The sequence below is a fragment of the Neoarius graeffei genome, chromosome 2 (assembly GCF_027579695.1).
Source record: "Neoarius graeffei isolate fNeoGra1 chromosome 2, fNeoGra1.pri, whole genome shotgun sequence".
Lineage (NCBI taxonomy): Eukaryota > Metazoa > Chordata > Actinopteri > Siluriformes > Ariidae > Neoarius > Neoarius graeffei.
The window spans coordinates 114,132,137-114,276,315 of NC_083570.1; the positions used below are offsets into that span (position 1 = coordinate 114,132,137).

General features: G+C 44.0%; 1 protein-coding gene across 1 annotated transcript; it reads left to right on the forward strand.

Moving 5' to 3' along the window:
* Positions 1 to 21,371: 21,371 nt before the first annotated feature.
* On the forward strand, positions 21,372 to 117,986 carry LOC132870716 (CMP-N-acetylneuraminate-beta-galactosamide-alpha-2,3-sialyltransferase 1-like). Its single transcript, XM_060904510.1, has 7 exons — positions 21,372 to 21,445; positions 107,120 to 107,310; positions 108,826 to 108,871; positions 109,214 to 109,333; positions 116,143 to 116,215; positions 117,343 to 117,568; positions 117,938 to 117,986. Exons 1-7 carry the CDS (start codon positions 21,395 to 21,397, stop codon positions 117,984 to 117,986), a joined length of 756 nt encoding a protein of 251 aa, XP_060760493.1. The 5' UTR covers positions 21,372 to 21,394.
* Positions 117,987 to 144,179: the final 26,193 nt, after the last annotated feature.

The window sequence follows — 144,179 nt, forward strand, 5'->3', positions numbered from 1 at the left end:
TGAGATGAGATGAGACAATGATATGCCTCTTGAATGACTAATGATTAACATAAAGGGTTCACAAACTTTCAGGAACCACTGTACAATGGCACCTGGCCTGATTAGATAGCAATGACATTTGCGCACACACACACACACACACACACACACACACACACACACACATACAATAGAGGGAAAACCCAGAAAACAGTTTAAAGACTCTGTTAAAGACTCTCTTAAAAGTGTGATATTGCTGCTTTTTTTTTCTTTTTTTTTCCTCCGTGCTCTCACGGAAGGCAGTCACATCTCTGCTCTCCTCTCCTCTCCTCTCCTCTCCTCTCCTTTTTTTCCTGCTTGTGCTCTTTGTCTCGTCTGCTTTTTTTTTGAGAGACTCTCTCCACATTGAATTTCTAAACTAAAAAAGCATGGATTTGATAAACTGGTCTCCTAACGAAATTGACACAGTTTCTGGGTCGGGGGAACCCACCTGTCCTGCCGGAACGTCTGTGGAGGACATTGAAGATATCTACCTATTCGGAACCATGATTACAGGACTTTTGCTGATTGGATTAGGCATTGCCCTGGTATATCGAGGAAATCAGACAACGGTGACAGCTGTTCAAAGCTCCACAAAGCTGTCCGATGATTGGAGTGGTGGGCAAAGCTGTTCGCACTCGGACTGTGGACATTCAGAACTTTAACCACAAAATGGTTGTTATCTCGGAGCAGCTTTCAGCTTTGCAAGGAATACGTATTTCGGAGACCAAATGGAATTGAATTGAACAGAAATGGACGAAACGGACAGATATGGACGAGTGGTGTGGACATGTAAAGACTGCGTCTGTTTGAAAGACTAAACAATCTCTATCTTATCGACATTCGGCTCCCTGAACAGCACTGGCCTTGATCAAGGCCGTTGCTGGGATAACATTCCCCCAGAAGGTCACTGCTGGGAGACACTCTCGCCCTTCCCCAATTTTCTGCAGTCGCCGTTTTTCACCCCCAGTGTGACAAGCGGGTGTGTGACCAGCACCGTTTGCATGGCTGCAGGAGCGGACGGCTGCTTGCTTGCGCTGGGTTACCTCTACCTCCTCCCCTCCCCTCCTACCCCCTTACCCCTTCCCCCCCACCCCTGATTGCCACCTCCTTCTGCCTTCCCCCCCCTCAAGTCCCATGTTTCAAAGTGTACTTGTGTTATTGTGTGCTTGTGCGGAGGTTTTTAAATGCTCCCACACTGTACTCCTGATAGGAGCATAGTGGGGGGGGGGGGGTGTTCTTTTTTCCTCATCTTTCCATTTTTTTCCTTTTCTTTTATCCCTGTCTTCCTGTCCTGTTCCCCCTCTGTAAGGACAGGTTGATGGTCAATTTCACTGGTAAAAGAGAAAGGGTTCATTCATTCATTCATTGTGATTTTGAGTAAAAAGCAGAAAAATGTCTGCTGTGGAGAGTTACCATTCAAAAGCGAGTTTTCTCCTTTGAGGAAGAGAGAGCCTACCAGATACACCAGGCCAGACTAGTGCTGGACAATATGGAAAAAATATATATCACGATATCTCTCATCTCATCTCATTATCTCTAGCCGCTTTATCCTTCTACAGGGTCGCAGGCAAGCTGGAGCCTATCCCAGCTGACTACGGGCGAAAGGCGGGGCACACCCTGGACAAGTCGCCAGGTTATCACAGGGCTGACACATAGACACAGACAACCATTCACACTCACATCTACGGTCAATTTAGAGTCACCAGTTAACCTAACCTGCATGTCTTTGGACTGTGGGGGAAACCGGAGCACCCGGAGGAAACCCACGCGGACACGGGGAGAAAATGCAAACTCCGCACAGAAAGGCCCTCGCTGGCCACGGGGCTCGAACCCGGACCTTCTTGCTGTGAGGCGACAGCACTAACCACTACACCACCATGCCGCCCCTCAGAGAGAACTCTTTATTTTTTATTTCATCTTATTTTTTGGGGCCCCTCTCCACACCAGTCCCGGGTGCAAATGCTACCATTGCTACCCCTCCAGAACCGGCCTTGCTTGGCCAAGTCACGTTTTCTCTTCCATGAGTTGGAGAAGGCACTCACCACCTTTTTACAGACTCCCACTGCTCTTTCCACAGCCTGCTTTGTAGATGATGGTGTGAGATCTTTTAGAGCATTCTCTGTTGAAATAAAACAAAAAATGTGATGTAATAACATATTTAACAGCAATTTTATTTTTTATCGTCATGCATCACTTAAATGATTTATGGATTGATTTAATAATTAGATAGTGTGGGCAGTATGTATTACAATTCATTGTGTACCATGACAGGCAAAATAATAAATAAAATGGAAAGAATAACTTGTTCAATAACGTTTTGCACATGGCCTGATCAAACAACACAGGATAACCAAACTAATTTCAATTCACTAATATTTTTGTTGCTACTATAACATGCTGTAGCAGGTACAATGTGTGGGTGGAGCACAGAAGACGGCAGGACAGAGATCAGGATGCCAACAATCGGCTTTTATTGCCAAACTTTTCAGCTTAACATATAATTCAAAAGCTCAGAGAGTGACTCACGCGCGCACACACACAGACTGTCGTCTCCTCTGGATAATCACTGACTCCCCTCCGCTCTCACTCTACCTCTTTAAGTAGGGCGCGGTTTACTGGGGAGAACACACACAAAACATAGGTTAATCACACTCAGGTGAAGCGATTCTGCCACTGACCTTCCCCAACTCCGCCCTCCTGTCACAGACCGGCGCTTGACTATGCCCCCGCTGCCACATACCCCCACCGCCCGACTCAGGCCGGGCGCCCGTCCGGCCCGCAGCCGACTCCCCCCCCCCCCCAACGGGAGAGGAAGTCCGCCACGACCATCTGCGCCCCCGGCCTGTGGACCACCTTGAAGTTGAAAGGTTGGAGTGCTAGATACCAACAGGTGATCCGTGCGTTGGCATCCTTCATGTGGTGGAGCCACTGGAGGGGCGCGTGGTCCGAACAGAGGGTGAAAGAGCGCCCCAGCAGGTAGTAACGGAGGGCGAGGACCACCCACTTGATCGCCAGGCACTCCTTCTCGATGGTGCTGTAGCGCCCCTCACGCACTGACAGCTTTCGGCTGATGTATAATACTGGGTGATCCTCTCCCCCCACCTGCTGGGACAAAACGGCCCCTAGCCCTCTGTCCGATGCATCCGTCTGTAACAAAAAAGTGAGAGAGAAGTCAGGGGAGTGCAAAAGTGGCCCCCCACACAGTGCAGCCTTTACCTCAGAGAAAGCCCGCTGGCACTGCTCCGTCCACTGGACCGGATCTGGCGCCCCCTTTTTAGTGACGTCCGAATAATTAGGTATAAACCTACGATAATAGCCAGCCAGCCCCAGGAACTGTCTCACCCCCTTTTTGGTCTTGGGCCTCGGGCAGGCCGCAATCGCTGCTGTCTTATTAATTTGGGGACGCACCTGCCCGTTACCCAAGTAGAAGCCCAGATACCGTACTTCCACCCGCCCAATCGCACACTTCTTCGGGTTGGCAGTGAGCCCCGCCCGCCTCAGCGACCTAAGGACGGCCCTCAGGTGTTGCAGGTGCCGCTGCCAGTCATTACTATAAATGATGATGTCGTCTAAGTAAGCGGCCGCATAGGTGGCGTGGGGCCGGAGGACCCGGTCCATCAGCCGCTGAAACATAGCGGGCGCCCCAAACAGCCCAAACGGAAGTGTGACGAACTGGTGTAAGCCGAACGGTGTGGAAAAGGCCATTTTTTCCCGGGATAATGGAGTCAAGGGGATCTGCCAATATCCCTTCGTCAAATCCAGTGTCAAGTAAAAGCGAGCCGTGCCTAGTCGATCGAGCAGCTCATCAATACGAGGCATTGGGTACGCATCAAATTTAGACACCGCGTTGACTTTTCTATAGTCCACACAGAACCGGACAGAGCCGTCGGCCTTGGGAACCAAGACCACCGGGCTGCTCCAGTCACTGTGGGACTCCTCGATGATGCCCATTTCGAGCATGGCCTGAAGTTCTTCCCGAACCACCTTTGTTTTGTGTTCGGGTAATCTATACGGACGGCTACGCACTACCACCCCCGGGGGCGTCTCTATGTGGTGTTCTATGAGGTTGGTGCGACCGGGCAGGGGCGAGAACACATCCAAAAACTCGGCCTGCAACTGGGCGACCTCCGTGAGTTGGGTCGGGGAGAGGTGGTCTCCACAGGAGACCGGAGAGGTGCGAGATGCCAATGACCCTTTTTGGACCTCCGGCCCCAGCTCCGCCTTCTCCGGAACTACCGACACCAACGCCACGGGGACCTCCTCATTCCAGAGCTTCAGCGGATTGAGGTGGTAGATCTGTAGCACCCCCTCCCTGTCCGTTCACCTAACCTCATAGTCGACGTCCCCGACTCGCCGTGTGACCTCAAAGGGCCCTTGCCACTTGGCGATTAATTTGGAGCTCGACGTGGGCAACAGGACGAGTACCTTATCTCCCGGAGTGAACTCTCTAAGGCACGTGCCCTTGTTGTACAGGCGGGTTTGCCGTTCCTGGGCCTGCCGCAAATTCTCCTGAGTTAAGTGAGTGAGCGTGTGGAGTTTTGCGCACAGATCCATAACAAATTGAATTTCATTTTTGCTCTGTGAAGGTCCCTCCTCCCAATTTTCCCGCAGTACATCTAAGATGCCGCGCAGCTTATGCCCATACAATAATTCAAACGGGGAGAACCCCGTGGAGGCTTGGGGGACCTCTCGCACTGCAAACAACAAGGGTTCGAGCCACTTATCCCAGTTACGTGCGTCCTCACTTACGAATTTTTTGATAATATTCTTGAGGGTGCGATTGAACCGTTCGACTAAACCGTCCGTCTGTGGGTGATACACGCTGGTGCGGATCGGCTTAATACCCAGTAGCCCATACAGTTCGGCCAGTGTTCATGACATAAACGAGGTGCCTTGGTCAGTCAGAATCTCTTTCGGGATTCCGACCCGGGAGATGACGTGGAAGAGGGCCTCTGCAATACTACGTGCAGAGATATTGCGAAGAGGCACCGCTTCCGGGTATCGCGTTGCATAGTCCACCAGAACCAATATAAAGTGGTACCCTCATGTTGACCGATCTAATGGCCCGACGAGATCCATCCCAATTCTTTCAAACGGGGTCTCGATTAATGGTAGGGGGCGCAATGGCGCTTTTGGCATGGCCGCTGGATTTACTAACTGGCATTCGCGGCACGCCGTACACCACTTACGGACGTCGCCGCAAATCCCCGGCCAATAGAATCGGGCCATTATCCGGGTGAGTGTTTTATCCTGCCCGAGGTGTCCCGCCATGGGATTAAAGTGAGCCGCCTGGAATACCAATTCCCGGTGGCTCTTTGGAATTAACAACTGGGTGACACGCTCCTTCGTCTGAGTGTCCTGCGTCACTCGGTATAACCTATCCTTTAAAATGGAAAAATAGGGGAAGGTCGGGGTGGCGTTCGGCTGGAGCGTTTGACCATCGATTACTCTCACTTGGTCAAACGCGTGTCACAGAGTTTCATCTCGCGATTGTTCCAGTGGGAAATCCGCGAGGGATTCCCCAATAGAAAGAGGAGGGGCTGGGGGCTCCTCACTCTGTCGCGGAGATGACGTAGACGGCTCTGCGACCGCAGCTCCAGCCAAAACGACACCGGGACCCTCCCCTGCTAACCGGCAGGACCCACTCTTTACTAGGTGTGCCATCAACCCCTGAAATCCCGGCCAATCAGTCCCCAAGATCAAAGAGTGGGTAAGGGGAGGATTAACCACCGCCTTTACTATGGATTTGTCCCCTCTGAAATGTATGTGGACCGACACCAACGGGTAGCAGTGAACATCCCCGTGCACACACAACACCTTCACCCCTTGTGCTCCCCCCAATGCCTCGTCTTGCACCAGGCTTTGGCGGATCGAGGTCTGGTTGCAACCCGAATCCACCAACGCCTGATATGTCGCCCCTTGTACACTTACCGGTATGCGATACGCTCCGGCCTGATCGAGGGCAGCCTCTGGCGCGTCGGGGATCCGCAGCACCGCCCCCACCTCCATTGCGGCACACTGTTGTTGCAGGTGGCCCAGTTCCCCGCAGCGCCAGCAAACCGGCCTGGGCCTCCCCTCTGCAGCTGTGGTTTGAGGGTCACTCACCTGAGGGGGGGGAGAGACAGACACAGAAGGGAGAAACGGGAGGGCACCATGGGTGCGGCGAGCCGGCTGAGGTGGAGCCGGCCCCCGCCTCCGTGGTGGGGGAATGGGGCGAGGACGGGACATGGGAGGAGGGGGAAGAGAGAGAGAGAGAGAGAAGAGGAGAGCGAAGATGATGTCATCCATTGTCCTGCCGCTGGGACAGCCGCCAGATGATCCTCCGCCAGTCCTACGGCCTGATCCAGCGACGCCGGGCGGTGGCACTGGACCCACTCCGCGGTTCCGGCGGGTAGGCGGGCGATGAACTGTTCCAGCGCCACCTGGTCGATGATCCCCTCGGCGTCGCGATCTTCGGCCCTCAGCCACCGCCAGCAGGCGCCCCGGAGCTGCTGGCTGAACGCGAATGGGCTGCCGACTTCCTCCATTCGCAGCGCGCGGAAGCGCTGGCGCTGCTGCTCCGGCATGCACCCCACGCGCTGGAGGACAGCCCGGCGAAGGTCGGCGTAGGCCAGCCAGTGGTCAGCGGGGAGCTGTAGTGCGGCTAACTGCGCCTCTCCCGTCAGGAGGGGGAGGAGGCGCGCCGCGCGCTGCTCCATCGGCCACCCCGAGGCTTCGGCGACCTGCTCGAACAATCGATGAACGCCTCGGGGTCGTCCTGCGGGCCCATCTTAGTCAAGGTCATGGGAGATGGGCCCACGGCCGGGGCGCTGGTGGACCCCGCCGACGCGAGGAGGCGCCGGAACGCCTCTCGGTCTTCCTGCTGAGCCAGCACCAGGGCTTCGAAGCGGCGCTCCTGCTCCTTCCGGAGCGTGACGAGTGCCTGGTGCTGGCTCTGCTGAGCCATGGCGAGGGCATGGACCAAGTCTGCGAATGGGGAGGATTCCATGGGGCTGCAGGACAGGTGCTCCACCTTCCCGGGTGTCAGCACCATTGTCGCAGGTACAATGTGTGGGTGGAGCACAGAAGACGGCAGGACAGAGATCAGGATGCCAACAGTCGGCTTTTATTGCCAAACTTTTCAGCTTAACATATAATTCAATAGCTCAGAGAGTGACTCGCGCGCGCACACACACAGACTGTTGTCTCCTCTGGATAATCACTGACTCCCCTCCGCTCTCACTCTCCCTCTTTAAGTAGGGCGCGGTTTACTGGGGAGAACACACACAAAACATAGGTTAATCACACTCAGGTGAAGCGATTCTGCCACTTACCTTCCCCAACTCCGCCCTCCTGTCACAGACCGGCGCTTGACCACGCCCCCGCTGCCACACATGCCCATTGCAATATTACACTAAGCCATATTTAGATTGTTTTACACTTACCAATGGCTAGCTGTAGACGGTGACCAAAGCATTGTAACCATTCCCACTCATTCAGTTCTACTGCAGAGATGTTGTTTGTGGCGTTATCTGTGGTGACACAGACAAGATGGCATTCTTGCAATCTCCATGACTCCAGGGCATCTCTCAGACCTAAATAGATAAATTCTTAATTATGGGTCATTCAGAATTACTACAATAGACAAAAGACAGTATAATAAAACACCAATATGCTAATTGTTTTACTAAAGAGATACCTATAAATAATTATGGACCCGTTGCAGGCACGTGACTATTATCACGTGACGAGACAACGTGGGTTGCTGTTGTTGGAACCCATAGACATGCAATAGACATCTATGGAGAGAAAACTAATAGGAATTTCTAAATAACATACTTATATGTTACATATATATATATTTATACATACATAGTGTATTCTTATTTTAAGCACATTAGTAAAAAGATAATTAGTAACAGAATAAATATGTAGCAAGGTCAGGCTCATACCTTGGGTTAACATGACTCCTGTGTGATCGTCTGGGAAGTACGCAGTCTGTAAACAGCGAGCGCAGAGAGTCCAGTCGTTCCTGATGAAATGTATGGTTATGCTCATGAAGGGCTGCATAGCTCTGCTCGTCCACAGGTCCGTAGTCAAGGCGTAATGCACCACACTGCAAACATCTTTCTCCACTTCAGCCTGGCATGCATCATATAAGCGAGGCAACTCGACTTTACTGAAGTGCTTACGACTGGGCATAACATACCTCGGATCAAGTACTTTGACAAGGTCTCGAAAGCTGTCCTTCTCAACTACATACACTGGAGCCATGCCTTTACAAATGTAATGCAAGATGGCACCTGTGATTTGTTTGTGGCGCTGAGACGTCTTTTCATGTGGTGTGCATTGGGCGAGAGACTGCTTTATCTTCGGCTGGCTGTACTTCTTTTGGGAACTTGCCCCCGCTGTTTCACCCCTTTGTTTAAATCGGATTTGTTGGATTCTTATGTATTCTTGTTCGTGGACCTTCTTTAAGTGATAGAAGAGGTTGGATATGTTCGCATCTGTTGCGCTTCCATCCTCCATTTTTCAGCTAGAGAAATTCCAAAACGAAAAGGGCTCTGCTTCAGCAATCATGTCGCAAACATATGTCGCAAACCTGCGTGAGACTCAAAGAACGTAAAGCAGCGTCGTGTCGCAAAACCACGTTTCTTTACTAAGAATCATTTTATTCTTCTTTATTTTCAGTTATATAAACTTAGAGCATGCATAGTGACAACACAAAATTATATTAAATTATATTAAATTATATATTTGCTGTAATAATGGATAAAATTAGTTTATCACGAGAGAAATGATAGAAGAGAAAGGGCACGATAGACACTTTTCTATCATCCCCACGATATGTATCGTCATATCGCCCAGCCCTAGGCCAGACTAAGGAGGAAAGCACCAGATTTTGCCGATGCCCCCTTTAGATGTAACACCTGCTCAAGACCCTGTGCTTTGGTTGCCGGCCTCGTCGCCCACACACACGTCCACCAGTAGTCATCGTTGACTTCCACATGACATCCATGATGATGATCATATACACACATATATTTAAAATCTGTCATCCTTGTGTTTTTTTTTTTAATTCCTCAGTGTGCTCAGGCTCCTGTTGTGCATGTGTTCGGAGTGTTTCTGATTCAGACATGATGCTAACATTGTTGTTAAAAATGTGCACTATTATTACAGACACAGCACTTCTTGTTGTCTCGATTTTTGTTTTCACTCGTCTAGAATTGAAGCTGCTTTGTGTTGAAAGTCATTGTTAAAAGTGCTCTGTCAATGAATGAAATTGAATTCCACTGAATAAAAAAAAAATCACACTTCACAGAATTATTGGCACCCCATATAAAGATTAATAAAAAGGGTTTGAAAAAATCCACCTTTTGGTGAAGTTGTTTCATCTCACACTAAAAAAAGAGAGAAAAAATCCATACAAACTTTATTATTCAGAGAAAAACAAATCTGTCATCAAGAAATAATGTTTTTCAACAAAAGAAAAACACGTCACTATTAGTGGCACCCCTGCATTTATATTTTGTACACCCTCCCTTTGCCAGTAAAACAGCACTGAGTCTCTCCTGTAACATTTTATTAGGTTCAGGGCCTGAATTTGGGCACGGGATTGCGGGTATCGTGCACATTTTTTTTAATTTCCCGCACCTTTAACGATTCTAATGCGGGAGATTCCTGCACACATTACTGCATTGCCTGACAACGTCAATCTAATAATGGATCAATGTGAATGCGCGACTACCTTCTGTTCTCAAGGTTACTTGAATTGAACCCTTCTTTTACTGACTGACCCCCCTCTCTCCCCGTAACCTACTCAGAAAAAAAAAAAAAAACAGCAGACACAGACAGTTCACACACACACAGACAGATACAACGCGTGCACTCTTCCTCTCTCGGACTTTCGCTGTAAAACAAACATGGACCGCTCGCTAAAATGTACAAGTGCAGTGGCAGGAGTTTCCCTTGCTAAGAGGAAAACTCCTGAATCCGATGGTGGTAGAGTAGAGTGGGGGAAAAAGCCCCCGTGGGGTAATACGCCCCCGGCCTGTTTTACCCAAAATAACCACCAGATGGCGCAAAGTTACATTTCTATTGTTGATATGGACTGGCTTGACAACGGGGATATACAAATATCCACTGTGGATCGCATATCAGCAACGCAGAGGAGAGAGATCAAATTTTATGGTAAGTGATATAATTTTCAGATATCAGTAAAACTGTATTTAGATAGCTGCTATTTCGTCAGATATCACAGCTGTGTATGTGGTATGAGTAGACAAGTCAGTACGTTAAAAAAAATACATTAGGTATAAAAAGTTGAATCACATTTTGAAAGTAAGACCCTTTTTTGTAAAAGTGTACTCTGTGGGGTAAAACGCCCCCTTAATGGCGGGGTAAATGGCCCCCCAGGGGGCATCGTTTCCTTTTATCATAATTACTGTATTTCATACATTTCTGAATAGCAGATACATAGTTTTTAATAACATCTCTCTTACCTGATTGAGTAAAGCAAGTAATTTGAACTTAATATTAAAAAATATTAATATTAGCATTATTTATTGATGCACTTGTTCTTTGTTAATTCATGTTCAATCCACACAAAATTATATTGAAATTAAAATTCGAAATATAATAAAATAATGCATCTATTCATTAATTCAGGGATATTTTCTTGTTTCTTTCACATTATAGGCTTAAGTAAACACTTTTGCTATCCAAACAGCTTTTTTTGAGTGAGGGGGCCTATTGCCCCACCTCAGGGGGCATAATTAAATAGTGGGACAAGCTGATGATTATCAGGCCTGGGGTTACTTGGAAACTCATACAGTGGAAACTCAAACAACTGTACAATGGCACCTTGCCTAATAAGATTGCAATGACATTTGCGCACGCACACACACACAAACAGGATAGAGGGTTTGTCATCTACCAGTGGTAGTAGTGTGGCCACACCCATTAACAGGGCATGTGATAAGATGATTATCTGGCCTGGGGTTACTTGGAAAATCATTTTTTCCCATGATAAGCTGATGGGGTGGCACGGTGGTGTAGTGGTTAGCACTGTCACCTCACAGCAAGAAGGGCCAGGTTCGAGCCCTGTGGCCGGCGAGGGCCTTTCTGTGTGGAGTTTGCATGTTCGCGTGGGTTTCCTCTGGGTGCTCTGGTTTCCCCCACAGTCCAGGGCAGGAATTTCATGAGGACCATGGCCCTCGTGCCCTCTCATTTTGGCCTTGTGCCCTTGGAAAAAAATATCTGCTGTAAGGCCACAGTGGCCTTGATTCCCTGTGGTTTTGTAGTCTGCCTCATGACTGCCAATAGGCTTTAACATCACCTGCATCTATTGAGAAAAAATATGTCTTTTGTTGACATTCTGGATTCTTATTGGGCAACTCATCAGTGGTGGATTAGACTCGAGCCTGGCATGAACCGCTCCGACGTGCTATAATGACACCAATCTATCACCAGCCAACCAGGAGACTTAATCAAATGCATCCCCCGCCCACTTATGTCCACGTCTGAGACGTTGAATTTCTTTCACATAAGGAGGGAAGAAGTTGACTGAGGTAAGACTGTGTGATGAATTAACGAACGAATAAGAGAGGAATTTCAACATATTGGGCTTAAGTTTGTTACTGTTAAATAAGCATTGCTTGTACAGTGACGTTATGTCGTTACAACGTTGACCCACTTTTAACGTGCCGAGTAACGACTGTAGCCGGTAACAAATGCTAATTAGTTTGCTGTCAAGTTTTTCCTTTGTCGAGCTTTAAGCGTAAGGTCATGGATGTTACTACTGCTTGTTCCTGCCGTAATATGATACATGATATGTGCTGTTGTCTGTGCATAGCCACTTTTTTAATCGATGCAGTTAGCATTGTTTTGTTACTAGTATTGTGAAGTGTAACTGCTGCCATCTTGACAGATCACCATCGCAAGAGATTTTATCGCATTGTTTTTGGCATCATTGCAACATTAACATTTACTTTTATTCATTTACCCCCCCATTAATAATTATGCCAAGCAAGGAGTGGAGGGAGAGGTACCATAAAAAAAAAAATTGAAGATGCAGCTAAAAACTGCAAAACAATGGACACTTTTTTCAAGAGGTGAGTGGTAGCTTAATTATGATTCAAGAGGAAACAAGATATTGTAGTTTGTTTGTTAGCTATCTAACAACACACCAAAAGTGAAATTCAGGGAATCAGTTTATCATGCACACTCCATAAATATTTAGGCTATAAATATATAAATAAAATATAAATATTCTAATAATTACATAAATATTTTCTTATCTTCAGACATAATAGTGTAGGAGATGTTTCTTTACCTGCTTGATAGTTTCGACTGAGACTCCAATCTTCCTCAGAAGCGACATTAGTCCTTAAATTAAAATCATTATAGACGTGAACTTAAAATCATTGTTTTATTTTATTGCCTTGGTGCCCTGGCTTTTGGCCTTTGTGCCCTCAGCACAAAAGGCCAAGTGGCCTTGCCCCCCAAATGACGAAAATCCAGGCCTGGTCCAAAGACATGCAGGTTAGGTTAACTGGTGATTCTAAATTGACCGTAGGTGTGAATGTGAGTATGAATGGTTGTCTATGTGTCAGCCCTCTGATGACCTGGCGACTTGTACAGGGTGTACCCCGCCTTTCGCCCTTAGTCAGCTGGGATAGGTTCCAGCTTGCTTGCGACCCTGTAGAACAGGATAAAGCAGCTAGAGATGATGAGATGAGCACAGGCGATTGCTCTAAGACAACGAGGGAGGCTCAGCCTCCTCTAAAAATGACGAACATCATGTAGGATGAATTGCGCTAGGCTTATAGCTGACCTTATAACATTGCTATTTCAGATCCAGAATCCTAGAAATATATGTGCTCAACCCAACTACAGTACGAAATCATTCAGTTATAACTTTCCCCAGTTCACCTAATGTCTGCGTGAGTTTTTCCCCCTCGTGACAGCGCGATGCAGCCCAGCCTCAGTGGACTTCAATGGCATTTGGGAGCTATGCGCTTGTCAATCTCAAAATACAAGACGATTATTGGACAAATACTGCGAAAATGCCTGCCCACGGAGTCTCACGGACTCCCAGCCTCAGTGGACTTCAACGGCATTTGGGAGCTATGCGCTTGTCAATCTCAAAATGCAAGACGGTTATTGGACAAATCCTGTGAAAATGCCCACTTACGGACTCTGAGCCTCACATGGGAGGGACATGGCAAAGCTTTCCGCGAGGAGACTGGTGATTGGTGAAAGCGGCTGGAGATTTTCTTTGATTGACAGCTTGTTTCAACTATAGACAGGCAGCGGTGAATTTCAGTTCAGTCCCATGCGGATTCGCAAGTGCTGTGGTGTATTGTAAGAAATCAGCTTACATTTCGATTTAATTCATTACATACAGTTTCTACCAGCTTTTTTAGTTTGTATATATTTTCATTGTAAATAAAGTGTTGTCAAGTTTGCTATCTTAGTTCCAGAAATTTTGTTTATTTGAGTGACTGAACTTGAACTTGAGGGGGCTAGTCAGCTAGCAAGAAAGCTGCAAAACGTCTTCAAGACTTTTCAAGCAAGTCCAGTTGCTCTCTTCTACCAACCACAGATTACTATGTACCTGGATGACTGTGTCAGGAGAAACAGATGAGGACCCAAGAGCGCAAGTTAAATGTTGAGTTTTATTGATAACAGGGGAAAGGGAGGATGTACGTGTGTGAAGTTCAGGGGCAGGAGGACTGAGAGGCAGGGATGGCTGGTGGGAGCATGGTGGTGATGTCTGCGGTCTCCCATCCAAGCACTGACCAGGCTCGGCCCTGCTTAGCAGGAAAGATCAGACAGGATCAGGTATTGTCAGAGTAGGGAGGCTGAAAGCTGACAGTACTAGGTGTTCAGGTAGTCTCCCAGTGAGCAGTCCCTCAGCAAACAGACAGGACAGCACAACAGGCAGGAGTGGGGAACAGGCTGGAACACAGAGTCACAGATCAGGGAGCAAGATAAGGGACAGAAATGCAGGGTCAGGTTACCAGGACTGAAGAGTAGACGGAGTCGACGCCTAGAAGACGATCTGACACTGAAGCTTGGGAGGACTGCAGATTAAATACCCACAGAGGAGGAGCAGGTGATAGGCAACAGCCAATGACAGCCACTGAGAGTTAATAAGAGGAAGTGTATGCGGGTGTGGCCGGTAATGCTGAGTGGAGAGGAGTGGAGATGTTACCTGAAGAGAGGAAACCCACAGGTAGGACCATGACAGAACCCCCCCCCCCCCTCAAGGGACGGCTCCAGAAGTCCCTAGCCACAGATCCACCAAGACGGGCAAGAGGAGGGGGAATCCCGGTGGAGGGTCAGAATCCCTCTGACCGGTCAGTGTCCATAACCTCCGCACCATCTTCACTGTCGGAAGACTCGTCATCCAAGGACCCCCGCCCAGGATTCGGTTCAGTGTCAGGCTCGGGCACTGGAGCAGGGGCAGGGTCCGAAAGGGGATCCGCATGGTGAGAACCCCTACGTCAACCCCGTCAGCTGGAGGGCTGGTCAGGGTGTAGTCGATGGAAGTCGGCGATGAGGGCCAGATCCAGAATCCTTCCAGCAGGGACCCATGCCCTCTCCTCAGGACCATAACCCTCCCAGTCTACCAAGTATTGGATGCCCCTACCCCTACGTCGTGAGCGGAGCAGTCGCCGGACCATGTAGACTGGTCCACCATCAATGATGCGTGGAGGAGGAGGCGGCGGTGTTGCCGGGACCAGGGGGCTCTCGTGCACCGTTTTGAGTTTGAAGACGTGGAAGATGGGATGTATCCTCATGGTCTTGGGAAGCAGCAGCCAAACTGCCATGGGACTGATGACCTTCTGTACGGGAAAGGGTCCGATGTAGTGAGCCACCAATTTGCGTGACTCCACCCGTAGTGGTAGGTCTCGAGCCGACAACCATACCTTCTGGCCGACATGGTAAATGGGTGCAGGGGTCCTCCTCTGGTTAGCCCCAATAGCATAGCTGGTACTGGACTTCAGGAGTGCGGTGCGGGCCTGGGCCCACGTGCGGCAGCAGCGGCGGGCATAGGCGAGAGCAGACAGGCAGGTGGCTTCTCCCTCCTGGCTGGTAAACAGAGGTGGTTGATACCCATACACACACTGGAAGGGGGAGAGTCCGGTGGCAGAGCTGGTGAGGGAGTTGTGGGCATATTCCACCCAGAGCAGATGTTGAGCCCAGGCATGGGGGTTGCACGAAGCCACACACCTAAGTGCCTTCTCCAGTTCCTGATTCATGCACTCAGTTTGGCCATTTGACTGTGGGTGAAACCCAGATGACAGACTGGCAGTGGCCCCAAGGAGGTGGCAGAATTCCCTCCAGAAACAGGTGGAGAACTGTGGGCCCCGGTCGGAAACGATATCCCTGGGCAGGCCGTGGACCCAAAAGACGTGTTCTAAGATGACCCGGGCAGTCTCCTTAGCAGTTGGCAGTTTTGTGAGAGGCACAAAGTGGGTCATCTTACTGAAGCGGTCCACGATGGTGAGGATGACCATATTACCTTCCGATGGAGGAAGACCAGTAACAAAGTCCAGGGAGACATGGGACCAGGGATGCATGGGTACTGGCAGGGGCTGGAGTAACCCGGCTGGGGGCTTCCTGGGGGACTTGTGCTGGTTGCAAGTGGGGCAGGCTCTCACAAAATCCTGGATGTCCCTCCTCATCGATGGCCACCAGAATCGCTGAGACAGCAGATGGAGGGAGCATGCAGGGCTTTGAACCGGTTCAAGGAACGAAAACGAAAACCGGGAACTTTTTCTGTTTCACATGGAACAGAAATGAAACCAGAAACTTTATTATTTTTTATGTTCCGGAACAGAAACGCTTATTAAAAATAATGGTAACCGGTTAATACCGGTTTTTATTTCGTTCCTCAAAGTTTCCGTAGCCTACAAATAAAAAAGTCATTCTTCTCCTGCGCAAGCTTCTATGACCCGCTGGGGTTCACTTCCTGTGTGACGTTCGCTGACTGAATGGAGAGAGTGGGAGGGTGGACTACTATCACGTCTCCACATCTTAAATAAGAGGTAAATATTGCAGTCTATCGTTATTCGAAAACGTCAATTTCAAACATGATATCAATATATTTGTCCATGTTAATGAGAGGCTTGCGAACATTAAATGACGTTAACCTCTGTTAGCCTATCAATGCATAGGGCCTGACTAGCCTTTGGTAACACACTAAACGAATTATCTTTCATTTTTGGCACTTTTTCTGTTTGTGTAGATGGGAAGACATACTGAGAATCCAAATCGCCAACATTTGAAATAATAATTGTTTTGAATTATTTCTTGTCTTATTTAATGAAGGTTGTAATAGAATTAGCCTACATTTGGCTTAAGCTGGATGAGACAGAGACATAATTTTATAGCCATTTGTTAAACAGCTGACAGGGAACGTAATTAACCTTTCCGGGAACGAATTTTTTTTTTGTTCTAACCGGTTCGGGAACGTCTATTTAATGGTGGAACCCAAAACTGGAAACGTTAAAATTCCATTTCTGTTCAGAACGAACCTCGCGATCGCCGATGTCATAATTGCTCTCTGCTGGGGTCAGTCTTCGGGAGTAGAATGCGCAGGGGTGCATTTTACCATCCTCAGCTGTCCGCTGGGAAAGCACAGCCCTGACTCCCACATCCGAAGCATCTACCTCCACCACAAACTGCCGCTCGGCGTCAGGCATCCGGAGGATCGGAGCTGAAGTGAAGCGGGCCTTGAGGGTTTCGAAGGCTTTGTCAGCTGCTGCCGTCCATTGGAAGGGCTGTTTGATGCTGGTCAGTGCGGTGAGTGGGGCTGCCACGGTGCTGTAGCCCCGGATGAACCTCCTATAGAAGTTGGCGAACCCCAGGAACTGCTGCAGCTTCTTACGGCTCTCTGGGACTGGCCACGACATCACTGCCGACACCTTCGCAGGGTCCATTTGTATGCTGCCCTCGGTAACCACATATCCCAGGAATGAGACAGACTGAGCGTGGAACTCGCACTTCTCGGCTTTCACAAACAACGGATTCTCAAGCAGGCGGCGCAGGACCAACTGGATGTGGTGGGTGTGTTCAGACAGGGTTTTAGAGAAGATCAAAATGTCATCCAAGTAAATGAAAATGAACTTGTTGAGCATGTCTCTGAGAATGTCATTTACCAGCGCCTGGAACACTGCTGGGGCATTGGTGAGACCGAATGGCATGACCAGATATTCATAGTGTCCCGTCAGGGTGTTGAACGCAGTCTTCCACTGGTTGTCTTCTCTCACTCGCACCAGATGGTAAGTGTTCCGGAGATCTAGCTTGGTGAACAGTGTGGCCCCTTGCAGTAGTTCAAAGGCGGAGTAGAGTAGTGGCAGAGGGTAGCGGTTCTTAACCGTAATGTCGTTCAAGCCCTGGTAATCTATGCATGGGTGAAGAGAACCATCCTTCCCCACGAAGAAAAATCCAGCTCCGGCAGGAGAGGATGATGGACGGATTAGGCCGGCAGCCAGAGAGTCGTTTATGTAGTCCTTCATGGCCTTTCTCTCCGGGGCTGACAGGGAGTAGAGACGGCCCTTAGGGGGTGCGGTGCCTGGCAGGAGGTCGATGGCGCAGTCGTATGGTTGGTGTGGGGGCAGCAACGTGGCCTTGGACTTGTTGAACACCTCCCTCAGGTGGTGATAGCAGACAGGAACCTTGGATATGTCGGGGGTGGAGCTGGTGGTCTCCTGGTTGGTTGGCAGGATGGCTCCCTTCAAGCAGGTCTGATGGCAGCCCCTTCCCCACTCTCGTATGGTGCCAGTCTGCCAGTCAAGTTGGGGGTTGTGTAGACGGAGCCATGGGTACCCTAAGATGAGTGGTTGGCCGGGTGAGTGTAGGAGGTGGAATTGGATGGACTCCTGGTGGTTTCCTGACAGCAGTATTGTCATGGGGGCTGTGATGTGTGTAACTGTGCTGAGACGATGTCCACCCAGCACTTGTACAGGAATGGGTGGAGTAAGATGGTGGCACCCCACACCCAGCTGCCGTGCGAGCTCTGTGTCCATGATGTTAGCTTCGGCTCCAGAGTCCACCAGGGCGGCCAGGGCACAAACGGAGTCAGGAAGCTGAAGGCGGAGCTGAAGCAGGGGTTTACGGATGGAGGTTAGGCGGTGCTGTCGCTCCTCGGGGGTGAGGGAGGCACGGCCGATCTCCATGGGCTCAGACTGATTATGTCGGCTTTGGGGCGTGACAGGCGGGAACTGGGCAGCGGAAGACTCACCCCGAGTGCGGGTGGCAGGTTGACTAGAACGCCCCTTCTCTCGTCTGCGGATCTGGATACGGTGATCGATGCATACGGCAAGGGCAATGGCCTCATCGAGTGTCGGGGGTTGCTCATGGGAAACGAGCTCGTCCTTGACGTAGTCCGCCAAACTGTGGAGGAAGGCGTCCACCAGCGCCGCCATGTTCCACGAACTGCGCCTCGCCAGGGTGCGGAAGTCAATGGAGTAGTCTGCCACCATCCGGTTGCCCTGACAGATACTCATCAGTGCTCGTGATGCCTCTGTTCTTGACGAGCCCAGGTTGAACACCTTTAACATCTCCTCAGTGAAGGCGGCACAGGCCGGGGTCTGCCGGTCGAATTCAGCTGTCCCCCACAGCCGAGCCCGGCCGGTCAAGTGAGTGATGACATACCCCACCTTGGCTCCCTCCGTCGAGAAGGTCCTGGGCTGCAGAGAGAACTGGATACGGCTACTGGTCAGGAATGGCCGGACCTGGTTTGGGTCACCATTGAAATGTTCCAGATTACCGATCTTCTGTTCCAGGTCACTGGGAGCCAGAGCAGGTGGAGTGGTGAGGTTGGTGAGAACTTGCAGGACCTGGGTTAGCTGTTGCTGCTGTTGAAATAGTTGTTGCTGCTGGTGGTCAAGCTGAAGCAGAGATGCAATGTCGCCGGCCATCCGGTTTATTTCTCTCTCTGTACATTCCAGTCGCTGCAGGGCAGTCACTTCAGGCTCAATCACCATGCTGGTCGGGGAGGGCGCTGGGTCCATGATGGTCAGATCATTCTGTCAAGGGAAACAGACGAGGACCCAAGAGCGCAAGTTAAATGTTGAGTTTTATTGATAACAGGGGAAAGGGGGTTGGGAGGATGTGTGTGTGTGTGTGAAGTTCAGTGGCAGGAGGACTGAGAGGCAGGGATGGCTGGTGGGAGCATGGTGGTGATGTCTGCGGTCTCCCATCCAAGCACTGGCCAGGCTCGACCCTGCTTAGCTTCAGAGATCAGATGTTGTCAGAGTAGGGAGGCTGAAAGCTGATGGCACAAGGTGTTCAGGCAGTCTCCCAGTGAGCAGTCCCTCAGCAGACAGACAGGACAGCACAACAGGCAGGAGTGGGGAACAGGCTGGAACACAGATTCAGAGATCAGGTAGCAAGATAAGGGACAGAAATGCAGGGTCAGGTTACCAGGACTGAAGAGTAGACGGAGTCGAAGCCTAGAAGACGATCTGACACTGAAGCTTGGGAGGACTGCAGATTAAATACCCACAGAGGAGGAGCAGGTGATAGGCAACAGCCAATGACAGCCACTGAGAGTTAATAAGAGGAAGTGTATGTTGGCGTGGCCGGTAATGCTGAGTGGAGAGGAGTGGAGATGTTACCTGAAGAGAGGAAACCCACAGGTAGGACCATGACAGACTGAGTATCTTCACAGATGTTTCTACGCATTTTGGGATGAGTTCCCTTCGACTGGTGTGGGAGTATGAGAGGACTTCCAGAAAACTGGCAGACATCTTAGCCAGAGAGGATCATTCATTTTTGTCAACCTGGAATGACCATCACTGAACAGAGGTGGGTGTCTATGACATCTATCAGCCACCTACAATGCAGCCATCAGCATTCTGATTCGGATTCTATGATGATCCATGAGAGGATAAATACTTGATACTCCCTATTAGACAGACAGAACTGAGGATGCCTTTCAGATGAGAGGCGAAACGTCTTCAAGACTTTTCAAGCAAGTCCAGTTGCTCTCTTCTACCAACCACAGATTACTATGTACCTGGATGACTGAGTATCTTCAGAGATATGCACGGATGCCAAGCATTGTTGATTTAATTTTGGCGAAGCCATTTGCCAGTCTTCCTTTTGAGGAAAAGTAAAATTAAAGAGCAGGGTAGACCAACGCCTCAAATTGACTTGGTGAAAAAGGTAGGGAATAATACGCATTCCTTTCAGCTCTCCTGGTACGAGAAAGTGAATTGGCTAACAGCAAGTGACCCACATCAACAACAGTAAATAGGCTACTTTAGTAATATGTCATGGATGGACCAAAAACATAGAATCAATTTAAAATGTTTATGCTGAGTATATTATATTGGAATATATATTTTTCTGGATATGAATTAAACACAGCTACAATTTGGAAAACATTTTTAAACAAAAACACAGCCGAGAACATTTCACACTACAGACCTGGATTAAAAGTGAAGGGTTATCAGAATTGTCAATAAAACATTTCTCAGTCAAAATAAGTAAAATATAGGGAAAGTGTCATTGAATGAAATGTGTTGCACCCAGCTCTATGTTTGGCTCCCCAAGGTCAGTGGTTTCCGGAACACTCTGCTGTTACTGCTGAGGTTCCTGACAAAGAGCTGCTTTCAAGAATGATCAATTTTTAAACAACATGGCACAATTTTAAAATATAAAATGTTAAAATATACCCCCCCCAACACCACCATCATATATATTGGACAGTAGGCTAATGGGCCAAAAGAACCTGTTATTTCACAATTTGTGACCCTGCCAACAATCAGCCAGATCAGAGGCAAGAGTATGGGCAAAATTGATGTGTTTTTTCTTTTTTCTTTTAAAATCTGGAAATATCGTAACCGACCAGCCTCCCCTGTTTGAAAGACTACCAGCCGCCACTGGAGATGAGATGAGAAGACGATGATATGCCTCTTGGATGACTAATGATTAACATAAAGGATTCACAAACTTTCAGGCACCACTGTACAATGGCACCTAGCCTGATAAGATAACAATGACGTTTGTGGACAGAGGGTTTGTCATCTACCGGTGGTAGTAGTGTGCCCACACCCACTAACTGGGCAGATGACAAACTGACCTTTGCTTATGCAGTTGGAGGAAAACCATCAAAGGTTAAATACAGGCGCATGAGAGACATCAGTGCATTTTAATTTATGAAAATTAATATTAATAATTTATTTAGAAGATGAACATCAGGATTCTAATATTTTTAGCATTGTTGTGCATCACCTGCTTGATGCTGTACTGCTTCAGTGTTGGTCAGAACATCTCATGGAATATCTTTCCATTGAAAACATGTGCATGTACACAGTGCATAAACAGGGATCCGTGGTTCGCAGAGCGCTATGACAGCCAGGTGCCAAAACTTATGAACAGGAGAAACAGCAATCTTAGCACTCTCACACTTGACTGGTGGCTGGTAAGAATGAATGAATCCATGCTGCTCTTTTTTTGTTTATTTTATTGTTATTGTAAATGACCACTATTGTCCTTGTATGTGTTTTGTCATTTTGCCTGGGAAAAACAACACATTAATATGTCTAATTTATTTTCTAACTTATTCACAAATATTTCTATTTGTGTACGTGCTTTGATCTGATTTGTGTGTGAATTGTGATTGAATATTGTGTGTGCTCATATTATTGAATTTTTTCCTGTGGGTGACACTGTAGTTTGCACAAGGGGGAGATCTTTGTAAAGGTAGCCTGCAGGTGGGAGTGATTGGAGGGATGCGCAATGTCGGAGAGCGGTTGAGAGGGCAGAGAGTTTGGTTGAGTGGTCTTCCAAAGCGACAACTTTTTGGTTTTCTTTGTCTTGATTGTCAGGGTTAGAGTAGTTTGAGTGGAGGGAATATTCTGTGAGAAGTATCGGCTGACGGCCTGTATGGGTTCGGTAGACGATACACTTGCACACAGTCTTTACCATGGCGGTGAGTCAGGGGGAAGATTGTTGTACTATGGATGACTTAGATGAAGATGACGGTAGTTGGCCATTAAGGAAGATATATAAAGCTAAGCGGTTGAGGAAAAGCAACGAGAGTGAGGAGAAATGGAATGTTGTTGTGATGTTTGAAGAGGGAGGAGTGAAAAATATGGATCCAATAAAGCTGATGAAAATAATTAAGAATCAGGTTGGGGAAGTTAAATATGCAAGAATTTTGAACGATGGCAATTTATTAATGGGATATATCTCTGAAGAACAGGTTGGAAGAGCTGAAAATTTGCAAGCAGTTGGGAAAGCAAAGGTAGTGAAGCTTGTGAGAGTTGATGATCAAGGAAGTAAAGGGGTGATTTATGGGATTCCTTTATCAATGGAGATGAAGAATCTAGTTAAGTATTAAAGGAAAAGTGTGATGCTGTTCAGAGTGCAAAACGATTGACTAGGGGATTTGAGAAAAAGGAAACTGAATCAGTTTTAATTCAGTTCAGTACTAAAGAGATGCCTACAGAGCTATATTTGGGTATGAGATATAGTGTGAGAGAGTTTACTCATAAACCAATGAGATGTTTCAAGTGTCAAAAGTTTGGGCATATAGCTAAAATGTGTAAAGGGGAGAAAAGGTGTGCAAAATGTAGTGGAGCTCATGATTATGGGGAGTGTGGAGAGAAAACAAGACCTAAATGTTGTAATTGTGGAGGGGCACACAGTGCAGCTTACTGGGGGTGTGAAGTAATGAGAAGGGAGATGGAGATTTATAATGTGAAAATGAAGAACAAAGTTACCTATGCAGAAGCAGTTAAAAGGGTGGGGCAAACAAGGGTTAATGGAAGAAATGTCAGAGGGGAATTAGCCACAGGGAAAGTATGGATGCAGAGACAAGAATCTGTTAAAGAGAAGGAGAAAAGGAGTGGAGGGAAAAGAGGGATTTAGTTATCTTCATTGCAGGGGTGATTAATGCAACAGCTGAGGTTAAATCAAAAATTGAAAGGATTCAAATTATTACAAAGGCAGCAATTCAACATTTGGGTATGGCAGGTTTAAAATGGGAAGAGGTGTGAGATGGTCTTAGTGTGACATCAGCAAGCCAGGAAGGAAATAGTGTAGGATGATCATATTGATTATGTTACTTTTACAATGGAATGCAAGGAGTTTGTTAGCAAATGGTCAAGATTTTAAACAGTTTATAGATAATAGGAGTGTAAAACCAGATGTAATGTGTATCCAAGAAACTTGGTTAAAACCTAGATTTGATTTTGTTTTAGCTAATTATATTGTCATTAGACGAGACAGAGAGCAAGGAAGTGGTGGGGGCTGCGCTACCTTTGTAAGGCAGGGTGTGCCTTATAGGGTGTTGGGTACAGGTAAGGAACAAGAATATGTGGTAGTGGAAGTATGGGCTGATAAAAAGAAAATAGTAGTAATAACTTATTATAATCATTGTAAACTGTGAGAATTAAATGAGCTAGAGGAAATAGAAGGACAGGATAGAGATAATGTTATATGGTGTGGAGATTTTAATGCTCATAATACAATGTGGGGAGGGGAAAAGACTGACAATAATGGACAGGTGATTGAGGAGATAATGAATGATAGGAATTTACTTTGTGTGAATGATGGTAGAGGGACTAGGATAGATATAAGAACTGGTAAAGAATCAGTACTAGACCTCACGTTTTTGTCTAGTAAATTGGCACCAAAGTGTGAGTGGGAAGTGTATGGAGGAAGCACTATTGGAAGTGACCATTATCCAATTATATGTAAACTGGATGTTGATGTAAGGTTGAGCACAGAAGATAGTCATGGAAAGTGGATTTTCAAAAAGGCAGACTGGGAGAGATTTATGGAAATAAGTGATTTGTATATTAGTTCAGTCCAAGAAACAGATGATGTTGATGAAATTGAGTTGCGACAGAGTATATGGCTGCAATGGCTACAATATCAAAAAGTTCAGGAAAACTAGTAAGAAAAGCGGTCCCATGGTGGAATGTTAAATGTGAAGAGGTTGTTAGAGAAAGGAATAGAGCCTTTAGAAGGTTAAAAAGAACTCATAACTTTCAACATATGATTGATTATAAGCAAGCACAGGCAGTAGTGACAAGGATGATAAGACAAAGGAAAAGATCATACTGGAGGGATTATTGTAGTTCAATTGGAAATACTACTTATATAAATGATGTATGAGGAATGATTAAAAAGATGGAAGGTAATAGTGGAATTACCCAATCCTTTCAGATGGAAATCAGTTGGCTATATCAAACCTAGAGAAAGCAGAAATGATGTTAAACACACTGAGTAAGGTGCATAGTTCTGTAATCTATCAGGAGAAGAAAGAAGAGGGAGGGAAGAAACAAGGAGCATATGTGCAGAGGTTATTCAAAAGAATGGAAAATTAGAGGATAAATATAATGTTCCATTCACACTGAGAGAATTAAGAAATGCATTGGATAGGTGTAAGAATTCAGCCCCTGGTAAAGATGAAATTTGTTTTAGCATGTTAAGACATTTAAGTGATAAGGGACTTCAGAAGGTTTTAAATGTATTTAATAAAGTTTGGGAGGAAGGAAAGATTCCTACAGGGTGGAAGGAGGCAGTCATTGTTCCAATAAGAAAACCAGGAAAAGATGCTAGTAACTCAGCAAATTATAGGCCAATAGCTTTAACTTCTCATTTAGGTAAATTAATGGAAAGGTTTCTTAATGGAAGGTTAATGCACTTTATTGAAGAAAGGGGGTTGATGGCTCGCTATCAGAGTGGTTTTAGAAAGGGGAGAAGTATTATTGATTCAATCATATGTCTTGAGGATGAAATAAGAAAACCACAAGTAAAGAAAGAGATTGTTGTGGCAGTATTTTTAGACGTGGAAAAAGCATAATATGATATGCTATGGGTAGAGGGTCTTTTAATCAAAATGCATATGCTAGGGATTGGGGGAAATTTGTTTAACTGGGTAATGGACTTTTTAAGTAATAGAAGTATTCAGGTGAAAATAGGGAAAGAAATATCTAGGTGTGTGGTTGAAAATGGGATTCCACAAGGCAGTGTTATTAGTAGGGATGAGCGAGTACAGCATTATCTGTACCTGTTAACCATAAGAATTATCTGTAGCCGTACTCGGAGTGGGCGGGGCCTAACCCGGGAGTGGGCGGGATTTAACCAGGTGGGTCTGGTTGTCTTGAAACGGGCAGGGCTTTAACCAGTATGTTATTTTAAAGGAACAGTCCACCGTACTTCCATAATGAAATATGCTCTTATCTGAATTGAGACGAGCTGCTCCGTACCTCTCCGAGCTTTGCACGACCTCCCAGTCAGTCAGACGCAGTCAGACACGCTGTCACTCCTGTTAGCAATGTAGCTAGGCTCAGTATGGCCAATGGTATTTTTTGGGGCTGTAGTTAGATGCGACCAAACTCTTCCGCGTTTTTCCTGTTTACATAGGTTTATATGACCAGTGATATGAAACAAGTTCAGTTACACAAATTGAAACATGGCGATTTTCTATGCTATGGAAAGTCCGCACTATAATGACAGGCGCACTAACACCTTCTGCGCGCTTCGGCAGCGCATTGATACGGAGCTCAGATATCAATGCGCTGCCGAAGCGCGCAGAAGGTGTTAGTACGCCTGTCATTATAGTGCGGACTTTCCATAGCATAGAAAATTGCCACGTTTCAATTTGTGTAACTGAACTTGTTTCATATCACTGGTCATATAAACCTATGTAAACAGGAAAAACGCGGAAGAGTTTGGTCGCATCTAACTACAGCCCCAAAAAATACCATTGGCCATACTGAGCCTAGCTACATTGCTAACAGGAGTGACAGCGCGTCTGACTGCGTCTGACTGACTGGGAGGTCGCGCAAAGCTCGGAGAGGTACGGAGCAGCTCGTCTCAATTCAGATAAGAGCATATTTCATTATGGAAGTACGGTGGACTGTTCCTTTAAGCATGCAATTGATATGAGTTGATCAGAAATTGTTATATTTATTGCTGATTAGAAAACTATTTACAGGACAGCATCAGCATTGAGCTTCAGATCAATGGTTTTGATCACGATAGCAAACGAACTATTTACAGAACAAGTTTTGCAACAATGAATACAACACATGCGGTTGCAATTATGAAATGAAATGTAATGAACAAGAGTTTTCATACTCAACATAACTTTCTTTTTTTAACTTTTAATTTTTTTATGATCAGTGTGTGATTTTTTTTTTTTAATTTCCACACCAGGTGTGTGTGTGTGTGTGTGTGTGTGTGTGTGTGTGTGTGTGTGTGTAGCTTAATTTGTAATATTATTTATACCACTACTACCTAGAAAATGTCAGACACTCAGTGCGTGAAGTAAAATAAAACTGGTTAGAGCCAACTGACGGTTTAAAAAAAAAAAAAAACTCTGACAACCGGCAGAGAGAGAGAGAGAGAGAGAGAGAGAGAGAGTGTGTAGCTTAATTTGTAATACTTATACCACTACTACCTTTATTTTTACATGAATTACAGCAAGAAAGTGTCAGACACTCAATGCGTGAAGTAAAAAAAAACCCTGTTTTTAACCGACGGTTAAAAAAAGAAAAAAAATCTCCGACAGGCAGAGACGCAATGCAAGTCACTTTCTACCAAGCACCATGTCTGAACGAACCCACGTTTACCAGAACTCTACTGGTTATAAGTAAGTACAAACTGAAATAAAAACAAACTTGAAGCTGAAGAAACCTGAAACGTTAATGGAAAAGAGCCACGAACCTGAGTGACTGACGGAGAGACAGAGAGCTGTTCTCTGTGTGAGTGAGCAGAGCAGTGTGTGTAGGTGAGGGGCGCTGTGACGCTGTGTGAGGATTTTCATTCAGGCCGAGCACAGATATTGACTCGTATTACTCGTATAATACTCATACTTGGCAAAAGTGCTTTATCCGTACCGGATACTCGTTTCAGCCGAGTATCCGGCTCAACTCTAGTTATTAGTCCATTACTTTTCAATATAATAATTAATGATAATTTTTCTAATGTTCAGCCAGGGATTGGAAAGTCGCTATTTGCAGACGATGGTTGCATATGGAAAAGGGGGAAGAATGTGAAGTACATCCTGAAGAAGGTGCAGGAAGCTCTAACCCTGGTGGAGGATTGGGGAAGGAAATGGGGTTTTAGACTATCTACTGAAAAGACTAAGGTGATGTTCTTTACTAGGAAGAAAATAGATGAAAGTTTTAAACTGGAACTGTATGGTAGGACTTTGGAAAGGGTTAAAAGTTTTAAATTTCTTGGCATATTTTTTGACACAAGACTTACTTGGAGAGATCATGTATCAAAAGTAATAGACAAAGGTTAAATGGTTATGAATTTAATGAGATGCCTTGCTGGCACAGAATGGGGAGCAGATGTAGCTTTTTTTGAAGCAAATTTATATATATATATTTATATATATCTAATTAGAGCAAGAATTGCATATGGATGTTTGGTTTATGGATCTGCAGCCAAATCAGTTTTAGCTGGGTTAGATATAGTCCAAGCTAAGGCACTGAGAATATGTACAGGAGCTGTGCGATCTTCCCCAGTATGTTCCTTACAGGTAGAAACAGGAGAAATGCCACTCTGTTTGCAGAGAAAGCAGCTTCAGGCTAACTATTGGGTTAATCTGATGGGTCAAAGGTGTGATCGCCCAGTTAAAAGTATAATTCAGGCAAGCTGGGAGAGAGATGGCGAGACGTCCAAGTTTTGGATGGGTAGGAGAGACAGTGGCACAGGAAATGGCTATTCTTGGCAAGAACTTTTGTCCAGGAGTAATGTGGCCATCAGTTCCTCTATGGCAATTGGAGTCCCCAAAGACTGATTTAAAATTGCTTGAGATTAAGTCATAGCCTAGTAAACTAGACCCACCCGCCTAGCGGCCAAAAATATTTTTTGCCTAGCGAATGGGTCTAGCCTCGCACCATATAAACAAAAACACCTCGGGCATCAAATCGTGCCCGCCAATCACAATGCAAGGTTTTTGTTTGGATTCTTTGGGCGGGCTTTTGCAGGAGTGATGACAAACTGCGCGACGCTGGAGAAAGCACAACAGGAAAGATGGCTACGGGCTAGTGAACAGCACGCGTTTGACTCTGCTTTGGAATCAGTTTTAGAAGAATTAGACTTGGAGTTTTCATTGAAACATGAGCAGGAAGAGGCTCTCCGCTCATTCCTTTTCAAGAAGGACGTTTTCGCTGTTTTGCCGACCGGCTATGGCAAAAGTCTGATCTACCAGCTGGCTCCACTCGTAGCCAAAAGGATGGGCTAGTTTGTGCAGTACGAAGAATTAATAAACAGCTTTGAAACATTACTTTTTGATTGTTTCTTATTTTCCCGTTATTTTAAATTTAAGGGAAATTATTTCACCAAACACCACTAAATAAAAACTCTCAAAAACAGTTTAAGCAAACCCTTGAAAAACACTTGGAATAAAATGTGTATGTGGTACAGACTCCAAACTTGTGGTCATTATCTCCAAACTTCTTAATATCTAGAACCTGTTTATTAATTAATACGCATTTTGAAAAATTATTTATTTCAAGGCCTCCCCCACTGCTTTCTGTCGCTCTGACTACGTCACAGTCACTGTTGCGCTGATTGGTCAGAGCGTTGGCCTATACGCACAGAGACAGTTTGAAAGACAGTGGTTTGTTCCTCCTACCCACTTTGGAAATGTCTACGGATCGAGGCCAGACTAAATATTCACATTTAGTCTGGCTTGCCAGGCTAATTAAGTCAGATAATCCTGAGGCAGATTTGGTGTATGAATTTCAATGTCATGTGAGAGAAAGGTATCAGGAATACATATAATTTTTTTACTGACGTTTCAAAGGATCAAGAAACGGGTGCTACAGGAGCAGCTTTTGTTCTTCAGAGGTGGAATATCCAAGCTGTTAAGAAAACCTCAAACTTTCTAATGGCCCTTTTCCACTACCCTTTTTCAGCTCACTTCAGCTCGCTTCAGCTCACTTCAGCCCAACACGGCTCGCGTTTCGACGACCAAAAACCAGCACGACTCAGCTCGTTTCAGCCCTGCTTAGCCCCTAAAACTCGCACCGTTTTGGAGTGGGGCTGAAGCAAGCCAAACCGTGCCGAGTGAGGTTGGGGGCGTGAGCAGACACTCCCCTGTGCACTGATTGGTGAGGAGGAGTGTCCTCACAAGCCCACACACGCCCCGCGAGCACGCTGGGATCTGTAAACACCGTAAACCCGGAAGAAGAAGAATTACGAATTACGAGAATTTCTGAAGCCTTATGTGCCTCGCCTCATCTATACACTCTTGCCAGTATCTGTTGGCGACAAAAAGCCACAGCACCAAGACCAGCAACACTAACGACTCCATGTCCTCCATGTTTATTGTTTACTATTCGGGTCGTGAGACTACCGCTTAAAAGCCCACTGAATCAGTGACATACAGAGCATCGTGGACGAGTTCGCGGAGCGCAAGGCTCGTCGTATGCCCTTCAAATAATGCGCGCAGTAGGCTATTGATGTTTTATTATGAGCCATGTACAGTATGTCGCCTAATGTTTTTTTGTTTGAGTTACATGTTCGTTTGAAGGACTTAATGTACAAAATAACATAGTTGCACCCCGTAGTGTTGAAATTGGTAAACACAGTGCATTCAGTGAGGTTTGCACCGCCCTCCTTTTATTTCTGACTCTTCCTGTCACCGTTGCAACCTCTGAGCGCTCATTCGTATGCCCTTCAAATAATGTGCGCAGTATAGGCTATTGATGTTTTATTATGAGCCATGTACAGTATCCTAATGTTTTTTGTTTCTGAGTTACATGTTCGTTTGAAGGACTTGATGTACTAAATAACATAGTTGCACCCGGTAGTGTTGAAATTGGTAAACACCGCAGTTGCGGACGTTTTGTAGCCTAAAATGATGTTATGATAAGCTTTAATAAAGGGCCCAGTCATTTGCCCCGGCCCGGCTCTGACTTGTTCCGCCACTGTCACTGATGTCACTGTTTGCGCTGCTTAACGACATCACATGACGTCCACCCACTTTCGCTAACTCCACCCAATGTGTCCACCCACTTCCAGCCAGCACGGTTCAGCGCGGTTGTAGTCGAAATGCAACTCCAACAGCCCCGCTCAGCTCAACTCAGCTCGACTCGGCACGGCGCGGCGTTTGTAGTGGAAAAGCGGCATAAGTGTATTCACAGTGGAATTATATGCAATCCTGATGGCAGTACAATGGGCTGAACAGATTCAGAACCATAAAGTATTGATATGTAGTGACTGTGTCAGCAATTAATAGTATTGGGAAAGGGTCATCAAAGAGCCGACAAGACATTATATATGATATTCTTCTGGCAATTAGAGATGTGAAAAGGAGAGGGGTAGAAATATAATTTGTATGGGTCCCAGCACATGTAGCACGGGCGATTGCTCTAAGACAACGAGGGAGGCTCAGCCTCCTCTAAAAATGATGAACATCGTGTAGGATGAATTGTGCTAGGCTTATGTTATAGCCGACCTTATAACATTGCTATTTCAGATCCAGAATCATAGAAATATATGTGCTCAACCCAACTACAGTGCGAAATCATTCCGTTATAACTTTCCCCAGTTCGCCTAATGTGTGCGTGAGTTTTTCCCCCTCGTGACAACCCGATGCAGCCCAGCCTCAGTGGACTTCAATGGCATTTGGGAGCTATGTGCTTTTCAATATCAAAATGCAAGATGATTATTGGACAAATACTGCGAAAACGCCCGCCCACGGACTCCCACAGATTCCCAGTCTCACAGTGGGAGGCAATGAGAGGGACATGGCAAAGCTTTCCGCGAGGAGACTGGTGATTGGTGAAAGCAGCCGGATATTTTCTTTGATTGACAGCTCGTTTCAAATATAGACAGGCAGTGGTGAATTTCAGTTCAGTCCCATGCGGATTCGCAAGTGGTGTGGTGTATTGTAAGAGATCAGCTGACATTTCGATTTCATTCATTACATACGGTTTCTACCAGCTTTTTTAGTTTGTATATATTTTCATTGTAAATAAAGTGTAAATATAGTGTTGTCAAGTTTGCTATCTTAGTTCCAGAAATTTCGTTTATTTGAGTGACTGAACTTGAACTTGAGGGGGCTAGTCAGCTAGCAAGAAAGCTGCGCACGGATGCCAAGCATTGTTGATTTAATTTTGGCGAAGCCATCTGCCAGTCTTCCTTTCGAGGAAAAAATTAAAATTAAAGAGCAGGGTAGACCAATGCCTCAAATTGACTTGGTGAAAAAGGTAGGGAATAATACTCGTTCCTTTCAGCTCTCCTGGTACGAGAAAGTGAATTGGCTAACAGTAAGTTCAGTGACGAGGAAAATGTATTGTTGGCCATGCCTCTTGATTAAACCCGGATCCGTGATTTGGTCAAACGTGGGCTGGTGACCCACATCAACAACAGTATATAGGCTACTTTAGTAATATGTCATGGATGGACCAAAATATAGAATCTATTTAAAATGTTTATGCTGAGTATATTATATTGGAATATATATGTAGCACTTACAACATGTGGGTGGAGCACAGAGGACGGCAGGACAACGCTTTAGAGGCAGAGAAGGCTTTTTATTAAACAACTTTTCAGTTTCAATCGCCAGTTTCTATTATGCAGCGTAAGCACACACACACACACCAGAGGTGGACAGTAACGAAGCACATTTACTTGAGTACTGTACTTAAGTACACTTTTTGAGTATCTGTACTTTACTTGAGTATTATTTTTGTTGGAAACTTATGACTTTAACTTCACTACATTTGAAAGACAGATATCGTACTTTTCACTCCACTACATTCTATCAAGGTCCTCGTTACTCGTTACTATGAAGCAGCTTTGAAAGTGGACGTTTTTGTCTTTTCTTTTCTAAAACATGATTGATTTTTTCACAGGTGACACTGAGACAGCCTGTCAGTAATCACTAGGGTCACATTACATCCATAGACTGGATAAAATCAAGTTCAATGATTTCTCAACAGCATTATTTAACTCGATCAGTTGATGGCAGAATGGAAGGAGGCGGTTCTTCTGGCGAATGCACGCACCCATGGCCCATGAACCCATGTTTCATTTTTCTGAAAGGATAAAAGATTCATTTCGTTTTAAATGTTTGCTTTGTTTGCCTAAAATGAACCACATTACAGCCTACAAAAACTCGCCATCCGACCTACGGAAGCATATTGGGGTATATAAACGTTTTATTCCTAGAGAAAGCTTGCAACGAAGTTGTTTGTACTTTTAGAGCTAGCGATAATGCTACAATAGCTATGCAGTCTGGTTAGTCAAATGACTTTCTATGGATTTGCCCACCAAGTTGCCGCAGCCTTGTCCACGGCTAACGTTTACTCATAGCTAGTTAACTTGGACACTGTTAGTTAGCATGTAAAAACAGAGTTACGCTAACATGAATAATGTTAACTTATCTGAAGTCCTTTTAGAAATATGTTATAGCATAATCTTGCCAAATAAACAGAATGTAGAAATCTGTCTTTTCTAGTAGCGTTAGCTACCCAGTACGATTTCGAGTTTGAAAAGAGTTTGCTAGCATGTCAGGTGGAGCTTCACTGACTAGCTAGTTTAACGTTAAACCACCATGATGGCACAGCATGCGTTCATTTTGTGAATTCACATTTCTGTCTTTGGTAACAGCATTAGATTTTGTCAGCGTTGTGGCAATAATACAACGATGCGTTGACAGAAAATGTACTTTTAATACTTAAGTATTTTTAAAAGCAAGTACTTCAGTACTTTAACTTAAGTAAAAATTTGACTGTACAACTTTCACTTGTATCGGAGTAACATTTGACCAGTGGGATCTGTACTTTGACTTAAGTAATGAAGTTGGGTACTTTGTCCACCTCTGACACACACACACACTCTGCGTTCTGGTCCCGGGATGCGCTCCCTCTGCTCTCCCTCTGCCTCTTTAAATAGGGAGCGGTTACTGGGAAAACACACAAAACACAGGTTAATCACCATCAGGTGTAGCGATTCTGCCACTCACCTTCCCTGGCTCCGCCCTCCTGTCACAGACCGGCGCTTGACCACGCCCCCGCTGCCACATACCCCCACCACCCGACTCAGGCCGGGCACCCGTCCGGCCCGCAGCCGACTCCCCCCCCCCTTGACGGGAGAGGAAGTCCGCCACGACCATCTGCGCCCCCGGCCTGTGGACCACCTTGAAGTTGAAGGGTTGGAGTGCCAGATACCAACGGGTGATCCGCGCGTTGGCATCCTTCATGCGGTGGAGCCACTGGAGGGGCGCGTGGTCCGAACAGAGGGTGAAAGGGCACCCCAGCAGGTAGTAACGGAGGGCAAGGACCACCCACTTGATCGCCAGGCATTCCTTCTCAATCGTGCTGTAGCGCCCCTCACGCACCGACAGCTTCCGACTGATGTATAGGATGGGGCGATCCTCCCCCTCCACCTGCTGGGACAAAACGGCCCCCAGCCCTCTGTCCGACGCATCCGTCTGTAACATAAAAGGGAGAGAGAAGTCAGGGGAGTGTAAAAGTGGCCCCCCACACAGTGCAGCCTTTACCTCAGAGAAAGCCCGCTGGCACTGGTCCGTCCACTGGACCGGATCTGGCGCCCCCTTTTTAGTGAGGTCAGTCAGCGGGCTGGTGACGTCCGAATAATTAGGTATAAACCTACGATAGTAGCCAGCCAGCCCCAGGAACTGTCTCACCCCCTTTTGGTCTTGGGCCTCAGGCAGGCCGCAATCGCTGCTGTCTTATTAATTTGGGGATGCACCTGCCTGTTGCCCAAGTGGAAGCCCAGATACCATACTTCCACTCGCCCAATCGCACACTTCTTTGGGTTGGCAGTGAGACCCGCCCACCTCAGCGACCTAAGGACGGCCCTCAGGTCTTGCAGGTGCCGCTGCCAGTCATTACTATAAATGATAATATCATCTAGATAAGCGGCCGCATAGGTGGCGTGGGGCCGGAGGACCCTGTCCATCAGCCGCTGAAACATAGCGGGCGCCCCAAACAGCCCAAACGGAAGTGTGACGAACTGGTGTAAGCCGAACGGTGTGGAAAAGGCTGTTTTCTCTCGGGATAATGGAGTCAAGGGGATCTGCCAATATCCCTTCGTCAAATCCAGTGTCAAGTAAAAGCGAGCCGTGCCTAGTCGATCGAGCAGCTCATCAATACGAGGCATTGGGTACACGTCGAATTTAGACACCGCGTTGACTTTTCTATAGTCCACACAGAACCGGACCGAGCCGTCGGCCTTGGGAACCAAGACCACCGGGCTGCTCCAGTCACTGTGGGACTCCTCGACGATGCCCATTTCAAGCATGGCCTGAAGTTCTTCCCAAACCACCTTTTTTTTGTGTTCGGGTAGCCTATAAGGGTGGCTACACACTACCACCCCCGGGGGCGTCTCTATGTGGTGTTCTATGAGGTTAGTGCGATCGGGCAGGGGCGAGAACACATCCGAAAACTTGGCCTGCAACTGGGCGACCTCCGTGAGTTGGGTCGGGGAGAGATGGTCTCCACAGGGGACCGGAGAGGTACGTGATGCCAATGTCCCTTTTTGAACCTCCGGCCCCAGCTCCGCCTTCTCCAGAACTACCGACACCAACTCCACGGGGACCTCCTCATTCCAGAGTTTCAGCAGATTGAGGTGGTAGATCTGTAGTGCCCCCTCCCTGTCCGTTCGCCTTACCTCATAGTCGACGTCCCCGACTCACCATGTGACCTCAAAGGGTCCTTGCCACTTGGTGATTAATTTGGAGCTCGACGTGGGCAACAGGACGAGTACCTTATCTCCTGGAGTGAACTCTCTAAGGCGTGTGCCCTTGTTGTACAGGCGGGCTTGCCATTCCTGGGCCTGCGGCAAATTCTCCTGAGTTAGGTGGGTGAGCGTGTGGAGTTTTGCGCGCAGGTCCATAATGTACTGAATTTCGTTTTTGCTCTGTGAAGGTCCCTCCTCCCAATTTTCCCGCAGTACATCTAAGATGCCGCACGGCTTACGCCCATAAAATAATTCACATGGGGAGAACCCCGTGGAGGCTTGGGGGACCTCTCGCACTGCAAATAACAAGGGTTCGAGCCACTTATCCCAGTTACGTGCATCCTCACTTACGAATTTTTTGATTATATTTTTGATGGTGCGATTGAACCGTTCAACTAAACCGTCCGTTTGTGGGTGATAAACACTGGTGCGGATCGGCTTAATACCCAGTAGCCCATACAGTTCGCTCAGTGTTCGTGACATAAACGAGGTGCCTTGGTCAGTCAGAATCTCTTTCAGGATTCCAACCCGGGAGATGACGTGGAAGAGGGCCTCTGCAATACTGCGTGCTGAGATATTGCGAAGAGGCACCGCTTCCGGGTATCGTGTTGCATAGTCCACCAGAACCAATATAAAGTGGTACCCTCATGTTGACCGATCTAATGGCCCGACGAGATCCATCCCAATTCTTTCGAACAGGGTCTCGATTAATGGTAGGGGGCGCAAGGGCGCTTTTGGAATGGCCGCTGGATTTACTAACTGGCATTTGCGGCACGCCGTACACCACTTACGGATGTCGCTGCGAATCCCCAGCCAATAGAATCGGGCCATTATCCGGGCTAGTGTCTTATCCTGCCCTAGGTGTCCAGCCATGGAATTAAAGTGAGCTGCCTGGAATACCAATTCCCGGCGGCTCTTTGGAATTAATAAATGTGTGACTCGCTCTTTCGTCTGAGTGTCCTGCGTCACTCGGTATAATCTATCCTTCAAAATGGAAAAATAGGGGAAGGACGGGGTGGCGTTCGGCTGGAGCGTTTGACCATCGATTACTCTCACTTGGTCAAACGCGTGTCGCAGAGTCTCGTCTCGCGATTGTTCTAGTGGGAAATCCGCGAGGGATTCCCCAACAGAAAGAGGAGGACCCGGCGGCTCCTCGCTCTGTCGCGGAGATGACGTAGACGGCTCTGCGACCGCAGCTCCAGCCAAAGCGACACCGGGACCTCCCCCTGTTAAACGGCAGGACCCACTCTTTACTAGGCATGTCATTAAACCCTGAAATCCGGGCCAATCAGTCCCCAAAATTAAAGAGTGGGTAAGGCGAGGATTAACCGCTGCCTTCACTATGGATTTTTCCCCTCTGAAATATATGTGGACCGACACCAAAGGGTAACTGTGAACATCCCCGTGCACACACAACACCTTCACCCCCTGTGCTCCCCCCAATGCCTCGTCTTGCACCAGGCGTTGGTGGATCGAGGTCTGATTGCAACCCGAATCCACCAACGCCTGATATGTAGCCCCTTGTACACTCACCGGTATGCGATACGCTCCGGCCCGATCGAGGGCAGCTTCTGGTGCGTTGGGAATCTGCACCACCGCGCCCACCTCCATTGCTGCGCACTGTTGCTGCAGGTGGCCCGGTTCCCCACCGCGCCAGCAAACCGGCCTGGGCCTTCCCTCTGCAGCTGTGTTCTGGGGCTCACTCACCTGAGGGGGGGGAGAGACAGACACAGAAGGGAGAAACGGGAGGGCACCACGGGTGCGGCGGGCCGGCTGGGGTGGAGCCGGCCCCTGCCTCCGTGGTGGGGAAATGGGGCGAGGACGGGACACAGAAGGGGGGGAGGAAGAGAGAGAGAAGAGGAGAGAAGAGACGACATCGTCGGCCGCCTTGCCGCCGGAACAGCCGCCAAATGATCCTCTGCCAGTCCTACAGCCTGATCCAGCAACGCCGGGCGGTGGCACTGGACCCACTCCGCAGTTCCGGCTGGTAAGCGGGTGATGAATTGCTCCAGCACCACCTGATCGATGATTCCCTCGGCATCGTGATCGTCGGCCCTCCGCCACCGCCAGCAGGCGTCCCAGAGCTGCTGGCCGAACGCGAACGGCCGGCCTACTCCCTCCATCCGCAGCGCGCGGAAGCGATGGCGATGCTGTTCGGGCATGCGTTCCACGTGCTGGAGGACGGCCCGGCGAAGGTCCACGTAGGCCAGCCGGCGGTCGGCAGGGAGCTGTAGTGTGGCCAGCTGCGCCTCTCCCGTTAGGAGGGGGAGGAGGCGCGCTGTGCGCTGCTCCATCGGCCACCCCGAGGCTTCGGTGACCTGCTCGAACAAGGTGATAAACGCCTCGGGGTCGTCCTGCGGGCCCATCTTGGTCATGGTGAGGGGAGATGGGCCCGCGGCCGGGGCGCTGGTGGACCCCGCCGACGTGAGGAGATGCCGGAACGCCTCACGATCTTCCTGCTGGGCCAGCACCAGGGCTTTGAAGTGGCACTCCTGCTCCTTTCGGAGCGTGACGAGTGCCTGGTGCTGGCTCTGCTGAGCCGTGGCGAGGGCGTGGACCAAGTCCGCGAACGGGGAGGATTCCATGGGGCTGCAAGGTTGGTGCTCCACCTGTCCCGGGTTTCGGCACCACTGTAGTGCTTACAACGTGTGGGTGGAGCACAGAGGACGGCAGGACAACGCTTTAGAGGCAGAGAAGGCTTTTTATTAAACAACTTTTCAGTTTCAATCGCCAGTTTCTATTATGCGGCGTAAGCACACACACACACACACTCTGCATTCTGGTCCCGGGTTGCGCTCCCTCTGCTCTCCCTCTGCCTCCTTAAATAGGGAGCGGTTACTGGGAAAACACACAAAACACAGGTTAATCACCGTCAGGTGTAGTGATTCTGCCACTCACCTTCCCTGGCTCTGCCCTCCTGTCACAGACCGGCGCTTCACCATGCCCCCACTGCCACAATATATTTCTCTGGATATGAATTAAACACAGCTACAATTTGGAAAACATTTTTAAACAAAAACACTGCCGAGAACATTTCACACTACAGACCTGGATTACAATAAAACATTTCTCAGTCAAAATAAGTAAAATATAGGGAAAGTGTAATTGAATGAAATGTGTTGCACCCAGCTCTATGTTTGGCTCCCCAAGGTCAGTGCTTGTGCCTATTCCAGAACACTCTGCTGTTACTGCTGAGGTTCCTGACAAAGAGCTGCTTTCAATAATAATCAATTTTTAAACAACATGCCACAATTTTAAAATATAAAATGTTAAAATATACCCCCCAACACCACCATCATGTATATTAGACAGTAGGCTAATGGGCCAAAAGAACCTGTTATTTCACAGTTTGTGACCCTGCCAACAATCAGCCAGATCAGAGGCAAGAGTATGGGCAAAATTGATGTTTTTTTTCTTTTTTCTTTTAAAATCTGGAAATATTGTAACTGACCAGCCTCCCCTGTTTGAAAGACTACCAGCTGCCACTGACATGTAGGTATAGCATCAAATGAAAAGGTTGATAAGTTGGCGAAGGAAGCTGCTCAAAAGGTACCCATAGATGTCAACATAAATCTGTCCAAGGCGGAGGGTAAAAGTATTGTGTGGCAGGAAACAATTTTAAAATGGCAACAGCTTTGGGAGCAAGAAAATAAAGGGAGGCATCTATTCTCAATTGTCGGTAGGGTAACTGATTCAATTAATGTCTGTAAAAGGGGGGGGGGGGGGCTAGACGTAAGGAAGAGGTAATTATTTCTAGATTGAGGATTGGTCATACATTTCTGAACAGCACTTTATTTATTTTGGGAAAGCATCAGAATGGCCTGTGTTCTTGCCAAGAGCGTGAGACAGTACATCATGTTTTGATTTTTTGTAGAAAGTATGACCGCCAAAGGCAAGATTTAATTAGACAGTTGCGGGGGATTTGGCTTGGAAGAAATATCTCTGAAAGGTATTTTAGAATTAGGGTCAAGCGGGAGGGGAAGACGATTTTTTTTTCAAGTTCTTAATGGACACTGGTATATATAGCAGGATATAGTGCACTAAGGTGGTAGTCCTGTAGATGGCAGCAATGCAACTTTTTGGATGCTGGCTGTCATAAGACCTTGAAGAAGGGAGTGCTTTGTTTGGGCCTTAGCTGTATGAGTTTTATCTCCAAGTTTTGTACTTTTTTTTTTTCACATAAGAAAAGCTCATTTTGATGCCTGTTTTAATTACAGAAGATTATCATATCATACATTTTTCTTTGCATTCCTTGGTGAGTGCAGCGAGGTATGTTTGTTTTATTCAGTCATGGTTTGTAAGTCATATCTTTGTATGTATGAAACATGGTTGTGTATATGATTGTTGCTTTTATATAATGAGAAGTTTGTACTCATGGAAACTAGATGCTAAGATGTTTATTGTTTATGTCTTGATATAAGGCTAAGATGAAATGGATTAAAGTTGATGCTATTACGAACTAAAATAAAAGAAACCTTAATCATCTGTTGAGGCTCTCTTTGGGATCCAAGGGCTGCTACAGTGAAAACTCGACGCTACATCTGAGTTGTCTGCTTTGTTCGAGACGGCTTGGTTTGGGAGGGCAGGTCAGCTTTGGTTTGTTCCACGCGAATTCAGGCGAGATTGTAATGTGCTACCGAGTTCAACAGAGACTGCAGATGCGGTGAGAGAACCCGGTTAACGGGATAGTTAATGGGATAGTTAACCTGGGCTGAACTGAACTATCATACCGCAATTTTCTGATTGATTCAAGCAGGGCGTAATGTGCTTTTGTTTGTGAATACAGCTTTAAGTTAAATGCTTGAGATGAATGCTATTGCTTGACATGCTTAGTGTAGCCTATGACGTGAATGTTTAATGGCTTTGTGGAAGGTCCATCATCACTTTACTTGGCATGCTCTAATTTTTAAAGTGAGAAGTGATGGTCTATAGCACTCTTAAAAACATAGCTCACTTTCAGTTCATTACTTCACTTAAAGATAATTACAAATCACATAATCAGAAGTTTAAAATTAAATATGTCAGTGTCAGAAGGAAAAGGGAAATCCACTGAAGAGGGACTTATCTGAAGAACCTGCAACAGGAGAAGGGAAATCAGTTGGCACGCAAGAAGTAGTCTCTGGTTCTCGTGAAAGGTGGCTAACTGAACGAGGCAAACAGATGTGTGAAGATACTGCTAAAAGGCATGTAAAGGCATTCTTGAAAGCTTATGAATCCTGGAAGCAGATAGCAAGAGAATGTAGGAAAAGTCTTAAGAAATTTTGTTCAAAAGATGATCTTGATAAAATAAACCAGCATATTCAAAGTGTATATGACCGTGTAAATCAGAATTACGAACCACTCCAACACAATCCTATTAACACACTCTAGATATTGTGCAGAAATTGGATGCTTGTAATACACTGACTACTAAAATATGTGATTTAGTGAGTAAACGAATGGAAGTGGACCTTGTCCAAGATGCATTTAAAGCAGCGGTTGAAAAGGAAAGAGTGCGGATGATTTTAAATGGAGAAGAATATAAATCCATCTTTGGTGGAACAAACACTGAATGTGTCCTCTCAGAAGGGCTTGAAGGATTGGATAATGTGTCCGTTGCCAACTCCAAAGCTTCTAGTAAGCGAGCAGAAGCAGATCTTGAAGGCAAATTAGAGCAAGCAAAGACAATGCAGGAGATACAAGCTCAATCAGTAAGCTGGAAAGTGAATGGAAACTTCATGAGTCACAGATGATTGAAATGAAGCAGAAGCAAGCTGAAGTTGAGCTGAAGCTAGAGGAGGAGAAAACAAGGCTGAAAATGATGCAGGCAGACATGGATGTTAAGGTGGCTGCAGCTCGGGTTCGAACATACAACAAATTTGAAGGTGAAGTGGAAAATGTAGTGGGAGAGCTCTGTGAGACAGTCCCTGTTCGAGCCATTACAGGTATGATTTCAAGTAGACCAGTAAGCACAGGAGTCACATTGTTGCAACCACATGCTTCTCCTCAGAGTTCAACAGCCAGCTTGGCTGAAGCAATTGTAAGTTCCCTAAGCTTAAATCATCTTCCTGTTCCTGAACCAACTGTGTTTGCTGGTGATCCTTTGAAGTTTGTTGACTTTAAGATGCCATTCCTAACTTTAATTGGCAGGAAACCTATCCCTGCCAGTGAGAAGATGCTTTATTTGAAAGGCTACCTTGTAGGAGAGGCCTGTAAAGCCATAGAAGGGTTCTTTTACCGGAGCTCTGAAGAGGCATATGAGGGTGCCTGGGCTGTTTTAGAGGACCGATATGGAAATCCTTTTGTTGTGCAGAAAGCTTTTCAAGACAAGCTTATGAAATGGCCAAAGGTTAGTTCAAATGATTCTTCTGCATTAAGAGACTTTGCAGATTTCTTAAAAAGCTGTGTAGAAGCTATGCCTCATGTTAAAGGATTGACCATTCTAAATGACTGTGAGGAAAATCATAAGCTTTTGAAAAACTGCCAGATTGTACGAAAGTGGAGTAGGATTGTTGTAGAAGAACTTGATGCATTAGGAGCATATCCAGCCTTCAACTGCTTCACAGACTTTGTGTTAAAAGAAGCTCGCATAGCCTGTAACCCCATCGCTTCTGCCTTCTTGCTAAGTTCTAGAACAGCAGATGAGAAGTTGCCTAAGAGAGCAAAAACTCTTAGCACAAGTGCCCAATCAAAAGATCACACATTAAATACCTTAGAAAGTGTGTCTGCATCTAGGCCAAGGTTGCCATGCCTCATCTGTAAGCATGAGTTGCATGGCATTGTTAAGTGTCCAGTCTTTGCTGCCAAGCCTATGGGAGATAAAAGGGCATTTATACATCAGAATCATCTTTGCTTTGGATGTTTGCGTAAGGGCTATGTCACTAAAGACTGTAGGACAAGACATGCCTGTGGGGTGTGTGGTCACCGCCATCTGACTTGTCTGCACGGAGAGAGAGAGAAGAAATCTGGGGAAGCCGCGATGAAAGGTTCCATGTCTACAGAAAGCCAAGCAACTCAGGAAGTCCATAAGGTCAACTCCTTTGCGCTGATTCGAGATGCATCCACCACTTCAAGTATCATGCTAGTTTTCTTGTCATCTGTGAAAGAACCTGAAAAGGAAATTCTTACATATGCTCTTCTGGATACACAGAGTGATTCAACCTTTGTCTTGGAGGACCTTGTTAGAGAGCTGAATGTAGTCACTCAACCACTGCAGTTGAAGCTCAGTACACTGACTGCTGTAGATACAGTTGTAGTCAGTCAAAGTGTGGGTGGCTTGCAAGTTAGAAGGTTCCATAATGAAAATCATAGAAGTTCTTAGTTGTGTGGAACCATCCCAAAGATCGGCAAGTGTTGAAAGCCTTGACCTCAATCAAGAGTCAGCCTCAGTGTAACATGCATTGGGCATTCAGTGGCTGATCGAAAGTGACAGTTTCAGTTTTTACGTAAACTTGAGAGACAAGCCTGACACCCACCGTGGCATTGTTTCAGTCATAGCCTCCTTGTATGATCCGCTGGGGTTTGTGGCCCCATTCATTCTGAGTGGAAAATGTGTTCTTCAGGAGCTGTGTCGTAGGAGCATTGAATGGGACGATCCACTTCCTGATGACTTTCATCCACGGTGGGAAGAGTGGAAAACGGGTCTCGAAGGGCTGAGAGAGGTTTCAATCTCCAGAGGTTACTGTCCACCACACTTTGACAAGAATGTGAGTGCTGAATTGCACCACTTTTCAGATGCTAGTAGTGTGGGATATGGTGCATGCTCTTACCTTCGATACAAGAATGACCAAAATAAAGTCCATTGTAGCCTCATCATGGCTAAGGCTAGAGTTGTGCCATCAAAGGTCACAAGTATTCCCCGCTTAGAACTTTCAGCTGCTGTGATTGCAGCCTGACTGAGTGTTCTGCTGAAATCAGAGTTGAGCAGGATGATTGATAGTTTTTCTGGACAGATTCTCAAGTCACTTTGGCATACATCAGTAATGAAGTGCGGAGGTTTCACGTGTTTGTAGCAAATAGTGTCCAGCTGATAAGGGAGAATACCAACTCAAGCCAGTGGCATTATGTTGATACAGCAGAAAACCTGGCCGATCACGCCTCTAGGGGGCTTCGTGCATCAGAGATTCTGTCAACCAACTGGCTATCAGGTCCCAAGTTCTTGTGGAGGGAAGAAATTCAACTTGAACCCTGTCCATTAAATTACCTCTGGGTTGGGGACCCAGAGGTTAAGGCAGTTCAAGCATTTGCATCAAGTGTGAGTGAGTGCACAGATATATGCTTGATCACCTGTCTAGATTTTCATCCTGGACAACACTCCTTAAGGTAGTGGCAAGAATTAAAAGACTGCTCTGAACAAAAGTGTCTCACAGATGTTGTGACTGTCAAAGAGCGTGAGTGTGCAGCCAAAGTTCTAATAAGGCTTGTCCAACAGCAGTCATTTAGCCAAGAGATAAAGACACTCAATGGGACAAAGTCTTCCAAGTTCCAGTTCTCTCTTCTGTCTCGATCCAATCTTGAGTGAGGGCATACTTCACGTTGGTGGAAGATTGAAACATGCAGCTCTCAGTGAAGAATTTTGGCATCCGTCTATTTTGCCCAATGATGGTCATGTCACTCAGCTTATTCTATTTCACGATCATTCTCAAGAATGCCATCAGGGCAGAAGTCAAACTCAAATGGAGCTTGGAGCAAATGGATTCTGGATCCTTGGTTGTAGCAAGTTGGTTTTTAAGCTCATACATAAGTGCGTACAACATCGGAGACTGAGGCATCCTGTTGAACAGCGGATGGCTGAGCTCCCTAAAGAGCGTGTTGAGGAATCTGCTCCTTTCACAAACTGTGGAATGGATTGCTTTGGACCATTTCTCATTAAATGAAGTCGCAAGGAACATAAGAGGTATGGCCTGATATTTACTTGCTTTTACCCCCGAGCTGTGCACATAGAAATGCTAGAAGATCTGTCTACGGATTGATTCATCAACGCTCTTAGGTGCTTCATCAGTCTAAGAGTAGCTGTGTGCCAGTTTTATTGTGATCAAGGCAGGAATTTCATAGGAGCCAAGAACGAATTAAAAGAAGCACTCAAACAGTGTGACTACCAGGCCTTGGAAAACTTTCTGGCTGAGGCCAAGTTTACATTAGACCGTATCTGTCTCGTTTTCTTCGCGGATGCACTGCCCGTTCACATTAAAACGCCGGGAAACGGGAATCCGCCAGAGCCCACGTATTCAATCCAATTCGTGTCTGGTCCGGTGCTGTGTAAACATTGAGGATACGCTGTGCTGAGCTCTAGCTGATGTCGTCATTGGACAATGTCACTGTGACATCCACCTTCCTGATTCGCTGGCGTTGGGATCACACACACAGCGGCTCAGTCCCGAATCACTGCTCGTGCGCTTCACTCACGCGCTCTGTGAGCTGCGCAGGGCCGGAGTGCGCACCCTCCAGAGGGCACTCGCTGTTCAGGGCGGAGTGATTTGGAGCGCAGGAGGAAGCGCTGAGCTGCACTGAGGTTTATTTACACATTTCAACCTCCTTCAGGCGCTTAAACTCAGTGAGAACATGAACATCACAGCCAGGTGTGTTTATCTGCTGGAGAAGGTGTTCGCTTGCCATCCTTCCACTTGCAAGTGGTGAGTGACTTGCGCATGCCCGATATGCACTGGGATCATGTGACGTGCCGTCTAATTAGTCATGTGATTAGCGTATCCATGTATTGGCGTTGCTGTGTGCACGCGAATTGTTTTAAAAACGTTAATCTGATCCGCTGATTCGAAATAATGTAAACAGGGCCTGAGAAGCAGTGTGAATTTGTGTTTAATGCCCCATCAGCAATCCATGCTGGTGGTGTTTGGGAGCGTCAGATACGCACGATTCGAAATGTCCCAAACGCTACTTTAGCCCAATGTGTAGGTAGGCTCGATGATGTCTCCCTTAGAACATTCTTTTACGAGGCTATGGCTATTGTCAATAGCTGCCCACTGACCATAGATGGAATAAATGACCCTAACTCTCGAGCCTTTAATGCCCAATCATCTAATTATAATGAAATCAAAAGTGGTTCTTCTGCCTCCTGGGAAGTTTGTGAAAGAGGAAGTATGTGGCACAAAGAGATGGCGCCGAATTCAGTATTTGATTGAGCAGTTCTGGAGCCGATGGAAGAGGGAATACCTTTCCAACATCTCCACAGGGCAAAAGTGGCATGTGCCCCATGCAACCTTAAGGTGAATGATGTCATCATTATTAAAGAAGAAATACTTCCAAGAAACCAGTGGCAGTTGGGACGAGTGGTGGAAGCGACTGTGGACCGTGATGGTTTGGTCCGAAGAGTCAAAGTACAAGTGGGGAAACAGAAGTCACTTAAACACAATGCTCCATCTAGACTCTCCATCATAGACCAATACAAAAGCTACTGTAGTTCTGCTACTTGAGAGTGAATAGTTATGAGAGGTACACATGCATACATCCACACACAAATATACGGTTAGACAAACAGACATAACCCACTTCATTAACATACCTTATGCTTATTTGTACATTTTTCTACCTTGGGATAGTAAATGGTCCTTAGAATTTTGGGGAATCATGTATCTCATTCTCTCATTATCTCTAGCTGCTTTATCCTGTTCTACAGGGTAACAGGCAAGCTGGAGTCTATCCCAGCTGACTACGGGCGAAAGGCGGGGTACACCCTGGACAAGTCGCCAGGTCATCACAGGGCCGACACATAGACACAGACAACCAGTCACACCGACGGTCAATTTAGAGTCAGCAGTTAACCTAACTTGCATGTTTTTGGATTGTGGGGGGGGGGACCGGAGCACCCGGAGGAAACCCACGCAGACACGGGGAGAACATGCAAACTCCATACAGAAAGGCCCTCGCCGACCCCGGGGCTCAAACCTGGACCTTCTTGCTGTGAGGCAACAGCGCTAACCACTACACCACCGTGCTGCCCGGAATCGTGCATGACTTTGGGGCAACATGACATGATTGGTGGGAGTGTAAAGGATCACCATTGTCCTTTTTTTGTTTCTGTCTACGCTTTTTATCTGTTTGTACTAAGAGAGCTAAGTGAAACCGGAGTCAAATTCCTCGTGTGTGTTCACATACCTGGCAAATAGTTTATTATATTATTGTCCTTGTATGTGTTGTCATTTTGCCTGGGAAAAACAACATGTAAATGTCTAATTTATTTTCTAACTTATATTTCTATTTTTGTATGTGCTTTGATCTGCACATTGTGAGTGAATATTGTGTGTGCTCATAGTATTGAATTTTGTCCTGTGGGTGACACTGTAGTTGGCACAAGGGGGAGATCTTTGTAAAGGTTGCCTGCAGGTGGGAGTGATTGGAGGGATGTGGGAGTTTTTTTTTTTTTTTTAAATCCAAAATCATGCTTGGTGCACACAACTTTAACTGAAGGGGAGGACTTTCACTTGATCCGTGCTTGCCAACAAATTTATTTCTGTGACAGTGATTTGAGCCTGTTTCTTTTCCTGTGATTGAGGGTTTTTTTTGTTGTTTGTTTGTTTGTTTTTTGCTTGTTTGTGACCCCCAGGGGTAGTTCTGGGGGAGGGGATTAACCCACCACCCCCTTCAGCAACTGGGGGGGGGGTATAAAAGAGTAAACACAACAAAGCTTGAAGCAAGCAAAATTATTCAAAATATGCTCAAATTCACTCAAACATGTACAGTTTCATTTGCCAGGGTGCCTTCAGGCCACTCGCTGACACTTTTCGTAGAAATTAATATAGAGATTTAGGCACTGCCTAAAAGCAGAGCATCCATCTGTTTCTGGCTTGTAGAATTTTCTTATCATAGCCAGTCTCTTTTGTTTTATTTCTTTACTGGCAAGCATTGGCCACAAAGTGATGTGTATGACTGGCAATTACTAACACTGGCCACGAGGTGGTGTATGACTGGCAATTACTAACACTGGCCATGAGGCAGTGTATGGCTGGTAATTACTAACATTGGCCACTAGGTGGTGTGCATGGCTACAGGGTCGCAGGCAAGCTGGAGCCTATCCCAGCTGACTATGGGCGAAAGGCAGGGTATACCCTGGACAAGTCGCCAGGTCATCACAGGGCTGACACATAGACACAGACAACCATTCACACTCACATTCACACCTACGGTCAATTTAGAGTCACCAGTTAACCTAACCTGCATGTCTTTGGACTGTGGGGGAAACCGGAGCACCTGGAGGAAACCCACGCGGACACGGGGAGAACATGCAAACTCCACACAGAAAGGCCCTCGCCGGCCCCAGGGCTCGAACCTAGGACCTTCTTGCTGTGAGGCGACAGCGCTAACCACTACACCACCATGCCGACGAGGTGGTGTATGGCTGATAATTACTAAGACTGGCATCCAGGCAGTATGTATGACAGTAATTACTAATACTGGCCACTTGGTGGTGTGTATGGCTGGTAATTACTAACACTGGCCATGAGGTGGTGTGTCTCATCTCATCTCATCTCATTATCTCTAGCCGCTTTATCCTTCTACAGGGTCGCAGGCAAGCTGGAGCCTATCCCAGCTGACTACGGGCGAAAGGCGGGGTACACCCTGGACAAGTCGCCAGGTCATCACAGGGCTGACACATAGACAACCATTCACACTCACACCTATGGTCAATTTAGAGTCACCAGTTAACCTAACCTGCATGTCTTTGGACTGTGCGGGAAACTGGAGCACCTGGAGGAAACCCACATGGACACAGGGAGAACATGCAATTTCCGCACAGAAAGTCCCTCGCTGGCCATGGGGCTCGAACCCAGACCTTCTTGCTGTGAGGCGACAGCGTAACCGCTACACCACCGTGCCGCCCGAGGTGGTGTGTATGACAGGTAATTACTAACTGGCCACAAGGTGGTGTGTATGGCTGCTAATTACTAAGACTGGCCTCCAGGTGGTGTGTATGACAGGAATTACTAAGACTGGCCACCAGGTGGTGTGTATTACAGTAATTACTAACACTGGCCACTAGGCGTTGTGTATGACAGTAATTACTAACTGGCCACGAGGTGGTGTGTATGGCTGGTAATTACTAACACTGGCCACTAGGCGGTGTGTATGACAGGTAATTACTAACACTGGCCACTAGGCAGTGTGTATGACAGTAATTACTAAGACTGGCCTCCAGGCGGTGTGTATGGCTGGTAATTACTAACACTGGCCACTAAGCGGTGTGTATGACAGGTAATTACTAACACTGGCCACTAGGCAGTGTGTATGACAGTAATTACTAACACTGGCCTCCAGACGGTGTGTATGGCTGGTAATTACTAAGACTGGCCTCCAGGTGGTGTGTATGACAGTAATTACTAAGACTGGCCACTTGTTGGTGTGTATGACAGGTAATTACTAACACTGGCCACCAGGTGGTGTGTATGACAATAATTACTAACACTGGCCACTAGGCGTTGTGTATGACAGTAATTACTAACTGGCCACGAGGTGGTGTGTATGGCTGGTAAGGCAAGGCAAGTTTATTTATATAGCACATTTCATACACAATGGCAGTGCAATGTGCTTTACAGAAGTAAAAACAGTAAACAATAGAGAAATAAAATTACATAAAATAATTTTATTTTTATTCTAAAACAATTAATTAAAAGAATTAAAAGAAAATAAGAATTAAACAATAGTAAAAATAAAATAATAAAATGAAGTAGTAGTTCAAATAGGATGAGAAGGAAAAAAAACCCCGCAGAATAGAATACAGAATAAAATAGGATAAAGTTAAAGTAAATTTAAAACATGCAGAGAAGTAAAGATTATAAAGAATGTAAAGAAGACAATATTAATTATTTAACAGAAAGCATCTGAAAACAGCTTGGTCTTTAACCTAGATTTGAAGCTGCCAACAGCAGGAGCATTTTTAATGTCCTCTGGGAGTTGGTTCCATAGCTGTACTGCATAGTAGCTAAATGCTGCTTCACCACACTTTGTTTTAACAACAGGTTTTACCAGTAAATTTTGCTGCTGCGATCTGGTAGATCTGATTGGGTTAGGTCGCTGCAACATATCAGAGAGGTAATTGGGCCCTGTACCATTTAGAGATTTGTACACCAGCAGCAATGCTTTAAAGTCAATTCTGTAGCTTACTGGAAGCCAGTGAAGGGACCTTAGAATTGGAGTAATGTGCTCTGTTCTTTTTGTTCGTGTGAGAACCCTCGCCGCTGCATTTTGAATCACCTGAAGTCATTTGATGGTCTTTTTTGGCAAGCCTGTGAAAAGGCCATTGCAGTAATCAACCCTACTAGAGATGAAGGCATGTATTAGTTTTTCCAGATCATTTTTTGACACAAGTCCTCTTAGTTTGGAAATGTTTTTTAGGTGATAAAATGCCGTTTTAGTGATTGCTTTCATGTGACTGTCAAAGTTTAGCTCGCTGTCAATGAAAACACCAAGATTTTTAACCATTTCTTTAGTTTTAATCCCTTGTGTCAAGAATAGTGGTAATCCTGAGTCTTTCATCTTTTTTCCAAATAGAATTACTTCTGTTTTATCTGTGTTCAGCTGAAGAAAATTTTCTGACATCCAGTTGTTGATTTGATCGATACACTGGTAGAGACATTCAAGGGCGGCCTAATCATTAGGTGATAGAGCAAAATAAATTTGGGTGTCATCTGCATCGCAGTGATACAAAATTGAATTTTTATTGATTATTTGCCCAAGTGGGAGCATATAAAGGTTGAAAAGTAATGGTCCAAGAATTGACCCCTGGGGGACACCACAGGTCAAGGACATTGACGTTGAGGAACAATTTCTCAGGGTAACAAAGAAGCTTCTATCTTTTAAGTATGAATTTAACCAATTGATAACTTTACCAGTCAATCCAACCCAGTGTTCAAGTCGATATAGCAGTATGTTGTGATCGACAGTATCAAAAGCTGCACTGAGGTCCAGTAATACCAGGACCGATGTTTTGCCTGCATCAGTATTAAGACGTATGTCATTTATAACTTTAATCAGCGCTGCTTCAGTGCTATGATTGGCATGAAATCCTGACTGAAAATTATCAAAACAGCTGTTTGATATCAAGAAGGCAGTTAATTGATTGAAGACAATTTTTTCCAGGATTTTCCCGATGAATGGTAAATTTGATATTGGCCTGTAGTTATTTAACACTGAAGGATCCAGATTATTTTTTTTAAGAAGGGGCTTTACAACGACTTTTTTTAGAGACAGGAACAACGCCAGTCTGTATGGATGTATTCATAATTTGAAGCACATCTGTAATTATAAGATGAAGAACAGACTTAAAAAAGTTGGTGGGCAGAATGTCCAGTTCAGATGTTGAGGAACTGAGATTTTGTACAGTTTTTTCAAGAGTCTCATAATCAATTAAACAAAATTCTGACATTGTGTTGAAGTTATCTATCTGTGTCATTGGTGATTGCAGTTTTTCAATTTTTTGCAACTGAGATATATTATGAGATATTCTGCCGTATTTTATCAATTTTACCTTTGAAAAAGGATGCAAACTCATTGCATTTATTAACTGAGAGAAGTTCAGGTGCTAATTGTGGTGGGGGATTAGTTAGCTTCTCTACTGTTGAAAATAGCACACGGGCATTGTTCGGCTCTTTTAGATTTCCCTGCCAAAAGGGTGCCAGGAGCGAAATAACGTCGGTATAACTCAAATGTCCAATGTATTGTTTGTTTATTTTTTCCTTATTTATATGTCCACTTTACAACAACAGCATCAGCATCATCAGGTTATCAACCTGTGAAATAGAACACCAAGTTGTGCCATAATTGTTTGAACAAATATAACTACATAATATGCAAGTGCTAGATTAAAATACAAATATAAATAAATATACATCCATATAAATACACCATCTATAAGCTATGCATTCATTTAAATATGCATTATAAAACCAGCAACAATTAATATATAAATATCATAATATTATAGCTTACATAAATAATTCACGTAAATACATTTAGCCCTTTAAAACCACAACCAACTACACACCCACAAAACAATGGAAATGTATATGCAACTAATTTAAATAAGTAGCAGCTCTAAATAACAGACACGGCAACTCATCCCTAGTACCAAGTGAACTACGTGACCCAGCATGCACTTCAGGAAGCAGTCTACTACAGCGCAACTACATCACCCAACATTTACCGTGAATCAGGAAGTGGGCTCGTACAAGCGAAGCACAGAGTTTCAAATGTTTGCACTGACAAGCAAACCAATAAACACCGGGTTAAAACAATGTTCTCGCCAAGCGATCAGCATGACAAAGTTAACAAGCATCCGATCTAGTTTACACAAAACAACCGCAGACCAAGTAGTTAGAACAACCAACAGCACCTTACCAGTGGCGTACTCTCTCGAGGCATGCAAGTTGGATCAGTGCTTTTTTGTCACCATGCTCGTTCCTGCATATATTTAGAATACTGACAGTGCATGCAACCAACCACCAGCCAGGTAAGTGCTCCCTCCTACCTAAGCAGCTGTGCTGCATTATGCCATCACCCGTGGTTTCAAGGACTAATTATCACCCGTGACAGCGAGCGCAACACCTTCCACTTGACCGACTGATCCTTGATCTAAGGAGGTCACAAGCAATCACATTTTACCACAAATAATGCACCTGCACCACAATACATACAATAGTTTTTTGTTGTTTTTTTTTTCACAATTTGTTCAGTCCTTTCCCCAAAAGTTTTTTTTTTTGTGAAAAATACCATACCATTTTACCATTCAAGTACTTCCCCTGACAGAGTGTGTGTGTGCTCTGCCAGGTTCAGTCATAGTGTGTGTGTTCTTCTTGCTTCATGTATGGTGCAAGTGCTGGCGGTGACAACATAAGCATGTGCCATCCGGCCAGAGAGAGAGAGAGAGCAAGAAAGGGTTGGTGACATCCTGAGGCAGAGTGCCTACAGGATTGGGGGTTGGGCAACAAAGCCCCAAGGCAGCAGCATCAGGGATAGTGACAGACCACGTCAGCTCTTATGGTCGTGGAGTCACTGGCTTTCCACAGGGATTAGGACCACCAATCTCCTCACGTCTCTCCGTAGGGTGACTGCTGTCAGCTGCTCAGGGTTCCTTTTGAGTTGCCCGACTGCCAGAGAAGCAGGAAGGCCAGCACAGGTCTTCACGTCTACATCCCTGACTATTCCTTCCTTATCTGGATGCACTGCTTGGACCCGTCCGAGTCGGAATTGACCTTGCAGGGCATTTGGATCAGCAATCCATACGACATCTCCGACTTCCACGTTCCTATTCACCTGGTGCCATTTTGGTCGAACGAACAGGTTGGGTCCCGCAAGTTCACTCCATCTTTTCCAGAACATGTCCACGCTGATTTGGATGGTCCGGAGATGGCGCCAGGGATGGATGGACAAGTCGATTCCACTTGTATCTCCTCCTTGCCGGGTCCTCCCAAGGAGTAGAGCATTGGGAGTCAGATACTCGATGGAGTCTTCTTGAACTTGTGCCCTGGCATTGATCGGCCTTTCATTGGTGAGGTTGGCTGCCTGGTAGAAGAGAGTTTGGAGTTCACCCCAGGTAAGTGAGCTTGTTACTCCTCCAAGGCTTGTAAGCGCTCACTTTATGAGCTTGACTGCAGCTTCTGTGGCTCCGTTGCGGTGAGGTCCATCAGCAGGGTGGAAGTTCCACACCCACTCTGTTCCACTTCTGGCAGCTTTGTCCTCTATGGACGCATTTCTCAAGGCAGCCAAATGGTTATGCAGATCTTGTAGGGCAGGTTTGGCCCCAATGAAGTTGGTCCCCTTGTCTGACCAAAGTTTTCTTGGATGACCTCTCAGAGCCACGAAGCGAGAGTAAGCTTGGAAAAACTCTCAGATGACTGGTCGTCGACAAGGTCCACGTGAACTGCTCTTGATGCCATGCAGCAGAACACTATGCCCCAGACCTTTTTTCCTGTTCTCTTCTTAACGGCATCCTCGATTTCGAAAGGGCCGAAGAGATCAAGGGTGGTGTATTCCAAGGGATTGGAATGCTGAGATCGTTCTGGTGGCAGGTCGCTCATCAACTGCTGACACATTTTCTCTCTCAGCTTATGACATGGGATACAGTCATTCACAATTTTCTTGACTATTCTTCGACCTTACACAATCCATGCCTTTTTCTGGGTGCACAGCAGTGTGGCAGCAATACCTTCATGATTCTCCTCATGAGCTTCTCTTGACAAGAGGGTGGCAATCCATGAATTGAAAGGGAGTAAGGGAACAGCCGCTCCATCTTCAGTCCAGGACTGGATTCTGCCTCTGCAGAGAAGGAGTCCAGCCTTCTTGTCCTTGTGAACCACCAAGTGGTTCAGTGTCGAGTCAAGAAATTGACTGCCACTTTGTGCTGCAAGGATCAGATCTTGGAAGGCTTGCATCCTTTCTTCAGCAGACAGCATGGAATGATCTCCCTCCCACTTTGAAGACTTTGGGGTCTGGTGTGCTTTCAGCCAGGTCTCTGCGGCTCGTCGTGTCCAGGCTATGATTCCACACAGCTTGGACAGGGAACTGAAGCGCTCAGGTTTCACAAGGTGCACCAGTTCTTTTCCCCAGAATCTTCTCCACTTGCCTTCTAATGTGGTACCTGGGACACCTGGTGAGTCCAGTCCAGCTTTAGGTTCTTGGAGTTCTGCTTTGCAGTCATTGGCTGGGTCTGCCTTGATGTCAGATTCAGGTTTGTATTGTGACTGGGCCCTGGTGACTGCTACAGAGAATGCTTTCCACTGAAGTCTTCCCACCTCTTCGGAGGCGGAGGGTGTGATCTCACTAGCAGTCTTCATTGGCCAGTCGGACTGGGACAGTTTCAAGAACTCTGGACCTTGCTGCCATTCCGACCCTTTGTCGAGTTCTTCGGGAGTTGCACCTCTGGTAAGTATGTCAGCAATGTTTTGGGTGCCTTTAATCCACCTCCAGTCCTCCACTTGAGTAGCTTTCTGGATTTCACCAATTCAGTTCGCGAAAAAGGTCTGGTATCCATAGCTGTCCTTTTGGATGGCTGCCAGGATTGTTTGGCTATCCACAAAATGAACCCAGTGCTTGACCTTTATGTGGCAGTGCTTCTCAAAGTACTGCTTTAGGCGGGTGGCAAAGACTGCACCACATAATTCCGCCTTGATCACATCTCCCTTTTGGTCAAGAGGGGCGAGCTTTGCCTTGGATTCCACCAACTTGACTCTGACGCCATCTTGAGTCTCCCACTGGAGATAGAGGACTGCTCCATAGGAGGACTCACTTCCATCTGAGAAGGTGATTCCAGTTGGTGGACCTATGGTACCAGGTGGTGTGAGGCTCCTCTCAAATCTAACTAAGCCGAGTCTTACATACTCTTCAAAGAGGGTTATTGCAGCTTCTCGAAGCCTGGGTGAGAGTGGGGTATCCCATGTATCCTTGGACTGACTGTCTTTTCCAGCCTCTTGGAATGCTTCTCATACCAACATCACTCCTTTCTGTTTGGCTGGGGAGGCAAGACCAATTGGGTCATAGAATCCGGCAATCTGGCTAAGAAGGATGCGACGGGTAAGGGGATTTGGTGTTTCTTCCCTAACATCCTCCATGCACAGATTCAGTCCGGTCCTCATTTTCCCTCTTTTCTTAGAGAAGTTGACAGATGTCAGCAGCCGAAACTTGTCGGTCTCTGGTTCATAGCCTACCCCAAGTGCTTTGTTCTCCCCATCATGCATTTGATTGGGCAATATCAGCATTGTGGGTGCAGGCTTGTTCTCACTGTTGTCTTCAGGTGCCTCGCTCCTCCCACTTTGACAAGACAGGACCCATGGCTTGAGGAAGAAGCCTCCCGCTTTCAAGATCTCTTCCACTCCTTTGGTAATCTTTTCCAGCATCCTGAAGTCATTGTGCGAGGTTAGGATGTCGTCTACATAGCTGTCTTCCATCAGAGCTCGTCGTTCTTCCACCATGTGAGCAAACTGGGGAAGGTTGGCAGTCTCTCTCATGGCTACTTGAGCGATGCATCCTGCGGGCTTATCACCAATATTAACTCTGACGACTGCAAACTCCTCAATGTCATCCTCAGGGTTGTCTCTCCAGAGGAAGCAGTGGAGGTGGACCTCCTCATCTTTGAGCCACACTGAGTTATACATCTTTTTTTACATCACCCAATGCAGCATGGAGTCCACTCCTGAACCTCAGAAGTACACCTCTGATGGGATTGAGGACGTCTGGGCCCTTATGGAGGAGGTCATTAAGGCTTATGCCTCGGAACTCTTGGCTGCTGTTCCACACAATTCTCACAGGGGTTGAGGAGGAGTGAGGGTTAGGGGTGACTAGATGGCTGATATACCATTTAGGTCCTTTCCAGGTGCCTATCTCTTCCTTTGTGAGTTTTACAGCAGCTCCTCTTGAGATCATCTCATGAATTTGATCTCTGTATGCAGCCTTCCACACAGGCTCTTTCTCCAGGCGTTTCTCTGTGTTCCTGAACGTTGCCTCCACTGCTTGACAATTGTCTGGAAGTCCTATGAGGTCTCCTGTCCAGGGATATGCTGCATCCCAGTGGGGGGAATTGCTGTGTTTATCCGCCAGCACGTAGGTAAGGCATTCCTTGATCTTCTCTAGGTCTCGTTCCTCCTTGAGGGTCATTTCCTTCCCTCCTGGGGGACACTTGCCACACCTACAGCCACCACATTGTGGACTGCAGGCCGATCCTATGCGATCCCATTTGAACCACTCAAAGACCTCTTTGTTGGTTGTTGTGGCACTCCAGGCAAGGGCATGTTCTTTTTCTCCTTGGGGTATGATGGCTTCTTCGTACACCGATGAGAATGCCTGCATACTCCTTGCAATGTGAGTTTCGGAGTGGTACACAGCCAGGTCAACCTTTTCAAAGAGGTCGGGATGGGTCCCGCCAATGGTCTTCCCCAGTGGGCCGTCCCAGAGGACAAGGTCTCCCATGATTTTGATTGGCTGGGGAACCAGTCGGCCCTCCCGGTGGCTAAAGAGAAGATCGATTTTCTTGGGGCGGACCAGCTCATCCCTGCTGACCTCAGGAAAGAACTTTTGCAGTTGGTCAGGGGACACTGATTGAGTGACCTCCGTGATGTTTTTCAGGCCGTAGCAGAGGATCTTATGCTCGGCTATTTTCCCCTTAGCCGTTTTGATCTTTAGCCGCAGGGAGTAACGTCTGGTTATGACGATCGTCTTCATGCCCCCAACTCCATGGACTACAAGTTTGATGGTTTCACCGCATAGCCCAAGGCGATCAGCTGCTTCGTTGGTGATATAGTTGGTATCCGATGCCAGATCGATTAAGGTGCCGATGAGGTCACCAGAGTTTGTAGTTACTTCCAGCAGCATCATCACCACTGGATACTCTTCATGTCCATCACCAGCCTTGGCACATGCAGTTGAAGACGCCTTGTTGGAGAATGCGTTCTTGTACTGCTCTCTTTGGTCTGGTGTCAGCTCAGCCAGGAACTCCTCTTGCAGCACAGTTAGGCCAAGTGGTGTCTTTCCTCCGGCTCTTGTACTACCGCCATCCTTTCTTGGAATTGGTGGTTTAGGACACAGCAGGTAGTTGTGGTCTGACACTCCTCCATTCCGGCAGTCTGGCTTTGGGCAAAGGTATCTTGGTGTGCACCCTTTTCCATCCTTGGAGTGAGACCGTAGGCACTTAAAGCATAAGCCTAGTCTCTTCAGGTGTGCTCTTTTTGTTTGAGACATCTTGCCCTTTAAAGACTTTACAGGAGAACAGCTTTCCGGCATGGGAGTCTTCACCACAGACAGTACAGCTGGGAGGGTCATCCTTCTGGCCAGCAGTGGACTTGGTGAATGATTTCTTAGTTTTCTCCAAGGGACCTTTCTCACCAGAACCTTTGTCAGAGCTTGGCTCTAACTGATCCAGTTCTTCTAGAATCTCCTCCTGCTTCTTCAAGAATTGCAGGAGGCAATCGAAGTGGTTCAATGGCGAGAACCCGTTTGCTGGGTCAGTCTTGTGCACAATCCAGTCCTTCTTGAGTGAGCTGGGAAGCTTGCTTTCCAGAGACTGAGCAACAATTCTGTTCTTTACGGCATCTTCCTCACCAAGAATCTGGAGGTTGCATAGTGCCCTCTCCACAACCTGAATGAGTTCAATAGTCTTTCTAGGACTGTTTCCTTTGATGGGGGGTAGTGACTGGACCTCATTGATGATTAACAGCACTATTTTTGCCTTGTTCCCATACTTATTGTCCAAGAGCTTGAACACATCAGCGGCGGTTGCACAACTGGTTGCGACTAGGTCTTTCTTGACCTTTTCATGGAGGCTATTCAGTAGGTGGAACCTTTTAATGCAGTCCGATTGCTGTGGATTGCCAAGCTCCTCCAGGTCCTCCCACTCGGCTTTCCAGCGATAATAGTCCCTCATGTCGCCAGAAAACAGGGGAAGCCGTGCTCGCTCAAGGCTGATCTGTGGTTTAACAGAGGATTGAGGCATTGTCCCCGGGCTGCTTTGCTGAGGGTGTGGCTGGACATGCAAGTCTGGGCCCTCTTGGCTGGGTTTAGGTTCCAGCTTTAGGTCAGCAGGCCTATCAGGGAGAGAAAGAAAAGAGTCTTTAGCTGGATCACCAACCATGCTACCATCATCTCCAGTATTTCTTCCTGTTCCTCTTGCCAGCTCTTCTTCGTCATCCTGCAGCTTATCTTCTAGAGCCAGGACCCTTTTCTTCAGAGCCCTATACCTTGTTCTGAGGTCTAATGCCTTCGCCCCAGGTACGAGCTCCTTCCAATCAGACAACATATCTCCAAGTTCACCAACTTCACGGTCAAGGCCTCGGATTCCGAGCCTGCGATCTCTCAGAGGTTTCTGAAGGTTGACCTCTTCCTCGGCAGCAGTAATTGCTACCTCCATCATCTTGGCCTGCGTGAAAAATGCTACCTCGGCAAACATTGCCCAGAAGGCTTCCTGGGTAGCCGCTTTCACCTCTAGGAACTTATCTTCGCATTCCACCGTCTTTTGGTCTATTAAGACAGCAGCCGCCTTTGCCCCCTCATCGTCGGTTTCCCTTAGAGCCTCAGCATACTCGTATCCTGTGTCAGTGACTTTGGAGAACTCATTTTTATACATCTTCCACTCTCTCAGAATTTCAGACGGCTCCAACAGCCCTAATTTGGTAAGTATGTGCCCTCTTTTTGTGAAAGCCACTTGTGCCTTGGATCGCGTATTTTTAAGTTTCTCCAGATCCGCCATTTTGGTTCCTTTTTAGTTGACTGGGAAGCTAACTGTTCCAATACTGGGTTTTGAAGCTCCTTTGTCAACAGGAAGTGTGGATGGATGAAGACTTTGACATCCAAGCAGGCTACGGTCGGTCACAGAGCTGAGAGAGTGTTTGTGTGAGGCTTTTGAATGTCCTTGTTGGTTACTGCACTTTTCCAGTGCAGTGGGCCAGTGGTTGATAACTGTTCGGCTCTTTTAGATTTCCCTGCCGAAAGGGTGCCAGGAGCGAAATAACATCGGTATAACTCAAATGTCCAATGTATTGTTTGTTTATTTTTTTCCTTATTTATATGTCCACTTTACAACAACAGCATCAGCATCATCAGGTTATCAACCTGTGAAATAAAACACCAAGTTGTGCCATAATTGTTTGAACAAATATAACTACATAATATGCAAGTGCTAGATTAAAATACAAATATAAATAAATATACATCCATATAAATACACCATCTATAAGCTATGCATTCATTTAAATATGCATTATAAAACCAGCAACATTTAATATATAAATATCATAATATTATAGCTTACATAAATCACGTAAATACATTTAGCCCTTTAAAACCACAACCAACTACACATCCACAAAACAATGGAAATGTATATGCAACTAATTTAAATAAGTAGCAGCTCTAAATAACAGACACGGCAACTCATCCCTAGTACCAAGTGAACTACATGACCCAGCATGCACTTCAGGAAGCAGTCTACTACAGCGCAACTACATCACCCAACATTTACCGTGAATCAGGAAGTGGGCTCGTACAAGTGAAGCGCAGAGTTTCAAATGTTTGCACTGACAAGCAAACCAATAAACACCGGGTTAAAACAATGTTCTCGCCAAGCGATCAGCATGACAAAGTTAACAAGCATCCGATCTAGTTTACACAAAACAACCGCAGACCAAGTAGTTAGAACAACCAACAGCACCTTACCAGTGGCGTACTCTCTCGAGGCATGCAAGTTGGATCAGTGCTTGTTTGTCACCATGCTCGTTCCCGCATATATTTAGAATACTGACAGTGTATGCAACCAACCACCAGCCAGGTAAGTGCTCCCTCCTACCTAAGCAGCTGTGCTGCATTACGCCATCACCCGTGGTTTCGAGGACTAATTATCACCCGTGACAGCGAGCGCAACAGGCATTGTTCATATTCCTGCTGATGATGTTGGAGAAGAAAGACTGTCTTGCTTTACGAATTTTATAATTATAATTACAAAGCATCTCTTTATGGATTTGATAATGGATGTGAAGTTTAGATTTGCACCATTTTCTTTCAGTCTTTCTACATTCTCTCTTTAGCAGTTTAACAGCCGGGTACTGCTTCCATGGTGCTTTCTGCTTATCATTGACTCTTTTTATTTTGAATGGAGCAATATCATCCATAATTTGGGTCATCTCATCTCATTATCTCTAGCCGCTTTATCCTTCTACAGGGTCGCAGGCAAGCTGGAGCCTATCCCAGCTGACTATGGGCGAAAGGCGGGGTACACCCTGGACAAGTCGCCAGGTCATCACAGGGCTGACACATAGACACAGACAACCATTCACACTCACATTCACACCTACGGTCAATTTAGAGTCACCAGTTAACCTAACCTGCATGTCTTTGGACTGTGGGGGAAACCGGAGCACCCGGAGGAAACCCACGCGGACACGGGGAGAACATGCAAACTCCACACAGAAAGGCCCTCGCCGGCCCCGGGGCTCGAACCCAGGACCTTCTTGCTGTGAGGCGACAGCGCTAACCACTACACCACCGTGCCGCCCTAATTTGGGTCATATTTAAATTAAAAAATTCCAGTAAATCATCTACAGATTCTGACATTTTGGTTGAGTTCTGAGAGAGAGCTTGCTCAAAGAGAGCACATGTGTTGTCTTTTATGACTCTCCTACCTATAGTCGTTGAGCTATTCTGAATGTGAGGAGACATAGAAACATCAAAGAAAACACAGAAATGATCAGATAAGGCCAGGTCAACAACAGTATTAGAAACAGTAAGACCCTTTGTGATGACGAGGTCAAGAGTATGACCACGAGAGTGGGTCGGCCCCTGTACATGTTGTACTAGGTTGAAGTTGTCAATAATTGCAAGTAGTTCTTTGGCATAAATGTTATCAGTATTATCTACATGCAAGTTAAAATCCCCAGGTATTATAAGACAATCAAACTCTAAGCAAATGACTGATAACAGTTCACTAAACTCTTCAAGAAAGACTTTGGCTGAATGTCTCGGAGGCCTATAAATAGTTAATAATAATATGTTAGGAGAGCATGTAACAAGTGCACATAAGTGTTCAAAGGACATAAAATCACCAAGTGAGGATTGTTTACATTGAAAAGAGACTTTGAATATATTTGCGATCCCTCCACCTTTCCCTTGTCGGGTAACATTCAAAAAATTAAAATTTGGGGGAGCTGCTTCAATAAGGGTGGTAGCACTATTTGCTCGATCCAGCCAGGTTTCAGTTAGAAGCAAAAAATCAAGATTGTGTTTGCAAATAAGATCATTAATTAAAAATGACTTGTTTAAAAGTGATCTAATGTTCAGAAGAGCTAGCTTTACAGAAATTCTAGAAGTAATATCTGCTTGTGCACTCTGATGCTGTTTTAAAACAGGAAGGAGATTAGATTGGTTCACCCCCAGGGTTAAATGTGCTCTATGTTTTCTGTTTCTTATCAACACAGGAATAGTGTCAACATTGGGTCCCAGCTGGTTTCCAACACTACACCCATTTGCAGGGACCCAGAGTACATCAAACAAGACTTTCTAAATGTTCCATTTGGTTTGAGGGTGAAAGGATTGGAGATGACATGTATCTTTTGGATGGTGAAAAAGATTTGTAGCCAGCTGAAAGTCCTGGACGAACACAATTTTGATGAACTGGGTACACTGCTTGTCACAACAGATTTGGGCTGGAAAAAGAGAGTGTAGCCACTGGGAGCAATTTTTTCATGCTATTTGGGAAATCCATCTGAGGAGAAGTGGAGTCGTCTGTCCTTGAATGTTGGGAGGCCTGCAAGTCAGATGTTTGTGTGTCCTTGATGACGACTTGCAAAGATGATTGTTTAGGCTTTGTAACTATGTCAGTCTGCGACATTTATTACTAACACTGGCCTCCAGGTGGTGTCTATGGCTGGTAATTACTAACACTGGCCACTAGGCAGTGTGTATGACAGGTAATTACTAACACTGGCCACTAGGCGGTGTGTATGACAGATAATTACTAACTGGCCACGAGGTGGCGTGTATGGCTGGTAATTACACTGTGTGCACAATTATTAGGCAAGTTGTATTCCTGATGATTAATTTTATCGTTGAACAAATACAGTGCTCTCAGTCAATCCAAATTGTTAATAAACCTAAAACCAGAATGATTAACAAAGGAAAGGGGAGTTTAGGCCTTCTCAGGGGAATATATAAGTGTGCAGAATTATTAGGCAACATTTAGTGTGCAGAATTATTATGCAACTAAATGAAAAGCTTAAAGTTTCCCATCTCACTTGTTTATTTTAATTTTCAGTGTAACAAATAAACAACTCAGAATTAACAAATAAACACTTCTAGCATTTCAAAAATATTCAGTGACCAATATAGCCACCCTTCTTTTCAATAACTGCCATGAGCCTTCCATCCAGTCTGTTAGTTTTTTGATTTGTTGACGATCAACTTTTTGTGCAGGAGCAACCACGGCCTCCCAAATGCTATTCAGAGTGGTGTATTGTCTTCCCTCACTGTAAATCTCATGCTTAAGAAGGGGCCACAAGTACTCAATAGGGTTTAAGTCAGGTGAGGAAGGGGGCCATGTCATTACTTTGTCATCTTTAAGGCCTTTGCGGGCTCGCCAAGCAGTGGAGTACTTGGGTGCATGTGATGGTGCATTGTTCTGCATAACAATCATGGCCTTCTTGAATGATGCAGACTTCTTCCCATACCACTGCTTGAAGAATGTATCTTTTAGAAACTGGCAGTAGGTTTGGAAGTTGATGTTAAGTCCATCTTCAACCTGAAATGGTCAAACTAGCTCATCCTTAATAATAGCAGCCCATGCCATTACCCCTCCACCACCTTGCTGGTGTCTGAGTCAAAGTGCCCTGTGTCCATTAGTTATCCAGCTATGGGCCCATCCATCTGGTCTATCCAGAGTCACTCTCATTTCATCCGTCCATAAAACCTTTGGAAAATCTGTCTTCAGATATTTCTTGACATTTCAACTTGTGAGTCTTGTTTAGTGGTGGTCGTGTTTCAGCCTTCCTTACCTTGGCCATGTCTCTGAGCACCGAACACCTTGTCCTTCTGGACACTCCAGGTCGGTTGCAGTTCTAGAATATTGTGGCACTGGAGGATAATGGGTTCCTGGTAGCTTCATGTTTAATCCTTCTCAAGTCTTTTGCGGTTAATTTGTGTCTTTTCTTCTCCACACATTTTTTGCGACCCTGTTGACTATTTGCAACAAAACGTTTGATTGTTCTGTGCTCACATTTCTATAGCTTAGCTATTTCAAGAGTGCTGCATCCCTCTGATAGGCATTTTACAATTTTAGTCTTTTCAGTGTCTGTTAAATCTCTTTTTTGGCCCATTTTGCCTGAGATAAAGAAGCTGCCTAATAATTATGCACACCTTAATATAGAGTATTAATGACTTTAGGTCACACCCTCCCTCATTACACAAATAAATACCACCTGAGAATGCTTAAATCCAATTAGCATTCAAGTGTATCTAGCTTGCGGTTGGAAAACATGCATAGAAATAATGGTAGGGTCAGAGTACTCACTTGCCTAATAATTGTGCACACAGTGTACTAACACTGCCCACTAGGTGGGGTGTCTCATCTCATTATCTCAAGCCGCTTTATCCTTCTCCAGGGTCGCAGGCAAGCTGGAGCCTATCTCAGCTGACTACGGGCGAAAGGCTGGATACACCCTGGACAAGTCACCAGGTCATCACAGGGCTGACACAGACACAGACAACCATTCACATTCACACCTACAGTCAATTTAGAGTCACCAGTTAACCTAACCTGCATGTCTTTTGGACTGTGGGGGAAACCGGAGCACCCGGAGGAAACCCACGCGGACACGGGGAGAACATGCAAACTCCACACAGAAAGGCCCTTGCCGGCCCCGGGGCTCAAACCCAGGACCTTCTTGCTGTGAGGCGACAGCGCTAACCACACCACCGTGCCGCCTCTAGGTGGGGTGTATGGCTGGTAATTATTAACACTGGCCTCCAGGCAGTGTGTATGGCTGGTAATTACTAACACTGGCCACTAGGCGGTGTGTATGACAGTAATTACTAACACTGGCTACTAGGCGGTGTGTCTCATCTCATTATCTCTTGCCGCTTTATCCTGTTCTACAGGGTCGCAAGCAAGCTGGAGCCTATCCCAGCTGACTACGGGCGAAAGGCGGGGTACACCATGGACAAGTCGCCAGGTCATCACAGGGCTGACACATAGACACACAACGATTCACACTCGCATTCACACATACGGTCAATTTAGAGTCCCAAATTAACCTAAACTGCATGTCTTTGGACTGTGGGGGGAAAACCGGAGCACCCGGGGGAAACCAGAGCACCCGGAGAAAACCCATGCAGACACGGGGAGAACATCCAAACTCCACACAGATTCCCTCGCCGGCCACGGGGCTCGAACCCGGACCTTCTTGCTGTGAGGTGACGGCGCTAGCCACTACACCACTATGCCGCCCTGAGGCGGTGTGTATGACTGGTAATTACTAACACTGGCCACTAGGTGGTGTGTGTGGCTGGTAATTACTAACACTGGCCACTAGGTGGGGTGTATGACAGTAATTACTAACACTGCCCACTAGGCGGTGTGTATGACTGGTAATTACTAACACTGGCCACTAGGGGAAGACAAGATGGCCACCGAGGGGCAGACACACAGTTTGGCAGGTCCTGTGTATTTGCTTAAAAAGTCATATACTTGCAGGAAAAGCCCTCAGATTTCACCATCAACATGTCTGTCTATTGTCTTTATAACTCTATACCTTCTTTTGAGTTTAACCTGTCCAAAAAAAGTGGATAACTTGACTTTGTTACCATCTTAGCTGAGCCAACTTGCTTTGTACACAAGAGTACTGCATCATGGCCAGGCTAGGCCATCTCCAGGTAAAGACGAACAATCAACGACAACTCCTCCCTTTTGGGGAATTGTTCATCTCCTGATGATATTGCTCCTGGCTGGTGATGTTGAAGTAAATCCTGGACCTCAGTTTCTCTGTTTACATTTCTTGGATATGCCACAACCACAGCTGATTGACCTACTATCACAACTGCCTAGCCCAGAGCTACCTGGGCTGTTACCACAGCTAGCCCCATTACCATACTTGGCATCTACCATCATTAGCCTGGCGTTCACTACACCAGGCTAGGCTTTCACCAGCTGGGCCACCACTACAACTAACTGGGCCACTATTGTTAGAAGAGCTACAGCTACACCAGGCTGGACTGCTAGCTGGGCACTTACCACAGCTAACAGGCCTCCCACTACTTCTAACTGGGCCTTCACCATCACTGGCTGGGCTACCATCATATTATGCCTGGCCAAACACACAACCAGCTGGGTTAACATCACATCTAGCTGGGCATCCATCTTTGCAAACGGAGCTACAGCTACATCAGGCTCGACTTTGTACTGGGTCTCTACCACAGCTAGCAGGCTTTTTACCTCTGCTAACTGGGCCTTCACCACCATTGGCTGGGCTACCATTACGCCTGGCCTGGCTAACAACCCAATCAGCTGGGCTATCACCACATCTTGCTGAGCCTCCACTGCTAACAGAGCAACAGCTACGACAGACTTGACTACAAACTGGGTTTCCACCACAACTAGCGGGCCTTCTACCACTGCTAACTGGGCCTTCAACACCACTGGCTAGGCTACCAGCACATTAGACCCAGCTAACATCACAACTACCTGGGTCTCTACTATTGCGAGCAGAGTCACAGCCACACCTCCCACCACTGTCAACTGGGCTTTCATCAACACTGGCTGGGCTACCATCACAACAGTCCTGGCTCTCACCTCAACATCCAGCTGGGTCACCTCAACATCCAGCTGGGCCTCAACATCCAGCTGGGCTTCCACTACATCAGACTGAGCAATTACCTCCGTTACATGACCGAACTGAGCAGCAACCACTGCATCAAGGACCATGTTTACAACTGCAGCTACCTGAGGTAACTGGGTCTCCTTCAATAAAGAAAACTTTACATTCGCTTAATCCAGCAATTAAGAAACAAAAGAAAATGCACTTCTTTCAAACCCTTAATTATGCCAAAATCATCTGGGACTCCCGATCTAAGCCAAAGGGAATTTTGGTGGGCCATATTAACATTCGAAGTATTGTCAACAAAACAGAGCAAATAGAACATTTATTAAGTGAGTCGAATATTGATATACTTGGAGTATCTGAAAGTTGGTTGACACATTCATCATCTACAGCAGCTATTAGTATTCCAGGGTATAATGTGTTCAGAAAAGATAGGGAATCAGGGAAAGGTGGGGGAGTATTGATCTATGTAAGTGAAAAGTTTAAGTGTGAGCTATTAAGCTGGCCTATTGAAGTCAAAGCTGAATAAATTGGTCTTAATATATCACTTTGCTCTGCAATGTCTTTTACTGTAATTTGTGTGTATCGACCTCCCTCTGCAAAAGATGTATTTTATGATCATCTGCAAACAGTTTTAAATCATTGCAACTCTAATAAGGAAATCATATTACTTGGTGACTTTAACGTCAACTGGGACATCAAGTCAGACCGAAAGAAAATTAAACAACTTATGGATAAATTCAATATGACACAAATTATAAAAGGACCAACAAGAATAACAAATACATCAAAAACAACGATTGATCTAATATTTACTAACAAATCAGACAGGATCTCTAAGACTTTTAATCTACTATCTGGTCTGTCAGACCACAATTTTATTCTGTGTATGAGGAAAATTTCAAGGAAGTACTTAGCAGCGTCCATCAGGGGTCACGATTACTATTTCATACCCAAAGGCCAACAGTATATCCTGAAGGAGGAGATAAAACACACAGATTGGTCTAATATTCTTGAAAATAACATTAAAGCTATCTGAGCTAGTCTCATCAAGAAAGTCAATGACATTATAAGACATTTTACAAAAAAAGGTAAATCCAAGAAACAGAGAAATAATCTGCCTTGGCTGAATAGTGAGATTTTAAAATTAATGAAAAGTAGAGGTAGTGCTTTAAAGCAATCTCTAAAAACAAAAACTATGAGTGACAGACAGATCTTCACATCATTACGAAATAAAGTCCTAAGGATGACCCGTAAATCAAAAGCAGAATTTTACATTGAGACAATTAAAGAGGCAAATGGTAATGGAAAGCTAATATGGAACAATCTAAATAAGCTATTGGGAAGGGACAATTCTAATTAACTTAGTGATTTACAACTCCAAGTACATGGCAAGCTAACTGACAACCTAGACATCATTGTGAATGACCTTAACAGATTTTTTTATTGAGTCAATACAGGAATTCACAAAACACTTAAAATGCTCACACATTCCTCATAATCCTGTCGACGCAAGTAAACCAGTATTTATCATAGAAGAAGTAACTGTCCCAGAGGTCATAAAAATAATATCTTTTAAAAGCTCAAAGGCCAAAGACACATTTGGTCTTACTAGTGATTTTTTAAAGACCCACAAGGAGGCGCTTGCTGACCCAATTGCACATCTTGTAAATCTATCCATAAAGCATGGTAAGTACCATCAATGTGGAAGATTGCTAGGGTCACCCCAGTCTTTAAGTCGGGGGACAAGACTAAATCTGAGAACTACCGACCAATAAGTATTTTACCCATCATTTCCAAAGTAGTGGAGAGATGGGTTACTACAAAACTGACAGAACATTTAAATAAAGGTTATGCCACTCCATCCAATGCAATTTGGGTTTAGGAAATTCCATTCCACAGATACAGCTACCTGCTATTTCCTAGAAAACTTAAAGAGCATGTTGGATCAGGGTGGCTATGTTGCCAGCGCACAACTATGCTAACTCTGGCATATTTATATTGATGTTTTTTACTGAGGTATTGCTTAATGTGCAATGTCCTAATCAAATAAATGAAATGAAATGGCTGGTAATTACTAACACTGGCTAATAGGTGGTGTGTATGACTGGTAATTACTAACACTGGCCACTAGGCGGTGTGTATGACTGGTAATTACTAACACTGGCCACTAGGCGGTGTGTATGACTGGTAATTACTAACACTGGACACTAGGTGGGGTGTATGACAGTAATTACGAACACTGGCCACGAGGTGGTGTATGACTGGTAATTACTAACACTGGCCACGAGGCGGTGTGTATAACAGGTAATTACTAACACTGGCCACTAGGTGGTGTATGACAGATAATTACTAACTGGCCACTAGGTGGTGTGTATGACACGTAATTACTAACTGGCCACGAGGTGGTGTGTATGACTCGTAATTACTAACACTGGCCATTAGGTGGTGTATGACAGGTAATTACTAACACTGACCACTAGGCGGTCTTTATGACAGGTAATTACTAACACTGGCCACTTGCAGTGTGTATGGCAGGTAATTACTAACACTGGCCACTCGGCGGTGTGTATGACAGGTAATTACTAACACTGGCCACTAAGTGGTGTGTATATGACAGGTAATTACTAACTCGCCACGAGGCAGTGTGTATGGCTGGTAATTACTAACACTGGCCACTCGGCTGTGTGTGTGTGTGTGCGCGCGTGTGTGTGCCTCATCTTTATTTGCCAGACTCAGGGTCCAAGTACACACACAGATTATACATGCCCAATATAAAAACAGACAAACAAGAACATAGACAAGCACAAACAAACACCAATCAATTATTTTAAAAAAATCTCCTTCTCACCCCCGGTGGGGGGGTGGTATCCATGTCATCCTCAAGCTCGGGTCCTCTACCAGAGGCCTGGGAGTTTGAGGGTTCTGCGCAGTATCTTCGATGTTCCTAGGACTGCGCTCTTCTGGACTGAGGCTTCAGATGTTGTTCCTGGGATTTGCTGGAGCCACTCTCCCAGTTTGGGGGTTACTGCCCCAAGTGCCCCCACTACCACGGGGACCACGCAACCCTTGACCTTCCACATCCGTTCCAGCTGCTCTTTCAACCCTTGATACTTCTCAAGTTTCTCATGTTCCTTTTTCCTGATGTTGGCGTCAGCTGGGATCACCACATCTATCACCACCACCCTCTTCTGCTCTTTGTCCACCACCACTATGTCCGGTTGGTTAGCCAGGATCTGTTTGTCAGTCTGGAAGCTGAAGTCCCACAGAACCTTGGCCCTGTTGTTCTCAGCCACCTTCTGTGGTATGGCCCATTGGGACTTGGGTACTTCTATTCCATACTGGTTGCAGATGTTCCTGTATACTATCCCAGCCACTTGGTTGTGCCTCTCCATGTACGCTGATCCAGCTAGCATCTTACACCCTGCTACTATGTGCTGGACTGTTTCAGGGGCTTCTTTGCACAGTCTGCATCTTGGGTCTGATCTACTCTGGTAGATCCTGGCCTCTATGGCTCTTGTGCTTATGGCCTGTTCTTGTGCTGCCATGATTAGTGCCTCTGTGCTGTCTGTCAGTCCTGCATTATCCAGCCACTGGTAGGATTTCTTGATATCAGCCACTTCCTCTATCTGACGGTGGTACATGCCATGTAGGGGTTTGTCTCTCCAGGTTGTCTGTTCCTCCTCCTCCTCTGCACTCTCATCAGGGTTCTGCTGCCTGAGACATTCACTTAGCAGTGCATCCTTTGGGGCCATCTTTCTGATGTATTCTCGGATTTTCGATGTTTCATCCTGGACCGTGGTCTTGACGCTCACTAGCCCTCGGCCTCCCTCTTTCCACTTAGTGTATAGTCTCAGGGTGCTGGACTTGGGGTGGAACCCTCCATGCATAGTGAGGAGCTTTCTAGTCTTGATATCTGTGGCTTCTATCTCCTCCTTAGGCCAGTTTATGATACCAGCGGGGTATCTGATGACTGGTAGTGCGTACATGTTGATGGCTCGGACCTTGTTCTTACCATTCAGCTGACTTTTCAGGACCTGCCTTACTCTCTGGAGGTATTTGGCTGTGGTTGACTTCCTTGTGGCTTCTTCATGGTTTCCATTAGCCTGTGGGATGCCAAGGTACTTGTAGCTGTCTTGGATATCACCTATGTTGCCCTCTGGTAGTTCAGTCCCCTCAGTCCGGATCATCTTGCCTCTCTTTGAGACCATCCGGCCACACTTGTCCAATCCGAATGACATCCCTATGTCATCGCTGTAGATCCGGGTGGTGTGGATCAGCGAGTCTATTTCTCGCTTGTTCCTGGCATACAGCTTGATGTCATCCATGTAGAGCAGGTGGCTGATTGTTGCCCCACTACGGAATCGGTACCCGTAGCCGCTCTTCGTGATGATCCGACTGAGGGGGTTCAGGCCTATGCAGAACAGCAGTGGTGATAGCGCATCTCCTTGGTATATGCCGCACTTGATGTTGACTTGGGCAATGGGTTTTGAGTTGGCCTCTAGGGTTGTCTTCCACATTTCCATTGAGTTCTGGATGAAGGTCCTTAGGTTCCTGTTGATCTTATACAGTTCCAGACATTCCAGTATCCATGTGTGTGGCATTGAGTCATAGGCTTTCTTGTAGTCAATCCAGGCAGTGCACAGGTTGGTCTGTCTCTTCTTACAGTCTCGGGCAACTGTTCTATCGACCAGTAGCTGGTGCTTGGCTCCTCTGGTGTTACTGCCAATCCCTTTCTGTGCCTCGCTCATGTATTGAGCCACATGCTTACTCATTTTTGCCGCAATGATGCCTCTGCCATGTTGTGCAGAGACAGGTAATTGGCCGGTAGTTGGATGGGATGGGTCCCTTCTGAGGGTCCTTCATGATTAGGACTGTCCTGCCTTGGGTTAGCCATTCTGGGTGGGTTCCATCCCTCAGCAGCTGGTTCATCTGTGCTGCTAGGCGTTCATGGAGTGCAGTTAGCTTCTTCAGCCAGTATGTATGGATCATATCGGGGCCTGGTGCTGTCCAGCTCTTCATCTTTGACACTCTTTCTTGGACGTCTGCCATTGAGATGGTTACTGGTTCTTGTTCTGGGAGGTTGCTGTGGTCAGCTCTTAGGTCCACTAACCATTGGGCATCGGTGTTGTGTGATGCCTTTCTTTCCAGTATTTTTCCACCTCAGCTCTTGGTGGGTCTGACCGGTTGTTGTTCCCCTGCCACTGAGTGTACACCTTGGCTGGTTCAGTGGAGAACAGCTTGTTTATTCTTCTGGTCTCTCCCTCCTTGGTGTATCTCTTCAACCGGGTGGCCAGAGCTGTTAGTCGCTGTTTGGCAGTTTCGAGTGCCTCTGGTATGGAGAGTGAGTTGTACTTCCTGGGTGCCCCTTTATTCACCATGTTCCCTTTCTGTAGTTCAGCTAGCTGGCTAACTTCTCTCCGTGCTGCCTTTATCTTGGCCTCTAATTGTCTCTTCTATGGTGGATACTGTTTGTTATGTCCCGAGCCCACCTTGTCCAAGCATCTCCATGATTACTGTTGCTGTACTGTGTATCAGCTTGTTGTATGGTTCTTGTGGAGATTGTCTTAAGAGCAGCATTCACATCTACTAGTAGATCTTCTGAAGGTACTTGGCAACTCAGCTTCGGTATTCGTCAGGGGCTCCAGGTTTCCAGTTGGGTCATGATCTTCCTTCTCAGGTCAGCAGCTCTTGTGTTGAAGCTGTTAGGTGTTGGGGCTTGGTACCCAATCTCTGGTTGTGGAGATGATGACATCTCCCCGCTGACCTGTCTTCCTGGCTCCCCCTTGCCGTATCTCTAGTTGTGATAGTAGATTTCAATTACAGATGTTGGAACACTGGGCTAATAGCTGTTTCTTTGTTAGCCTTGATTGTGGGTTTCAAAGTATCCAATGGTCCCACATTCACTGCATGTATCCCCTCTCTCTGGGATTGCTTGTATAGTAGCATTCCAGCAAATCCGTATTTTCTGTCCTCGTCCATCGATGTCTGTCTGGTTCCAGTAGCCCATTTCTCATCAGTTTGCCCTGGTTCCCTAGCAACTGACACAGACCTCTGCGATGTCTGAGCCGGTATGACTCTATCAGTTATGTCTTCACTCATTCCTGAGGTAGGCTGATATATCATGAGGGGTCTTGCCTAAGGACCCTTACTGGATGATGTTTTGCCCCAACCGGGATTCGAACCCCGATCTCCTGCATCGTAGTCAGTGAGCATTACCACTGTACTATCCAACACACACGTGCACCCGCCCGCCCGTCGACAGGGGGGGACAAACAGGTATGTTGTCCCGGGCCCAGGAATGGGGGGGGGGCAGAACTGGGCTCTCATGAAGTTGCGATTATTTTATTTCATTTCAAAATGTGTTGATTTGGGGGAGAAATGTATTATATTTGCATTCAATAAATGATTTCTAGATATTTTGCCTTGATTGTCTTTGAAAAAGGCGTCAAGAACCCCCTACCACCCCTAATGCAAAAATGGTTTGGTCTGACTCTTTGATTAAGGGGAAAAAAACGACATCGTTCGATCATAGCGCTTCGACAATCAGCGTGCGTGCCATTTGCCAACATGCACAAGTCAGGAGCAAAGAAAAGAAAAGAGAAAAAGAAACCAAGAGACTCAGGCTCACTGCATAAATATTTTAAAAAAGATTCGGATGATGCAGCAGGTGACCATTCATCCGGATTTCGTCTGGACAGTCTGGTTTTAGAGCCGTCTGTCCGGACGTCTGTCATGCGTCCTCACTTTTTACATTTTGTCCTCATTTCGGACCCTCAGCCGCCACCGTTGCATCAATCGTCACAAATCCCTGCCCATTATTTACACTTGCTATTCTGCGATGACATACAGGCAAAGATAGCCTATAGGGATTTCTCGTATACAAACATTGGCCCTGTGCGCACAGCTGATGGAGCCTCTGCAGCCTCTGATTGTCTGGAAGCTGCTGTCACTCAAAAGCTGTGCTCATGCGATTCACTGATTTTTGCTCCTCCGAGCTGCATGCGCAGTGCGAATGTTTGTACAGAAAAACCTATGAATGTTGGCACACATGCTGTTGAATAATACTCATGCCGAAATGAAAGACATCTTTTAAAAATGCTTGGTGCTTAGAGCATCGTTTTGTCGGCAAGAGCCAAAAAGGAGAACACTTCGCCTTCTGCAAGCTCTGTCGCATTGACATTGATGTGGGGAGCAGAGGTAAAGGTGCGATAGACAGACACGCGGACACAGACCGCCACAGAGAGAATGTCAGCAGTGCTGGACAAGTCATCTTTAGCATCATTTTTTGCCCCAGCTCTACCAACCCCAATCGATGACAAAACCACTGCTGCTGAGCTGACTAAATTGTTCCACACCATTAAACACCATCACTCGTACAGGAGTTTAGACTGCTCTGCAAAAGTTGACAGGTAAGGTTATAGGCCAAATGTAAATGACATGGTTGACTGTCATTTTTCATGTTTTTCTTTTTGATATTTTTTGGATGAGCATAAATGAACACAACTATGTTTTGTTTTTAGTTTAGTTCCTGTGGATAAGCCAAGGCCAGTATAGTAGGCTAAATGATAGTAGGCCTACATGTTTCTTGACTCATTTTTCGATTTTTCATTTTTTTTTTTCTTTTTGATGGTCATTTTCAAGTGAGTAAATATGTTGGCCTATGGCATGGCAAAGACTGTTTTTTCAGTGTCTATAGATGGACACAACTCTTTACAGTGATGTTTTGTTTCTTGTTGACATGGTCTTGACCATTTTCCACATTTCTCTTTTTGATAGGTGTTCCAAGTTAATAAATATATATTGACTTCATACGTTTTTTAATAAGTTTTTCTTACCCCCCCGTAACGCGACGGTGTCCTAACTTTAGGGCCTTTGTCCTCACTTTTGGACACAAGTGTCCCAACTTACAGACTCATGTTGGTGGTCACCCTAAAGACACAGCCAACTTTTTCCAGCCCCGTAAAGTAACCCCAACCAAGGCACACGCGGCACGCAATTCATGTTACAAACAAGGGGAGAGCAAGTCACACTGAACACCATATCAAACGCACAGGGCATTGAATCATTTCATAACCACAACGGCTTAATAACATTGTGTTTCATATATCTGATTGAAGCTAAGAATATTCACATTAGCCCGCAATCATATCCCGCTGTTTCTCGAGCGGTGTGTTCTTCTCTGCTTTTCACACTGGACAGTACGCACGCACAGTATACTATGTTCTTCCACGTTCAGCTCAATGGGCTGGCAATGCTCTCTATAGAGCACGAACTTACGAAAAAGCTGGACTTCAATGACCTTATTGACGACTTTGCCACAACAAAAGTCCGGCGCATTGCATTTCGCACCTGAATAGTTGCAGACTAAAGAAATGTTAAAACTGTAAAAATGTTGAAATGCTAAAATGAAATGGTTGTTGACCGGTTGAATGGTTTTTGAATAACTGTCATTTAAGGGTTGGAGTGAGTAGAGACTGGGATAAGAGAGGTGGGTGTGTGTGTGGGTTGGCCCGGGGGGGGCCCATTCAGAGCATTTTGTCCCGGGCCCAGCCAAAGCTGTCAGCGGCCGTGTGTGTGTGTGTGTGTGTGTGTGTGTGTGTGTGTGTATATAATTATTTATTTCACATTTCTAACCTAACGTGGCTGATGCAGCTTTTTTTTGTTGTTGTTGAAAGAAATGCACCAACTATGCAAAATATTGCTGCTTCTTCCATGTTTTCTGCATAATATTACTTGGGTTTTGTAAGGTAGTAGAAAGGATGTGAAAAATGTTAGGTGGTGAGAACATGCCCATATGAGTGTGAAAGTATCCATAGTATAGTGGGAAAGTCCCCATAAGGTAGTGGGAACGTGGTAGGTACATAATTTCTCTCTACGTAACTTTACGACATAGTAAAAATGTTACTGGTAGTCCAGAATTTTATGTAGTAACTACGTAGAATCACTACGTAACATCTACCAAACCACTACGTTGTAAGTACGTAGTAACTACGTAAAATTGTTAGCTGGGAAGCTTCAGTTTTATCTCCAAGTTTTGTACTTTATTTACACAAGCTCATTTTGACACCTGTTTTAACAACAGATCATCGTATCATAGATTTTTCTTTGCATTCCTTGGTAAGCACAGCGAGGTATGTTTGTTTATTCAGTCATGGTTTGTAAGACATATCCATGTATGTATGAAACGTGGTTGTGTATATGATTGTTGCTTTTATACAATGAGAAGTTTGTATTCATGGAAACTAGATGCTATGATGTTTATTGTTTGTATGTCTTGATACAATTTTCACGGTGCTATAAGGCTAAGATGAAATGGATTAAAGTTGATGCTATTACAAACTAAAATAAAAGAAACCTTAAGCATCTGTCGAGACTCTCTTTGGGATCCAAGGGCTGCTACAGTTATTTTTTTTTATTCTTATCCGTGTGTGTGTGTGTGTGTGTGATGTATATCTACAAAATGCTGTTTTTTTTTGTTGTTGTTTTTTTAATTCCAGTTGGTGTGTTTTCTTGCTGGTACAGTTAACTGAAAACGCAATCCAAAAGAACAGGCAGGTAAAACAGGGGCAAAAAACTGCACAGGAAACTAGACAAAAACACAAGGAACAATTCAGGCAGGGGGAATCAAGAGACACAATACTAATGGCTTATAGCAAGGCAAGGAAAGTCTACTAGTTCTTGAAAAGGCCCTGGCTGATGGGAGAGGAGTGGTATTTGAATATTATGTGGTAGTTGATTTATTGTTTGCTTTGAATAATATTTGTGCCATTTGAAAGTCCACCAGATCTGCAAATTTCAGTATTTCTGACTGTAAGAATAATGTATTTGTATGATCCCGGTAACCAGCCTTGTGTCTAATCCTTATTGCTCTTTTTTGGAGAATGAATAATGAATGTATTTTTGTAATTATTGCCCCATACCTCTGCACAGTAACTTAAATAAGGTGAAAACAGGGAACAGTAAAAAAATCCTGAGTGAATTGTGACCTACTGTAGAAACTGTTTGACTTTGCTTAATATTGCAATACTTCTTGATAGTTTGGATTGTATGTTTTTTTTTTTTATGTGGTTTCCAGCTGAGTTTTTCATCAATAGTTGTTCCAAGAAATTTGATTTCCTTAACTCTTTCTATAATAACCCCATCTATTTGAATATTTGTGTTTTTTTTTTCTTGTTACCAAATAATATTACTTTGGATTTGTTCAAGTTTAATGATAATTTGTTACTGTTGAACCATATTATAAATTTACTAATTTCTGTCGTGATCTCCTGCAATAATTCCATTAAATTATCACCAGAAGAGAGGATATTTGTATTGTCAGCGAACAAGACAAGCTTCATTACTTTAGATACACTACATATGTCGTTGATATATATACCGTATATATATTGTGTGTGTATATATAAGTATAAAAAACTTTGGTCCTAACACTGACCCCTGAGGGACACCACAAGTTATGTCCAAACATGAGGAGGAACAATCTCCCAGCTTCACACACTGTCTCCTGTTGCTTAAGAAGCTTTTAACCCAGTTTAAAACTATACCCCTGAGGCCATATCATTCCAGTTTTTTTATTAATATGTCGTGATTTATTGTGTCAAATGCTTTCCTTAAATGAATGAATATTCCAACTGCATTGTGGCAGCGGGGGCATGGCCAAGTGGCAGTTTGTGAATGGAGGGCGGGGTTGGGGAAGGTGAGTGGCCAAGTCATTACACCTGCTGTCAATTAGTGTGTGTGTTGTGTGTGTGTTTTGCTTGTTGCAGGGATGGAGCATAAAAGGAGGGGGAGAGTAGAGAAGAGCTGGCTTCCGACCACAACGCATGTGTGCGTGTAGTGTGTGACAGTGTGATTGAGTAAGGCTGAAGAGATAAAATAAGTACAATAAAGAGGTTGTGTGTGACCATCAACTCTCGCCTGCCGTGCTCCTCCCACATCAGGAACTGCTACATGCATGTTTTTTTCTGCTCTATGGAATTGGTGATTTATTTAACTAATTCTATTAAAGCCAGTGATGTTGATCTATGTGTAATGGGTGTGTTTGGGCATGAAGGAAGAGGACTCGAGATGCTGCTTTCCTGTATTTATTTTCTCCCCTCAGTAGAATACAACAGGACTGTCAGGGCAGAGCTGGAGAAGACATCAACACAGATTATAAATCTTCTGTCTCTTCCTTCCTACACCTCTGCTCCCTCAGCAGAACCCAACAGGACTGAGAGGGCAATGGTCTACAGAAGCCCAAGAGGAATGAAAAGGGCAGAGTGCAGGAGGGTAATTAACACAGGGAAAATTTATAAAATAATGGTAAATGAAAATAACTCAGAGATAAAATTAATAAATACTCAAAATAATCACAAAATGATAAATAAAACTTACAAATTAGAAATATTTAATAAAGTGCATTTTTAACTTTGTTACACCCACCCCCACTGAATTTTATCGAATATGAGCACCAACTACACAGTCTACACTATAAAGAACACAAGTTCACAAATTACCAGGGGCCATAATCAAGAAAACCAACACCAAATGTATCCCTTAAGGATGAAGTGGCATGAGAGCAGTGCTTATCCCTTAATCCAGCAACTGGTAACAGGGTGCCTTATACAGTACACCCCACAAGACCCCAAAGCATAGTGTGGTGCAGGCTCATGACACGGTATAAAATGAAAACAGCAGAATATTATATCAATACAAAAACTCTCAGACCCAAACGGGGCATAGGCTATCTGATTAAGGTTTTAGCAAAAGCCTGGAACACTGATTTGCAAGCAGCTTTAACACTGAGCTTGTCCTGAACAACATCCTGCCTGGACATGGTCTGTATGAGCCTGTTCACAGGTTTGACTAGGTGACCAAATCTTGACCTGACTTGTGTATGTGCATTAGAACGGTCACAGTGCATGGTTGAGCTCTTTGCAACAGTGTGCAGAATGTCTGAAGCATTGTCTGTCTGTGTCATGGTACTGAAAGCAGGGGCTGGCTGACTCACACTTGCCAAGATGTCCACAGCTGTCACAGGTGCAGAGTCACAAGTCACAGACACATCTGTCGTGTGGCCCCCAGGTGAGACAGAGCAGTTCCGTGGGTCAGAGGTCATGCTTGTCACGTCAGTAACATCCGCTTCTGACATACTTGGTGCAGACAGCTGTGTGATCCATTCTATGGTTCTCCTCTCAGAGTCCACAGGTTCCGGATCAGTCGAAGGGCACTGTTCCTCCTCCACAGTCACAGGTGAGTTTCTGTCACTTTCAGCATCAAGGCTCTCACTAGCTCCGAAAAGAGTCTCTCTCTCTCTCTCTCTCTCTCTCTCTCTCTCTCTCAAACAAGGTCTCTCCATCCTCTCTGATGCCATCCATTCCTGGGGCTGAGGATTTTCTAGCAGGAATGGATGAGGCAGGGTCAGACATGTCACATGTGTCCTCCACAGGAAGAAAATTGGCCAGCATCAGGAGGTTCCTGTGGATCATCTACTCCTGTCCAGTGACTGTGTTGCGGATCCTGTGTGTGTGCGTCTCTGGATTCATGTCCACTACAGTGTAGATGGTTGAGTCCCACTGGTCAGCGAGCTGCTTCTTACCCCTGTCCTTCCTGTTGGCGAAGAGCACTCTGTCACCGATGTTAATGTTGGATCCCTTCACTTTCCTGTTGTACAGCTGAGCATGTCTCTTCTGCTCTTTTGTGGCATGGTCCTGAGCAATCACCATCGCTTCCTTCAGGTCATTGGCAAGACATGCGGCATACTTATCATAGCTAGTCACAGCAGAGTCATGAAGGACAGTATGAAAGAGGACGTCAACAGGTAGACGAGGGACTCGGACAAACATGAGGAAAAAGGGGGGATAACCTGTCATCTCATGGGCTGTGCAGTTATACACAAAGGTCAGTGTCTGCAAGCACCATGGCCAGTCAGCTTTCTCTTCAGGGGGCAACGCACGGATCATGCCACCCAAGGTTCAATTGAATCACTCCACACTTCCGTTTCCAATTGGATGGTAGGGGGTTGTGTGTGATTTTCTGACACCTGACACCCTGAGGAGCTCACTTATCAGCTGACTCTCAAAGTTGGCCCCTTGGTTGCTGTGAATCCTTTCAGGGAAGCCAAAGACATAGAAATACCAGTCCCAGAGAACCCTTGCCACCTGCTTAGCTGTCTGGTCTTTACATGGAAATGCCTGAGCCATTCTTGTAAAATGTTCTGTTATCACCAAAACATCAGCAGACCTGTTTCTGGAGTCTTTGGCCAACCAAAAGTCAATACATGCCAGCTCTAGTGGCCTGGTTGATGTTATGGTCTCCAAGGGAGCCCTACCCTCAGGCTCAATGGTCTTACTGACAATCCATCGCTGACAATGGCAAACATAGTCTCTCACGTCTCTGTCAAGGTTCAGCCAGAAAAACCTCTGTCTTGTCAAGCTGAGGCTCCTGAACTGAGCTTGATGTCCTGCTCTATTGTGCACTCCATGCAGGACCTGAGTCTTGAGTGAGTCAGGGACAACATATTGGAAGCACTTTGCCTTGGTCTTCTGATCCCTGGAAATCCTGTATAGCACACCGTTGCTCACAGTTAGCCTATCCCAGTGCTTCAGGTATTTTGTGACAGACAGACTCCATAAACTGTTCTCTCCTAGAGGGCCTCCGACATCTCTCAACATGTTCCATAACACGAGAGAGTTCTGTCTTCCAACTGCTTGTCACGGAGGTCCTTTTTGGTGTAGGCAGGTAAGGTGTCCTGTCCAGGTGGAACCAACTGGGGTAGATACTGCAACACTTCAACAGCACGGGCCCTCAGACCAGCATCCCACTCAATGTGCGACTGCAGCACAGCAGACACATCCCCCATTGCAACAAACTGAGTGTGCATTTGTAGTGGATTGCATGTGGACTGGGCATTGATGCTCACTGGAAAGGGGTTCTTGTGACCACTGGATGACTGGAAGGCATTTTGGATGGAGGAATTTGACACATCCTTGACCTCGGTGAGACCTACATAGGGTTCAGCGAGCAACCTATGGCCAACGCTCTCTTTGACAAACGGCACATGGCTCAGGGCATCAGCCACAATGTTCTGCCTACCTGGGATATACTTGATATGGAAGTTGTAGCTCGCCAACTTGGCCACCCAGCGTTGCTCACAACAATCTAGCTTTGGCTTTGTCAGGATGTGAGTCAACAGGTTATCAGTCCAGACTGTGAATTTGTGGCCTTTCAGCCAGTGACTGAACTTGTTGCAGACTGCCCATTTCAAGGCTAGAAACTCTAACTGGTGAGGAGGGTAATTCTTTTGGGACTGAGACAATGACTTGCTGGCAAAAGCAATGGGCCTGGTTCGAGTTTCACCCTCCTGAACCTGAGACAGAACAGCACCTATGCCATCCAGGGATGCAGCAGTTGACAGCATGAAGGGACGGGTGAAATCTGGATGAGCCAGGACAGCACTGTGAATTAGTGAGGACTTCAGGTGTTCAAAAGACTGTTCTTGCTCTGCTGTCCAGTCAGAGGGACACAACTTCCTGCCTGACAGTTTGGTCTTGTGGTGTTTGCCTTTTCTTTTCCCACCCTTCAGCAGATCAAAGAGCGGCTTAGCGATGGCGGAGTACCTGGGCATGAAGTGCTGATAGTAATTTACCATCCCCAGAAAGGACCTTATCCTCTTCTGAGATGGGGTCATGCCATCGGGCTCCATGAGGTCAGTGGTTGCCATGTTTGTGATGTTCTCAACCTTACTGGGATCTGTTGAAACACCATTCTCATCTATTATGTGACCGAGAAACTTGACAGACCTCTTGAGAAAGAAACACTTTTTGGGGGCCAGCTTCAAGTTATGAACACGCAGCCTCTCGAACACCATCTCCAGCCGCAGCAAGGCAGTCTCCTCATCAGGTGCAAACACCAACAGATTATCCAAGTAACACAGTACACTCAGATAGTTTTGGTCTCTGAAAATGCTCGTCATCATGCGCATAAAGCTCCCAGGGCTGTTGCAGAGGCCCTGCAGCAGATGGTTGTACTCATACAAGCCCATAGGAGTGGTGAATGCTGAGTACTTCCTGTTGTCCTCATGGAGTGGCATATTGTAGAACCCAGAGGTCAAATCCATCGTGCTGAACAGACAGTTACCTCCCGGCGCTGCCAAACAATCTGCCTGGTGAGGAAGGGGATGGGCATCCTTCAGGGTTCTCCTGTTCAACCAGCGAAAGTCTGTACAGATGCGGAAATCTTCATTTTGTTTCCACATAAGCACCAATGGTGATGCATATTCACTGGTTGATTTTCTGATGATCTCCTTTTCCTCCATCTCACTCAGCACTTGGTGCAGCTTCTGGTACTGGCCAGGGGGCACTTGCCTGTATGGGAGCCTGAATGGTCTGCTGTCTGACAGGTGTATGTGGTGTATAAAGCCCTTCGCCTCCCCACAGTCAAGATGGTGGCGTGAAAAGATATCCTCATACTGCAGAACAAGGTCAGCCATTCTCCTCTTGCAGTCCTTTGAAACTTCACATGACTCCATATCAACACCACTTTTTTTCCAGTTTGTGGTGTGACCTGTACTGCCTCCCTCCAAATACTAATTTCCCTCAGACTGGGATTGAGAGGAGTTATTAGCAGGGCAGTTCAGTCTGGTGTGGCCAGGGGCGAAGCAGCCAAAACAGTCTCTCAGACATGCAGTGTGAAATGGTGGTGTGGCTTGAGTCATTACAGACTTTACAACCTGCTTCTCTGGTATGTCGCTCACGAGGAGCACGCTGGAGTCCCCAACCTCGGATTGGATGAGAAGTGTTGCGCTGCTGCATTTTCCCCATCATCTCCTGAAACATGTCAACCATGCGAGTGAGAAGTCTCTCCTCTGACTGTTGGAGATTTTGTGCTACAACTGGTACTGAGGCTTGGCTCTGAGCATGTTGGGGACCACCTTGAACTGAGACAGGTGCTGGAGAGGGGCAAGGAAGGTGACGCACATGACGTTGGGCTTGGAGAGAGGAGGGCAATGGACTTGGAGTGTGGCACTGCCTATGAAGAGAGGAGGGTGAGGGACTCAATGTGACACTGCTCATATGCCACTAGGCTCGATGATGGTGGGCTGGGCTGCTCAAGGGTGATGGTGGTGATGTGGCTCTTCAGTTGTGTAGCACCAGTGGTTCTGCCACTAGCCCTCAACTCTCTCTGATAATCAACGATTCTCAGCTGAACATCACATGAGGTCCACTCATGAATTGGCTTACATTTTAAGGTGCAGGATAACTCCAGGTCAGGACAGTGTTTGACGAACATGAGAGCCACTTCATCATTCATGTCTTCCATCTGCTTCCCTCATCTGTGCAGGCCCTCAAGAGCTAGGTCTGCTGCCTTGTTCAGTCTTATCCAATTGTCAACTGGGTTTTCTCTGTGCTTGGGTAGAGTAGCATAAAAGTCAGCGAGAGGAAGACACAAGGGAGCCTCACTGAAATAGTGGAGAAGAACATTGTATATCAGTTCAGGTCGCTGTGTAACATAAAGTGCAGGATCACTACATAAGGCAATCTTCACAACATCTCTGGCCTTGCCCATTAAGGGGCCCATGATTTCTTCTGCTTGTTCGCACACAGGAATGTCTTGTTTTTGGAGGTGAGTTTTAATCATGTCAATCCAGTCCTGGACTGAGTATTTGTCAGTGTTGTCACCTCTGAATGTCTGGAGCACTTTATCAGGTTTAACATGGACTGTCACATGTGGGAGGTCATGTCTGTTAACATCACATGGTGTGTTCTGGGTGGCTGGGATAGTCTGGTGGTCACTATTCATGTTAACAACACCAGCTGACATTAGCTTAGCAACAATGGATTCACCAATTTGAGCACCTAACTGCCCTACCATGTCTGTGAGGTGGTGAATGTCATCAACATCACTGCAGGGTGTGGAAGTAAGGGGACCCTCCCTCATTATCCCACCAACAGGAGTACAACCAGGGCTCAAACCTAACCCTGATTCTGCACAACCATCAGGTGTGAACTTTGAATGTCCCACAGCCCTACTGTCAGCAACATCACTGAACCAAACACCCCTACCTTTAGGTAAAGTAGGACTACCAAACCCATCCATCATTATTTCAGCAGCTGCTTTTAACCATTAAATGTACTTGTGTTGTGTATGTACGCGGAAACAAAATGGAGTAGAAAAACAAGTTAACTGGGAGTATGTGTGTGTTTATGTTTATAATCAGCAATTAAAAGTCATCAACTCACTGAGGGTAAAAAACAAAAAAATAAAGCAGAGTGCCCTGAACCACAGTCTCTCATCAACCTGACCGCATAAACATCTTGAAATGTAGATCAGGATAGTAGCACAGCATCCATGGTGATGAGCATCAAGCTGATCTGAAGATCCAAAGGGTCACGGCACCAGTGTAATGGGTGCGTGTTTGGGCATGAAGGAAGAGGACTCGAGATGCTGCTTTCCTGTGTTTATTTTCTCCCCTCAGCAGAACACAACAGGACTGTCAGGGCAGAGCTGCAGAAAACATCAACACAGATTATAAATCTTCTGTCTCTTCCTTCCTACACCTCTGCTCTCTCAGCCCTCAGCAGAACACAATAGGACTGAGAGGACAGACGGGTGGGGCTACAGAAGCCCAGAAGGAATGAAAAGGGCAGAGTGCAGGAGGGTAATTAACACAGGGAACATTTATAAAATAATGGTAAATGAAAATAACTCGTAGAGATAAAATTCATAAATACTCAAAATAATCATAAAATGATGAATAAAACTTGCAAATACAAATTGGAAAGAATATTTAATAAAGTGCATTTTTAACTCTGTTGCATATGCTCTAAATCCATATTGACTGTCACTAAGTAGTTTGTCAATGAATTTATCCAATCAGTTATTGAAAAGTTTTTCGAGCATTTTGGAGAATTGCGGAAGTAGTGAGACCGGTCTGTAGTTTCTGAAGTGGTGTTTGCTACCAGATTTGTACAGAGGAATGACCTTTTGCTGTTTTCATTCTGTTTGGAAATGTACCAGTTAGCAATGACAAATTTTATATATATATATATATATATATATATATATATATATATATATATATATATATATATATAAAACACACACACATATATAATGTGTGTGTGTGTGTGTGTGTGAGTGAATGGCTTGGATATTCCATCAATAACATTTTTCAATATCATCATGTCAATGTCATCACAGTCGGTAGATTTTTTGTTCATACATTTCCCAACAATATCAACAATTTCTTTTTCTTCCACTACTGTGAGGAACATTGAAAAAGGATTATTATCTATCAAATTGCCCAGATTTTCAACAGATGTTCCTGGATCCAGGATTTGTTCTGCTAAGACCGGTCCTACATTTACAAAGTAATGGTTGAAGCTATTAACTACCACATCCATATTATATTCATCTTTGTCATTATTAAGAACGTACCTTGGATAATTTATATGTCTTGACCCATTTTTTTTATAATACTGTTCAAAGTGCTCCAAATTCCTTTGATATTTTTTCTGTTTTTGTCTAATAATTTCTTATATTCTTTCTTAGCAGCCCTTATAATATTACTTAATTTATTTTTTATATCTATCTTCTGCGTCTTTAGTTTTCTGCTTTATGAACTCTCTATACAATGTATTTTTCATTTTACAGGCATTTTGTAAACCCTTTGTAATCCATGGACATCCTGTATGTTTGACATTTTTACTGTATTGAACAATTGGCAATTTTTATTATATAATGATGTAAATATCCTCAAGAATTCCTCATATGCTTTATTTATGGTTTTTAGTCAGTATATTTCAGCCTAGTTTTGTGCCAGCAAGTCATTTTTAAAAGTGTTCATTGATTCCTCTGATCTAAGTCATCTGAAAAGTTTTGTGTTTTCTGGTTAACCTTCATCCTACCAAGTGGGGTCCATCTGGACCCCGCACCTATATGTTTGTTTGCCATTTTAAAAATATGTGACATACTGCCTCACTGTTTTATGAATTTGTCAGAATTTATGTCTTAATTAAAACACTAAAGCACCGGAAGATCAGCTTTTTGCATTGTGAAGGTATAATTAATTTGTTACTGGGGTCCAACTGGACCCCAGAGTAAAATTTATCTGTCTTTCATTTTATAATTGAATAGCACACTGAAAGTTAACTTCTTTTATTTCTTTTATGTTCCATAATGAAACTACCAAGGCATCCCTTCTTGGGGTCCGTGTGGACCCCACTGCTGCAATAAGCACAGGCTGCAAAACAAAAGCCCTAAATTATTTTACAATTACTTTTTTGTTTTAAATTCTGTAAGAAAAGACTTAAGTTGTAATCCAGAATGTTTTACAGCTGCATGAGCTGCAAAAATCATGTATATAATGCCAATTTTTTTTTGTGGTGCTATAATTTGCTACATGTATGCTAGTTATTGCAATATTATTGCAATGTTATTGCATGTATAATACATCATTGATATTCAGCCATAGTGGATTTTGTTCTTCAATAAAGTTATGTCTGTTTGCTGCATTGAATTGGTTCTTACTGCATTGATTTCAAGGTATTCCCCCCTGGGGTCCATACGGACCCCGCCTGGTAGTTTGTGTATGTAAAATTGGCTGGTAGGATGAAGGTTAAGTGTGTTCTTTATGCCTTGGGCCCTTTAGTGTATTGCTGTTATTAATACAAAATGTTCTGAACAAAACTTATCTGGTGATTGTCTTTATAAGCTTTAATTTTAAAGAAAAGTATTGGGGTCCAAACGGACCCCACATGGTAAGATTAAGGTGTAAAATAGCATGGTAGGATGAGGGTTAATTATTCTCAATTTTTTTCATAAACTGTGAAAACTGGTAAATGATCACTGATATCATTTATCAATGGTCCACTTACTAAATTGTCATTAATGCTGTTAGTGAATATATTATCTATGAGGGTGGCTCCATGTGAGGTGATTCTGCTGGGTCTAGTAATTTTCGGGAATAAGGCCATACTGTACATTGTATTGATAAAATTGTCTGTCATTTTGTGTTTATTTGGATTGAGCAGGTCAATATTGAAGTCTCCACATATGAAGACTGTTTTGTGACTCACTTTTGAAAACATTTCCTCTATCCAGTTGTTGAAGACCTCAATACTAGAGTCTGGAGCTCTCTATATATATACAACTAACAATTACAATTGCATGTTTCTCTCTGCAAATTTCAACTGTTATGCATTCCAGTGTGTTGTCAATTCCTGTTGATATACTTTCCATCACATTGAATTTCAAGGCCCTATCCACAAATATGGCCACTCCCCCTCCACTCTTGTTTTGTCTATTTATGGAGTTGAATTCATAGCCCTCCAGCTCAAAGTTCGTGCCTTTGATGTTATGTATCCAAGTTGCAGATGTTGTTACGATGCTGAATGGTTGCGAAAACTGATGTAGCTATTCCTTGATGAGATTGAAATTTGCATACATGCTTCTGCTATAAGTGGATAATTGAGAGTTTGCCATCTGCTTTAATGCTCCGATTGAACTGTTCATCGGTGTAATAATAGCAGTTGTTGTTAACGGCAGAGAAGAAATTATTGTCCGGGTCTATATCATATTCCAAATCCTGTGATTTGTAATTGGTGTACTCAAATGATTTTAGTTCCAGTAAATCCTGTTCCGTAATCATCTGAGATATGTAGCTGTTGTTTACAAATGTAGATGAGTGTATTCTTTCAGTGATTGTCATGATTGTGTGTATAAATGCATTTTACCTTATGGTCCTGTTCATGATAGTCACTGATACTTTTCCAGGTCCTTGATGTTTTTAACAACCAATACTTTTAGCCTCCTCAGGTGTACCGTTTAACTTAATAAACACCTTACAGTTTGTAGTCCAAGTGTTCTGAATTTTCCTGTTTCTTTAAGACATGTGGACTCCTGGCTATATCCTCATTTTGTTTGTTCAGATGCTCGTTTATGTAGACATTGGATCCCTTTAGCTTGTACCCTTGCTTTAATAGTGTGGTCTTATGTTTCCTGTTGACAAACCTCATGATGGTCTGCTTATCGCTGGTGTTCCTTCTTGGTAGCGGGTGGCAAGCCTCAATGTTATCGCAGTCCAGGCAAATTCCCTTGGACTGCAGGAAAACAGCTACCTGCTGCTCCGTGGAGCTCATGTCCAGCTCCCCGGGCTCCTCACCGTTAATAGCGGTCACCACCTGAGCATATGACCGAGGTTTTAGCTGGAGCCCGGTGACAACATCGTTCATTCTAGAGTATTGCTCCAGGTCGGCCACTCAGCTTTCCAGGTAGGCAATTCGCTTGTCTTTCTCCGCATTCTGGATCCGCAGCATTTTCACTTCCTCCACCAAGTCCAATATGCTCTTCTGCTGGAGCCTGACAGCAGGAACTTCTTCAGTTATGAAGTCGAGTGACTTTTTTAGGTCATCAACTTCCTCAACAGTGGGGATCTTCTTTGGACCCATGTAGCCCGGTGGTAGTGCAAACTGTTCAGAATCCTCCAGTGGTTGTCTGCTGCCACCATTCACCATCAAACACTAGCATTCCCCTGCAAACACCGACATTCACCACTAAACACTGACATTTTCGTTAAGACACCAGCTTGCTCTTTCAAAACCAACATTCATCATCCACCATCAAAATTCTCCATCAAACACCAACATTCTCCAGCCCTTTGGTTTTATAAAAGGCAGAAACATCATTTTAATCTCAGCCTGAGCATACACACACTAATATATATATTACACACACAGAGGTATGCAAAAGTTTGGGCACCCCTGGTCAAAATTGCTGTTACTGTGAACAGTTAAGCAAGTTGAAGATGAAATTATCTCTAAAAGGCATAAAGTTAAAGATGACTCATTCCCTTTAGATTTTAAGCAAAAACATTTTTTTATTTTCATCTTTTACATTTTCAAAATGACAAAAAAGGAAAAGGGCCCAAAGCAAAAGTTTGGGCACCCTGCATGGTTAGTACTTAGTAACACCCCCTTTGGCAAGTATCACAGCTTGTAAACACTTTTTTTGTAGCCAGCTAATAATCTTTCAGTTCTTACCTGGGGGATATTCACACAATTGTCCTTGCAAAAGGCTTCCAGTTCTACAAGTTTCTTGGGCTGTCTTGCATGTACTGCTCTTTTGAGATCTATCCACAGATTTCCAATGATGTTTAGGGCAGGGGACTGTGAGGGCCATGGCAAAACCTTCAGCTTGTGCCTCTTGAGGTATTCCATTGTAGATTTTGAGGTGTGTTTTGGATCATCGTCTTATTGTAGGACCCATCCTCTTTTTAACTTCAACTTTTTTACAGATGGTGTGATGATTGTTTCCAGAATTTGCTGGTATTTATTCGAATCCATGCTTCCCTTGACCAATGAGATGTACCCTGTTCCACTGGCTGCAACACAACTCCAAAGCATGATCGATCCACACCCATGCTTCAGGGTTGGAGAGGTGTTCTTTTCCTGGAATTTGGCACCCTTTTTTCTCCAAACATACCTTTACACATTGTGGCCAAAAAGTTCTATTTTTTAATCAGTGCACAGGACTTGTTTCCAAAATGCATCAGGCTTATTTAGATGTTCATTTGCAAACTTCAGATGCTGAATTTTGTGTCTAGGCTGCAGGAATGGTTTTTTTCTGATGACTCTTCCATGAAGGTCAAATTTGTTCAGGTGTTGCTGCATAGTAGAACAGTGCACCACCACTCCAGGGTCTGCTAAATCTTTCTGAAGTTCTTTTGCAGTCAAACAGGGGTTTTTATTTGCCTTTCTAGCAATCCAGTAAGCAGTTCTTTCAGAAAGTTTTCTTCACCTTGATCTCCATTGTTTCTGTTCACTGCCATTTCTTAACATTACAATCTGTGGAAACAGCCAGACATGTGGACTCGAGTCATGTGACTTGGACTCGAGTCAGACTCGAGTCACCATTTTGATGACTTGAGACTTGAAATCCCTAGATGAGGAATGACTTGCAACTCGACTTGGACTTGCACGCTGTTGACTCGAGACTTGACTTGGACTTGACAGTTTTAGCTTGCAGTGACTTGGCGTATCAGGTATAAATATTCTTCCCCTCGATTTTGAATCCAAGTACACTAGTTATTATTTGAATGCGGTGTAGCTCCTTGTCCTAGGCTATGGCAGCTCAATCCACTAGCACTAGGTGTCACTCAAGCACTTCAACTGGTTCAAATGAAAAACCAAACGGTGATGGGCAACGAGGACGCTGAATGATGAACGGACGGATAAAAACATGATTCCCCGCGTAATTTCCTTTGGATTTAAAGAATACTCCAATACAGATGGCAAACGCATTGCTACGTGCAGAACATGTGGAGCCACAATTTCGGACAGCCAGTCAACCACATCAAACTTCGCTCGTCACCTGAGGCTGCATAAGGAAAAGTAAGTAACAAAGCTAGGCTACAGCTAGCAAGAATCTGTACAGGCTAGTTGGTGGCTAGAAGTGGAATGTGTTAATATATTAACACTGTCAAGGATTTGTTTTGCTTTGCTGAATGTAAAATAGTGAAGTAGATTTTTTTTTTATTGGATTGCTTTTGTGTTCAGTCTAGTGTTAGATTATGTGGGCTAGGCTACCAGTTAACACACATTGGGAAGGCATAGCCAGAAGGTGGTGATTTGGTCAGAGCAGAGAACGTTTACAAGATTGTTATAAAGGCTCTGGTCAGAACGACACAGACTTATGATAAGAACCGGACAGCAAAGGATAAAACATGAATCAAATAAACAGTTACCCAGGCTGCAAACTAAGTATGTAAAACAGAAGTTTGCTCTTTGCAATGGGAAAGTCAGTGCTTGTCACGAAAGGCATTTAAACCACTGAGACGAGATGACTAGCAATGCAAGTTAAACCAGGCATTTAACTGTTTGCTACGTACTGCACCAAGTCGTGGACGCTGTGCGATGTGTGTTATTAGTGCTGGGATTACGTGTCATCAGAGACATTCAATTCTATTCTCTTCCTCTCTCTGATGTCATGTAGGCAATGTGAATAATGGGCCATTTGGGCTGTGTAAAATGTAAGCTCAGCTGACGTTTTATAGCGCAGTACATCCCGACAGATTGGAGTGTAGCCTACTCCGACGCAAAGCATTATCCCACAGTCTTACCCAAACAACAGGGCACACAATGCCTCTACATAGCGTGGCTTTACCAGTGCATTTATTAGTCTCTGGCGAGAAACCAAATTCGCCAAAAGCACGCAACTTGGATCTGGAGGATTCCGCTGAACATTCTGAAATTCACAACAACTGTTTATTCTACTTTATTATACGGCTCTCTAGAATGTTGCCAGGGCTTCATTCTCACATTCTGGCCAGAGCCCTAGAGGACTCTGATTCTGGCTACATTGTCACAACGTTCTGTGTTTACTGAGGCTACCGGTATTTTAGCGAGTGTTTAGTGAATGCATTGTGGTCTAGCTAAACTGCTTAAGGAAACATCCTGGCTGGCTTGTATTAAACATTATACTGTGTATAAACAAATATGTTCAGATTAAATGAACTCAGACTTTGATATTGAAAATGATAAAAACATGTTAATGTCTACATGATTAAAAACAGAAAACAAGTAGGCCTACTAATTTTACATTTTTTTTTCTTGTTTAGATTTGCAGAATATCTGAAGAACAAGATCATCCCAAGTGAGACAGAGCAGCCGTCCATTTCTAGATTCCTTACTGCAAAAGATACACAGTACAATGCTACCCACCCACAACAAAAAGCCATCACAAATTCAATACTAACAGATTTGGTCATTGGATGCAACATCCCTCTCTCAGTAGTGGAGAACAGATATTTCCGGAATTTTTTGTCAGTTAGTTGGTCTCTCTCACACACACAAACATACTCAAGCCACGTTGTATTGTGTGAAAGGCATGTCATGTTGTATGTTGGGACAGTGCCTAACTTCAGAAGGAAAACCATTCTTTGATTCTAAAAGTACACAGATCATCTGTTAGCTTGGACTCTGAGTTTCATGTCTTAAAATGCACATGAAAAGCATTTTTATGTGAAAAATGACATGAATGAAATGAAAAGAAAATGATTTTTGTTACACAGTACCAGTACAAGTTTTGTTTAGAATTTTGTTTTAATTTCTCACTAATTTTCCAATAAAAAAAATTAAGGAAATGGTCATACTTTCACTCATTCTCACACCCTTAGCCTCAGATGTACACTGACTCACTCAAACTAAACTCACTGAAAATTCAGGATGCTTTACTAACGTTAACTAACTAATCATTGTCTCCTCTGAGATTCTTTGATTGTCTTGGGCCACAAGCTCTAAAACATTTTAAAACAGAAAAGAATGGGTGTACTGTAGTTACTTGTGCTGACTCTATGAATCATTGACATTACATTACATTTAGCAGACATTTTTATCCAAGGTGACTGGCAAAGGAGGACATACACTGCAGTGTGGAGAGGTAATACATTTGTGATAAAAAATGTGTTGATTGCCTGTAGAATAAATGGTGACTTGTTAGGGACTTGGAAAAAAATGAGACTTGGACTCGACTTGGCTTGGGTAGGACTTGGACTTGGACTTGACTTGGTCAAAAGTGCCTTGACTTGTGACTTGACTCGGACTTGAGTGGTAGGACTTGAGACTTACTTGTGACTTGCACATTAGTGACTTTGTCCCACCTCTGGAAACAGCTACTTGAAAACACTTTGCTACGTTCTTGTAGCCTTCTCCTGCTTTGTGAGCGTCAATTATTTTATTATTCAGAATGTGAGGGAGTTGCTTAGAGGAGCCAATGGCTGTTGATTTTAGGGACAAGTTTGAGGAGTCAGAGAATTTATACAGCTTTGAAATCTACATCATTGGACCTTTCCTAATGATTAATTTGAACAAGCCCCAGCTCAATAAGCTAATTAAGGTCTGGAACCTTGGTAAAAGTTACCTGAGAACTCAAATGTATTAAGGTGCCCAAACTTTCACATGGTGTTCCTTTTCTTTTTTCACTCTCCAATTGTACAAAACAAAAAAAAATACACAAGTCTTGCAGAAAACGCTGAAAAGAAATGTCATCTTTACCTTTATGCCTTCTGGTGATCAATTCATCTTCTACTCATTTAACTATTCACAGTAACAGACATTTTCAGCAAGGGTACCCAAACTTTTGCATGCCACTGTGTGTGTGTGTGTGTGTGTGTGTGTGTATAAAATAAATGTATATATCTCAGAGGTGGACAAAGTACCCAACTTCATTACTGAAGTCAAAGTACAGATCCCACTGGTCAAATGTTACTCCAATACAAGTGAAAGTTGTACAGTCTTTTTTTTTTACTTAAAGTACTGAAGTACTTGCTTTTAAATTACTTGAGTATTAAAAATAGATGAGAGGTCAGATGAAGAGTGGTTCAAAAAGGACCCTTATGAAAGAAAAAACAGGTATCCAAGTACCCTTGCCCGGACCAGGGATACCGGGGCCCCACCCTGGAGCCAGGCCTGGGGGAGGGGTTTGTCAGTGAACGCCTGGTGGTCGGGCCTATATCTGTGGGGCCCAGCTGGGCCCAGCCCGAATGAGCAACAAGGAACCACTCTCCTGTGGACCCCCCACCCACAGGAGGTGCCGTAATGGTCCGGTGCATTGTGGATCGGGTGGCAGCCAAAGGCGGAGGCCCTGGCATACTGATCTCCGGCTGACAAAACTGGCTTTTGGGACATGGAATGTTACCTCTCTGGTGGGAAAGGAGCCTGAGCTTGTGCATGAGGTTAAGCAGTACCGAATAGATATAGTTGGGCTCACCTCAACTCATAGCTTGGGCTCTGGAACCAATTTCCTGGAGAGGGGTTGGATTCTCTTCTATGCTGGAGTTGCCAAGGGTGAGCAGCGCCAGACAGGGGTGGGGCTATTGGTAGCCCCCAGTTTGGTGCGCTAACATCGGAGTTTTCTCTAGTGAACGAGAGGGTCGTTTCCCTGCGCCTTCGGTTCAGGGAACGGTCACTGACGATCATTTGCACTTTTGCGCCAAATGGTAGTTTGGAGTACCCAGCTTTCTTGGAGTCCTTGAGTGGGGTCCTAGACAATGCACCATGAGGGGACTCCATTGTTTTACTGGGGCCTTCAATGCTCACGTGGGCAATGATGGTGAGACCTGGAGGGGTGGGATTAGAAGGAACATCCTGCCTGATCTGAACCCGAGTGGTGTGCAGTTGTTGGACTTTTGTCCCAAACCACCTTTTTCTTGTGTCCGGGCAAGTGGTAAGGATGGCTACACACTACCACTCCTGGGGGCATTTCGATGTGGTGTTCTATGAGGTGGTTACGACCAGGAGACCACGCCGAACACCACCGACGGACATCCCCACGAATCTCTGGCCAATAGAACTGGGCCATTATTCGAGCTGGTGTCTTATCTTGCCCTAAGTGTCCAGCCATGGGATTAAAGTGAGCTGCATGGAATATGAGTTCCCTACGGCTCTTTGGGATTAACAACTGGGTTACTCGTTCACGAGTTTGAGTGTCCTGCGTCACTCGGTACAATCTATCTTTAATAATAGAAAAATAAGGGAAGGTCGGTGCCGCACTTGGCTGAAGAGTTTGACTATCGATTACTCTCACTTGGTCAAATGTATGCTGCATAGTCTTGTCTCCTGACTGCTCTAACGGGAAATCCCCAAGGGAATCCCTGAGAGAGGGAGGAGGAGCGGGCTGATTCTCACTCTGATGTGGTGTTGACGTAGACAGCTCTGTGACAGCTTCTCCAGTCAATGCCACACTGGGATCTTCCCATGACCTGATAGTGCAGGACCCACTATGTGTTAAATATTCCATTAGCTTTTTAAACCCTCGCCAATCAGTACCCAAAATCAGTGAGTGGGTGAGACGAGGACTAGCCACCGCCTTTACTCTATGCATTTGGCCCTGGAATAGAATACGGACAGACACTAAGGAATAATTGTGAACATCCCCATGCACTCACAACACTTTCACCTCTTTTGCGCTCCCCAATGCCTCACCTTGCACCAGGCGTTGGTGAATTTGAGGTCTGATTGCAACCAGAATCCACCAAAGCGTGATATGTATCCCCTTGAACACTTACCGGTATGCGATACATTCCGGCCCGATCGGGGGTGGTTTCTGGCACCTTGGGGATCCGGATTACAGCTCCCAGTTTTCTTGCAGCGCTCCGACTCTGAAGATGCTCCGATTCCCAACCGCGGCAGCACACCGGCCCAGGCTTTCCCTCTGCACTGGTGTTATGGGAGTCAATCACCTGAGGAGGAGCGAACACAGGCATGGAAGGGGGAGATGGGAGGATACCATGGGTGTGATGGGCCAGCTGGGGAAGAGCCGGCTGCCACCTCCACAGTAGGGGAACAGGGTGGGGAGAGAGAGAGAAGAGAAGCGAGGGGAGGTGCCTCATCTGCCTGCTGTCGGAGCCGCCTCCAGATGGTCCGCTGCCAGCTCAATCATTCCAGCGACGCCGAGCGGTGACACTGGGCCCATTCCACCGTTCCTTCTGGAAGTTGAGAGATAAACTGTTCCAGTGCCACCAGATTGATGATCTCATTGGCGTCACGGTCTTCTGCCCTCATCCACCACTGGCAGGCGTCCCGGAGTTGCTGGCCGAATGCAAACGGCCGGCCGACCTCCTCCAATGCCAGCGTCCGGAAGCGCTGGCGATGTTGTTCCAGGGAGCGGCCGACCTGCTGCAGGATGGCTTTCCTCAGATCAGCATAAACCAGTCAGCTGTCAGCAGGGAGTTGCTGTGCTGCAAACTGTGCCTCGCCAGTCAGGAGTGGGAGGAGATGCACCGCGCGCTGCTCCACCGACCACCCCCATGCCTCAGCTGCTTGCTCGAAGAGGGCGAGGAACACTTCTGGATCGTCCTGCGGGCCCATCTTCATGAGGGTACCGGCTGCAGTGGTCCTGGTGATCTTCTTGCTGGACCAGCATCAAGGCTTTGAAGAGTTGCTCTTGTTCCTTTCGGAGGGTGATCAGCACTTGATGCTGGTTCTGCTGGGCGGTAGCGAGGGCAAGGATGAGCTCTTCAAATGGGGAGGACTCCATGGGGTGGTTCCCTTCTGTGCTCCTGGGTTTCACCACCACTGTAGTAGTTCCTGATGTGGGTTGAGCACAGAAGCACAGCAGGCAAGAGTTGATGTTCACATACAAACACGTTTTTATTTGACTTTTTTTCAGCTTTTCAGCTTTCGCTCACTCAATATGCACACATGCGTTGTGGTCGAGAGAGAGCCCCTCTTCTCTGCTCTCTCCCTCCTTTTATGCTCCATCTCTGTAACACACACACACATACACATTAATTGACAGCAGGTGGAATGACTTAGCCACTTACCTTCCCTGACCCTGCCCTCCATTCACAGACTGCTGCTTGGCCACGCCCCCACTGCCCCACGTGCATGGCACAAAAGTCCAACAACCGAACACCACTCAAGTTCAGATCAGACAGGGGGTTTCCTCCCAATCACACCCCTCCAGGTCTCACTGTCATTGCCCACGTCTTTGAGCATTGAAGTCCCCCAGTAAAACAATGGAGTCCCCTCGTGGTGCACTGTCTAGCACCCCACTCAAGGACTCCAAGAAGGCCGGGTGCTCCAAACTACCATTTGGCACATAAGCCCAAATGATAGTCAGAGACCGTTCCGTGACCCGAAGGTGCAGGGAAATAACCCTCTCATTCACTGGGGAGAACTCCGATGTTAGCGAACCAAACTGGGGGGCTACCAGTAGCCCCACCCCTGCCCGGCACCACTCATCCTTGGCAACTCCAGCATAGAAGAGTGTCCAACTCCTCTCCAGGAAATACAGGGTGTATTCAATTTGAAATTTAATTTTCTTTGCATTAATTGTGTAACAACTATAATAAATCAGTTTTTTTTGCGTCACAGGGTGGTTGGCTTGAGCATGAAGGACCTGGTGCAACATAAACAATTAGCAAATAAACAATGAAAATGAAAGTCAGAACTTGTCTGCTTTTGCTTCTTGTTGCTTCAATGGCTCAAATGATGTCACTTCCTCTTTGAGATCTAATCTAAAGCAACTGTCCATTACTTATAGACAAAATAAGTTAGTGTGATGGGGTGATAAATTAAAAAGAGAGACGCATACAAATCATAAACTTTTTTCAAAATATACATTTTTTTTATTTGAATAGAAATATCTTATGTAAACAGGGACACATAATTCTGAAAATAATAAAGGTTTGACAAAAATGTAACATTTATTTGGTGATGTTTTAGATGCTAATCTCATGTTGGTCAATAGGGACATGTGAAAATGGCCATGGACGAATGAAAAATAATTAAATAATTGTATTTTAATCTTATTTTCTCAAGAACACTTTAGGTAATAATTTTCCAGTTAGGAAACACAATTTGTCACATTTTTGGCGCCATATGCATGTCACCAAATGTTGCAGACACAAATGTCACCGGTTTCGTAGAATAACTCATGAACAGCTGAAAATACCAATTTATTTTGGCACAAACCTGCAGGACTGAAGATGGCTGAAGATGAAGATTCAGTGGTGCTTGAAAGTTTGTGAACCCTTGAGAATTTTCTATATTTCTGCACAAATATGACCTAAAACATCAGATTTTCACACAAGTCCTCAAGGTACATAAAGAGAAACCAGTTAATTAAACAAGACAATATCTCATCTCATCTCCATCTGCTTATCCGGAGCTGGGTTGCGGAGGCAGCAATCTGAGCATGGAAGCCCAAACTTCCCTCTCCCCAGACACCTTGGCCAGCTCCTCGGGAAGAACACCGAGGCGTTCCCAGGCCAGTCGAGAGACATAGTCCCTCCAGCATGTCCTGGGTCTTCCACAGGGTCTCCTCCTGGGGGGACATGCCTGGAACACCTCCCCAGGGAGGTGTCCAGGGGGCATCTGAAAGAGATGCCCGAGCCACCTCAGCTGATTCCTCTCGATGTGGAGAAGCAGTGGCTCTACTCCGAGCTCCTCCCGAGTGATTGTGCTTCTCATCCTATCTCTAAGGGAGCGCCCAGCCACCCTGCGAAGGAAACTCATTTCGGCCGCTTGTATCCGCAATCTTGTTCTTTCGGTCATTGCCCAAAGCTCATGACCATAGGTGAGAGTCGGAATGTAGATCGACCAGTAAATATCTCATCTCATCTCTCAAGACAATATCTCATCTCATCTTCATCTGCTTATCCGGAGCTGGGTTGCGGAGGCAGCAGTCTGAGCATGGAAGCCCAAACTTCCCTCTCCCCAGACACCTCGGCCAGCTCCTCAGGAAGAACACCGAGGCATTCCCAGGCCAGCTCCTCGGGAGGTGTTCTTCCCGAGGAGCTGGCCTTCTTCACCACAATGGACTGGTAAAGTGACCGCATCACTGTGGAGGCTGCACCGATCTGCCTGTCGATCTCACGCTCCATCCTTCCCTCACTCATGAACAAGATCCCTAGATACTTAAACTCCTCCGCTTGAGGCAGGACTTCTCCATCAACCTGGAGAGGGCAAGCCACCCTTTTCTGGTCGAGAACCATGGCCTCAGACTTGGAGGTGCTGATTCTCATCCTAGCCGCTTCACACTCAACTGCAAACCGCCCCAGTGCATGCTGAAGGTCCTGGTTTGAAGAAGCCAACAGGACAACATTATCCGCAAAAAGCAGAGATGAAATCCTGTGGTTCCCAAACAGGACTCCCTCTGGCCCCTGGCTGTGCCTAGAAGTTCTGTCCATAAAAATTATGAACAGAACCGGTGGCAAAGGGCAGCCCTGCCGGAGTCCAACACGCACTGGGAACAGGTTTGACTTACTGCTGGCAATGCAAACCAGACTCCTGCTCCGTTTTGTAGAGGGACTGGATAGCCCTTAGCAAAGAGCCCCGAACCCCATACTCCTGAAGCACCCCCCACAGAATACCATGAGGGACATGGTCGAATGCCTTCTCCAGATCCACAAAGCACATGTGGACTGGTTGGGCAAACTCCCATGAACCCCACTCGATCACCCTATGAATGGTATAGAGCTGGTCCAGTGTTCCACGACCAGGATGAAAACCGTATTGTTCCTCCTGGATCCGAGATTTGGCTATCGTCCGAATTCTCCTCTCCAGTACCCTGGAGTAAACCTTCCCTGGGAGGCTGAGAAGTGTGATTACACTATAATTGGTGCAGACTTTTTTTTTCTTCTTTATTTCACACAAATAAAAACAAAATACATTTGGATTGTGCTGGGGAAGGTGGAGACCAATAAGGTCTATAAAAGTCCTTCCCCATGTTTCTTAGTATTACAACAGATTAATTATAATAACTAAATGTGATAAAACAAAAGAGTAAAACAACTAATAACCAAAACTAAATGATAACAAATAAATAGATAATAACTAATATTAAGTAAGTTAACAAAAGTAATAAGAAAAGAAATAACAAAAAATGACTAGTGAAAATTTAGCAACTAAGTTAACAAGCAAATTATATCAATTTGATAAATAATAAACAAATAATAACAAAAAATCCAACTTAAGAAATACAACCAAGATATAAGGAAGAATAAAAAAAAAAACAATGAACAAGAAATTAGGTAAATGACTGGTTGTGTAGTAGAGAATTTTTTAGCATGTTCTTTAAGATGGATAATGATTTGCAGAGCTGTAAATTCCGATTTAAACTATTCCAAATTTGTGGGCACCTGAACATCATGGAGAACATTCGTTGCTGGGTTTTTACTTGGATCTGTTTCAAATTTTTCCTCTGCTTTGTACTTTATTGATGAAAATCTGAGTTGTAGTTAAAAAGACCCTTAAATTGATTTGGTATAGAAGAACTATAGTTAATTATTTTATGGAGCAAAAAGATAAATTTGTAGCTTGTTTATATCATATACAGTTATTACTTTTAAATTACTAAACAGTGATGCGGAAGGGAATGTGTATGAGACATTTGAAACGATCCGGACAAAGCGTTTTTGAAGGAGTAGTGGCTTTAGTGAAGTAGAGTATGTACTAGCCCATACTATGTTACAATATGCTAGATAGGGATATATCAAACTATAGTATCGTATGATGAATGTTTTCGAAGATAGTAGATTTGCAATTTTTCTGATGATACCTATGTTTTTATAAATTTTTTGGCAAATAAGGTCGATATGTTTTTTTGAAGTAAGTTTTTCATCAATGGTGACACCTAAAAAATGTGTGCACATTACTTGATCAATGGATATGTTGTTAATAGCTATTTTTACATTTTCTTTATTGTACTTTTTATTCTTCCCCGTAAAAATAATAAAATATTTGTTTTCTTAACATTTAAGGACAATTTATTTGCTTGGAACCATTTGTTTATTTTATCTAATTCACAATTCATTCTACTGACAAATATATCAAGATTTGAGTGTGATGTAAATAAGTTAGTGTCATCTGCAAATAATAGTGCATATATTTTATGAGATACATAAGCTAAGTCATTGATATAGATGAGAAATAACAGGGGACCCAGAATAGAACCTTGTGGAACGCCACAGAAGATTGGTTTTGTATTTGAAGAATAGATATTATTGGAAACATGCTGTTTTCTATTTGATAAGTAATCTTTTAACCAGGCGAAAAGATAGCCATGAAAACCATAACAGTTAAGTTTCTCCATCAATATTTCATGGTCCACCGTATTGAAGGCCTTCGATAGATCCAAAAAAACTCCAATGGTGAATTCATTCTTTTCTATAGCCAAGGTGATTTTATCTACTAAATTCAAGAGGGTCATGTACATTGAGTGATGTTTTTGGAATCCGTGTTGCTGTTTGTGATGGATGCTATTCTCTTCCAGATGTTGCGAAATTCTTTTGTATACTAATTTCTCAAGAACCTTTGAAAAGACTGGCAAAATAGATATTGGCCGGTAATTTGACAATAAACAGGGGTCTCCAGATTTAAAGAGGTATGACTTTTACTATCTTTAAATCATTTGGGACTATACCAGTCTCCAAAGACATTTTAAAAATATGCGTGAGGGGCTCTAATATTGTGATGCTGACTTGCTTTATTAAAGAGGTGCTTAATTCATCATTACCTGGAGCTGAATTCTTAAGATGACAAATAATGTTTTGCATTTCGGATACAGTAGGTATTTCAAAGGAGCTAAAAGATGGATAGATGGCACCAATGAAAGATAAAGGAGAAAAATCACTCTTGTCAATTTTTTTTTTTGCTAGGGAGGGTCCAATATTAAAAACGTTGTTGAAACTATTGACTATCTCTTGCAGGTTGGATATTTCAGATGTACCTTCATAAAGTTTACTAGGAAGAACATTCGACTTCTTTTTTTTATTGAGAAGCTCGTTTATCAATTTCCATGCATTGCTTATGTTATTTGTTGTATCTTTATTTTTTTTATGATAATAATTTCTTTTGGATCTCCGAATTAATGTGTTGAATTTGTTTCTGTATGTTTTGTAAATCTGAAAAGAAGTTGGATTAGAATTTTTTAGGTATTTTTTATACAATTTATTTTTCTTAATGGATGATTTGTGTAGAGCAGGAGTGAACCAAGGTTTGTTTCTGTCTACATTACATCTGGAATGAGTAATGATAGGGAAACATCTTTCAAAAAGAGAAGTGAAGACATGAATAAAATGATTGGAGGCATCATTTGCGTTTGTGTGATTGTACAAGTTGTCCCACGTTTCTGCCACTAATAGATTTTTGAATTTAGTAATATTAGAACTTGTAAATTTGCATGAACGACTTTTCTGATTTTTAGTTTTATTCACTCTACTTTTACACTTTATGATGTAAAATATAGGAAAATGGTCAGAAATATCTATTACAAGCATGCCTGATGTGTACGATTCAGTCAACAAGTTTATGATATTGTCTATTAAGGTAGTTGATTTATTAGTTGTTCTTGTTGGTTTTGAGATGGTGGAATAAATATTGCACGAGAACAACATATTTAGAAAATCAGCAGTTAGTGTACGACTTTCATTTTTGAGCAGATCTATATTAAAATCACCAAGAAGTAAACATGTTTTTCCTTCCTTATTTATTGCGTCTAATGTTGTTGCAAGATGACTAGTAAAGTCCTTAATATCAGTGTCAGGCGGTCGGTATACACATCCTAATATCAAATTTTTTACAGTGGGAGAGGAGAATGCTGGAAGTTCTATAAAAAAGGATTCTACATTTTCCTCATATGTATGTATAGTTAGATCGTCCCTTTGTATGAACTCTATATTTTCTCGGATAAGAAGAGATACTCCCCCACCAACTCTGTTTGATCTACAACAATGCGCTAAGGTATCGTTTGGAAAGTCATAAAGTTGTGATGTACTTTGATTAAGCCATGTTTCAGATAGCCCAATGATAGAGAATTCATGATTAAGGGTAGATAGATAGTGAATTAAATTGTCATGATTTTGAGGAAGACTTCTGATATTTAGATGTAAAGTTGAGAAAGCGTGAGTATCATGACCTTGCTTCGTACACAAGGTGTTAAACGAATTTTCAGACTCGCATTCACATGGAGTATCCATATTTGAATCTAAGATGTTACTATAAAAATTTAAATCGGGATCCCAGCTGTCAGTGAAGCTTGTTTCCTTTTCAGTGTCAAGCATGAAGGGATTAAAAATCAAGTTACAATCTTCATGATTATACATTGTACTATTGAAGTTATTTAAGTGCATGCATAATTCGCTATCCTCCATATGTGGATAGGGAAAAAGATCACTATAGTACTTACAGATCCATGTTGTCCAGTGCTTCTGATTCAACTTGGTAACTGGGGTACATTTCTTATGAAATATTTTCATACAGCAGGAGCAAATTGTTGCATTATTATGGGAGTGAACTACTTTCTTGCACTTAGGACAAGACATTGTTCGTTGCTGTGAAGTTATAGGGTCCATAGCATACCTGTCAACTTTGAGGTTTGAAAAAAAGGGATATTTCCCAGATTTTTAACTCAAAATAAGGGAAAATTTCTGAAAGTCATACCCTTCACCAAAAGTGGGTGTGTAGTTGAATGGGGGGCAATTTTCTATCTAGTATTTGTGATTTCCTGTACTCTGGTGCATGTTGGTGATAGCCAAGACCCAAACTCAATATGCTTATGGTTTATAGAGTGCATTTGTGAATAAACTATACATTTATTTTTATTTGCTTTCAGTGGTACCAGTTATTTCCCAAATTAAGGGCTAAAATACGTATCTTATGTTAAAATAAGAAAGGTCATTATATAACCAATCAATAAATTCAATTCCATTGCAGTTTATTATGGTTTTACCATAGTCATGGCTTCGGAACACTAGATGGATAGAGTAATAAAGAGATAAAGAGTAATATAAAATATTAAACCAAGAGTGATTTAAAATGGGTAAGTTTCAGATAGAAAATAAAATAGACAATGAGTGGATAAAACAGTTAATACACCAATTAGTTTACACTAGGCTATTTATGAGGTCTTAGCCAGGACATACTTAATGTAAACATGTGTAGTTTACCTTTGATTATTTGGGAGGCTTTCGTTTTCCCCATGGAAAATTTCTTTGCGATGGAAGAGTCTGGGAACATTCCAGCCACGCACTTGTTGAAATCATCAAAGAAAGAGAGGCTAATGTTTTTCTTAGCTATTAGCATCGCCATCTTCACCTCAGACCTAATCAGTGTTGCCAGATACTGCTGACGTTTTCCAGCCCAAAATATGTTCAAAACCCGCCAAAATGCACTTGAAACCTCCCAACTTGGGCGGGAAACCACCCAATCTGGCAACACTGGACCTAATCACTTGCTCAGCCTCACCTCCGGATGTAGTTCTGTAATTACTGATGCCTGAGAGGGCGGGGACGTGAATTCATGGCCGACTTCCTGCTGTAAACTCCTGATAGAGGCGCGTCATGAATTCTGGACCTACCGACTTTTTTATATTGTGAAAATACGGGACTTTTATATAATGTGAAAATACGGGATATTTTCGGGAAAATAAAAAAACGGGAAGACAGCGGGAAATAAGTCAAAATAAGGGATTTCCCGGGAAAAACGGGAGGGTTGACAGGTATGGTCCATAGTTTGTTTCAGGTAATATACTAAAAAGTGATGCTGTAACCATTTTGTTGCGACTAGACATCTTAAGCATTAGCACTTCTGGGTGGGCCTCTGGTGCCCCTTTTCCACCAAAGCAGTTCCAGGGCTGGTTCAGGGCCAGTGCTTAGTTTGGAACCGGGTTTTCTGTTTCCACTGACAAAGAACTGGCTCTGGGGCCAGAAAAAACGGTTCCAAGCTAGCACCAACTCTCTGCTGGGCCAGAGGAAAGAACCGCTTACATCAGCGGGGGGGGGGCGGAGTTGTTAAGACCGACAACAATAACAAGACCGCGAAAGATCGCCATTTTTAAGCGACAAGAAGCAGCAGCTGTACAAACGCGAAGTCAGCCATTATTATTATTGTTGTTGTTGCTGCTGCTGCTTCTTCCATGTTGTTTTTGCTTCAATATTCATGCCAAGGTTTATGCAAATGTAGCGACGTAACTGACATATACAGCGACGTAATGACGTATACAGTGACGTAACTGACGTATACAGCGATGTAATGACGCGTCTTCCCTTAGCACCGCGAGCTATGGAAAAGCAAACTGGTTCTCAGCTGGCTCGCAAGTTGAACGAGTTGTGAACCAGCACCAGCACTGGCCCTGAACCAGCCCTGGAACTGATTTGGTGGAAAAGGGGTTTGGGAGGATGGACGACAAGGCAGTCATATCTGAGGAATTCAATGTTTCCACACTCTCTTGCTGACCGCATCTCAGGTAGGAGGTTCTTTCGTTTCTGGCGAACAACATCAGAAAAATCTTCATTGATATAGATACCTGTTCTTTCAAGTTTTTTGCTCTCTGCAAGATCGACAGTCTATCCTTATACCTTAGGAGCTTGGTGACAATAGGTCGTGGACTTCCACCTTGCTGGAACCTGCCATTTCTATGTGCCCATTCAATCTCAATTTTGTGTGGGTCTAATTTGAGCTTCTCCTTGAGTATATCTCTTACTTTTTGTTCGCTTTCCTCCCAGCTTTCCTCCTTTGAGTCGGGAATTCCATCGATGAGGAGATTGTTGCATCTTGATTGGTTCTCTAGATAATCCATTTAGTTGACACTTGTTGTAGAGTCAGCCTTGAGTTGGGAGAGTTGTGTTTCAATTTCCTTAATCCTCTGTTCTTGCTGTGAGCTTGATGATTTCCCTTCTTCTATGTCCTTCTGAGAGTACTGGAAGCTATCTCTTATTTCTTGTACTTCCTTAACAAGGCAGTCAAGTCTCTTGTTTGTTGATTTCAGGATTGTTTCTAGGAAAGTTCGAAAGTTTTTCTCTTGAAGCTCGATCATATTTGTGAATCACCCTTTCTGATGGTCTAATAGTTCCTTAAATGTGGACATAGTAAAAATATCATCTTCCATGTTCCCCCTTTCCTTGTATTAATCCTGGATATGGTGCCTAACAGTAAGGGGAGGGCGACCAGCGAGGGCTCCACTAAGGGATCCCGCTGCGGTGTTTTGGCTTCAAATTTAGCGACACAGCTCTCGTCGTTCTTTGTTGTCCATTTCCCCAGCGTTGCCTGGGTAATGTAAACCTGGAACTTTCTGGCACATCTATGTTGAAGAATGTGATACATCTCCAACAAATTTCCAACAAATTTCTCCCAAATTCTCCAAACAAATTTGGAAATCTCCAAATGTCTCTCTTGGGTATATCTCCCATTTCTGCGGAGCAGCAGCGTGAGGGAGTAGAGAAGCAGACCGGAAGTCCTCTCCAGTCCCCTTTCTTAAAAAAAGGGACCACCACCACAGTCTGCCACTCCAGAGGCACTGTCCCCAACCGCCACGCGATGTTGCAGAGGTGTGTCAGCCAAGACAGCCCCACAATATACAGAAACTTGAAATACTCAGGGCGGATCTCATCCACCCCACAGTGCCTTGCCACTGAGGAGCTTGCAAACCACCTCAGTGACTTCAGCTTGGGTAATGGACGAGTCTACCTCTGAGTCATCAGCCGCTGCTTCCTCAATGGAAGACATGACAGTGGGATTGAGGAGATCCTCAAAGTATTCCTTCTGCCGCCCGACAATATCCCCAGTTGAGGTCAACAGCTCCCCACCCGCACTGTAAAGTGTTGGCAGAGTACTGCTTCCCCCTCCTCAGGTGCAGGACAGTTTGCCAGAATTTCTTTGAGGCCGATCAATAGTCCTCCTCCATGGCCTCACCGAACTCCTCCAAGTTCCGAGTTTTTGCCTCCACCACTGCCCGAGCTGCGGCACGCCTGGCCTGCCAATACCCATCAGCTGCCTCAGGAATCCCGGAGGTGAACATGGCCCGATAGGACACCTCCTTCAGCTTGATGGCATCCCTTACTTCCGGTGTCCACCACCAGGTTCGGGGATTGCCACCATGATAGGCACCGGAGACCTTGTGGCCACGGCTCCGAACAGCCGCGTCAACAATGGAAGCAGAGAACATGGTCCACTCAGACTCAATGTCCCCCGCCTCCCTCGGAAGCTGGGAGAAGCTGTCCTGGAGGTGGGAGTTAAAGACCTCCCCGAAAGAGTGCTCGGCCAGACATTCCCAGCAGACCCTCACCATACGTTTGTGCCTGCCAGGTCTGTCCGGCTTCTTCCTCTGCCAGCAGATCCAACTCACCACCAGGTGGTGATCAGTTGACAGCTCAGCCCCTCTCTTCACCCAAGTGTCCAAGATATAGGGCCAGAGTTCAGATGAAACGACAACAAAGTCGATCATCGACCTCCGACCAAAGGTGTCCTGGTGCCTTATGGACACCCCTATGCTCGAACATGGTGTTTGTTATGGACAAACCATGACTAGCACAGAAGTCCAATAACAAAGCACCACTCGGGTTCAGATTGGGGAGGCTGTTCCTCCCAATTGCGCCCCTCCAGCTGTCACTGTCGTCGCCCCCATGAGTGTTGAAGTCCCCCAGTAGAACAATGGAGTCCCCAGTCTGAGCACCTGAGAGGTGCTCAGACAAAAATATTATACTTGGTCATTTATTTATTGAGGAATATGATCCAATATTACATATCCATGAGTGGCAAAAGTATGTGAACCCCTAGGATTAGCAGTTAATTTGAAAGTGAAATTAGAGTCAGGTGTTTTTAATCAATGGGATGACAATCGGGTGTGAGTGGGCACCCTGTTTTATTTAACTAACAGGGATCTATCAAAGTCTGATCTTCAACACATGTTTGTGGAAGTGTATCATGGCATGAACAAAGGAGATTTCTGAGGACCTCAGAAAAAGCGTCGTTGATGCTCATCAGGCTGGAAAAGGTTACAAAACCATCTCTAAAGAGTTTGGCCTCCACCAATCCACAGTCAGACAGACTGTGTACAAATGGAGTAAATTCAAAACCATTGTTACCCTCCCCAGGAGTGGTCGGCCAACAAAGATCACTCTAAGAGCAAGGTGTGTAATAGTCGGGGAGGTCACAAAGGACCTCAGGGTAACTTCTAAGCAACTGAAGGCCTCTCTCACATTGGCTAATGTTCATGTTCATGAGTCCACCATCAGGAGAACACTGAACAACAATGGTGTGCATGGCAGGTTTGCAAGGAGAAAGCCACTGCTCTTCAAAAAGAACATTGCTACTCATCTGTAGTTTGCTAAAGATCATGTGGACAAGCCACAAGGCTATTGGAAAAATGTTTTGTGGATGGATGAGACCAAAATAGAACTTTTTGGTTTAAATGAGAAGCGTTCTGTTTGGAGAAAGGAAAACACTGCATTCCAGCATAAATACCTTATCCCAGCTGTGAAACATGTTGGTGGTGGTAGTATTATGGTTTGGGCCTGTTTTGCTGCATCTGGGCTAGGATGGCTTGCCATTATTGATGGAACAATTAATTCTGAATTATACCAGCGAATTTAAAAGGAAAATGTCAGGACCTCTGTCCATGAACTGAATCTTAAGAGAAGGTGGGTCATGCAGCAAGAGAAGGACCCTAAGCACACAAGTCATTCTACCAAAGAATGGTTAAAGAAGAATAAAGTTAATGTTTTGGAATGGCCAAGTCAATGTCCTGACCTTAATCCAATCGAAATGTTGCGGAAGGACCTGAAGTGAGCAGTTCATGTGAGGTAACCCACCAACATCCCAGAGTTGAAGCTGTTCTGTACGGAGGAATGGGCTAAAATTCCTCCAAGCTGGTGTGCAGGACAGATCATCAGTTACCGGAAACATTTAGTTGCAGTTATTGCTGCACAAGGGGGTCACACCAGATATTGAAAGTAAAGGTTCACATACTTTTACCACTCACAAATATGTAATATTGGATCATTTTCCTCAATAAATAAATGAGCAAATGTAATATTTTTGCCTCATTTGCTTAACTGGGTTCTCTTTATCTACTTTTAGGACTTGTGTGACAATCTGATGATGTTTTAGATTGTATTTATGCAGAAATATAGAAAATTCTAAAGGGTTCACTACTTTCAAGCACCACTGTACACCTTCCAGCATGAAACACAAACCCAAGTGAGAGAGAGAGAGAAAACAAATCATAATCTTTTGATTTATCTTGTTGGTGAAATTATGAACTTCTCAGCCGACTTCTTATGATCTATGTGGTTTAGTAGTGTTTGATAAATAACTCGCTGTGTAATTATTTACAAAATATCACAAATAGGGGCGGCACAGTGGTGTAGTGGTTAGCACTGTCACCTCACAGCATGAAGGTCCTGGGTTTGAGCCCAGCGGCCGACAGGGGCCTTTCTGTGTGGAGTTTGCATGTTCTCCCATGTCTGCATGGGTTTCCTCCGGGTGCTCCGGTTTCCCCCACAGTCTAAAGACATGAAGGTTAGGCTAATTGGTGGGTCTAGATTGACTGTAGGTGTGAATGGTTGTTTGTCTCTGTGTCAGCCCTGCGATGACCTGGTGACTTGTCCAGGGTGTACCCTGCCTTTCGCCCATAATCAGCTTGGATAGGCTCCAGCTTGCCTGCAACCCTGTAGAACAGGATAAGCAGCTACAGATAATGGATGGATGGATAGATAGATGGATAACTCTGTTTACAAAAGACAAAAGGAACTTCTTTGCTCTTCTTAGTGAAATGCTGCATTGTTCTCGAATTCTACTGCAGTACAGAAGGTTAAATGAGGTTGCTATATCCATGCAAATACTAAAGCAGGACACTCTTTTATATTTTCTCAGAAGCTACAACCATACCATAAAATGAAATACAGAGATGTTGTGCAGCCTCTATTCTTACACTTCCCTGATAAGGAGCACTACAATGATGCTGGTCCTGACCGCTGCAGAACCTGCGCTGTGGTGGGCAACTCGGACAACCTGATCGGATCCCATTATGGTCAACTAATAGATTCTCATGACTTCATTATCAGGTGCTTGTCAATTCAAGTCAATTTTATGCTCTATATGAACAGTTGATAACTTTAGCAAAATAGACTTCATGCTCAAACTATAATGAATATCCTGGTTGCGCAGTTGTACTTGGTGACTTTATAGGACGCAGTTATAGAAGTGAGTTATTTTCATCATGCTATCTGTTATCACCCAGATGAGGATGGGCTCCCTTTTGAGTTTGGTTCCTCTCAAGGTTTCTTCCTCATGTTGTGTGAAAGAGTGTTTCCTTAGCACTGTTGCCTCAGGCTTGCTCATCAGGGATAAATAAATTTATTAGGGATAAAATTAGCTCATATGTTTAAAGTTTTAATTTTCTGTAAAGCTGCTTTTTGACAATGCCTGTTAAAAGCGCTGTACAAATAAAGTTGACATGAATTGACTTCCATTTGTATAGCACTTTTAATTATAGACACCTGTCGCAAAATGGCTTCACAGGAAGATAACTTCTGGATATAAAATTTAAAATAAGAATTCATGAATTTATCCATAATAAGCAAGCCTGAAATGACGGTGACAAGGAAAAACTCCTTGAAATTACATGAGAAAGAAACTGTACGAGGAACCCATCCTTATCTGGGTAATAATGGATAGCTTGAATATAAATAGCTCACTTCTATAACTGCCTCCTATATGGTAAAAATGTGAAATTGTGTCACCAGGAAATTCATGAGAGTTTTAACATGAAGTCTATTTTACTGAAGTTATCAGCTGTTCATTGATTGATACTTGAGTGCAAGACTGTTCATGATGAATGCAGTCATTACTTCTGTCCCTGCTGAAGTCTTCACTATTTGAGGTACCAACAAATAGGCTGCACTGTTTGATCTAAGAACTTACAATGATTACCTACCTACTTACTAATCCTACCTTCCTATGGACCCACCCACATGATCTACCTTTTTATGCATCCAAAAAACACACCCACTGATCGCCTTACCTTTCTACTGAACCATCTACCCAACCCACTTGCCTGCTTTCCTATCTACTTATTCTACCTACCAACCCACTCACTGATCTACCCAACCACCTACCCTACAAATTGCATCCCCACCCAAAGAAAGTACCTATCAACCCAACCTTCTTATGCATCCACACACCAACTTACCTGCTTACCTAAATTTGTCATTATCTCTACTTTGATAAACAGAAAGACCATTAGTTTTTGTACATACAGATGTAAAACCTTGACAAAGTGTTATATTATGACATAGGATGAATCACGGTCCCACTATAGGCTATGAGAGGGATGTTGGATTGAAAACCACACACCGAGCCATGTACCCTGAGAGTGCTATGGACTTGGACAACTCCACCCATCTGGTGCTGCTGCCATTTAAAGTTTTGGACATGGAGTGGCTCATTAGTATCTTCACCACCAAAAACATTACACGGTGAGGGCACACAACTGCTGTGAAGTGAAACTGATCTGTACATCATGCTACTCTAGCAGGTTCTTGTTTTGATATGATGACTTTTTTGTTGTGTTGTTTTAGCACATATACCAATGTTAAACGTACAATACAAGCAAACAAAGACAAGGTGAGTAAACATCTTTAATAATAACCCATTTAATGCTTTTCATATTACAAAATGACAAATAATTCCTTAAATGTTTAGAGCTACCCAAGCCAGACTAAATGTCATGCTACTCAGCATAATTAAATACTGGGACAGGCTGATAATTATCTGGCCTGGGGTTACTTGAAAACTAATTTTTCCATGATAAGATGATATGCCTCTTAAATGATTCATTAAAGCAGTCAGTGATTTACTATGATTAGTGCTGTTTCAATGCCTGGTGCATTAAAATATTCATATTGTATAAACATCAAAAAACAATACATTTTCTTTTGACAATGTCCTCCCTGGTTGTTGTTATAGGTGATGATCATGAGTCCTGAGTTCATGAGATATGTCTACAAGAACTGGTCAAGAGAACATGGGAGATATCCTTCCACTGGCTTCCTCACACTCGTGTTGGCCCTGCATATTTGTGACCAGGTAAAACCACCACTTTACCATAGTTGTTCTGCACATTTGCCAGAGTGTCTTCATGAGAGATCCCTGGACACCAAATTATGTTATATTTCATCAGTAAAAATGAAAAAAAATGAATACAGAAAAATGTTTACAAGCCATATTGGAAATTGATAGAATGCTTTGTCAAAAAGTGCTGACTAGGAGTGGGGTATAAATGAAGTCAGGAAAATGGGGCAACACAGTGATATTAGCAAGAACGCAATGTTCTTCCAAAATGGGTTGAAAATACAAGAAAGGATTGATGAGGAATTCTTTCAAAACATCTACAGCAACTTTAAAAGAGCTGCAGGAATATCTGGCAAGTACTGGTCACTCCCTGCATGTACAACAATCCCTCATATTCTTCATATCTGGGTGAAAGAACAGTGTGGCAAAAAAGAAGCCGTTACTCACATAAAATATATAAAATTAAAATCCAAGCCCACACAAATCACCATGTGCCACGTATCATGGTCTGCTGATATCAAGGAAGAACTTGATAGGAATAATTCTAAAAAATACTCTCTATTTTTGGCTTAAAAGCATGGCAGCTTTTTACCCAAAGGACACCATACTTCCAGTGAAGCATGGTGGTGGCAGCATCATGCTACAGAGCTGCTTCTCTTCAATGACCAGAATTCTAGTCAAGATTGAGGAATCATGCATGGCTCCAAATGCCAAACTATTTCAGCATAAATACTTTCAAAAACGAAACACTGATCCAAGTAAAATAAACGAATGAATGACTTCAGAAGAAAAAGATGGTCCATTCAGAGCCCAGAGTTAAATCCATTTGAAACATGGGTGTCAGTAGGAGCATGGAAACCAACAGTGGTAACCAAACTACAAACATGGTCACCAAAGACTACAATGACCGCAACCATTAAGTTTGGAGGGAGTACCCATCTACCAGATAAATTGACTGCTCGGCTCCAGATGCACAACAGGCCAAATTGAATATCTGGTAGATTGGGAAGGCTATGGGCCTGAAGAGAGAAGCTAGGTATGTGCTAAGGATGCCCCAGATGAAACAGGAGTTCCATGCTCAAAATCCTGACAAACCCACACCTAAGGGCAGAGGGCATCCCAAGAAAAGTATAGCTCCTCGGGGAGGGTTCTGTCAGTAGGAGCACTGAAACCAACAGCGCTAACCAAACTACAAACAAGACCACCAAAGACTACAATGACCAAGATCCACAGCACCCCCTGTCACCGGAGTACTGAACTCAACTGTTTGTCATTAGGTCAATTACCACCATGCTACTTAAAGTGCATATCATGGGTAAATTCAGGAACAAGATTAATGTAATTCCCTTATTTTATATTAAACTTTGGTCAAATATCTGTCACATTTTGCATTTTGTGCAATTTTTTACCTTGCGCAATACCAGAAAAATTCAGTTGAAATCAAGCCATTTGAGGCGAATTTGTCTACCTCTGACAAAACTTGGCATTTGGATTTCCTGGGAAATATGATTTTTGTGACGTCGCGTGCGGGACGCCTCCTTCTGAATCCTATGTCAGCGCTGGTTTGTTTATGAGAAAACGACCTGGTGGTTTTCTGCAAATTTCTTCAATGTTATCATGTAATTATTAAAATGGTTAACAGATGTATCGTAGGAGGGTGTAGCAACACCAATCTTGATGGGATTAATACTCATTAATTTCAAAAAGACCGGACAATGAGAGAGAAATGGGAGCGCTTGGTCTACACAGGCTGTGCACTGAAACCGTGCAAAGCTCGCACAGCCTGCTGGCGGTTCCACAGCTAACATCACGAATCTGGCTCCAGACTCCCTTGGGATTTTTCCAGAAGCATATTATTTTATTTTTTTCTCCTGTATACAGATGGCCTTGTGCAAAATTACCCTTCTGGATGAGTGTGTAAAGGGACATGCTTTCAGATTTAAAAAAAAACGAAATTGGTCCAGAATATGCACTTTAAGCCCCTCTCAAACTCTGCCTCATTGCGAAGTATCATTCTGCTTTTCCAGTCCATACCAAGCCTTTGTATTCTCTGCCTGATCTCTCATTATTTTAACTCTCGCTATCCTTCTCACATTTCTTCTTCCTGGTTTTGTCTACATTACTCTATTTGCTGATCGACCAACCCTTGCCCACCTACTGACTATGATTTCTCCTTTTCGATTTGGCTCTACACTGTTTGTTCATTGCTTCTTCCTGCAATTACATCTGTAAGTGCCTGCACTCTGACAGTGGGGGAAAAAAAAAACTTGAAGAGGGCTGTACACTGGAGATCCCCTTGCAATTTGATAGATCTTGAGCATTTTTGCAAGCAAGAGTGGAATAAAATTGCAGAATCCAGATGGGCTACAGTGTAGATGTAAGACTTTGAGCAGGTGGGTGGAGCACAGAAGTACGGCAGGCCAGAACTGAGTTGTCAAAACTCTTTGATTTAGCTTTTCAGCATTTAACACACACCCTCCCAGTCACCCAGACACATACACATTAGTCGTCTGGTTTGGGAGAGAGCTCCCTTCCTCCTCTCTCTCCCTCCTTATATAGGGCGCGGTCACTGGGGAACACGGGCGATTGCTCTAAGACAACGAGGGAGGCTCAGCCTCCTCTAAAAATGATGAACATCGTTTAGGATGAATTGCGCTAGGCTTATGTTATAGCCGACCTTATAACATTGCTAGTTCAGATCCAGAATCATAGAAATATATGTGCTCAACCCAACTACAGTGTGAAATCATTCCGTTATAACTTTCCCTAGTTCGCCTAATGTGTGTGTGAGTTTTCCCCCTCGTGACAGCGCGATGCAGCCCAGCCTCAGTGGACTTCAATGGCATTTGGGAGCTATGCGCTTTTCAATCCAAAAATGCAAGACGGTTATTGGACAAATACTGCGAAAATGCCCGCCCACGGAGTCCCACGGACTCCCAGCCTCAGTGGACTTCAATGGCATTTGGGAGCTATGCGCTTGTCAATCTCAAAATGCAAGACGATTATTGGACAAATACTGCGAAAATGCCCGCCCACGGACTCCGAGCCTCACAGTGGGAGGGACATGGCAGTTTCTGTGAGGAGACTGGTGATTGGTGAAAGCAGCCGGATATTTTCTTTGATTGACAGCTCGTTTCAACTGTAGACAGGCAGCGGTGAATTTCAGTTCAGTCCCATGCGGATTCGCAAGTGCTGTGGTGTATTGTAAGAGATCAGCTTACATTTCGATTTCATTCATTACATACGGTTTCTACCAGCTTTTTTAGTTTGTATATATTTTCATTGTAAATAAAGTGTAAATATAGTGTTGTCAAGTTTGCGATCTTAGTTCCAGAAATTTCATTTATTTGAGTGACTGAACTTGAACTTGAGGGGGCTAGTCAGCTAGCAAGAAAGCTGCACACGGATGCCAAGCATTGCTGATTTAATTTTGGCGAAGCCATTTGCCAGTCTTCCTTTCGAGGAAAAAATTTAAATTAAAGAGCAGGGTAGACCAACGCCTCAAATTGACTTGGTGAAAAAGGTAAGGAATAATACTCGTTCCTTTCAGCTCTCCTGGTACGAGAAAGTGAATTGGCTAACAGCAAGTGACCCACATCAACAACAGTAAATAGGCTACTTTAGTAATATGTCATGGATGGACCAAAAATATAGAATCTATTTAAAATGTTTATGCTGAGTATATATACGTCGTGCGCATTCTGGCTGCCGCTTCTCACCAGAGTTTTTTATTTTTATTTTATTTCTTTTTCAATTTTCATTTTATTTATTTATTTATTTTTCTGTATGTTTGTGTAGTTTGATGTTTGTTTGAGTGTTTTGTCCGCCGGTTGTGGTGTAGCTCCGGACCCAGTTTTGGGCATCGGTTCCCTCTAGGCCTTGATTCGCTGTGGGCGATGCCTGCGCTCCCAGCTATGGACTGCAGTGAGCGCGCTGCTCATTTAACATTCGTGGTTGTTCAGTGCTCTGCGCTTTAATGCTTGGCGTGATGTTCCGAGCGATGTTGCTCGGTGGTGTCGCGGCGGCTGTGCAGGCGGTTTGGGACACACCAGCGCTCTGCGTGGCGGAGCTTCTCTGCTCGCTTTGTGGATCCACGGCGTGGTGTTTGAGCGATGTGGCTGACGGTGTCACGGCGGCTATGCTGGAGATGTGGGACTCGTTTTCATGCGCCTTTTGGTGGGACTGTGGCTGCTACACCACTGGAATTACATCCTGACTCCTACTTGGTGGACTTTTTATTTTTTATTATTTATTCATTTATTTATTTATTATTTTTTATTGTTATTATTTTTTTCTTTGTCTATAATTGTAAAGCGCCCTTGGGTTTCTTGAAAGGCGCTATATAAGTTGAAATTATTATTATTATTATTATTATTATATTGGAATATATATTTTTCTGGATATGAATTAAACACTGCTACAATTTGGAAAACATTTTTAAACAAAAACACAGCCGAGAACATTTCACACTACAGGCCTGGATTAAAAGTGAAGGGTTATCAAAATTGTCAATAAAACATTTCTCAGTCAAAATAAGTAAAATATAGGGAAAGTGTCATTGAATGAAATGTGTGGCACCCAGCTCTATGTTTGGCTCCCCAAGGTCAGTGGTTTCCGGAAGACTCTGCTGTTACTGCTGAGGTTCCTGACAAAGAGCTGCTTTCAATAATAATCAATTTTTAAACAACATGCCACAATTTTAAAATACAAAATATACCCCCCCCAACACCACCATCATGTATATTGGACAGTAGACTAATGGGCCAAAAGAACCTGTTATTTCACAGTTTGTGACCCTGCCAACAATCGGCCAGATCAGAGGCAAGAGTATGGGCAAAATTGATGTTTTTTCTTTTTTCTTTTAAAATCTGGAAATATCGTAACCGACCAGCCTACCCTGTTTGACAGACTACCAGCCACCACTGCTGGGGAAGACACACAAACACAGGTTAATTGACCTCAGGTGTAGTGATTCTGCCACTTACCTTCACTGACTGCGCCCTCCAGTCACAGACTGATGCTTGACCACGCCCCCGCTGCCACAGTAGACTTTTACCTCAATACACTATGGTATTACAAGCAAAATGTGCTTCATAAAGTATTATTTAAGGGGCCTATCAGAGTAAACCACAGAATTGAGTGGAATCCTGACTAGTACATCTCAAACAATTAGAATATCATAAAGTTCAATATTTTCCATCAGTTATTTAAAAAGTGAACTTTTAATATATTCTAGACTCATTGCACAATTGCACAAATTTAAAATGTTTCAATCTTTTTTCTATTTTAATTTTTGATAATTATTTTCTACAGTGCAAAAAATAAGATTAAAAATCTCTAAATACGAGTATTTCATTTCAAATTTGAGTAAAACAGAAGAAATACCATGCATCTCTTGATCTTGTTCAGTCCACACAACTGCAATCATTGGGAGGACTGCTGATTTGACAATTGTCCAGAAGACAATCATCAACACTCTCCACAAAGAGGGTAAGCCACCGAAGGTCATTGCTGGAAAGGCTGGTTGGAAAAGGTGCACAAGCAACAGGAATGGCCACAGCCTGGAGAGGATTGTCAAGAAAAGTCAATTCAAGAACTTTGGAGATCTTCACAAGGAGTGGACTGAGGCTGATATCAATGCATCAAGAGCCACCACACACAGAATTCTTCAGGAAAGGGGTTACAACTTTCACATTTCTAATATCAAGCCACTCCTGAACCAGAGACAATGTCAGAGACATCTTTCCTGAGCTAAGTAGAGAAAGAACCAGACTGTTGCTCAGTGGTCCAAAGTCCTCTTTTCAGATGAAAGTAAAATTTAAATTTCATTGGCAGTCAAGGTCCCAGAGTCTGGAGGAAGAGTGGAGAGGTACAGGATCCAATGTTTTTGAAGTCCATTGTGAAGTTTCCACAGTCTGTGATGATTTGGGGTCCCGTATCATCTGCTGGTGCTGGTCCACTGGGTTTCCTCAAGTCCAAAGTCAACACAGCCATCTACCAGGAGATTTTAGAGCACTTCATGGTTCATGCTGACAAGCTTTATGGAGATGCTGATTTCTTTTTCCAGCAGGGCTTAGCATCTGCCCACAGTGCCAAAACTTCTACCAAATGGTTTGCTGACCATGATATTACTGTGCTTGATTGGCCAGCCAACTCGCCTGACGATCCCCAGAGAGAATCTCTGGGCTATTGTCAAGAGGAAGATGAGAAACACCCGACCCCAAAACACAGATGAGCTGAAGGCCATGATCAAAGCAACCTAGGCTTCAATAACACCTCAGCAGTGCCACAGGTTGATCACCTCCATGCCACACTGCACTGATGCAGTAATTCATGGTAAAGGAGCCCCAGTCAAGTACTGACTGTGAAAGTGAACATATTTTTCAGAAGTTGGATATTTCTGTGTTGGAAAATCTTTTTTGATTGAACTTTGGAAATATTCTAATAATTTGAGACACTGAATTTCTGATTTTAATTAGTTATAAGCCATAATCATCAAAATTAAAACAAAAAAGCTTGAAATATTTCACTTTATGTGTAATGAATATAGAATATATGAAAGTTTATCTTTTTCAATTAAATTATGGAAAAAAGAACTTTTTCATGATATTTCAATTGTTTGTTTGAGATGCAATAGTAATGGACATTGCACAGGAGAGAACCTGGCCAGGAAGTCCAAACAGACAATAACCTGAGCTCAGAATCAAAGCTGGGACAATGGAGCTGTGAGGCAGCAATACTAACTGCTGCACCACCATGCCACCCTCTTTAGTATGCTTTGAAATCATGGGTTTTAAATCAATAATTGTCTTTTTCTGTCACAGGTGAATGTCTTTGGATTTGGGGCAAGGACTGATGGAAGATGGTACCATTACTATGATAAAGTATATCGTCAAAGTATGAACACAACCGCACACAGAGGGGGTGCTGAATACAACTTCATGCTGGAACTTGAAAAGAGAAATAAAATTAAAATGTATAAAGGATGGCAACATGAGACATACCAAAATGTGTCACATTAGATGGTTAAAGATTTCAAGAGACAGATCCCTCTAAGGTTCTAAACGTTAACCCTCATTGCATGGATGTGGCACTGACTCAGACCAATTCCTTAGATTTAATAGCAACACAACTGTAACGCTTTGCCAGTTTTCCCAATCAGTTGTCACCAACAATAAAGTGCCTGCTTCAGCTAAACATAAAATACAGAAAAGAGGGAACATTTCATCTGATGCTCCCAAGTTACCTTTTTCCTGCTTGTTTGTTTGTTGTTTTTTGTTTCATTCAAAATAAATCAAAGTTTGACATGAAATACTGTATACTTTATCTTGGTACAGATAATATATAAATGTGATTTGTACTATAGATATATATTTACTGTTATACATACACAATTTATGTAATTCTTTATGGATTTAAACAGTGTCTTTGATCCTAGAGTTGGGGGTGGGGGAGTATCATATGCCCTAGCAGGACCTAGGTATTTGTAATACTTAATTAATCTTTCATTAATTAATCATTCAGTAAACACTTGAATGTCTGAGTTAAGAGTCTCATTTTCCTTACTTCCTCTTACGGTTTCATTCCTCCAAGATGGCAGCAATTTTGTCTTGTCCTACATTTTTGGTCATTGTTTGATGTTTTTTTGTTGTTGTTGGTTTTGATTTTTTTTTAATCTTTTGATTATTCACTTTTAAAGTATCTTTTATTGAGTCTGGAGTTCATGGAATGGAATATAAACCCATTTTGTCGAAGTTTATATCTGATTTCCTGGGATATATATATATTTTTTTTTACTCTGAATTGCTTGTGCTGCTCATGGTCTGTACTGTTTGAGCCAGCTTATTTGGACTCAGTCTCAGGGAATAGCCACCATCTGCAGAGACAGTAATTATAATTAGAATTGGCTTGGGTCAACCATGCTGTGTTGGTGGGTGAGTGGAAATCTGGTGACGATTTCTGAAACTGTAAAGCAGGCCTTTTGTGTTACTGGTAGCTATTGCTCTTGCTGATATCTGTTATAGCTTCAGCTTTCACCAAAAACTATGTAGCTTTGGCCTTCATTGCTAACTACAACCAACTACAGCTTCAGTCTTCACTGCTAACCACCACCACTATAGTCTTGGCCTTCACCATCGGCTACAGCTTCAGCTTTCACTATCGGCTACAGCTTCAGCCTTCATTGCTAAGCATCACTAATCTAAAGCTTCACTCACAACTCGACATACAGGCTGCTACGGGTGGTCTACGGTAAAAAAAATTAGCAAAACCGTGCTTGAGACTTGCATGACATTTGCGTGTGTTCAGCACCATAGAAGGTCGCAGACTGCCATGGGGAGACTCTTGGTCCTGCACATGCAAATTCTACGGGTCTTGCGACAAATCAAGAACACATACATTATGTACAGAACCCATACTCCTTTTGTACGCCTGAACCAAGTCAGCAGCATGGCTAGTAGGGGCTTTTTGTGATGACAGTAAGATGCATGAGTGACGCACGGTCATTGTATGAGTGACGTGCCTCAGAAGTATTACACATGTATTCCACACTTGTTATTTGTGTGGCCCACAAGACAGAATACATCTCACTTTCTACCCCTATGTGTGGTGTGCACGCAGCACACGCAACCTGCACGCAGCACACGCGACCTGCACGCAGCGCATGTGACCCGCACGTGACACGAGGGGCAAGACTCTGGGTATATATATTGGGGAGGAACCAAGGAACTGATCATGTAGTGTGTAGCATTGTAGAAGGGAAGACGACCACCTCATTTGCTGTTTTTATTTGAGTATATGTTAATTTACCATGCAAACGTCAAATAATAAAACATGATTATAAGGGAATAATGCATTTTATTACATTGTAAAAAATCCCAAATAAATAGCCCAACAGTTTGAGCACTGAAACACACCTTGACTCTGAGCTACTGTCCTGCTCCTACTCCTGCTGAGTGGTGGGACAGGGTGCCAGGATGTCGTTGTCCTGATCACTGAGAATGGCATAATGGCCTGACAGCGATGATGGCAAGGCAAGGCAAGTTTATTTATATAGCACATTTCATACACAGTGGCAGTTCAATGTGCTTTACAGAAGTAAAAGCAAAACAGTAAACAATAGAAAATAAAATTACATAAAATAAATGGGGAAGAAAAATAATAAGAATTAAACAATAGTAGAAATAAAATAATAAAATGAAGTAAAAGTTCAGTAAAAAAAACCAGCAGAATAAAATAGAATAAAAGTTAAAAAGGCTAAAGTTTAAAACATGCAGAGACTGTAAAAGTTAAGAAAGTTAAAAACATGTAAAGATGACAATATTAATCAGTTAGCAGAAAGCATCTGAGAACAGCTTGGTCTTTAGTCTAGATTTGAAGCTGCCAACAGCAGGAGCATTTTTGATGTCCTCTGGGAGTTGGTTCCATAGCTGTACTGCATAGTAGCTAAAAGCTGCTTCACCACACTTTGTTTTAACAACAGGTTTTACCAGTAAATTTTGCTGCTGCGATCTGGTAGATCTGATTGGGTTAGGCCGCTGCAACATATCAGAGAGGTAATTGGGCCCTGTACCATTTAGGGATTTGTACACCAGCAGCAATGCTTTAAAGTCAATTCTGTAGCTTACTGGAAGCCAGTGAAGGGACCTTAGAATTGGACTAATGTGCTCTGTTCTTTTTGTTCATGTGAGAACCCTAGCCACTGCATTTTGAATCACCTGAAGTCGTTTGATGGTCTTTTTTGGCAGGCCTGTGAAAAGGCCATTGCAGTAATCAACCCTACTAGAGATGAAGGCATGTATAAGTTTTTCTAGATCATTTTTTGACATAAGTCCTCTTAGTTTAGAAATGTTTTTTAGGTGATAAAATGCCGTTTTAGTGATTGCTTTCATGTGACTGTCAAAGTTTAGCTCGCTGTCAATGAAAACACCAAGATTTTTAACCATATCTTTTGTTTTAATCCCCTTTGTGTCAAGAATAGTGGTAATCCTGAGTCTTCCATCTTTTTTCCCAAATAGAATTACTTCTGTTTTATCTGTGTTCAGCTGAAGAAAATGTTGTGACATCCAGTCGTTGATTTGGTCGATACACTGGTAGAGACATTCAAGGGGGGCATAATCATTAGGTGATAGAGCAAAATAAATTTGGGTGTCATCTGCATAGCAGTGATACAAAATTGAGTTGTTCTTGATAATTTGTCCAAGTGGGAGCATATAAAGGTTGAATAGTAATGGTCCAAGAATCGACCCCTGGGGGACACCACAGGTCAAGGACATTGATATTGAGGTACAATTTCCCATGGTAACAAAGAAGCTTTTATCTTTTAAGTATGATTTTAACCAGTTGATAACTTTACCAGTCAACCCAACCCAGTGTTCAAGTCGATATAGCAGTATGTTGTGATCGACAGTATCAAAAGCTGCACTGAGGTCCAGTAACACCAGGACCGATGTTTTGCCTGCATCAGTATTAAGACGTATGTCATTTATAACTTTAATCATCGCTGTTTCAGTGCTATGGTTGGCATGAAATCCTGACTGAAAGTTATCAAAACAGCTGTTTGATATCAAGAAGGTGGGATTGCAGTGTCCTCACTTCTGGGTGTCGTTAGCTGAAACATACATGAAAATGAGCATATGTAATTGTAACAAGCGTTCTATGTGGGTGGAGCACAGAAGCACGGCAGGCCAGTACTGAGTTCTCGATCACGCTTTTATTGACAGCTTTTCTGCTTCCACATGTTTATTCATATATTTCTATATACACATACACACATGTTCTGGTCGGGAGAGAGCCCGCTCTGCTCTCACTCTCTTCCTTAAATAGGGCGCGGCTCCTGGGAAGACACACAAACAGGTTAATTCACCTCAGGTGTAGTGATTCTGCCACTTACCTTCCCTGACTCCGCCCTCCGGTCACAGACTGATGCTTGACCACGCCCCCACTGCCACAGTAATATTTATTACATCAGCATATCGATACTGAAATGAATGTTTAAAGCATGTGTATTTACCTGTGAAAATCCCTCTGGCGAGGTGCTGTGCCTTCTGCCGGCTTGAAGGCATACTTCTCGCTGTCCGTGCAGGGCTTGCCGGTGCTGCTACTATCATCATCAAATTCTTCCTCCTCCCCCTCTGCTGTTTCAGGCTGGGTTACTTCACTTTTGCTTGCTTCTTCTTGGGTCCCATTTTCTAAACTTTAAACTGAAAATTTTTACATTTTTTCCACAAAATATCCAATGTTGTTCAGTCAAAAGACAGATGCAGAATGCTACAGACACGATGGTTTTATACCCACTCCTGGCTTGCGTCACATGCAAGTTATGAGTGATTAGCATGTTACAATCGCATGCGTCACACATGCTTCACAAGTGCGGCCCATACTCGTAGCGCAGGAAACTGGTAAAATGCAAGTCACCCTAACTTTCCCTCGGATTCACCGCGACCCTGCAGCACGGCTGCGAGCTACCAAACTCTGCGACCCATGCATGTCCAAAACACTTACGGTGGGTTGTGAGTGAGGCTTAACTTAAAATGTTGTGGCTCCTTGCTGTATTGTGATTCTTGTGTGGTTCTGGAGAAAATCTCCATGAGGCTGACAACTCCCATCCCTTGCTATTCAACCTGAATGCAACATGCAGGGGAATGTGCACGTTTGGCTGTGCGTCAGGGATCAACCTGTCACCCCCACATCTGTTATCTTCCTTTGACACTATAGGCTTGGCCTGTCTGATCAGTGTCATGGCTCTTCAATATAACTTTGTCATCTCTCTAAATTGTCTTCAGGATTTTACAGCAGAAATACATAGAGAGAATACCCCACTAAATCACCTCAGCAGAGGTGTCTAATCATTATATTGCTCTTGATCTCTGGTTCTGTGCAACCTAATTCAGGCCCAGATACTGCAATAAAATTTAACATACCTGCCAATTGTAAATTAAGGTCGGGTCTTGGCTTGATCGATTTGAATGTTAACAGTCTGGTCACTAAAATGGATATGATTTGTATATGGGAGCATTCAACTGATGCTGATGTAGTGGTTTTATCAGAAATCTGGTTCAGTAAAACCATTTTTGGATAAAGATATCAGTATTGATGGTTACAATGTATATACAGTGGCTATAAAAAGTGTACACACCCTGTTAAAATGATCGGTTTTTCTGATGTAAAAAAAATGAGACCATGATAAATAATTTCAAAACTTTTCCCTCCTTTAATGTGACCTATAACCTGCACAATTCAACTGAATTAAATTCAAACAAATCTGTTAGGGGGGAAAACATAATAAATAAATTAAAAAAATGTACAATAAGCTGGTTGCATACGTGTGCACACTCTTAAACTAATACTTTATTGAAGCACCTTTTGATTTAATTACAGGATTCAGATTTTTGGGGTACACACCTGCCATCAATTGAAATGACTCTGATTAACCCCGAATAAATTTCAGACATTTACTCAGTTGCATCCTCCAGCAAAAACCATGGTCGCAGAGAGCTTACAAAGCATCAAAAGAATCTCACTGTTGAAAGGTATCAGTCAGGAGAAAGGTACAAAAACATTTCCATGGCATTAGATATACCATGAAGCACAGTGAAGACAGTCATCAAGAAGTGGAGAAAATATGGGACAACATTTATATTACGGAGAACTCGAACTCACTCCAAAACTGATGAAAAGATGATGAAAACTGGTCAGGGAGTTCGCCAAGAGGCCTACAACAACACTGAGGGAGCTGCAGGAATTTCTGGCAAGTACTGGTTGTGTACTACATATGACAACAATTTCCCGTATTCTCCATATGTCTGGACTATGAGGTAGGGTCAAAGAAAAACATCCTGGCCCGACTAAATTTTGCAAAAAAAATACATGAACTCTCCCAAAAGCATGTGGGAAAATGTGTTATGGTCTGATAAAACCAGGGTTGAACTTTTTGGCCACAATTCCAAAAGGTATGTCTGGCACAAAAACAACACTGCACATCACCAAAGAACACCATACCCAAGGTGAAACATGGTGGTGTCAGCATCATGTTTTGGGGTTGTTTTTCTTCAGCTGGAACAGGGGCTTTAGTCAAGGTAGAGGGAATTACGAACAGTTCTAAATACCAGTTGATTTTGGCCTAAAACCTTCAGCTGTCTGCTAGAAACCTGAAGAGGAATTTCATCTTTCAGCATAACAATGACCCTGTGAGAAGGTAGCTTTGCCCTTCTCACGAGTGTAGTGTTTTATAGATTTTATGGTGTTTATATATGAATTATGGACATTTGTGGACTTTTTCCTTCTTTGATTAACTGTGTGTATTATGGTAGCACCGCGAGACAAGGAGGGCCTACGAGAGATATTGAGCGCCTGCATGCATGCATACACACGCACACTACACACATGCTACCCACATACACACAGCTTTTAAAGTTTGCCTACACTATTTGCAGCATGAAAGTTGTCTCCAGTTGACCTACAGCCCTCAGGTATGTGTTCCCAAACTCATTGTTCATCATGTTGCGTTACCCTCGTCATTAAAAACAATTAGTGCTTGTCGCGCTAATAAACAAACCAGCCATAACACAGATATCTCCGTGCCAAGCATTTAGTCTAACATCTCCGGCATTAGGGTGAGGTACCCACTCTCATGCAACACTTTACACCCATATAGCTGTCTAAATCTCAGGTTCATTCATGTGCACAAACGCCATACTCGTCTCATGTTTCTCCATGCTCTGTCACCATAGCTGTACTGCCAAACGGAAGCGCGCGCCTCATTGGTAGTATTTCTCCAATCATTGTGACTTTGGGTAAGGGGGGGGGGAATGTTTGTGAAGGGGGTGTGAAAGTGCATGTTGTGTTGTATTTTTTTTGTGTGTGTCAAAATATGTATCACGTTTGTAAATAGTGTTTATAATGTGTGTGGTTTATGTTTGGGTTGTATGGTATTGTTTTGTATGTGTTAGATTTTGTTTAACTGAGTGTATTTACCTTTCAGTTAGAGTGGTATGGGCCAATCATCCTATTACTCAATGATTGGTCCAATTTTGAGGGAATGGATGGGTGTATTTAAACTCCGCTCATTTTGCAGTTGGGGTGTGTGTAGGGAGGAGCTGTTTACCGGAGAGAGCTGTGTAGTCTTGTTGCCAAGAGATTTTGAAGCCTAGTATTTTGATTTTGTGTTTAGTATTTTTGTATTGTTATTTTAAATACTTCCCGAGCTTTATTATTTTTGGACATTTTGGTTTGCTGGTGGAAAGTGCATTTATAAATTAAAAAAAAAAAAACATCTATTTTTGAAACCTATTTTTGCGATTTTGGACACCTTGTTTTACTCCTTGTACCCCTGACTTCCAACCGTATCGGCATCCTGCGAGTGAGGTGGCCACTTGGTCCCTCACAGACCCCAAAAAAGTTTTGGAATGGCCCAGACCTAAATCCACTTGAAAATCTGTGGGGTGACCTGAAGAGGGCTGTGTACAAGCGATGCCCTCACAGTCTGACAGATTTGGAGCGCTTTTGCAAGGAAGAGTGGGCAAATATTGCCAAGTCTAGATGTGGCACTCCTACCCAAAAAGACTGAATGATGTAATTAAATTAAAAGGTGCTTCAACAAAGTATTAGTTTAAGGGTGTGCACACTTATGCAACTCACTTATTGTGCATTTATTTTGCATGTTTTTTCCCTAACAGATTTGTTTTTCAATTGAATTGTACAGGTTATAGGTCACATTAATGGTGGGAAAAGTTTTGATATTATTTATTGTGGTCTCTTTTTTTTTTTTTACATCAGAAAACCCTATCCTTTTAATGGGGTGTGTACACTTTTTATATTCACTGTAGGTCTGATCGAACCAAAAGGGGTGGAGGTGTTGCAGTATTTGTCAAGAGTAAATTTCATGTTAATCTGCTCTGCTCGATCATTAAGCAAACAATCTGAATTGTTTTGCTTTTGATTTAGAAGTCTTTAAAGCAGTTCCTATTCGTGTTATTGGCTGTTATAGGTGTCCTTTACCTGTCATCAGTGCTCTACCTGCCTTAATACATTATCAGGTTTTAATTTTCATGAAATTGCTGTTATTGTAGATCTAAAGTGGGATTGGTTGCAATCAGTTTCTGACAACATTAAAGCTCAATGAAATTCACTAAATCTTTTCCAGATGGTTGATAGTCCCGCAATACCAAATTTGAAATGTCCTGAAAAAGCATCTCTAATTGATTTATGTAGTCTTAACCAGTGTACCTCATTAATACACAACTGCATCTGTTTTTTTTTTTTTTGTAAAAGAAATTAGTGACCACTGTGTTGTTGCCACAGTTAGAAAAACAAAAATTCCCAAATCCAAAATTCACATGATTAGAAAGCAGGCCATGAAAGACTTTGTGGAGCAAGGATTTTTACATGATCTCATTCACTTTGACTGGGGAAAAAATATTATTGCTGACATTTTGAACGCCTGGAAATTTTTCCATGATGGTTTTCTTGAACTTGTTGATAAACATGCTCCCATCAGAAAGTATAATGTCAAAGGCTGTAACAATGCATGGTTCACTCAAGATATCTTTGACCTGCTTCATGAGTGCAAAGTGGCATGGGCAAAAGCCAGAAAAACCAATTATGAGTCAGGTTAGCTACTTTTCAGATGACTTCACAATTTATGAACAGACACGATCAGAAAAGCCAAATCAAATTATTTCCTTACTGAAACTACAAACAATATAAACAATCCCCTGAAGTTTTGGAAGTCGATTAAGTCAATCTGTCAGGCAGATCTCAATGTGTGCAGGCAGACGGTTGCATTTCTAGTTCCCTTCATGTCTGTAAGGGTGCTCCCCAGGGATCAGTCCTTGGACCACTACTTTTATGATTTATATACATGGTTTTGCATAAAATGTCCCAAATGTAAATTTTCACTTTTATGCAAATGATAGTTATCTACTGCTCTGCACCTACACCAAATCAGGCTCTTCATCAGCTACAACTTGCTTTTAATACTGTACAACACACTATATGAGTTGAAACTTGTTTTGAATGCTGACAAGATTAAAATCATGTTTTCAAATACAAATTCAAAGGGACTGAAACATCAATCTATTCCCACCTTTCAGGACTCTGAGATTGAGTCTGTATCTCAATACAAGCATCTTGGTATTGTAATAGATGATGGTCTCATATTCAGCAATTGGTTTTAAAAAAAAAGCTGAAATTTGGATTTATTTTCAAAATAAGGCCTGCTTCTCTTTTGGGCCCAGGAAGTGACTTGTAACTGTTACTTTTTATGTCTGTGCTGGACTGTGGGGATGGTGTGTGTGTGTGTGTATATATGTGTGTGTGTATATATATATATGTGTGTGTGTGTGTGTGTATGTATATATATATATATATATATATATATATATATATATATATATATATATATATATATATTCAGGGGCGATTTCTCAGAGACAACAAGGGAAGCCGAGCTTCCCATAAAATTCTCTCCCCAAACTGCGGCATCTATGACGTTGAATTCACATTAAAACAATAACTTGCATTACATAATATATGCCCAAGATTGTATTTACGTTCATAACTATCCTGTAACTTATTTGAGTGATGTCTGACGAACTTGCAGTTCGCTACGAGAATCACCTTTGCTGCCAGGCTGTAACCAGCGTTGCCAGATCCTGCTGGCATTTTCAAGCCAAAATATGTTCAAAACCCGCCAAAATGCACTTAAAACCGCCCAATCTGGCAACACTTGCTGTAACCTTTCTTATTTCAATGGGCTCTATGGACTGGCAGCCGGGTATCCATTGCAGTTTATGAGAGGGCTCTGAACAGCCAATTTCGGCTAGTTGTTATTGGTTAAAATCGACAAAATCGTCACTTCCAGGGAAGCCGAGCTTCTCTGGGACTAACAAGACAGTGGGAGGAGCAAGAAGCTGGGCTGATAAAGGATTATTGGAGGTAGTGTTTGAAAGGCATGAGGAGGGCGGGCTCTGTACTTCGGTGTCAGCGAGGAACACGGTAAGCGCATGATCAGTCAGTCCCTAGCGGATGTCGAGAAAGTGTAGTCGTGTGCCAAAGTGCTGTCTGAATTTCTTTTCATATAAACGTTTCTTCTCATTGATGTCTCTGTACATTACTCTGTAAATAAATGTAAATATTACTCATTGTGCTCCGTTAACTTTCATCCATTCTATCAGTTTGATCATTCATGAATTCACTCGTTTATTTCATTTGTAGTTCAATCTGGTTGTAGGTTAGCTTGAGCCTTATTGGAATCTGCAGTGCTAGCTGCTAACAGAAATTGGTGAAGTCTCTGGAAAGCACAACCAGCTAGTATGACAGGGTCACAGACCATTTTCTGGAAAAGGAGCGGAGGGCAGAATTTGTGTATAAATAGTGTGCATCATATAATGTTCATGAATCTGAAGTGTGTATATTGTTCAGTAATGTTAAGAGAATGGTGGGCTCTGTGTTATAGGTTATACCTGGGTATAATATTCAAGGTTCTGTGTGTTGCATAGCCTACCTGGTTATGAATTTCCAGACTGTGTTGCAGAAGATGTTCAAGGATGTGTTGCACAGTGGGGTGTTGTGTTAAAGACTCTGTGTTGCATATCAGGGTATGATGTTCAAGGCTCTTCGTTGAATAGCCAGTGATTTTTGGATGTTTGATATTTTTGATTAAGGATATGAGGCACTAGCCTGGCAAGCCAGACTATAACATGAAATGTACAAGCAAAAATACTTTGTGCCACTAGGTAGGGTTGTCTAGTTCACTATGCTAATGGGGCACACCTTTCTATGCTTTGATATCCAGCCTACAGATTTTATGATGAATGCGTAAAATGGGCTTCCCCTGTTTTAAAAACCAGCAGCCGCCACTGATATATAGTCCCTGACAAGAGTCTTGTCACTTATCCATTTTGTAGAAACAACAGCTTATAACATGACTTTTAATTAATCCATTGGTTTTAGAAATGGCTCATATGAAAGCTAAAACCCTCCCAAATTATGTTTAATATACTAAAATAAATTTGCTTCACTGAAGAAAGATTGATCATTTAATGAACACAGAAAGGTCAGATTTTGACAAGACAAAAGTTTTGTCACCTACAGAGAGTAATGTGAAAATTGAAAAATAATTTACTTCAAATACAAAAATATGTTGCATAACATCAGTGAATTAAGTAGTGGTGCTGTGAGATCCATATTTAATATCTTGTATGACTTCCATGAGCTTGAAGGACTGCATCCATGCGGTTTCACAATGATTCATACAATTTATTGATGAAGTCATCAGGAATAGCAAAGAAAGCAGTCTTACATGCCTCCCAGAGTTCATCAAGATTCTTTGGTTTTGTCTTCCATGCTTCCTCTTTCATTCTACCCCAGACATGCTCAATGATGTTCATGTCTGGTGACTGGGCTGGCCAGTCCTGGAGCACCTTGATCTTCTTCGCCTTGAGGAACTTTGATGTAGAGATGGAAGTATGCGATGAAGCACCATCCTGCTGCAAAATTTGACCCCTTTTATGGTTGGGAATGTAAGAGGTAGCTAATACTTCTTGATATTTTAGGCTACTGATATTGCCTTCCACCCTGCAAATCTCTCGCACACCCCCATACTGGATGTAACCCCAGACCATGATTTTTCTGCCACCAAACTTAACTGTTTTCTGGGTGAATCTTGGATCCATGCGGGCTCCAGTAGGTCTCCTGCAATATTTGCAGAGGCTGTGATGTAATTCAACTGAAGATTCATCTGAGAAATCCACCTTCTGCCACTTTTCCAGCGTCCATCCTTTTAGCAGGCTGTGGGCCTTGGCAAATGCCACACGTTTTCTTAATTGCCTTTTCTTTAGTGCTGGTTTCTGGGCACTGATTTGACCATGGAGGCCATTTCGAGACAGAATTCTACAAACTGATCTGGGACTTGAGGTGACCAGGCCTGGTGGAGCTCTGCTGCAGTGGAAAAGGGGCTGGCCTTGGATGTTCGAGCCAACAAACGGTCCTCCCGAGCAGTTGTTTTGCAGGGTCTGCCGGACCTGGGCTTGTCAAAAACATCTCCAGTCTCTTCAAATTTTTTTCTTATTCTTTGTACTTGATGCTGAGACACATTGAAGGTGTCAGCTGCCTCAGCAGTTGATCTGGTCTTCAGCCTCTTGATAATCAACGCTTTGGTTAATCTTAGGTTTAGGTAATTTTATCGCAGGGTGAATCTTAGGCATGTTGTCAGAGGCCAAGTTGCAGTTGATGTGAAGGTCTGGTGTGCTGGGGTTCTTTTTATACACACCTACTAATTGATTGATCAGTTATTGATCACAGGTGAGGCTGTAATCTGGGATTGGGTGCATCATATGACAAGGCGACAAGACTTTTGTCTTTGCAAAAACTGACTCAGTGGGCTTTACCAAGCTGTGAACATTAGAATGCTTTTCAGCAGTTTCGTTTGGCACCAAAACATTATTTCAAAAGTTGTTGGGATTGAAATTAGCCATTTCTTGTAAAAAAAAAAAAAAAAATGATTAGACATATATTTGAGGGGCACTGAAGGTCAACTTGTACCCAAGCGACAAGACTTTTGTCAGGGACTGATAAACATACATACATACACATACACACACACACACACACACACACACACACATATATATATATATATATATATATATATATATATATATATATATATATATATATATATATATTTATGTATGTGCATGTCTCTTGATTGTCTTCACATGCTGGATACAGTCTATGATGGAGCATTGACATTGATCACAAATATCAAGGCTCTCACACACCATTGCTTTCTGTATGAGTGGGTGTGTTGGTCAACCCTGTCTACCCAGAGACTGAAGCATTGGCATATTTTTATTTACAAGGCAGTTCTTGGACTTCTTCCTTGTTATCTACAGATATATAGACAACAAAAAACTACAGGAAGTTATTCTCTTTGCTCCCAGGATTTATTCGTTCTTATGGTTCCCAAAGTCTGTACTGAACTGGGGGAAAAGGGCCTTTAATACACTGCTCCCTCTGTTGGAACCAGTTGCAGAATCACTTAAACCTTCAGGAGCTGGTTTCACTGAACACTTTTAAAGGGATTTTAAATGACTTTGATACAACTGCATCTGGTTGTAGATGTGTGTGTGTGTGTGTGTGTGTGTGTGTGTGTGTAATGTTATGTTTGTGTCTGAAACTGTTGTGTGCTACTGTCTTGGCCAGGACACTCTTGGAAAAGAGATTTTTAATTTCAATGAGTCTCTTAATCCTGATTAAATAAAGTTGATTGAAATGCTCTGTAACACAGTGTTGTCAGACAGTAACAGTCTACTTTTTTCAATGTGTTTGGATGAAATATTTCATGAAATAAAAGCATTACTTAAAATTTTCTCTTCAACTGTATGCATTTGCAAACATGGGTCACCATGCATTTCAAATAACAACAAACATACCCACCAGTATAAGGCATAGTAAGAACACATTTGACCTTGAAAGGTCCACAACACAGTATAACATAAATATGACTGATTATTTATTCGCTATAAATATGGGGGGAAATGGCTCCATTGGTGGGTTGTAGACACACAAGTTGGGTTAAAAATTTTTCAAACATTAGACACGCAGAAATTAGAGATGCACTATGTAAAATATCCATCTATTATCTGTAACTGCTTATCCTGTTCAGGGTTGCAGGGAAGATGAAGCCTATCCCAGCTGACTATGGGCAAAAGGTGGGGTACACCCTGGACAAGTTGCCAAATCATTGCAGGGCTGACACACAGAGATAAACAACAATTCACATTCACACCTATGGTCAATTTAGAGCCACCAATTAGCCTAACCTGCATGTCTTTGGACTGTGAGAATTCAGCTCAAAGGAGTTCACATTACCTACAGTGTACAACCAGACTATCCCCCCCCCCCCAATCTGTCCCTCTGGGTTGCATGTTGGTCCTGGGATTGGGGTGCTGGCCTCTTCTGCCCCTCGGACCTGCTTGGTCCATCCTGGTGCCCTGTGTCTGGTCGGAGTTTTATCCCACCGCTCCTGTGAAGGACGGCCCCATGAGGACAGTTGAGGGTTATACCTGTTAAAACTGTTAATATTATAGTCAGGCTGTCTGTTGTTGCCCAAATGAGGATGGGTTCCCTTTTGAGTCTGGTTCCTCTCGAGGTTTCTTCCTCATGTCGTCTGAGGGAGTTTTTCCTTGCCACCATCACCACAGGCTTGCTCATTGGGGATAGATTAGGGATAAAATTAGCTCATGTTTTAAGTCGTTCAAATTCTGTAAAGCTGCTTTGCTACTATGTTTATTGTTAAAAGCACTATACAAATAAACTTGATTTGATTTGATATTTTATTTCCAATTACATGATTTTTAATTAACCCTCTGGGGTCTGAGGGTATTTTCTGGCACTCTAATCATTTTGGTATGTTGTCAATTTCAACAAATCTAAGCAGTATTTTCAATGTCGTATGACTTTTTTTGTATTCAGCCCAAGTTCAGCTACAATAATATCTCTGTAGTAAGTATGTCATGATTGTACTTTAAAAAACAGATACATTAAGATGTTGTAAAAAGCAGTTTTAGAAGTGTTGGAATGTGTGGGAAAAAAAAACATGACCTTACCCATTGTGTCGAACCATTTTGGTCACTTGAGGTGATTCTGTTCAGTCTTAGGAATGTATCAAGCACAATAACTTAAATCTGCTTCATTAATGTGTACAATTAACTGGCCTCAAAAAATGTATTTTCTATTGTTTTGGGATAAAGGGTTGGCAGTGGGATGGGTATTCAATGAAAAGGGTAAAAAAATTTCCATTCTATTCAATGAGAAGAATGAAAACCCCTCTCACTGCCATCTCTTAATCCCATCAGATTAACTCTTAATTCCATCAAATCAAGTCAGAATGGGTAAGGTAATGTTTTTCACACATTTCAACACAGTTCTAAAAATGCTTTTTACAACAGCTTCCTTTATCTGTTATTTGACTTTATTTTGGTATTTGACTCTATTCAGTGTGTCTTGAAATTAACTCTTGCACTGTTTTACTCAATTCAGAGCCACAACCCACTCTGTTGCACAATTACTCTGTAATTTTGCTCCCACTCCAAATGTTACTCTCTAAACTCAAAATAGAGCAAAATAAACTATTTTTGAGGAAAATACTTTTAACTCTGGAAAAATTGCTCAGTCATTTTTCCTGTGTATGCACTACAGCGCACGCATATCAACTGACCTGCTCAAAGCACATAAATCCGAGTGCCATCTCGCAACAAATTTTATCTCCAAACAGCCTAAACTATGGCTTACAGATTTTAAGGTGACAAGTTCTATGTTTCATCTAATTCAGGTAATTTTAAAACTATAATACAGGGTTAGTCAAAATTATGTTAACACTAATGAATTATTTTTCTCCTGAATGTGTGGTGCACCATGACCGGTGCTGGTGTAGTTGGGCCCTACTTTTTTGACACCCCAACAGTGACGTCAGATGTCTACTTATAGATGGTGCAGCAGTATACCATTGATCAACTTCTACTACAGATCTGATTGGTTGCTACAATTTAAGTGTTAACATAATTTTGACTAACCCTGTATTATTTTGCAGTGGGCATATACTGTAGGAAAGTGTAAAGTATAAAGTTTCTGTTAACCCTCTGTGATTCAGAGCTTCACCAGCAAAGCTCGGCAGGTTTCGAATGAACAGGTCATGCATTTAGAAAAATATCTTCATGAGTTTTTCATCATACAAGCATGATAAACATATTGGCAAACTTTATACTTTACACTTTCCTATGTGCCCACTGCCAAATCATATGATTCAGCATATTCATTTGTTATTTTTTAAAGTACAATCATGACATACGTAATACATGGATATTATTGTAGCTGAACTTGTGCTGAATATGAAAAAGTCATATGACTTTGAAAATACTGCTTAGATTTGTTGAAATTGACAACAAAATCAGAGCATGCCAAAATCTTTAGAGTGCCAGAAAATACCTTCAGACCCACACCACCCACATAAATGAATGTCCTTCATTGCAGTACTGCCAAATACTTCCAGTGTCCAGTCTAACAGAGGAATACAAGTGTTCCAAAGTTAGGCTGGAAATGACACTGACAGAATCCCATGATCCATGTGTCGCCTGAACAGCTCCCATTCTGGCCACTGGAAGAAAGTGGACCCCATCACTAGCTGCACAGCAGGCAAAGTCATCCCTTAAGCATCAGGACATCAATGGTCATGTGCAGCAAGGGAGAGGAGGCCTTGGCCTTGGAGAGAGCAATCTATCCTGGCACAAAGCAACACCATCACAGTGCCAAGGTCTTGTAGTTGAGGAGGTATGCCATCAAGAACAAACACTGAGGTGAACAAAAGCCACTTCTCAAGCAAAGCAGGGGCAGTGGATGTGATGGGAGGGGGTTGAGAAGAGAAAATTCTCTTGGCGGGATCTGTGGAACATGGAAACACATCAAACCAGCTTCATCATAAGCTGTTTGGAGCTACTCCATTTGCCAGACTGTCTCTTGTAGACTTGCCTTGCCTCGCTACAGCTCATTGGTATTGTGTCTTCTTGAGTCCCCCTGCCTGGATTTCTCCTTGTTTTTTGTCAAGTCTTTCTGTCCATTTTTTTGTCCCTGTTTTTGCCTGCCTGTTCTTTTGAATCGTGTCTTTTGCTACCTCTGCCTGGATTTCCCTTGTCCCTGTGTTGATCAGTTTTTGTGAAGACCTTTCTGTCCTGTTTGTTGTCCCTGATCATGTCTACCTGCTCCTCTGTGTTTTTGACCTCCTGCCCTATTTTTTGACTACCGATTTTTGCCTGAGCCCTATTGTACCTTTGCCTTTCTGCCATCTACTTCATTAAAGAAGTTTTCTCTTTACACTGCCTGTTTTCTGAGTCTGCTCTTGGGTCCTCACTTAACCTCAGCTCGCCAGCCCTGACACGTTTGGCATATGCAGTTGGAAAACACTCTTCATACAGTAAGTCCAAGCTCACCACCAAGGATAAACACATGAAGGGATAAATGAGAAAACACCATAAATCATCAATGGTAAATTAATTTAAAGTAGATATTGGTTGCATTTCAGAAAAAGGAGAGACTGCAACATTTTGCAACCTAAACATACATGATGGGATCTCATTATAAAGCCCCCTCTACTAAAAACCCTCTCCAATGGGGCCAAGGAGGCATGGACTGACAGTTTCTTCAGTGCCAAATTGTGGATTTGTGGGAATCTGTCATGGTTTTTAACCCAGAAGACAAGTGCAATGTCAGTGTCAAAGGCATAGATGGCGTCAAAGTATTTGCTAATCTGTGTTACAGTACATGAATCCTGGGCTGAGCTGCGCTTCTTCTGTGCTTTGTAATGGAAGATAAGGCACAGGCAGTTGACTGGTGGTGAATCACTGGGTGGATTCACCCAGTACACACACCACAGACACACAGTTGCAAGGGCGTAACCATGGTATAAATATTGGGGGGGTTCAAATTTGAGCCCTTCCCAAAATATTTTTAAGTGCATTTCGCGCAATTTTCATATGGGCCTATTGATAAAGATGTGCTTATCTAGAACATTGTTTTGATGAATACAATTACCAATGAACATGTTAACATTTATATCTTGTTTTTTTTTATTGTGTATCAGGCAAAACACAAAACAACAGAATGTGCAACTGCAAAACATGTAACACAATACAACATACAAAAAACATGTAAAACATTGCATGAAAATCTGTCACACCAGAGCTAGTCTCACACACACACACACACACACACACACATTTCAAACAAATGCAGAAATGCCAAATTGCTACAAAAAAATGGCTACCAAAGCAATAGAAAGGAGCATTACCCTGGTTAATAGGTCAAAACAACATAGAACTTTGTAGAAAATATATTGACTTTATCTAAATAAATGGCCCAAAAAGGCGGCACGGTGGTGTAGTGGTTAGCGCTGTCGCCTCACAGCAAGAAGGTCCTGGGTTCGAGCCCCGGGGCCGGCGAGGGCCTTTCTGTGCGGAGTTTGCATGTTCTGTCCGTGTGGGTTTCCTCCAGGTGCTCCGGTTTCCCCCACAGTCCAAAGACATGCAGGTTAGGTTAACTGGTGACTCTAAATTGGCCGTAGGTGTGAGTGTGAATGGTTGTCTGTGTTTATTGGCCCTTTTCCACTACCCTTTTTCAGCTCGCTTCAGCTCACTTCAGCCCGACACGGCTCGCGTTTCGACTGCCAAAAACCAGCACGACTCAGCTCGTTTCAGCCCTGCTTAGCCCCTAAAACTCGCACCGTTTTGGAGTGGGGCTGAAGCGAGCCAAACCGTGCCGACTGAGGTTGGGGGCGTGAGCAGACACTCCCATGTGCACTGATTGGTGAGGAGGAGTGTCCTCACATGCCCACACACGCCCCGCGAGCGCGCTGGGATCTGTAAACACCGCAAACCCGGAAGAATAATAATTATGAATTACGAGAATTTCTGAAGCCTTATGCGCCTCGCCTCATCTATACGCTCTTGCCAGTATCTGTCCGCGTTGTCGGTGACAACAAGCCACAGCACCGAGACCAGCAACACTAACGACTCCATGTCCTCCATGTTTATTGTTTACTATCCGGGTCGTGAGACTACCGCTGAAAAGATCACTGAATCAGTGACATACAGAGCATCGTGCACGAGTTCGCGGAGCGCAAGGCTCGCCGTATGCCCTTCAAATAATGCGCGCAGTAGGCTATTGATGTTTTATTATGAGCCATGTACAGTATGTCGCCTAATGTTTTTTTTTGTTTCTGAGTTACATGTTCGTTTGAAGGACTTAATGTACAAACTAACATAGTTGCACCCCGTAGTGTTGAAATTGGTAAACACAGTGCATTCAGTGAGGTTTGCACCGCCCTCCTTTTATTTCTGACTCTTCCTGTCAGCGTTGCAACCTCTGAGCGCTCATTCGTATGCCCTTCAAATAATGTGCGCAGTATAGGCTATTGATGTTTTATTATGAGCCATGTACAGTATCCTAATGTTTTTTGTTTCTGAGTTACATGTTCGTTTGAAGGACTTGATGTACTAAATAACATAGTTGCACCCGGTAGTGTTGAAATTGGTAAACACCGCAGTTGCGGACATTTTGTAGCCTAAAATGATGTTATGATAAGCTTTAATAAAGGGCCCGGTCATTTGCCCCGCCCCCGGCCCGGCTCTGACTTGTTCCGCCACTGTCACTGATGTCACTGTTTGCGCTGCTTAACGGCATCACATGACGTCCACCCACTTTCGCTAACTCCACCCAATGTGTCCACCCACTTCCAGCCAGCACGGTTCAGCGCGGTTGTAGTCGAAATGCAACTCCAACAGCCCCGCTCAGCTCGACTCAGCTCGACTCGGCACGGCACGGCTCAGCCGCGTTTGTAGTGGAAAAGCGGCATATGTGTCAGCCCTGTGATGACCTGGCGACTTGTCCAGGGTGTACCCTGCCTTTCGCCCATAGTCAGCTGGGATAGGCTCCAGCTTGCCTGCGACCCTGTAGAAGGATAAAGCGGCTAGAGATAATGAGATGAGAATGAGATGAGTTTGGACTCCATCAATCCACAGACAGATTGTTTATAAATGGAGGACATTCAAGACCATTGTTACCCTCCCCAGGAGTGGTCGACCAACAAAGATCAGTCCAAGAGCAAGGCATGTAATAGTCGGCAAGGTCACAAAGGACCCCAGGGTAGCTTCTAAGCAACTAAAGGCCTCTCTCACATTGGCTAATGTTAATGTTCATGAGTCCACCATCCGGAGAACACTGAACAACAATGGTGTGCATGGCAGGCTTGCAAGGAGAAAGCCACTGCTCTCCAAAAAGAACATTTCCGCTCATCTGCAGTTTGCTAAAGATCACATGGACAAGCCAGAAGGCTATTGGAAAAATGTTTTGTGGACGGATGAGACCAAAATAGAACTTTTTGGTTGAAATGAGAAGTGTTATTTTGGAGAAAGGAAAACACTGCCTTCCAGCATAAGAACCTTATCCCATCTGTGAAATGTGGTGGTGGTAGTATCATGGTTTGGGCCTGTTTTGCTGCATCTGGGCCAGGATGGCTTGGTATCACTGATGGACCAATGAATTCTGAATTATACCAGCGAATTCGAAAGGAAAATGTCAGAACATCTGTCCATGAACCGAATCTCAAGAGAACGTGGGTCATGCAGCAAGACAATGACCCGAAGCACACAAGTCGTTCTACCAAAGAATGGTTAAAGAAGAATAAAGTTAATGTTTTGGAATGGCCAAGTCAAAGTCCTGACCTTAATCCAATTGAAATGAAGCGAGCAGTTCATGTGAGGAAACCCACCAACATCCCAGAGTTGAAGTTGTTCTGTATGGAGGAATGGGCTAAAATTCCTCCAAGCCAGTGTGCAGGACTGATCAACAGTTACTGGAAATGTTTAGTTGCAGTTATTGCTGCACAAGGGGGTCACACCAGATACTGAAAGCAAAGGTTCACATATTTTTGCCACTCACAGATATGTAATATTGGGTCCTTTTCCCTCAATAAATAATTGACAAAGTATAATATTTTTTGTCTCATTTGTTTAACTGGGTTCTCTTTATCTATTTTTAGGACTTGTGTGAAAATCTGATGATGTTTTAGATCATATTTATGCAGAAATATCGTAAACTCTAAAGGGTACACAAACTTTCAAGCACCACTCTAAGAATCCTTTTATTAATAGCACACATGTGCAGTCTCTCTAAGGAAGAAACATAGCCTGCAATCCGACCAAAGATCAGCTGTTAATGACACAGGCGACAGGGTCTCCAGCTTTGCCAAAACAGTTTCCTTGACGCTCCTTACCAACACTGGTATACATCTCTCAGAATTTTTTTTTCTAGAGATTGGTGTGTACTTGCTCTCAATAATGTGAAGGATTTAATTATCCATTTTCCACAAGTGACAAAAGTAAACAACACCTGCTTATCAAATCCTGGATGATGGCATCACTGATGGCTTGTTGCCTTGATGAATGTAGGCTGTTGACCTGTGCTTAGATTCAGTCATTGGCTGTGTGATATCTGTTTGTTGTCCCGCCTTGTAGTCCAAGAACCTAATATTTAGGGAGGAGGCTGTTAATATAATAATAATACATTTCAAATTATCAAATAATCCTGTTACTGGTTGCAATTGAAGCAGGAAGTTTGACATCCAGTCACAGTATTTGTTCGAGATATCATCACAGTTGTGGTCTCGACCTATCTTGAAATAAAATCCTGAGTTTTTTATGTATGAGACTGAGACAAGACCAAGTAGAAATGTGGTCAATTCTGAGATGAGACCAAGAGATTCAAAAAGTGGTCTTGAGAACAGTCTCAAGACCAAGACTTATCTCAAGTACTACAACACGAGCTCAAGCACCTGAAGGCAAGGGTATTAGTGATGGGCTGTTGGTAGTTAAGCAAGGGAACTGGCGAGTGGCAGAATATATCTTTGAATGTGTGTGTTAGCTGCAGAGAGCAGATGGAATGAGGAAGCATCGAAAGCTGCCTTTTGCCAGGGACTCAATGTGGAAGTGTTTGTATGCAGAACCTGTTTGTCAGCATGATACTGCTACCCTTGACAAGTGTAACAGTAACAGTCAATATTGGATTACTATTTTTTTTTCTGGGAGATTTCCATTCTCTGAGAAATTTTTCATGCTTGTTACAAGTAACCTTCCTTCAGCCAAGTGAAATGGAAGAAGAGTGGCTACAAAGAAGAAAGAAGTAAATGTCAGTGCAGTTGTACTCCCAGCAAACACACAAGCACATACGACATAGTGGTTAGGTAGTGGTTTGGTAATATCAGGGAAATACGTCGTAGTTACGTAGTAGGCACGTCCTAACACAACGTCGTGCCAATACATAATGACAATGTAATGGTAATACGTAATGACAACGTAGTGGTAATACCTAACGGCAATGTAGTGGTAATACTAACAGACATTTTATCTGGTGACCATCCAGTGACGTACCCTACTACGTAGTCTACATGTTGTGTGTATTTTCTATTTGACAATCGATGTATTAATAATTTGCTTTCGTACATTTTATTGTATGTCTCTATGAATAACATGAACAATGTGATCTTGGTCTATTGATGAATTGATCGTGGTTTATTTAACTTTAAAATAGCTCTGAATGAGGCCATTTCAATGAAATTAAAGTTCGTAGATTCATGATTTTGCAGTTAGGCATGTCTTATCAGTTTATCTGCATTGTAACCCTCTAATATAACTATTAGTGGTATTTTGTTTTATCCAAAATCATGTTCGGTACACGCAAAAACTTAATTGAAGGGGAGGACTTTCACATGATCCGTGATTGCCAACAAATTATTTCCGTGACCCGTGATTTGAGCCTGTTTCTATTCCTGTGATGTGTGATTGAGAATTTTTATGTTTGTGATCCCCCAGTGGCGGATCCGGGGGAGATAAGGGGTTTAACCCCCCACCCCCCTTCAGCGCCCAGGGGAGAGGGGGGTAGGTATAAAAGAATAAACACAACAGAAAGCTTGAAGCAAGCAAAATTATTCAAAATATGCTCAAATTCACTGAATGTACATTTTCATTTTCCAGGCGCATGCCTTCGGGCCGTTCGTCGACACTTTTCGTAGAAATTATCAATATCCCCCCCACTTTTTTTCCAAATCCAATACCCGCCCCTATCCCGTGACCCCCTCCACCACCCCACCCTGTTAACTTGGCGGGAAAAGGGCATATGCTGGCTGACCTCTATCCCATCATGCTTTGCCGGCTCTGGATCGCGTCGGTCTTTCAAAACCCGTTGAAGGATCGACTTCCCGCGTCCCAGTTTTTTTTATTCGTGTGAAGGGAAGGTGTTTCGTTATAACTGGAGAGCTTTGATTGACAGAACCTTTCAAGGTAAGAATGTTACCCTTGCTATTGTTGTCACTATGTGAATGTAAGATGATTAAGTCTGACAATATATTATATGCAAATGTTATCATTAAATGTTCATTTTAACGAATTTTAGTGTATGAGTATCCACTGCAGGAAAGCACCCCGTGGTGCCATATTGTTTGTGGGGGATGATGAGCGTGGTGTCAGAGTCCTGGCTCCCAGTGGCAACCCTGTTATTGAATGTTAGTGTTGATCCTTTATGGGGTAATTTCATTCACTTTTTAAACCATGGTTTAAAGCTGTACTGCTACCTTGCCGTGGTTGGGAAGCTTGAGTGCCTCAAGGACCCTGTGGGCTATACCAGCGGGGGCTGAAAGCCCCTGGCAGGTTCAACCATGCCAGGCAGGATACAGGTGAGAGGTCAGACAAAAGGCAGTACAACAACAAAAACAGCCGGATAGACGGAGCTCACTAGCCCTGAAAGGCAGTTTGTCTAGGGAAGGAAAACCCTGATTTCAAACCACCTGCTGTCTTGTAGGTTTTGCCTGTTTAGGCCAAGGCTAAAGGAGTAAACCCTGATCAAAACTCCGGAGGGAGGGACCTGTAGGCATTCGTTGGTGCGGAGTGATCCGCAGCCATCTTCTGGCATCTCCTGCAGCTCTAGGGATTCTTCGGCTGTATAGACCTTGTCTCTCCTTCGGAGTGAGTTCTTAGAGTCGAGTGGGGGGTGGTGCGCTGTGGGCAAGGCACTGCTCCCTAGTATGCCCCAGCACAGCAGAGGTCCATTATCTCAGCGGGAAATGGCAGTAACAGGTTATAAGTTCTCCCAAATTGGCACAAGGGAGGATGCCATGGGCTGTTTTTGACAGTGGGAGCGGCTGTTTAGCTGCATAGGATATGACTACCATCCGCCAAAGCCTGGCAGCCCCAGGCCAGTAAGGTGTCGACCCGTCACCTCTGTCCGCCTCACAGGGTGCATGAGGATAGACCAAAAGTCGAATGACAGATGAAAAGCTGTACCTGTTACCAAGAATAGAAAGAAGTACTTGCATATTGGAATGTGGAATGTGAGAACTATGTTACCTGGCTTTGACAACACAGACATCAGACATGGAGAATTTAGAAAGACTGCTCTCATTGATGAGGAACTTCAGAAACTGCAGATGGACATTGTTGCCCTCCAAGAAACAAGGATTGCTGAAGGTGGGTGTTTGAGGGAAGCAAATTTAACCTTCTACTGGAAGGGACTGGAAGCTAATCAGTCTCGGTGGTATGGTGTTGGTTTTGCTGTGAGAAACACCCTTGTTCAATCCATAACTACACCTGTCGGGATCTCGGAACGCTTGACGTCATTGCGGCTAAATTTGGCTGGAGGGTATGTCAATTTAATCAATGTATATGCACCAACCTTTACTGCACCGGTAGAGTTGAAAGACAGTTTCTACAAAATGCTCAGTCAGGTCTTTCCTTTGATCCCACAAGGAGAACAGCTCTATACCCTTGGTGATTTTAATGCACGGGTAGGCAGAGACCATCACACTTGGCCCGTATCACTTGGTCACTTTGGTGTTGGGAAGATGAATGAGAATGGACAGAGACTTTTGGAGTTCTGCTCAGAGAGGGAGCTCGTCATCACTAACACAATGTTTGGAGTGAATGAGTGTCGGAGAGTATCATGGTGCCACCCAAGGTCCAAACATTGGTATCAACTGGACTTGATAATCACCTGTAAACAACATCTGAACACTGTCAAGGTAACCCGCTCCTTTCACAGTGCAGACTGTGACACAGATCACTCACTAGTAGCCAGCAGAGTGGAGATCACACATAAACGCATCCATAGGCGGAGACCGGAGGCCAGGCCCCAAGTCAATGCTATGGTAACCAGGGAGCCGGAGAGAAAGGAAGCTTTTTCTAGGGAGTTCTCGCAGAGAATGCAAGAGCGTGTGATTGGTGGCACAGTCGATGAAGTGTGGCATACACTGAGTAAGAGCATCTATGGCAGTGCAGTTGCCAGTTGTGGAAAAAAGAGACAGGCAGGCAAGGACTGGGTTGAGGCATACGCTGGTTCTCTTATGCCCTTGCTTGATGCTAAAAGGGTGGCAATGTTTGAACACAAACCCATCACAAGCCACATTAGATCGTCTTCGTCACACAAGATCAGAGGCACAGAGGGAAGCTAGGAAGTGTGCAAACCAGTACTGGACAGATTTGTGCTCTTCCATTCAATCTGCTTCAGATAGGGGTGATGCACAGTCTCATGAAAATGGCTCTTGGCCCGAGGGTCTCTAAGACTGCACCTTTGAAGTCAAAGGAGGGAGAAGTAATAACTGACAAATCCAAACAGCTTGAAATATGGGTGGAACATTACTCTGAATTGTACTCAGAAGAAATACCAGAGAAACCCGGACTGGATGAGGTCCTACCAGTATTCCCAGAACTAGCAGAGTTGGATGTGATGCCTGAGGAGAGTGAACTTCTCAAGGCACTGAGTGCTCTATCCAGCAGCAAGGCACCTGGTCAGGATGGCAAACCAGCAGAAGTCCTGAAGGAAAACAAGGAGGTAATACTGCTCTATCTGTACGAACTTCTTCGACAGTGTTGGGAAGAAGGCAAAATTCCTCATGAAATGCACAATGCCAAGATTGTGACCCTTTATAAGAACAAAGGTGACCGAGGAGACTGCAACAGCTTCAGGGGAATCTCACTGCTGAGCATAACAGGGAAGGCTATTGCACGGATAGTATGCAAGCGGCTACAGACGCTAGCAGAACATGTGCTCCTGGAGTCTCAGTGTGGTTTTAGAGCAGGGCAGTCTACCATGGACATGATCTTCACATTGCGACAACTACAGGAGAAGTGTAGAGAGCAGTGTATGCCGCTTTACATCGCCTTCGTAGACTTGACAAAGGCGTTCGATACTGTCTGCAGATCTGCCCTCTACAAAGTACTCAAGAGTATCGGATGTCCACCTAAACTCCTGAAACTGGTTATCTCCTTTCATGAGGACATGAAAGTCTGTATTCAGTTTGATGGCTCTACCTCTGACTGTTTTGACGTCAGAAATGGAGTTAAGCAGGGGTGTGTGCTGGCACCGACTCTTTTCAGCATCTACTTTGCTGTACTCCTCCACTTTGCCTTCAGTGGACGCCAGGATAGCGTTTATATCCAGTCACGTACAGATGGCTCACTGTTTAACCTGGCAAGACTCAGGGCAAAAAGTAAAACTGTTGAGCTGTTGTGCAGAGAACTCCTTTTCGCTGATGATGCAGCACTCACGGCACATGAGGAGACAACTCTGCAGGGACTGTTGGACAATTTAGCCCAGGCCTGTGATCTGTTCTGCATTGCCATCAGTGTCAAGAAGATGGAGGTAATGGGGCAAGGCACTGCAGTCCTCCCTTCAATCACACTGCATGGAAATCCTCTCCAAACAGTTGAGAAGTTTACCTGCCTGGGATCAGTGGCAGCAAGTACCAATTCTCTGGATGAAGAAATAAATGTGAGGATTGGTAGAGCTGCTGCTTCCTATGGGAAACTAAGCAAGAGAGTTTGGGAGAACCAGAATCTGACAAGAAAGACAAAGGTACTGATCTACAACACATGCATACTGTCAACTCTACTATATGGCAGTGAAACATGGACAATTTATTCACAGCAAGAAAAAGGACTAAACAGTTTCCACCTACATTGCTTGCGCAAGATTTTAAACATAAAATGGCAGAACAAAATCACAAATGAAGAAGTACTCCAACAAGCCGGCATACTGTTGTTGTTCAAGATCCTGCGGCGAAAAAGGCTATGTTGGTTAGGCCATGTGAGCAGGATGGAGGACACCAGGCTTCTAAAGAGAGTACTGTACGGCGAACTCTCTATTGGGAGTCGATCCAGAGGAAGGCCCAAGCTGAGGTACAAAGATGTATGCAAAGCTACCCTTCAAGACTTCTCCATATGCAAAGAGAGCTGGGAAAATATAGGAATGGACAGAAGTAGATGGAGATCAGCAGTACACACTGGTGTGGGACTGTATAGGGTTGCCCGAGAGAGGCGGGTTTTGGAAGCAAGACATAGGAGGAAGAAAAGAACAGGGGAGAACAATGACGGTCAAATGTTTTGCTGTGCATTCTGCGGGAGAGCCTGCTGTGCTAACATCGGACTCATTAGCCATGAGAGGCGCTGCCCAGCCAGGACTACACAGAGTACCAGTGACTGACCGAAGCCGCGAGACATGGAAGAAGCTGTTGACCGTCTTCCAAGATGAAAAGAGCCAAAGAGAGAAGAAAGCTGTGAAGGTTTAACTACCTCTTGATTTCAATCAAAAGATGACTTTGGTCAGTTATTTAGTATTGTTACAATATAAACTGATAAACATGCATCCTAATATGAATGTTTGGTGAAATTTAAAAACTAAATTGTTTCACAAAATTTATTCTGTAACAACATATGTAGACTACTTATTGGGGTATTTGGAATGTTTCATAAAGCTGTTCCACACTATTTCAGTTTGTTTTACTGTTACATGCATGTATTATGTAATATATGTGACCCCTCACCGAATCCAGGGACACTTGTCGGCCGAAACGAATCCGAGATAATCACAAAAGAAGCATTTTTTTTTCGAAATTTATGATTTTTGTTTTTTTCCATCATGTGCAAGTTGAGATCTTGAAGAATGCAATCAGTATTTCAGATAATAGATTGTTTTGTTGGAAAAGCATACATTTTTTGTTGCAAATTGTCTCGTTTTTGTCAGGACTGTAGCCTGCTGGGGGGTGTGGGTAAATTACCATATGGGCCATTCACATGATGATCTAAGTCTTTTTTTTTTTTTTTGCGAATCAGCTGTATGATACGGGCTGAGCGCATGGCTACTTAGCTGCATACAGGCGTGTAATTTCACTATGGAATGAGTTACTAAACAGAGTGCAGAGGAGCTGAAACACCGCGAAGCAAACAGACACACGGTATTTACATCGGAGATAACCATTTCTAGC

Bases quoted from the DNA above. Each gene is read 5' to 3' on its own strand.
- LOC132870716 (XM_060904510.1), top strand. From the start codon at position 21,395: ATGAACAGGAGAAACAGCAATCTTAGCACTCTCACACTTGACTGGTGG. The intron at 107,311-108,825 runs GTGCTTGTCAAT...GTGTTGTTTTAG, and splicing joins TCTCATGACTTCATTATCAG to CACATATACCAATGTTAAAC. The intron at 117,569-117,937 runs GTAAAAAAAATT...GTGTGCACGCAG, and splicing joins GCTGCTACGGGTGGTCTACG to CACACGCAACCTGCACGCAG.